The sequence below is a fragment of the Daucus carota genome, chromosome 3 (assembly GCF_001625215.2).
Source record: "Daucus carota subsp. sativus chromosome 3, DH1 v3.0, whole genome shotgun sequence".
Taxonomy (NCBI): domain Eukaryota; kingdom Viridiplantae; phylum Streptophyta; class Magnoliopsida; order Apiales; family Apiaceae; genus Daucus; species Daucus carota.
The window spans coordinates 2,902,362-3,035,296 of NC_030383.2; the positions used below are offsets into that span (position 1 = coordinate 2,902,362).

The following is a 132,935-nucleotide window of genomic DNA, read 5'->3' on the forward strand; positions in this document are numbered from 1 at the left end:
AACTTGCTCTAATTACGTTTAGTTAATTTCTATCTATGTGGATTTCTTAAAGAACTTATGATCGTTCGCAACACTCATAAGAACAAAAAGATGACTCAATTGCTCATTTGAGCTTGAACTCACAGAACCTTCACTCTGTGGCAACATAGAATAAAGCAAGATTGCAAGAAGGTCACAACTTTATTTTATCTCACTGCTGTTTGACATGACTTGTATGAGTTATAAGTAACAGTTTACAAGTCCAAACCAACTTATCACTTATAATTTACTTATTTATTTTCAATAATAAATTACTTCTTTTAAGCCAGTCAAACAACCCCTAATTCTATCTTTTTGGTCAGGATATCAGGTCGGGAATAAGAAAACAAGGATGATTGACGTAATCGGGGATCAGATTTCACCGAAGATATAATAAACCGTCTGCAACTTAATTCCCGATTATTTATAACATTACTTCTTTGTCCATACTCGGAAAAAATTTCAAAACTTTCATCTAATTTAATACAAAGATCGGATTGGAGCCGGCACATGTTAGAATTCTGTTTTCGAAAGGCCCGAAATGAACATCTTTATTGTATGATCTCGTTTTTTAATATTTTTTAATATTTGACGCTTTCCCTCTATTTTTTAGTATTTGACGCACTTTGGGCACATACTTTTAAGTGCTTTGACTGACTAGTCAAAAATATTATTTTTAATTTTTTTTTTGAATAAAAATATGTAAGCAAAATTTTAATTCAAAAATAAAAGTCAATCAAAAATAATAATTTTTACTATCCGGTCAACTCATCTAAATATGTGTGCCAAAAGTCAAAACGTCAAATAATAAAAAACAGGAGGAGTATATTGGAAATAAAAAATGAGATAAGAACATAAGATGTATGATCAATTCAATCTTACCAAATCTTAGTATGATGTGAAGGAATGTTGAATAGGTTTTATGATTGCATTTGCAACAACTTGGTTACATCTCTCACCATTCCAATTCTCATGTTTACCATCTTTTCATAGGCTGGTTGGTGAAATGCTAATCTTTCCTTTAATTTTAAGCAACACTAGGTTCCTTACCATAGATCTACCTGCATCCATAACTAATCTTCTAATTATTAATCCTTTTATTCAACAATATTCAAAATCTAAAACTTACTCCTTTTCCTTTCTTATATTAGTAAATGTTTTCTGAATATTTTTTTAGTTTCATATCTATATTCATTCCTTGCGAGAAAATCCTAAATGCAGAAATTATTATTGAACCCATACTAATATTTAGTAATTAAAATTAATTTTTTGGTAATAAATCAAAATTGAAATAGACTTTGAGTCAAGGTCAATTCTTTGTTTTCTTGTCAGATGAGTCAAGGTGAATTATTTGTGAACTGGATAAGTTTCCTGGGGCTCATTTATTTCGACTGTGTAGATTAACCCAAAATAGAGGGCACCCTTGCTCACAATAAAGGCAGTTGCACACTTTTATTGAAATGGTCAAACATTACCATCTTGTGTGGTCTCACGTTAATATTCTATTTGTCGATGCTGGGTTTTGTTTTTTCAAATTACGGACCTCTTCTGCTATTAAAATAAAAATCATTTTTTGTTTAAATTATAATCAAATATGCCCTTTTTTTATGAAAGCGGTGATCCACATGTATAATTTTAATGAGAAAAATGATGAAGAAAATATGTAACAAAGCACCCAAATTTATTTTCGTAAAAATCTAATCAGGAAAATATATCACGTTAAGTAGTGCTAGACATCTGAAATTTGTCCTAGAATGATGTGATAATTTTTATTGGATGAATTACGTGCATATGGAAATCAAATCTCATCATTATCAATATAGATAAAATCAATTAGTTATTATGAGTTTAAAAATATCTTAAAAAATATTTCAGATCTATATAATTTCCCTCTGATTTTTGTTGAGAACGAGCTCCGAGACAAATTTAACTATTTTGGAGTCCCTAAAATAAAGGTGTTTCATAGCTTTTCAAATTACACCAGAAAACGTAATACGAATAAGTCGTTGTACAAATACTTTGTTGCGTGTGTATAAATGATAAAACATTCCTTTTGAACAAGAGCAGCTTTGATAAATGTCGTAGTACATGCACCACAAGAAGCCTTGTCTCAGATTTTTAGTAAACGAAAAGAAGAACACGATGCGATAAAACCGGAGTTTTTTCCTTCAATAATGTTAAATATTTTAAATTTTGGTCCGATTTTTTTTTAAATTTCGTGATCAATAAATAATCGATTTTAAAATAAATAGGTGATTTTAATTAGGTGATTTTCGTGTATATATGAAATCATTATTATTATTATTATTGATAAATCTAGGATAAGAATTTGAAAATATTTTTAGATATTTTTTCAAAAAACGTAATTGTCGGACAAAATCCTTACAGTTCTGAGACGCGTAAAAAAAATGAAATTATTTTATTAATTTTTTTATTTTTTAGGCTCCTGTCCGTGACAGTGATAAATACCCAACAACAAATGTGCAAAGTTCTTGCTTCCGTTACTCCCTCAGTCTCTCTCTACACTTATATTACTTGCTACATATCTCTCTTTTCTTGCAAAGATCAGCGCCACAAATAAATGTACGTAATGAGCTTCAAATCTTTGTCTGGGACATAGTTTTGATCAACATACTTGGCTGAAACAATGGGAAAGAAAGGCTCTGGGTGGTTCTCTTCTGTCAAGAAAGTGTTCAAACCTTCCGCTAAAGACCTCCCTGACTTAAAGGTTTGCTCATCCTTCCCTTCATTCATGTGTGTGTGAGAGATATTGAGAAGATATAGAGAGGGAGGGAGGGAGAGATAATGAGAGAGATAGAGAGAGAGGGAGGGGGAGGGAGGGAGAGAGGGAGAGAGGGAGAGAGAGAGAGAGAGAGAGAGAGAGAGAGAGAGAGAGGGAGGGAGGGAGGGAGGGAGGGAGGGGGGGAGAGAGGAATTGTGTTAGATCAGTAAAAATTAATTTTTTGTTGTTGCTGCTTTGGTAGTGAATGCATTTTCTATGCTAATCTGCTTTCTTTAGTTCCTTTTGTCATTGTGTATATTTGCATGGTATATGTTATTTACTAAATTATGAAAATGGTAATTCCTCTCTAATTCATCATCCTTACTAATTAACAGTGTGTGTGATTATGTAAATAAGAAAGAGATAAGGATACCTTGTGCACTGTGATTGCTTTGATCTGTCCAGTACATTATGTTATCAGATTACTGTATTGTTAGAGTCTGAACAAGCTGTGATGAAAATTTTAATTATTCCACAATAGACGTCCCACCAGGTTCTTTACGTTACTTTTTGGCACGCATTTTAAGGCTCTTATAAAGTATACTTACATTTTATATATAATTTTTAAAAAATTATTGAAAAAAAGTTTGATGTCTAAACTTTTATTCAGAAAAAAAATAATTTAAAAAAATATTATTCACCTATCCTTTATAAGAGCCTCAAAATGCGTGCAAACAGTGAACGTAAACTACCTGGTGGGACGGAGGGAGTAGAAATTTAGGATTAAGATTTATTTCGATTTCCCCTTACTCGTCACTCTGTCATGGATACGAACTATTGTAATATGGTAATATTTATCCATTCTACCTGCTTCCTCGCGACAACCTTGTCTGCCTTGTGAAATCAAAAAATCAATAATTTGATATTATTTTTCAATTTTATTTTCACTGCAAAGTCAAAGATGTTCAGTTTTTGGTTTTAAGTTCATCAAGTTGGGGCTTCTTGGTGGATCTACATTTACTCAACTGATTGAGCATGTATACATGGTCCCCTTCCCCACTACAACAAAAAGCTGATAGTTCTTATGACATATTTACTTTAATGCCACCTCTGCTTTCACATCATCCACTTTGATCATCATGTGCTCCTTGTGTTAGATCCCAATCTTTCCAGTTACCCGTGCCAGTTTCTGAAGTTGACATTACTTTTTGGATTATGCAAATGCTGTATCTTTCGTGTTAGTTTACTCTAGTAGTGATTACGCTGAAGATTAGCATTGTTAATTTTATCAGAAGGACAGTGCAAACAAATGGCAACAAGATGTTCCTGAGGTTGTGTCATTTGAACATTTTCCGACAGCAAGTTCACCAGATGCGACGAATGATGAGAGTAATATGGACTCATCGTCGTCCCCGGTAACTGAAGATCAGCATGCTATTGCTGTTGCTGTTGCAACTGCAGCAGCAGCTGAGGCTGCCGTTGTAGCTGCTCAAGCAGCTGCTAAAGTTGTTCGTTTGGCTGGTTATGGACGACATTCTAAGGAAGAAAGAGCTGTGATCCTAATACAATCTTGTTATCGCGGATATCTGGTAACTATCTCTGTTTTTTCTTCATTCGTTGCATGACGTATTATTCTATGTTACTTATTTTCGATCACTAAATCTTTGCAATTTTTGAAAATACAGATCTTACACTGACATTCGGTATATAATGCTGTATGATTTTACTTGCTTATTGAATGTATAGGCCAGACGAGCTTTGCGTGCTTTGAAGGGATTAGTGAGGCTGCAAGCGTTAGTGAGGGGTCATAATGTTCGCAAGCAAGCACAGATGACTATGCGATGCATGCAGGCACTAGTGAGAGTGCAATCAAGAGTTCGTGCACGCAGACTCCAATTAGCCCATCAAAAGTTTGAGAAAAGAATCAAGGAAGAAGAAAATCTAGCAGCAGAGGAAGAATATTATAGACTAAGGACCCCAATGAGAACTTTTGGGCCGGAAGCTTGGGACAATAGAAATCTGATCAAGGAGAAAATCAAAGAAAATAGTATGAGAAAGCATGATGCAGAGATGAAAAGGGAGAGGGCTCTTGCATATGCCTTCGCTTATCAGGTTAGTTTATGCTATGCTTTTGTTTAACGAGTAATGACTAAATAGAAATTATATGTGTATTTTCATTTATAGTGCTGCTCTCATATTATTTGTTATGTTCAAGCAATAAGTTATCTTCTTCATTCTCTGTTTTCAAAGACTGAAAACTAAAATGCTTCGTTGTTGTGTAACGAGGAGCATATTTTCAAGTTGAAGTGTTCTTATAAAACATTTGTTTGTATTTTACTTCTATAATCTGCAGCAGCAACAACAAAATGAATACTTACATTCGGATCTAAAAGGGGATGAATTCGCACAAAGGTCCAGTGAGCATGAAAAGCAACAATGGGGATGGAATTGGTTAGAACGTTGGATGGCGTCTCAACCACATCACATGCGCAATGGACCTCATGACAGCTCCTACATGACTCTAAAAACTACAGACAGCATGTCTGAAAAGACAGTAGAGATGGATATGGCAATTCCCCTGGGCTCGGAATTTGTACCCATGGGTAGGCGGCTAAGTGGGGACACTCTTGAGCCAGCCCGATATTCAACAAGGCACAATCAACACTCTGGCTCAGATAGCGTCCCTAGCTACATGGCACCAACCAAATCTGCTAAAGCCAAAGTGAGGAGTCAAGGACCAGTGTCAGCTAAGCCAAGAAACTCATCCGTGAGCTCATGGAATCCATCGACAAAGAGAGGGCCTGCTGGTACTGGTGACTCCTCAAGCTCTGGTGGGGGAACTGTATCGTATCAGGTCCAGATGACACCTAGCCCGAAAAGCAATGCACTTCATCAGGGGCAGCCTAAATGGATGGCGGGCTATAGCCCTGATTCTAGCGGAGGTGATGAAAGAGGCCACTTATGGAGACACCATTACACTTGATTGCATCTCACAAGATACAACATTGATTGAGGGTGTGAACTGTAATAAGTTATTCTACCATGTTGCATTATATCATACAATTTGTTGCACCCTTCTTCCGTCTTGTGATCGGAGATCTCTGAATAATGTTAAAAACAATAAGCCAGTAAAGAGTGCAAGTACTTTCTTTGGTGCCTGTGTAGTTCTCTTTGCTTCAGATTATGATTCTACTGTCAAGTAACCAAGAAAGCAGAGTGTATTTTGGGCCAATATGAAATTCTTTGTCTCGATACTCGTCTAGTAAGCGATTTCTTTGTTCTCAGCATAGCGCATACAACAGATTACTTGGACACTTTGGTTTCAAAAGCTGCATTGGTCTAAAATTCTTGAACATTCAGATGCAAAAACTAGAATCTCCTCAAGACAGTCCCCCAACTGTACTGAAAATACGAATGATATAGGTCCTCCTTCAAGCATCTTCCCTCAAGTGAGTATATATGCATCGCATGATACTCAATTGCCAACCTACTTGCTGCAGGCTCACTTCATTGTCGAACAGATCATTTGGTCTATACAGCTCATCACCTACAAGGATGTAGTTCTGATTTCAGTCGTCTAGTTAAAAAAAGCCGCCCAACGGAAAAATAATATTTCACTCGTCTAATGGTTAAAAAACGATAAACATGTTTAAAAAATGTTATAATCCTCACTGCCGGATTAATGTATCCATCTGATGATCGAAAAATAATGTCACTTATAAGATCCCATGGCTGGATCAGGACCCAACATCCGTAGGTATAAAAGCCGGCATAATAGTACCACTATTGACAATATTCCTTTATTAAAATAATAAGTAGAGGTCTCTTTTCAGAAAAAGAAATTACACAAGTAACTGGCAAATATTAGTTGGATAATTTGTTTATTGATTTCTCTTGTAATCAGTTAACTGTAAGTTTAAGTCTACATTAAAGAAAGTAACATAAGACATACATGAAAGCTAAGAACATAACACATATATAAGTTTTTTACGACTTCTGCTATATATGGAAATACTTAATAGGCCCCTACTAGCATTTTAGGTACCGTTTGATATCAAAAATAAATTTTTTTTTCTTCTGAAAAATAGATGAAAATATGTTTATCAAATTTAAAACTAATTTTTGAAAAAACAGATCTTTTCATGCTTTTACAAAAAAAATAATGCTAAAAACTAACATAAATTTTATTATAAAATCTCATCAAAATATTATTTTTATATTATAATCCAAAATAAATAAATATAAAAAAAATTACCAAACAATAATTGATTTTTACAAATAGAGAATGCTCCATCCAAACAGAGCCTTAGTACTGCTACTACGTGCACGACTATGATGATAGTTTTGTTTTTCTTTTAACTGTGATGATATGATGATAATTAGTAACGCTGTTATTGTTTTTTTTTTTTTAAGAAAACGAGATAATTCAATAAATAATAGCCATACGGCATCTACAAGAATAATCAAGTAAAGATCGTTCTGACAAGACAATTCTTTCATTCTCAGGACCGGTAAGTGCATGCAACGCATCATATACCGAATTAGAAGGGGTTCTCCGGATTATTCACTAGCTGTTAAAAAATGGACTTGATCACAAAAGAGTAGTAATATGCACCGATTCATCTGAGGTGGTCAGTGCGTTTAATGAAGGAATTTTTATCAAATTCCCTCTCAAGCGAGTTGATTTCGAATTTCAACATCTCATAAACAAGTCCATCTTTATTGATTTTGTTCCTAGGTACTTGAATGAACAAGCTGATGACTTAGCCAAGAAGGGTCTTGGCAGACCAAATCTGATAGAATTTGAGGTGGGTCTGTCTTGAAACACCCTGTGGGGTGTGTTTGGGTCCCCCGTTTGTGCTTACACTATCAAATGCTAAGCTTGGGAACTGGAGTTTTTATCTGGTGGTTACATCTATTCTAAGCCAGTGTCTTCTGCTGAGGTTTGGTAAATCTGATGGATGGTCGAAATCTGGGTTGTTTCTCTGAAGTACTCATTGCTTCAGTATCTGCTCTTGTCTCAGTGATGGGCAATGGAGTCCTGGCTACAAATGTGCTGCAGAGCATCATTTTGGGGACCTTAGCAGATCTTCTTCCAAAGCTCGGCTTAGTAAGTGGTAATGGAGCTGCTGAAGGTCTGTTGGGAATGGAACAGGCCATCGAGATCATGAAGCATGGGAAAGCTGGCAAGAAAACTGGGGGAATCCAGCTGTTGGGCCCTTGATCTCGTTTGTAGTTTCTTTTGGTGTCTATCTGCACTGTTTCTGTGGTGCTTTTTTAGTTTATTTTCTAGTTGTTCAACTTTTGTTTAGGTCTCAGATTCTCTTCCAGGGTTGCTTGATGTGCATCATCTTTTGTTAGTAGCTTGTCCTACTATTTTAGTCTGCTTTTGTCCTATCTCCTCAGGGGATTTGTAAGAATTTTTTGAACTTTAATGAATTTCAATTTATCGCTTTTCAAAAAAAAAAAAAAGTCCGCAAGGGTTGGTTCAGCTGGTTAAAGTGGGGACAAGTATCCTCTTGGTCACAGGTTCAACTCCTGAAGGGAGCAGAATTTGTGATTATGCCTCCTAGAGCCTGTCGTGCTTAGGTGCGGTTTATCTTGGTTTACATAGTTTGCAATAGCTATTGCGTGAGCTCGTGGGTTTACCCAGTGCGCACCCGAAGGGTAGCGGCTGCGGGTTCCTACGTTAAAAAAAAAAAGCGGGTTCCTACGTTAAAAAAAAAAAAAAAAGAATGATCGAGTCGAACAAACATAAAAAAAATTAACATGCCTGTCTTCATACCCAAGATGAGACAAATAAGCGATGTTGAAATTGACGATGGTACATGTATAGATCCTTGCTTCACCATCTTTTTCAAAAACTCCGTTTGAGCTATCAACTACAAATGCAATTCCTGAAAGACTTTATCGATGAATTCAAACCACTATCACAAAAGGAGAGAAAAATCACACACTCTCACCAGGGAGAGAAATCAAACTATAATCAAAACAAACTAAAACAATTAGATCTGCACCACGATGCTTGGGAGATAATCGATCCACCCACGAATCCAAAAAGGCCTCTGGAATAAGAACGAATCGAAGTTTCGGTGATATAGATCTAATAAAACTTTCCCCCGAAAAAGGAGATTTATTAAGAAAATCAATGAAAAAGTAAGAACAATCAAAGAACTAGCAATCAAAAAAAAAAGATTTGGGGCTTTCCACCGGAAACCGATGGAAGCCCCGTCGGAGATGAAAAGAGGGAGACGGCTAGAGAGAAGTGAGAAAAAAAAACTAGGGTTTTTTAGAGATAGAACTTGATTGATGTTAAAATAACAATTAACTAAGAAAATTAAATGATCTCATAACATGAGTATTTATCCTAATATTTAAGAACATAAAATTAATAGTCTATGCATGCTAATGACGACGAGCGGCAATGGTTTCCGGAGTGTTACGTGTCCAACAGGGGATTGAACTCTGATGATGCTTCCGCCGAGTACCTGTCACTTTCTCCGTCGATCCAATTCTTCATCATTCTTTCCTCTGTTGGATCTCCCAATTTTTACTTTTTGATTTGGTAATTAATTGGTTATTTAATTGTGAATTACAAGTTTCATCGGGTAATTAGGGTTTGGTAATCGGAGCATTTAGATAACTAGGTTTTTTTGGGGTTAATGCTCTATTTCATCATTGTACTGCACCAAAATTTTCAGTTGGCCTACCGAGTCAAAAAAGTTTTCAGTCAACTAATTGTACCATTAAAAACTTTCAAATAGACTACTCCGTCAGTCTCCGTTAAGTTTTTATTGGATTAAGTCTCTATTTCATCACTGTACTCTATCAAAATTTTCAGTTGGCATATAAGTATATGACAACTTTGCAAGAAATTTAGAGGAGTTGGCTTAGAAGCTCAATTAAGGTACATGACCGAGGCAAGGGAGAGGCTTGGAAGCTCAACATTCAGAAACTCGAATAATGAGCCTGTGGGACGAAATCAATAGATTAGTCAATGAAACAGTCCCAAAAAGTTGCTATGAGACAGAAGTTGCAGGACATGCAAACACGGTGGTTAGAAGCGGAAGAAAAGGTGCATATCTAAAAAAAGCAAACCCAAAATTACAAGTTACAGCGGAAACTCTTTTCGGAGAATGCAATTTCCTTCAGAAAACAAATGGAGAGCTTAGGCAACAAAGATTAGAACTTAACAAGCTCTGGCACAGTACTGGAAGCTGAACTAAAAGAATCACAAAACAGGTCCTCTGGGTTTGTAATGAGAATTGATGCTTCAGAAGCAAGGTTTTCTTCAATGCTGTCTGAATTTTCCTCGAAAGAGGAAATATTAGTTTCATAACTTAATTGTATCAACAACTTTACCTCCATGATCGCCATGTTACTCCTGTTCTTCAACGATTTCTTGGGATTAATCGGGGCTGCTTCTGTCTACCCATTAACCGTATATTTCCCAATAGAAATGGACATTACGCGAACAAAGATACCAAAGTTCTCCTTCACCTGGGTGTGGCTCAAGATTCCGTGCTTGGTGTGATTCAAAGTTTTTAGATTCTTTATTATTTAAATGAAAACATTTTTGATTTGGTAGGCTAACTGAAAGTTTTGATCCAGTAGAATAATGAAATAGAGCATTAACCCAGCTAAAAACATGCAATTCCATTAAATTTAACGTTATCCGTTAAAGCCAAATACATACTTAACGGCGCTGAAATGTTTTTTATGCTTAATCCCGTGATTGAAAGTTTTTAGATGTTTTATTATTTAAATGAAAACTTTTTTGACTCGATAGGCCAACTGAAAGTTTTAGTCTAATAGAGTGATGAAATAGAGCATTAACCTTTTTTTTTTTGCCATAAGAGGTAACTAGGGTTCTAGGTGATTAAGTTTAGGCAACGTGCGTGAAGATTTTCTGATTAGGATTAAAAAAGTTAAGTGTAGGTGAATATTGTGAGGTGGGGACACTGGGTTTATTCTGAGTTTTTTTTGAAGGAGGGTTCATTCTGAGTTAATCAGTCATTAATGAATACTAAATTGTTATCAACAGAGAATATTTTGTGTGAAAATTGCGAGAATAAATTACTCTGTGCTTTTGAAAGAAATGTGCAATAATTAATTTTGAAATTTTTCATTTTGTAAATATTGTACTACTTAAAAATTCGAGAACAATTTTTTTAAAGTTTTCAGTTTTTGAATGTTGTATTATCTTGAATGTTGTATTATTTTCCATCTCCCTCGTTGTATGAATATTTATACGTTGTTAAATCTATATATTCTTAATGGGTGCTAGTGAAGAGTTTGGTTTTCCCATACAAAATAAGGGTACTTCAGTCATTTTCTTTTTGATTTGCCTGCTCCGACCCGTTAACCCGTTTATAATTATATATATTAATTATTAATTGTTAAAAACTAATGTGGAGATATTAAAAGTGTACTCTGCTAATGATTTATTGAATTTTTATATTTATTAATATTCTGCCATATTTACATTGATTGCATGTTTATTAGTCAGCATATTTAATTCGTTTTAATGCTTGGGATACACTTTACATATAAAAGGGTGTTACGTATGGAAATGTTAAAACAGTAGATTTTATTATGTATTACACTTGCTCAATCAATCCCATAATCGGTGTCAGCATTTGAAAATATAATAAATTCGAATATACATATGCCTTCATTGTATTATGAGTCACTAAATTCAAAATTCAAAATTTTAATTAGTAACTTCCTATCTTTTTCGAATTAAACATGGAAAGACTTCCTAAACAATCTATAAGATTTTTTTGTGCGATATTGCATTCAAAATTCAAAATTTGAAAAGTTACCTGTTAAACTACTAATCGTTTTTTCTTAAAATATTTAATATTAAAATATAGCTAAAATATTAGCACAAGATTACATAAAAAAAGACCACGTATTAATACACCATTAAATTTGTTAATTAGCTATTTTGATTTATTAGTTTTTTATTTTGATTAATTTAATTGATTTCATATATATATATATGTGTGTGTATATTTGTATATTTGCCTACCTTTAGTTGTAATTACTCACTTTCTATTTCTTCCGATTAAATATGGAAAACTTCTTAAGCACTCTGAAAAATTTATTGTATGATATTGTACTAAAAATTCAAGGTATAAAAAGTGTGCTCTGCTGATGATTTATTGAATTCTTATATTGTTCTACTTTTTTAATTCGTATTAATGCTTGGGATACTAAACACATAAGCTTTACATATAAAAGCGTGTTACGTATGGAAATGTTTAAATAATAAACTTTATTATGTATCACACTTGCTAAATCAATCCCATAATCGGTGCTAGCATTTGAAAATATAATAAATCCGAATATACACATGCCTTCATTGTATAATGAGTCACTGAATTCAAAATTCAAAACAATTATTAGCTTCCTATCTATTTCGGATTACTAATGGAAAGACTTCCTAAGCATGAAGATTTTTTTGTACGATATTCATTCAAAATTCAAAAACTGTAAAGCTACCTATTAAAATATAGTTAAAATATTTTCACAAGAATACATTAAAAAAGGTAATATTATACCCCGTTAAATTTGTTAATTAGTTATTTTGATATTTTACTTTTTTATTTTGATTAATTTAATTGATATCATATATACGTGTAAATCTGTATATTTGCCTACCTTTCATTGTAATAGTATTACTTCAACTATTTCCTTCGATTTCAAATTTCGTCAAACATGTGACCTCTCCCTGTCAGTTCGCATCTTCTCTGAGATGCTTCAGCGATGGTGATTTTTCATCGGAGGGTAAGCCACTTTTATGGATGCAGCTGATTCGCGTCACCAGGTTCATTCTCTCCGCCCTCTTCATCTCCTCATTCTATTTCCCTCTCATCCCCTGCTCCAACCCATCAATCGAAACTATAATTCACTCACCCACGATTTTTGTTGATTTCATGTTTCAGGGATTTGAGAAAGGTTGGAATAGTTTTGGGTAAATAAAATATATATGTTGTGATATAGAACTTGAGATTAGTTTTTTTTTAGCATTTTTCTCTAACTCTTCGTGTTTTTTGTTGATGTTATAGGTATCTAAATGGGGAAAAATAGTGGTTTGTGTTTGTCTTTTATTTATTCTGAATTAAATTTATTTTGATTTTGTTATAGTTTGTCATGTATGATTTCTAATTTATAATTACTATAAATCAGAGGCATAAAGTGTTTGTTATGAGCAAACAAAATTCAACCAGGATTGTGGCATATCAAGGCTGGTAATTTAATATTTTTATGTCATGGAACCACATTGCTTACACTATTATTTCATTACTGGTATATTTGATTTTGCTCAAACTTTTAATGTTTGGTATTAATTAGTTTTGCTTAGTGTCATGTTCTTTTTTAAAAATATGAATGATCATTTTGAGATTTTGTTCGTTAATGTGTCATAAGACTTCTATTTCTTATTGTGTAGTTAGTGAATTATTCTTTTAAATTTCATTTATACACTAATTTATAATGTGTGTTTTGTGTAATTTATTCAGAAGGTTTCCTATTTGGCTGGACATACTTCTGGGCATTAGCTTGAGGACATACAATGAGCCATTCAAGGTTACAAGGAGTCTCAAGGAGGCCCTATCATGCTCTCTCAGGGTCTGAGTTCAGAGCTCATTAATTCTTCATTAATTGTTATCTTCATTGTTGAAATGTCCTCATGTTTTATTCTAAAATTATATAACTTATTTCTCACTTTAAAAGCAAGATCATTAGTGACCAAGTTGTGTAAGTGCTGCAGATTAATACATGTAATGGTTTCTACTGAAGTGAATTCTTCCCAAAAGACCCTATAAACCTTCAATTTGGACAGAAGCCTGGAATGGATGTTGTGTATGTGTGTGTGTGTGATTTTATACTTCTTTAAAGGCTAAAATTTTAAACTGTCAAATTGATCCAATTTTGGTGTGCAAACTAACAGGTTCCCCGACTTTGGAAGCCCAACATATAAGAGACGAGTTCAGGATTTGGCATTTGCAAAACAAATTTAGGTGGTAATTGCACATCTGCTGATCGAGGAGGTGAGCATTGCACAAAGTTCTAAATTGCGGCATGCTTTGCATCAACAAATAGACGCTAATCTTCTTTTTGATGTTAAAGGCCATGAATTTCTACTTCTGATCATCTGCCCTTCATTGTTCACAGCGAACTTCTCTTATTGTCGTTGATCATAATGCCAGGGATCAAACTATGTCACTACTGGACACAAGATTAAATGGTAAGAAAATTGAAATGGGTGATAATTTTGTGAATTTTAAACATTAGTTATTTTCTGTAGCTAATTTGATAAAATATTTTATTACTCTATGATATTTCCTGGGAATATTGTTTGGGATATTGCTTTGTTGTTGCATGCTTGCCCAGGTTCCAAGCGAAAAGCATGTGGTCCAAATGTTAATATTAACTTCCGGAAACAAAGTATAGTCCTGCCTGGCTAATCTAACAAATGAAATGTGTTGTTGGATATATGTAAGAAAAAATAAAATTTATTTTAGACCAAAAACAACATTTTTGTTTAAATCATCTCAATAAATATGCTACTTGCTGATGTCAGGAGTAATAAAAACAAACAAAATATTAAAGAACACAGTGAAGCGTTTAACATAAAACATTATAAAAAAATCATTATTTATATAGTATTAATCTTGAGTTCTATATCTGTTGTGTTCATTTGTTCAAGGCATCTCCTCATGTAGTGCTGATTTTAATAGTGTTTATGTCCTCAATACTACAGTATAAATGCGTCAAGGGCGTGGTCCGAGTATCAGTGCATTGTTTAATATCAAGTAATGAACATGGTGAGTACTTATATAAATGGCTTGCTATTTTTTTCCAATAAGCTATTGAATTAAAGTATAGCACAACATGTCAGATTATGACCGAGTTGATATCCTCCTGATGGGAACTCCTCTGGAGGATATTATGCAGATCATTGAGGTCAAGGTGGTGGCTTCACTAAAATATTATCACTAAGATATTTCATTGAACAGAGAATTGTGTTTTTTTTTTATTTTCTGGGTGTGGTCAGTACTCCATACTGTCGGGCATCCGACTTCAGGCCTGGATCGACTACTGACATGTATGTTCTGTTTTTTGTTTTTTCTTAATTCTGTTTCAGAGAAAAATGCGATATCAATCACTACAAATAAGTTTTTATCCGGTATTTCAAATCATTTGTCATGTTTAACAAGATCTAGATTTCAAATCAATTTGGAACTGATAATAATCTTCGCTTCTCCAGATTTCTAATTCTTGAATCTTATTGTCGTCCACAGGTTGGTATTTTCCTCTCCTACATGATTGCTTGGAGTAGATATTAGTAGCTTGACCTCGGTATTCCTAGATTAGCTTTGCACGAAGACATTCGGTTACGTGTGTTAATGTTATCTGATTATATGGTGCATCTTACGAATGTTACACGAAGGTGATTGCCTAATGGAACCAACAAAGACAGAAAATCTTCTAATTACAGAAATTCATAGGATGAATGGATTCTGCTTGGTCCAGACCTACACCGTTGATATGAATGTCAGTGACTTTTTTCTAGGTAAGCTATCAAAATTTTATTATTATCTCGGAGAATCTTGAGTGGCTGCATCAGCAATAGCTTGATCTGATGACAGTAAAAGAGCCTGAATGACTAAATATAAAGTAGCTACTGGCACTTAGCAAAAGAGAAAAATACACCGAGGCATGGAGAAAAATAACTATATTGTTTCATTTAAAATAAAATTGAGTTTGTAAAACTTTTTTTGGTCAGGGAGTTTGTAATTTGTTTGATATCATCGTTTAAGAGAATATTTGTATTAATTTTATTAATTGTATATTGTAATTTTATTCGGTCCAAAAAAGTGATTTTTTAAGTGTGATAGAATGTTTGAGCTTTTCTTTGAATAGACACTTAGATAAATAAAATAATGCTTAATAGAATTTTATAAAAATTAATTTCTTTTTTCAATGTTTCACATGAAAATAATTATTATTTTTTAATAAAATAATATTTTGAATGATAGGCTGCCGATGATACTTGGCAGCCTATTATTATTATTATTTGATTATTGATTTCCCAACTTTATTTATGTTAAGAATTAAAAATATTTAAACATATAATAATATATGAATTCTTTTCTGATTTTCTGATATATATATATATATATATATATATATATATATATATATATATATATATATATATATATATATATATATATAAATGCCAAGTATCGGTCACAATCTATTTTAATTTTCACAGGTTTGTTTATTAGTTAAGGTGCTTTTGGCGATTTTAGATGTATAGGGATTTCTTGATGCACAACTTTTTATATATTTTACAGTATTATTATTGAATACAAGCACGAATCGTATGACTTAGAATCGGAATTTAATATAAATCTTATTAATTTAACAATGATAAATCTACAAAAATATAATTATATTTTCGATGATAGTAATCTTTAAATTACCTATGACTATTTATAAGGTATATATACTATTTAAAACTAGAAAAAACAACAAATTTAAAACTATAAAACTGTAGCGGAAAAACGATATAAGAATACATGACCAACAAATTTAAAATAATTCTAAAAAAAATCTTCTGAGAGCACGCGAAGCGCGGGCAAAAGTAGCTAGTATTACATAATATCCGAAAATTTTGACCAAAAATATTTTATTATACATCCAGATTATCGTAGTTATTTGAAGTGATATATCCACATACATACATATACATCATAATATTATTAATATATGACATTCTTAACATAATTATAATTATAATATTTCAATCATATTTGATAAGAGTAATGTATATTATTATGACATTTTTTAAATATAAATTTTAAGTTTTGACAATCGAAAGTCGTAATCACACATTAAAATATATGTATATACGCATACATAATACTTAGTTTTAAAAAAATATAACAAGCTAGCGCAAAACATATCTTTTCTAAATAACATTTTTTTTCCATAAAAATTCTTAAAGAAAGAATCTTTACCCTTCTGTGCTCGGAGTTTAGTCTGAATTCGAGACTTATAGTACATTGCTCCTGCAAATTAATAGTTTTATATACTATAGTTCAGTTTTATGTTATTACTTTTATTGATTAGAATAATATATGTATCATTACAAAATAAATATAATAAAAATCTTTCAATCATAATGAAATGATAATATTGATTGTTATTTATAACATTTTGCATGGAAAGATTTACATCCATGAGAATGATTAAATTTATACATTTATTTAAATAAATGAGCCCTACAAATGACTCGCTAGGGGTATTCATTGCTCATTCAGTGTTGATGGAACCTTAATGATATTAGGGGGTGTATTCAAATGAGATTTTAAAGCATTGTTTTTTCATTCATGAGATCCGAAATTATTCAATTGAGATCGTTTAAAATCTATTAAAATATGGAGGTATTCAATTGAGATTTTAACTCATGTTACAAAATCTGATGGTATTCAATCAGGATTTTAAATTATGCTTTAAAATTCGATGGTATTCAATTGAAATTGTTTAAAATCCATTAAAATCCGATGGTATTCAAATGCTGATGTTTTTTTTTTGGATTTCATAAAATGATGGATTTTGTGAGATTTCTCTGTGTATTTTAAATTTTTCGAAATCCCACCAAAATTGATGAAATCTTAAGGTATTGTGCTTAAATTCTAAAAATTCTATATCAACTCAACGATATTTTCACTTTCAAAAAAAAAACCTCAACGATATTTTATCAAAAATCCGCATAAAATCAAAATCACATGATACAATCTATAAATAAAAAAACAATCTATTAATATCCCAATCGAATACACCCTTTTTAATACACAAATATAATATTACAAGATCATTTTATATAATGTAGAGTCATGAAATTTTAAAAATATATAAATAAACTATATAAATAAACTATTATCCAGGCTATTCTATATTATTCAATGACATAATCTCCATGAGACCTTCATTTTGTTGTCGGGTAATCTGAGGACAAGATCACGCGTACTGGATGTCATTAATGCTTGCCCGACGTTTTTCCACCGGTGTTGTTGTGTCCTTGCGTTTCTCGAATTTTTGGGCGTGACTGGCTATTTGAGATGGGGTTCTTGTAGTCACGTATTGCTTTGATATGTTTTTCCACTCTCCTTTTCCGAGTTCTTGCAATCCCTTCAGAAAGCATCTGTAAATATCAAAAAAGCAAAAACATTAGCCAAAAATGTATAAGCATAAAGCATGCCAATAATGATTATGGTTTATATGTTTTAAGGCAAACAAAAATAATCTTGTAAAAAAAAAAGTTACTTGTGTTCTGCTAGAGTCCATGGAATAGCTTTTTTCTTCTGTCTGCGAGTGACTATTTTGCGCTCCTCCGACTTTGCCCCTACTTCAATAGCATTTTCAAAATCAAAATTGGATGATTCGATCATTGTTATATCGTTGAGTAAGAGTTGATGATGATACTGGACGGCTTGAATACTTTTCCAAGGCATTAGAAAAGCCACATGTTGGAAAAATTCCAGAGAATTATGATCTTCATACATTGTTAGGACATCTTCATATAATTTGTTCTCTGCATAGGTCCATTTATCTATAGTGTAGTACAAGTTTTGTTGGTTTGAAGAGGAGCCTACCAATGATAATTGATTCATCATAAACATCTCACACTTTGTTTGAAATTTTATGAAAATAGATGTGATTATACTGGATGAAGTAATTTGTGACTTAAATAGTGGTACGAGAAGTCTATTAGTAACCGTGGGATCAAATCACAAAATCTTGAAGATATGCAAAAATGTAGAGATATTAGGTAGATATTGTTTGTCAGTTGTCAATGTAACATTAAAATATGATATCCTGGGGATATGCAAAAATGTAAAAGATTTTAAGTGAATTTTTTTTGTTGGTTCAAAATAAATTTACTAAAATGTACCTCATGTTGTGTAGATTTTGTTTTTATCATTGAACATATTAGAGATATTCACATATTTAAAAGACACACACCATACAACACAGAGGCTCTTATAATTTATAAGACAAATTACTAAAATAAAATATAAATCAGTGCAATTACCTAAAATGAGGAGTGTAAGACCGGGATAAAATTCGAGATGGGTATTGGAACCTATATGAATTAAGGTGAGACCAAATTCAGGCTCTTGAAGATAAGTTTATGTCCTTTTGAATGTGGACGGGATGGTCTCGTGTGGATGACGTGATATTGAGGGTGGATGAGGTCATCGAGTTATTAGATATAAAAAATAAGTTGATATTAAATATTCATTTAGTCGGATGGGAAATTAATTCTAATCTATCATTAATATATATACATATGTGTGTGTGTGTGTGTGTGTATATCAGTCATAATTTTTTTTTAAGTTAATTATATTTTACATAGATTATTATTTAAAATGAGTGCATACAATAATATATGATAAACAAACAAAAAGTAAAGTCTTTTAAGTGGACTTGTGATTTATTTCTTACATTATAAACTAATATGATTGTTAGTATGATATATATATATATATATATATTATGTATATGTACGTATATATGTATATACATGTGTGTATAAATAATTATCATAATTACATTATATATTCTGAAATATATGATATGAATTTTATATTGAATTTTTTTAAAACTGATTGAACTGTTTTAATATGTCTTTTAGTCTCTCATTTTTATATACTTCCCTCATGTTCTTATTTATTCAATCACAACGGTACTTACAAACTGATAAAAATATACTTATAACGATAGTCAAATAATGTATATGATTATTGGTTCTCCGATGAATCTTGATATTTCTAGTTTTACATTATATATTCTCAAATAATGTCTCAAATATTAGAGTATCGATCTTCATTATGGGGCTTTTGGGTGAAAATTAAAAAAGTATTTTTATAGAAAAATAAAGTAAAAGTAAATAACAAGTTAAAACTTATGAGTGAGAAAAAAGTAGAAATTATGAAACATAATTTAAAATTTTAATTGTATAAGTATTTCAGCGCATTTTACATAAACGATACAAATAAACGTCTATAATTTAAAAAACTATAAGCCGGAGCCCGCCAAACACTCCTGCATATTTTATAACGAAACATCATTTGACTTGCGAAAATAACATTCATATTTGATACTGTATATTTCCTTGCCACATTATTTTAAAAGTCACAAGAATGTACATGGTCCAATTTTTAATATTCACATTCTGAAAAAATAATAAAAAAGAAGTTTTGAATACTCGGATTGACCAATTACGAGAAACACAGCAGGACCCACAAACTTGCAATGATGAGAAATTGATAGTGAAAGAGAGAGAAACATGGAAGGTACTCATTGTAGTAGCCCCAAATGAAAAAAAACTCACAAACAAAAAGAACAGTTTTATTTATCTGCCTAAAGTTGCAACCTTTAATTTGAGTCTGCTCCTAATTCACACTACACACTGACCCTGCTTTGTTAAGTCAAATTTATACATACATATACATATATACACACAAACCCCATTTCACCTAACAGTGTTCAACCCCACTTGGGCTTCTTGAATTGTCAATTTAAGATGATGGGCTAGCTGGGTTTTGGTCATTTTAAGCTCTTGAGGTCAGTTTAATATCTCTTTGTTTTTGCATTTTGTTTGTTTTTGTTTTGTTTTGGAATTTAGGGCTAGTGTTGAAAAGTTTGAATCTTGAATGAAATTGTGTAAAGTTTGTTTTTTAGTCAATCTTGGCTGACCCAGATAGTGAGTAGAGTTATCTTGTTGAAAGTTTAGGAATTTATGATTTTTTCAAGAATTTATGATTTGGGGCAATGAGGGTATAGTAGGCAAGGTTTAGGACAATGGATTAGTGATATATGTATGATGGTGGAATTAATGTTAGTGTTTATAGATTTGTTCAAGTATTAAAGTTTCTTCTGGTTTAAAGCTTTGGGTTTTCTTGAACATTGTCATGTTTTGGAGTACAAATGTGATTGGAGTTAGTGCTGTATGTATAAAGTATCTGCTCTACACTGACAGCCTGACAGGTGACACCAGAAAATGAGTTTTCTGGTAATTCTATGGTGTACCAGAAGACTTTGCATTCTACTAATTGTTTCCTATAGGAGTTTTGTTTTATATATGTGATTGCTCAATAGGAGTTCTCTTATTAAAAGACTGATATATTATCTTCAGAAGATCTACTGCTTGTGGAGTATTAAAGGCAAATTATGAATGGACAATGAATTAAGGATGCATCTGTTTGGATAAAGTATCAATATATACCTTAGTCCTTATATACTCAACATGAATCCCCTTATTCCTCAATTAGTGCTACAAATGTCTTGATATTCAATCCTCAAACAGATGGTTATACTTTAGGTTTATTTGATACTATCAGTCGAATCTGTAAGTGTAGCTTGATCTTCTGGGATAGTTTTTGAGATATCTTTAGAGCAATATTACGGACCCTGAAGAGGTTCCCGAATGCCAAGTGGCATGTTTTAGTTCGTGCTATCTATGTGCATGCATGGGGGCCTTTTTATTTTTAAGAACACATCCAATCGAAGCCAACTAAGCATTCAGGAACAAATTCGGGAACCATTTTTGGGTCCCCAGCATTTCTCATATGTTTAATACTGATATTATGATGAATAGAACTTGCAAAAACTTGAATAGAATCTGAACTAAAACTACAAGCTATCTCTTCTGTTTATTGGCATATTTTTGGTTAGTAATTATATTGTTGAGAATGATGGTTTCAGGATAAAGGATACCAAGTACACTGTATAAGTATCTCAGGAACGGAAACAATGACTTCATCTACTGCTCCCCCTCTTTCCCATGAACCTGATAATTATGATGAGTTTTCTATGCACCAGGACTTGCTCTTTTCAGATAGTCTTAAGGTAGGTGTTGTTCCATACTTGTATGTCACATGAGGTTAGCCTGTCTGGTCAAATTTAACAAGGCCAACATCTCTGCTATCATTTCGAGAAGTACTCATTTGCAGTCAAGTTTAGTGCAATCATGGAGCATGTGGCTATTTTATAATATGCGCAAATATAAACTGCAGCTGCTCATAAAAGATCCTTCATGTGTTTGATACTAAACGAATAATACATTGTTGATCTTCAGGACTTGAAGAATTTGAGGAAGCAGCTGTACTCAGCTGCCGAATATTTTGAATTATCTTACACCAATGATGACTCAAGGCAGATGTAAGTAACTCATTACTGAAGTAGGTCATTGCAGATTACACATGGCATTCTCGATCTTCCTAATTTTTTTCTTATGCATTGTTTTTACATGCAGAGTGGTTAGTACTTTGAAAAATTATGCCATTAAAGCTCTTGTCAATACTGTGGATCACCTAGGCTCTGCGAGCTACAAAGTTAATGACTTTCTGGATGAAAAAGTTAACGAAGTTACTGGAACAGAGATATTTGTATCTTCCATTGAACAGGTACTTTATACCTAGCAATATAAGGGATGCTTTACATTAACTTTTTACTGTGAAGTCGAGAGTAGGAATCTAGAAGATAGTTTTCATGATTAGTAATTGTTTCTGATCTTCTGTCAAGTTTCAATAGTTTTAAAATCTTGACATTTGGCCCAACCTGGAAGCAGGTGGGATTGATTATTATATTGTTACCTTTTATAAATGGAATGTTGTTTCTGCTCTGATATTGAATTTCCCATCAATATGCTTCTTTTTAGTTGTCTTCTTTCTACAATAAACTAGTGCAGTAAATTTTGCATTAGAAGTACTTGTTGCTAGGGGTGGCAATCGTTTCGTTTCGTGTATTTTCGTGTTTCGTGTACTCGAAGGTGAAACCAGTATCCGCCCGTTATTAATTTCGTGAACCTAATTTGAAACCCGTATCCGTTTCGAATCGTTTCGTGTATATTTCGTGTACTTTTCGTGTATATTATATATAAAAATATTAATATATTTTTTAATCAAAAAATAGATTTAATATATATTTTTCTTTATAAATTTATTAAATGTGAATGATATATATCATACTTGTATACAATTCTTTATAAATTTGTTAATGTATCTACAATATATATCCACACATACATATAAATATATACTTTATACTCAATTATATATTTAATATATCATTACATATATATAATAAATATAATCTACAAATATTTCGTGTACTTTCGTGTATTTCGTGTACCCCAAATGAAAACCCATATCCGACACGAAATCTATCGTGTAATTTAGTGTTCGTGTACTTTCGTGTTTCGTGTATCGAAAATCAAAATCCGTATCCATTTTTTTCGTGTCGTTTCGTTTCGTGTTAGCGTGTTACGTGTCAAATTGCCAGGCCTACTTGTTGCTAATAATTCAATTTTTCACTGGGCAAAATATATAATTATAATTATTAATTCTATTCTTTAATGTTAAGTTAAGGTGACGTAGTGATATCTTACTATGCTACGCGTGCTCATTATATTCGATTGAGATCATCTATGCTATGCTGTACGTGGATGATAATATTTCCGGCAGTCACATAGGCCACATCTTAGAATCCAGCTTCAATTTTCCTAATTTAGCAGTTAACAGGTACTTTTAATATATTACATAATGTCGAACACCAAATATGACAATTAAAGCAGCATATAAAGAGAGCTGATTTTCGTGGCAAAAAAAGAGGAGAGCTGATTTCATCTAATAATCACTGGCAAAGGTCCAATCATGTTTGTTGATAACATGAGTGTCACTTATTACCTTAATCTGAATAAAATGTAAAATTGATCTTCTAGGCTTCTGCCCCACAGGGATTCCTGGAGGATCTGGAACACAGCCCAAATTGGATCCTATGCTATAGAATGTAGAATCCTGTTAATAAATACTTCTTATAATGATTATTTAAGAGAAAAGTATTTCTGTAATAGCATGAGACATACATTGATAAGAGACTAAAGCAGGCAAGAACCTGCTGTGGAGGGCTTACTAGTGGAACATGAGCTTCACTGAGCTTTAAGTGTTCCATGTAAAACTTGCCTAGAGAATAATTCCTATCTTTAACTTCATGACTATAACATCTAGTGTGTTGTCAATTCATGTAGCTCTTGATCATACTTTTTAAGGGTGCAAGGTCTCAAATTTTATTATATAAATAGCTGACCGATTATATCCTTTTGTCGTGTTTTATATAGAGAGTAAGGACTTGCCAGACGCATATTGATCAAGAGGGGCTCTCTCAGCAGTCACTGGTGATAAATACCCCGAAATATCACAAGCATTATATATTACCAGGCAATTATCCTGATATAGTTTACTTCTCATTTGTTTTCTGTCTTCTTCGTATCTTGTTTATCTGAGTGCAGTTGAAAGATCATTCCCTACTTTGTTTTAGAAAGAGAAAATTCAATATCCTTGGTTACTCGGACTTTATTTGTTTATTTACTTATTTCTTGTATGTTGCTTCCCTATTTTGTGCTACATTGGGATTCTGAATTATTTAGTAAATTATACCTTGTTCAGCTGGAGAGATCATGCACGGTACAAACCAGTCTAAAACCAAAGATGAAGAGAGTGTTATGGATAGTGAAGATCACTGGCATGATATTAAGAATGGTAAAATGTGTACTATTGTGTCTTTAATTTTAGTTATCTCTAGTATTTATTCCTTCTATTGAATTCTTTAAACTGTGGTTAAATGTAATCAAATTGGTAATTTATGCTCACTAATTTTGTCATTTTCTGCAGTTGTTCGAGCAACAATAGTAGAAAACCAACCATCTTTAGTCAGGTAACTAACAGTACAATTTTTTGATTTACTGCAAGCTCTCGTATAACATATCTTAGTTCATTAGTGCACCAATTTAATAGATTTTCACCATTTTCCTGGCACAGAAAAGGGCGATCTCAATCACCTTCTCAGCGACCATCTCGGCAATCTGGGAACATTTTATCCAATGGACGAGGAACAACAGTAGAACACCAACCTTCTTTGGTCAGGTAAATAACAGTACAAGATTTCTTATTTACTGGAAACTCCTGTATTACATATTCCAGTTCATAATCAGGCATACTTACTAGGATTTCACCATTCTTTTGACACAGAAAAGGGCGATCTCAGTCACCTTCTCAGCGACCACAACAACCTGGGAACTTTTCATCTAATGAAAACATGTCTAAAAAGGATCATGGTTTGTGTGCATCAAATTCACAGCATAGACTTGATAATTTTGTCTACTCACATATGTTTCCTGATGTTTTTCTTTAATGACAAATTCAGTGGTGCAAGAGAAGCGAACAGTTTCACCACACCGATTTCCACTTTTACGTACTGGATCCCTCTCTAGCAGGCCAACCGCTCCAAATTCAAGAGCCACAACTCCAACTCCATTATCAAGATCAACTACACAAGATTTGAGTAGATCCGCCACACCAAATTTGAGTAGATCTACAACACCAAATTCTAGACAAGGGGTATGCACTACATATTCTATATGTTTATTCATCAGTAAGCAACATTATCTTATCTGTCTATGTTTCCTTTACTTTAATCAGTTGATTTTGTTTTCCTATGCATCAGTATCCTTCTGAGCCTCGAAAATCAGCTTCAATGCGCCTCCCTTCAGATAGAGGAAGCCCAAAAGAGAACAATCCAATCCCTACCAAGGGTAAACGTCTGCTTAAGGCGTTGCTTAGTAGACGCAAGTCAAAGAAAGATGAAACATTATACACTTACTTAGACGAATACTAGATGTATTATAACAAAGGCAAGATGACTAGAAGGTTCATTAGCAAATACCAACTTCAATTTGTGCCGATCACTTTGTATCTTCATGTTGTTTATACAAAGTTGGTGGTAACTAGTGAGCATTATATGTTTATTAAAAGTAAATTATTGAAATTCATTAATCTTCGATTGTTCTCCCAACATTTTTTTTTTATCCAAACCATATCTTGCATGAATGTTGATAGTTTCTTTTAGAAATATATTTTCCTAGGTAGTAATTACATTTTTTCTGGTTTGAAACTTATATATTTTATGACAGATGAAATAAGGATTTATTTTTGAAGAAAAGTACATAAAATTTTACTTTTTTCTGAAATAAGTCTTTATTTTTTTGTTAAATAACGAATAAAAAACAACTTTTTAACATTTATATCCAAAAAGATTATAAAAAGATGCAATTCTTTTTAAAAAATAAGGACTTGTTTTTAAAATAAGTTGTTCCCAAGTTGGCACGTAATAATCCTCCAGTCATTTTGCTGCGAGTACAAGAACCAGCATGTATATAAAACATTGTGAACATCCAAAGAGAACAGCATATAAACATCCAACTGTAAATTTCATGAAGCCACTGTAATAGTCTACCAGTTGCAAATACAGCTATCACCTAGAAAACCAACAACCATATTCAGAAACAATTATAGCTAGATACACGACAAGAACCCTTAATCAAGCTCCCAACTAAACAGAGCTAGTTTCACAACTCCAATCCCTGACCAAACTCTTCAATAGTTTTAGTGGCAAGGGTAAGCACGTCAACAAATGCACTATACGATGCTCGAAGGAATCTTGCTTCTATAGCTTCAAAATGTCTGCCAAAAATGGAGAACAGATTATTGAAACTGATACATGGTAAATTAATATAGGCGCGGGATACTCAATCATATTCATACATCTAATATATAGAAATTATCTATGCAGCAATATAGTCTTCAGCATTGAAAAAATCAGAAATTCTTTGGTCATTTGCCAAACTTCAAGATCGAGAATCAACTTCAGCAACAAGTAAACAAGTTCGATACCTTTTGTTAGGGTGGCAATTTTATGGTCTAGCAATAATTTTTAGAGAAGTGGTCATAAGGATGAATCAAGAATTTCATAATACTACAATAAACGGAGAAAGTTTGGGAAAATAGATTCCTCTTTTCATATACACAATTGCATATCAAATAAATCTTTCGGAGAAAAGGGGGGCTCACACTGCAAGCTTCCCATTGGTGATGGACATTTGTCTTTTGACTTTGTCTGGTTGCAACTGCAGTTGATATAGATTACAGTAAGAGTCTCATCAATATATATCTCCTAACGAACAACTGAAATAACCACAAAATTTACCTCTGTATCAACACCCAATGAGGTATAAATTATTCTAGCTTTTTCCTCGGATCCATAATCTACCTCTAAGTCGCTGTTGATCAAATTCATTTGGAAATAAAACCCATTAAGCTTTCAATTGTAGGACTGGGAAGGTCTAAATAAGTTAATACCATGATATGTCTAAGACCATGCTAACATTCAATATATATTACAAATACACAACATCGTAAAGGGTATCACTACTAGCACTACACAAACTTTCAATCGGATAAGGTTATCAACACTAACGAAACAAGACTACCACTTCACTGTCATAGCCAACAATCACCAATAAGTACTAATTCGTACTAATTCAAATTATGCAACAGTAACTAACTTCCACAATCTCAACCAAATTCTGTAATTTTCAAAAGTGATACGAACCTCGATACCCAACTAGATGGACTCAATACAGAATCTTGAACTAATTACTCTCTTTTAATCAAATTCAAACAACTCAAATTGCTACATCCTTTACAATTTACCAATTGTTGTCCACAGAACACAGTATTATAATTTCCAAAACTACCAAACCCAAAGTTTGCACCTTTCTCTATAAAAACATATCATATGCAGCAGATTGAATAATGCACAAACAATTAAACTACAAACACGAATTAAAAGAGGACAAAAAAGGGTCAATAAATATAATTGAAAAATAATATACAGACAGATATATACCAGGAAAATTCCCATGGGGAAGACGGGTTGTGTGAGATATCCATAAATGAGTCAACAGCAGCCTTTCAGACAAAAAATACTCAAGAACAAGAAGACCCTGTTTGGGGGTTATGTTGTTTTAGGGTTTTAGCCGTTTGCTGCCATCTAAAATTACTGCTGTTATCTTAAGTTTCCGGGTGGACTCTGTTTTCATCTTTTTTATAAAAAAAAATTTATTTGAGAAAACCAGCATGGTAAAATGCGAAAATCAAATTAATCGATGGTGGCACAATCCAGCCATTTATCAGGTAATTGAAAATTATTGAGAATGATTAATCAGGACATTAATTGAATATATTAAAATAAGATAATAATATTCAATATACTTAATTTATTATAATAGTTTTTAGAAAATGTTATAGTTAATCGAAATTAAAAATTAAAATCTGGAGAGAATTTTGCAGTGATTAATTGATCAAATCAGTGATTTTTAGAATTATGAAAAAAATGAAAAACAGACAAAATTTTTGTAATGATTAAATTAAGAGATATAAAATTATTTATTTTAGATTTGGTAATCAATTTTATTTACTCAGGATTACTCTTTTGTAAATGATAGAAATGAAAAAATGTTATATATCTCAAAAAGTATTATCAAAATTTTCTTTTTAAATTTAGTTGGCAAGTATGATTGGATTTCCAATATATTGAGTCTTTCGTACATGTAATGGGATCCCCTCTGGACTCTACAGACATAAAAGACTCAACTAAAATAGTAAAATTAGTCATATGTCAGATTTAAAAAAATTAAAAACAGAATTCGAAAACCCCATAACATTACAATGCAGTTTCTCCTTAATGTTGCGGCAATAATGTACCAAGTAACAAAATCAAAAAGACAACTACAACAACCGTGTATTTTATCCCCTTCTTTGATGGATTCAACACTTACACCATGATCTCCAAGCCTCGATGGAGTGCACAATTCCTCAGTCGAACTTTCAGCACCTAATTTCTTGTATTAATTTCGAAATGATTATCCTTCCATGTTCATAAAAAAAATCGATCTAACCAACAGACATAATTGTATCAAGTATTTAATAAAATGTTCAAAAGATAAAATGTTAATCTCTCAAGTATCAGAGGTTTTGTAGGCACTTTGGCGACCCGTACAGAAATACTCAGGAACAACATAATAAGTTGCATTTAATAGTGCCTGCAGGCTGCAATGACTTACCTCTTAATAACTGGGTTTATAGTAGCTCATTTGCTGCTGCAATTTTTATCTCATCTGATTAGTAAGGTATTCGAGGCTTGGAGCTGGTGTTTCTACTTTCTAGAACGGAAAGATGGAAACTCAGGCCATCTCTGACTGCAGAAATCCGAATAATGCTCTAAATTCAAGCCGATACATCTTTCTGTTCCAAGTTGGTCCAAATTTATGTATAAATATTTTATTTTTCCAACAATTTGTACATTAATATTTCAATCTTTTTGACAATATATACAAAAGTTAAAAGTGTAAACGTTAAAAAGATCTAGACTGGTGAAGCACAAACTTTTTTCATGGTTGTCTAAAACTAAACGATTTGTTTTCTTCCTATAAACGAAATTTTTACATCATTCAGAAGATGGGTATAGCCATGTACGAAATTTATAAACAGATAGAGATTAGTTTTGTACTCTGGTTTTAACATACCACGCCATAATTCTAACTCGACGATATAAACATAACTAGTTCACAGAGCAGGAAAGAACCTGCCTAAAGTCCAACCAAGTAGCAAACCAGCACCAGCAAGACTCAAGCCTAAAGCAAAACTGACAATAGATCTTCTTAGCTTGTAATTTGGTATCCCACCCCTCTTTGTAGCCTTTCTTCGAGCCTTCTTCCCTTTCCTGTCATCCCCTGAGACTGCTAATAAACCTGGTAATTTAGCACTCATTGACTCATCATAGTTATTTTTAGGCTGGAGGCCCTCGACGTTGTTGCTTGTATGCAGGAGGCTTTCATCAATGTTGGTTTGATGCTGGAGGCAAAGGGTCTCTATCTGCAGCATCTGGAGCCACTGCCTGTAAGCAAAGAGGTGTGAAGCCTGCATGAAAAAGTGCTTGACTATGTGCTCCTTCTCATCATAAGCTTGCCGTGCTGCTTTTTCAGCCTCCCTTGCTCGTGTTTGAGAGTGACAAAGTGCCTCTAGTAACTGAGTTTTAGTAAGATCACTGTCAAGCCTCTGTAGTGCTTCAGACTCCTCTTCTTCAGTTGCAGAACTATCATTTCTGCTGATAAAACAAAAACGGGGGCTGCGCATATAAGTGCAAGGAAGAAATTATACTGGAATATAGATACACTTGTCTGAGAAGTTATTGAAACTTTTCAATGATGAATATTTTATATTTTTGGTATATGAACTATGACTAAGATCGGATATTGAGATTCTCCATCAACTCTTTCATCATATTTTTCTCTCAACTCTCTTTGTAAAGCTCGCTTAATATCTCCAGCTATCACCCATATATGCAAGGTAACTTTTCTCCTTAATACAAATTAATCTTATCTTAAAACGAAAAGGGATACAGAGTCATAAGGGGAAGATGGTAATACCTTATTAGCTTGTCTGAACTACTAGGAAAGCACTGCACATCACCCATCATGTGTTGTGTATCCAACATGCTTACTGAATTGGGTATTTCTGATGTTTTCTCGTCCAGATCAGTTTCTTTCTCAACCTTTTTACCTAATGAAGCAAAAATTATGGTTTGATCAAAACTCTGTGTGCATTCAGATGGCCCAGTCCAATGCTTGCTCTGAGGTTGTGGAAGATCACAGTTCTCAAATTGGTCCAGTTTTTTGCAAGAAACTAAAGAAGTCAAATCATTTTTATCAGCAGTACGCCACCAGGGTTCATTCTTCTCAACTTCAATCCAATGAGACTCAAGTTCAGAGGAAATCTTCTCAGATTTTTCATGAACCGAGGACTTGTAAGAATCCAAGTCTTTCCAATTTTCATCTACACACCAGGACTCCTCCAATTCCTTGTTAGGCACTCTACACAGGTCGTCTTCAGTCACAACATTAGGTTTCTCCATTTTATCGTTCTGGTTATTTTTCATAAAATCCAGAAAAGCCTTATCCGGACTATCAGCTAGCTTACCATCTTTGCCTTCCAAATACTTTTGAATATTGCCTTCCTCGTCAAGTCGCTTTTCCTCACTGATTGTCACATTCTTATTTGGTAATACAGCACCATAAACTCCACATTCTGCCCCTAAGGCATTTGAGTCTTCTATGTTACCATTGTGTGAATGTCTAACAGTTGGTTCTAGGGTTAACCACCATCTTTTATCAGACTGAGGTTCTGCTTTTGAGCATGTCTGGTCACCAGGCACGAAGCCTGGGACATGATGATCTAAACCCTTTGCTGCACCTAATTTTGATGATGTAGATGGGATATGAGATAATTCGGGAGATCTGCGAGCATCATCTTGGTTGGACCAATTATTTGCAGCACGCTGTGAAATTTTCCTTGCTTTTTCTGCATCCATATCCTTCTACACTCTGGAATGTAACAAACTGTTTAGGAAACACTACCTGACTACCAGTAGTATGTTAACGAAAATAGCTAAAGGTATCCCATACTAATTTTCTGTCACGTGTTCAAGAATTAAAGAAGCGGCCCATGAAAATTTACCCCGACATTCAGTATAAATTATATCTGATACATAACAAATCATTGTTCATGTAATTGTCTAATTGCTCTGAGCTGTACACACTCAAAACAAGTCAACGTGTTCAGATGAATAAGCCAGCTATATTAGTTGATAAAACTAACTCATGCATGAGCCTCAAGTTATCCGACACATTAAAGATAGGAAAACCAGAAGAACCTGTCACTCTTTTATATTAAAATGCCTAAATCACTTCCCTGCCATACCATTTCAGTGAAAATAAACGACTAAAAGAATTCATCAATTATCACAGAAACTCATCAAATTCATGTCACAAGTAGTAACTTACATGAAAGCTAAACAATCAGTAAACATTAATGGACCAACAAGAACACCCAATTACTAGCAATCAAAAATATACACCTACTAAACATACAAATCAATTAGCACCTAAACATAACATACATCAAGGCTCACAGTATCTCGCGATGTCTGCAAAGATTACATCAACTACCAACAAACTGATAATCTCGAATGACAAACCAGTTTACCCAATAACTGAAATCTCACAAGTTCATATTAAAAACTACTATAATAAATATGCAAAAACAAGATCCACTGGTCAAAATATTCATTTTGCAGTACAGTATATGCATAATGATAAACAGTAACTACTAACTACACAAGATTCCAAACCAAAAAGTTAAGCATCAGCTACCAATAACAAAAGCAATAATTTTCCCACAAACAAATTAAAAAACCCACCAACAAAATAATCATACTAAAAAATTACACCCAAGCAAATGCAAAAACACACATACACAATCAAGAACAAGATAAACGACTTAAAGTTTACAGTAAATTTCATACCTTTCCGATAGAAAATCGAAATGGGTACTGAAATCAATCAAAAACAAGCAAATCCATGCGTTCTTGAAGATCAAAATGGAGTCTTTACATACAGAAATGCCAAGTCTTTGTTTAGAATATTAGTGTGTGCACTATGTGTAATTGCTTAATGGAGAATAAAAAAGTCTATATTTTGATAGCTTATAGATAAAGATATGAATATGTACACGATACAATCTATATAAGCAAGAGAGAAAGAGAGAGATTTTTGGTGAGGTGGTCAATTCAATTGTAAGTGAAGATGATGTAAAAAGGCTTCAGCTTTTGTGTTATTTTCATCAGCTATCTCGTTTTGAAGCTAGCCCAACTTAAAATTATCATGGTGATTTATATTATAATGAAATTATAATTTATTTAAATATAATGGAAAAATTACTATTTTTTCTTTTTATGATTTTTTTTTATTTTTGAATCCCCACGAAAAAGGTCAGCAAGTTAAATTTGAATGATAAATTTATTTTTAATTTTACAAATATACTAAAAATATATATAAATTGTTCGGAAAAATATATTCTACCAACTTCTAAGTTTAAGTTAGTTCTAATATATTATTATTTTTAAATTAACTTCTAATTTATTAAATAAATATATTTTTCTAATTGAATCGAAACTAACTCACGGCCAAAAATGATTCAGAACCGCTACAAGTCCTGCTTAAGAAAATAAAACATTATCATTTATGTTTCTATATCAACTTATATTGGGCTTTGATGTTTATCCTGTTTTTGGATTGTTTGTTTGCGTGTGTTCTTTGATTGTTTTAGTTCTCAGTGGAGAGCTAAAAAAATAGTAGTGCACTATGTGATATGCTTATTTATTCGATAGTTTTATATTAGAAGAGATATAAAAGAAGGGAGTTTTTTTGAAGTAGAAAAATGAGCTGAGAAATAAATGTAAACAAATATCTTAAAATCATGATTCTAATAATTGTTTCATATCTGACACAAAATTAAGCACGCATATGAAAAATTATTTATAAATATATAATATATGAAATAATTATGTGATGGTCAAGATTTTCAAATTTAGAATTCAAACTTTTTAAAAAATATTAAAGTTCATAAAAAATAAAAACTGGAATTTTAATAATTTTTTCATATCAATTTTTTGAGAAAATGCTAAAGAAAGTTGTTGAACTAACAAAGGAGGAGTAGCCATCAAGTTTGAGTACACTCTGATGCGCAGCAAGGTGGTCCTTTAACAACCATACCGACTGATGTGATGGTACATGTACAATAATACTGCAATACGATTAAGGTATTGCCATGATTTTTTTAGTACTCCCTCCGTCCCTATTTATCTGTCCACTTTGGAAGTAAAAATTTGTCTCTATTTATCTGTCCATTTATACTTTCAAAACTAATTTAATGATAGTTTTTCAAATATATTAAAAAAAGACGGAGGGTGTAGTTAATTTTCCAATACTAAAGTACACCGCCTTGAGCAAATTCGGTCTTAGCGCTAAATCATCTTCGCAACAAGAAAACGACGTGTTATCTTTTAGTGACAAATGCCTTCTTGTCATCTGGAAGGCCGTATTTCAATTACAGCTCGACGATTTACATCTCCGGCAACTATTTACACACATGGCTAATGGCTTGTTTCTCATTCATTTTCGTGTAACTTTATCGGTTTTTCCGATGTGTGTACAAATGCATACAATAAGTACGAATTCTCGTAAAATTGTTTGTTTTGATTCATGCAATTAGTGTGAATATAAGGAGTCATTAACATTTATTACTGATCCACCAATCAAAACCTAGTACTATTAGTTAACGAGTATTGTGTGTCATGGGCACACCATTGAAAATTCGTAACTAATTTTATTTCGAAATGTTATTTTCATTTTTGTGCATTTCAAAAATAATAATTTATAATAATATAAAATAATATCACACTTACTAATTTCTTTCACAATCTCTATACTAAAATAATATAAAACATAATAAATTCATTATTTTCATCCACGGTCTTAATCTATTATTGAATATAAATCAGTCTTTATCACTTTACTAACTTTTCAGCTAACTTTATTTAAAAAAATTGTATTTTCCTTGATTTTAGTGTTCACACTCAATATATAATTCAACGGGAATAGAAGGAATCTTAATTAATTTGAACAATTGATTAACATAATTTTAGAAATTGGGAATCAGAACCAACGAACCAATTAACTTGTTGATTCATGATTTATGAAAGGTCTATCGCAGATTTTTTTCGATAAATTGAAGTTTTTTAGTCGAATAAAATTGTAATACGTAAATTAGTAAAATAATTTTAAAAATTAATTATAAATTTTTCAATAAATCAAAAAAATTTAGATGTAAATATTAATCACCGGATTTTCTTTGTCCAAATATATTAAATGTAATTTTTTTTTCATTTTAAATATAGTTAGCCGAGAGGGTCACTTTGGTCGCTAGAATATCCAACCAAGTTCAAACTAAAACATCAATCAATATACTTATATAAAGGAGAAGCGAGGGGCGTGTAGGTGGCGCCTCTCACATCGCTCCGTTCTATTTTTCTAATTTTCTGGATTTTTTGCGAGGGGCGTGTAGGTGGCGCCTCTCACATCGCTCCGTTCTATTTTTCTAATTTTCTGGATTTTTTGGATGAAAAATATCAAAAATTAGAATTACCTTTTATAGTTTCGGATATATTAGAAGTAAGTTTCAGAATCTGATTTTGTTTTAGATTATTTATGGAATATAGTAACTTGTAGGTTTTAATCTGGTTTTAATCTAGATTTTGTTTCGGATATATTAGAAGCAAGTTTCAGAATCTGATTTTATTTAAGATTATTTATGAAATATAGTAGTAGCTTTGAAAGTTTTAATCTGCTTTTGTTTCTACATAAAGGAGAAGCGAGGGGCGTGTAGATGGCGCCTCTCACATCGTTCCGTTTTATTTTTCTAATTTTTTAATTTTCTAGAATTTTCGGATGAAAAATATCAAAAATTAGAACTACCGTTTTTAGTTTTGGATATATTAGAAGCAAGTTTCAGAATTTGATTTTGTTTCAGATTATTTATGGAATATAGCAGCTTGAAATTTTTAATTTGATTTTGTTTCGAAAAATATCAAAAATTAGAAATACCTCTTTTAGTTTCGGATATATTAGAAGCAAGTTTCAGAATCTGCTTTTGTTTCTGATTTTTTATGGAATATAACAGCTTGAAAATTTTAATCTGATTTTGTTTCATATTATTTAATCATGGGAAATAGTAGCACACAAGTCTCTCTGCACCTATAAATACCCCTATAGGTTGTAGGGTTTTGGATCATCTAAACACAACTTACTCCCTCTCAATACCACAACCATACCTCTTTCGGTGGTGCCGTTCTTCTGCAACGATAATTGAAGGCTGTTTATATGATTTTAAAAAAAAATAAAGGTTGTTGCAAGCAAAGGTAGTTATAGATGATAAGTGGTATTTATACACACTTATAGGCCTTCATTTCCGCTTAAATTGGTTGGTTGTACTTAAGTGTTTAGTGTCTTTTGATGTGTTTTTATTGTTTTTCTGTGCAGGTCACGAGTTGAGGTGATGAAGTGATTTTCTATCATTTTAGGTTGGTTTTTGGTGCATTATTTGCAAGAATAGAGAATTGTGGATTCATCACGACTTGGGATTTTGTGGGTACATCTTCTACAAACCCTCACGAGAGCACACTCGTCCACTAGAGCTATCTAGGGGTTTAAAGGGCTTGTTGCATATGCTAAATGCAACCGTGATCACCTACGGAAGTGGTACTAGAAGCGAGGAAGGACATACACGCGAGAACGAGCGAGAAACGAAGAAACAGGGCCAACAGTGCAGACAGTAGCGCGCCCGCGCTACTTGTTAGCGCGCCCGCGCTACAGACTGCAACCACTAGCGCGTCTGCGCTAAGTTAGCGCGGCCGCGCCCAGCAGAACTTCCCCGGGCCGATTTTTACAGCTTTTTAGTGGATTTTCGCAGCGGTCGAGGCCCGTGTGACTTGGTCAATGTATTTTTTATTTCTCGTGTGTAAAACCCTAGCCGTATAGAAGTAGTTTTAGTATCGTAGAAAATCGTATTATCAGTTTTCTCTTGTAATCGAAGTACATTATCAGTTTTGTATTGGATCGTTCTTCGCGAGGAAGTGACAGTTTCGAGCGAGATCGTGAACATCAAATCTGTAACGTTGTGTTCTTTATTATTAATTCAAGCATTTTTATTCCATTTAATTCTTGTCTTTATTCTATCATGTTTTCATTAGAACCCATGATGTCGATTAGTTCGATTATGAACTAACCGCCTTCATGGGATTCTAATGGATTTATCGATGTAATCTAGTATCGAATATTAATTACTTGATCTTGCGACGTACGTTGATTTCTTTGCATGAGCCGTGCTTATTCTTCTTAGGAGAGTAGCTAACTTCTAAGTTGTTTGTTAATTCTTTCTGAAGCGAGAGTGGATGATTGAATTTAGAACTATGCCATGTAACATAGGATTATGTGAATGAAACATAATTTGTGGTAGACTTGAACTATTTTTATCACCCTGTGTAATCACGATAGATGACTTGTTATTTAAACCTCTCTGCTTACACTACCGCTATAGAGATATAGGGTCTGAGCTTTGTTGGTGTCCATGAGATTTCTGTCTTAATTGCGGATTTTGATTGGTATGATATGTGTGCAACGAGAGTTGGCATGTATTACTTTCGTGTTGTCTGATTAGGATCAACAGTCGCATGTTAATCAGTAATTTCAATTCTAGATGAATTCGATAATGAAGTTAGAATCCCATGTGTTTTCCTATTCTGAATTTGATTAGTAATTTTAGTTATTAGTATAAAAGAAACCAATCCTTGTTAATTGTCTTAGCAGTGATAATTGATCATACATTGTTGCATAGGTGCGTATTCTTAATTCACCAGTCTCTGTGGGAACGAACAAATATATTACTTATGATCACGTGCGCTTGCGTGTAGATTTCACCGAACAAGTTTTTGGCGCCGCTGCCGGGGACTCGGTGTTAATTAATTAGTTTATGTACTTGTCATCAGTGTGCATTAAAATTCACTGACTAGGATTCTATTCTCTTCTCACTTTTCTTCTTTTCTTTATTTCAGGTACTTGGATCGCGTTTATGCAAACACGTTCTCAGACCCGTAAGAAAGCAATTGATTCATCTTCTACTTCTTCTTCTGATTCTGAAACAATGACAGAACCTGAAGCACAACCAGACAGTAAGGCATTGAAGGATTTCTCTATGCCAAAGATCGATGATATCCAATCAAGCATTGTCAGGCCTGCAATCGCAGCCAAAGCCTTTGAAATCAAACCAGGAACTATTCAAATGGTCCAAAACTCGGTACAGTATGGGGGTTCTCCTACTGAAGACCCTAATATGCATATACGGAATTTTATAGAGATCTGTGACACTTTCAAATTTAATGACGTCTCTGATGAGGCTGTGAAGCTAAGACTTTTCCCATTTTCACTGAAGGATAAGGCCAAGGGATGGTTACATTCTTTACCATCTGGTTCGATTACTACATGGGAAGATCTAGCTCAGAAATTTCTCACTAAATTCTTCCCCATGGCAAAGACTGCTGCGCTACGAAATGCTCTATCTCAGTTCTCTCAACAATCAGGAGAAACATTCTGTGAAGCCTGGGAGAGGTATAAAGAGATGCTAAGAAAGTGTCCCCACCATGGTATGCCGGATTGGATGCAAATAAACAGTTTCTACAATGGTCTTGGACCTCAATCCAGACCTATGCTTGATGCTGCTTCTAGAGGTGCGCTATGGGCTAAGAGTTATGAAGAAGCTTATGATCTTATTGAAATGATGGCGGCTAATGAATATCAGAACCCTACTCAAAGACTTACTCAAGGGAAAGTAGCCGGAATTCTTGATCTTGACACGTCTATAGCTATAGCAGCTCAACTTAAAGCTCTCACGATGAAAGTCGATTCTCTGGCTCACCAAGGAATTCAACAGCCAATCATTATTTGCGAATTATGTGCTGGTACTCATGCTACTGATCAGTGTGCCATTTCTAGTGAATCAGCACAATTTGTGAGCAACTTTCAGAGAGGTCAACAGCCTGCTCCTGCTACTTATCATCCTAACAACCGAAATCATCCTAATTTCAGCTGGAGTAATAACCAGGGGTATAACCAACCTCAACAAGGATTTCAACAAGGACCTAAACAGTACAGTCAGGCTGGGATTTCACAACAGTATGCACCTAAACAACCATATCACCCGCCGGGATTTCAGAATCATGGGCAATCAGCTAACGAAAGGTCTGACATGGAAGAACTAAGGCTCATGTACAAGAGTCAGGCAGTAACTTTAAAAGCTTTGGAGACACAAGTCGGTCAGTTAGCTAATGCTTTACTGAACAGACCACAGGGGAATCTCCCTAGTGATACAGAGGTACCAGGTAAGAGGGACCCTAAAGAGCAAGTCCAATCCATTACGCTGAGATCTGGAAAAACTACAACAGGGCCTGCCTCAACATTAGTACAAGATCAGGGTGATGAACCGCAAGAAATTCCAGCAGAACTTCCTTCAAACACAATTGGAATCAACTCTACTGTTGAAAAAGATAAGGCTATCCCTACAGCTGCTCCGGTGTCAAAACCATTATACCCACCACCTCCATTTCCTAGGAGGTTAAAAAAACAGCAGCTGGATAAGCAATTTGGTAAATTCCTTGAAGTGTTCAAAAAGCTTCACATCAACATCCCGTTTGCTGAAGCACTCGAGCAAATGCCTAGCTATGCCAAGTTTATGAAGGGTATTCTTTCAAAAAAGCTAAGGCTCGAGGAGTTAGAGACAGTGGCTTTAACGGAGGAATGTAGTGCTGTGCTTCAACAGAAATTACCACCTAAGCTTAAAGATCCGGGAAGTTTCACTATCCCTTGCACTATTGGGAAGTTCTCTTTTGATAAGTGTCTGTGCGACTTGGGAGCTAGCATCAATCTGATGCCCTTATCTATCTTCACACAACTTGGCCTACCCGAGCTCAAGCCGACAAACATGTCTTTACAGCTGGCTGATCGTTCGATCACATATCCGAGGGGTATAATTGAAGATGTGCTAGTCAAGGTTGATCAATTAATATTTCCAGCTGACTTCGTGATTCTTGACTTTGAAGAAGACAAAAGGATTCCTATCATCTTGGGTAGACCCTTCTTAGCCACCGGGCAAACATTGATCGATGTCCAAAAAGGGGAACTTACAATGAGAATACAAGATCAGACGGTCACGTTCAACGTATTCAATGCAATGAAATTACCAACCGATGAGGAATCTTGTTTCAGTATGGATGTACTTGATACTACGGCAGAAGCTAATAGCCAAAGGGTTTTACAGGATGATGTATTGGAAGCAATCCTTACCAATGATGAGAAATGGGACAGTGAAGAAGAATTGGAAGAAATCCATCATCTTAACTCATCACCTTGGAGAAGGAATTTTGAACCACCTGTCGAATCTCTTGGCTTAGAAGAATTAAAGGAAGATCACAAACCACTACAACCATCAGTGATCGAAGCACCTAAATTTGAACTTAAACCGTTACCGGATCACTTGAGGTATGCTTTTCTTGGTGAACGTTCTACTCTTCCTGTTATTATTGCAGCTGACTTGTCAGGTGAGGAAGAGGAAAAACTTTTGAGGGTGCTAAGGGAATTCAAAACAGCAATTGGGTGGACTATAGCTGATATCAAGGGAATCAGTCCATCATTTTGTCAGCACAAAATTCTTATTGAAGAAGGAAGCAAACCTTCAGTGGAACAACAAAGAAGGTTAAATCCTATCATGAAGGAGGTTGTAAAGAAAGAGATTCTTAAATGGCTCGATGCAGGTATCATATATCCAATTTCTGACAGCTCATGGGTGAGCCCAGTACAATGCGTGCCTAAGAAAGGAGGAATGACAGTAGTAGCCAACGAAAAAGGGGAACTCATCTCAACTAGAACTGTCACGGGTTGGAGGATTTGCATGGACTACAGAAAGCTGAATAAAGCTACAAGAAAAGATCACTTCCCTCTGCCTTTTATTGATCAGATGCTTGACAGGTTGGCTGGCCATGATTTCTATTGTCTGTTAGATGGGTATTCTGGCTATAATCAGATTGCTATTTCTCCGGAAGATCAAGAAAAGACAACCTTTACATGCCCTTATGGTACTTTCGCATTCCGAAGAGTACCTTTTGGTTTATGTGGTGCACCAGCCACTTTTCAAAGGTGCATGATGGCAATATTCTCAGAGATGATCGGCATCAATGTGGAGGTATTCATGGACGACTTTTCTGTATTTGGAACATCTTATGACGAATGCCTCACAAATCTTAGAATGGTTCTTAAGCGCTGTGTGGAAACTAATCTGATTCTCAATTGGGAAAAATGTCATTTCATGGTGCAAGAAGGAATCATATTGGGGCATAAGGTATCTGCCAAGGGACTAGAAGTCGATAAAGCGAAGGTGGAAACAATTAAAAATCTTCCTCCACCACTTTCAGTCAAAGGCATCCGAAGCTTCCTTGGTCATGCAGGTTTCTATCGGAGGTTCATCAAGGATTTCTCGAAAATTTCTAAACCTCTTTGCAATCTGTTAGAGAAAGACATTCCATTCAAATTTGATGAGGAGTGCTTGGAAGCATTTGAAATCTTGAAAAAGAAGTTGACATCAGCACCTATCATCACTGCACCTGATTGGAGTAAACCATTCGAATTAATGTGTGATGCCAGTGATTATGCTGTAGGAGCTGTACTGGGCCAGCGAACAAGCAATGTGTTTCATGTTATCTACTATGCCAGCAAAACATTAAATGATGCACAATTGAACTACACTACTACTGAAAAAGAACTTCTAGCTATTGTCTTTAGCTTTGAGAAGTTCAGGTCTTACCTTCTTGGAACAAAGGTAGTGGTATATACTGATCATGCAGCCATTCGATATCTCATCTCAAAGAAGGATTCTAAACCAAGACTAATTCGCTGGGTTTTATTGCTCCAAGAATTTGATGTGGAAATTAAAGATCGAAAGGGCACAGAAAATCAGGTAGCGGATCATTTATCCAGACTAGAAGATCACAGCAAACAAACTACCGACAACACTCTAATCAATGAATTCTTCCCAGACGAACAGTTGTTTGGAGTTGAGGCAGAAGAGCCATGGTTTGCTGACATTGTAAATTATCTGGTGAGTAAGGTCATTCCTCCAGAATTCTCTTATGCTCAACGCAAGAAATTCCTTCACGATGTGAAATGGTATATTTGGGATGAACCCTTTCTGTTTAAACAAGGAGTCGATCAGATTCTCAGACGGTGTATTCCTAATAATGAAGTTGAGGGAGTTTTGCGCGAGTGCCATTCCACTGGTTATGGGGGCCATTATAGCGGAGAGAAGACAGCAAAGAGGGTACTTCAAGCAGGTTTTTACTGGCCAACTCTGTTTAAAGATGCTCATCAATTTGTGTTGGGTTGCGATCGATGTCAACGTACAGGTAATATTTCTAGGAGGAATGAAATGCCTCTTAAAATGCTTTTGGAAGTCGAAATATTTGATGTTTGGGGTATTGACTTTATGAGACCGTTCGTTTCGTCTTGCAACAACCAGTATATTCTATTAGCAGTTGATTACGTGTCTAAATGGGTGGAGGTAAAAGCCTTACCTACAAATGATGCTAAGGTGGTCTTGCAATTTCTACAAAAACAAATCTTTACCCGTTTCGGAGTCCCTAGAGTCATTATCAGTGATGAAGGCTCTCATTTCTGCAATCGGAAATTCACAACCTTGATGACGAGGTATAATATCAATCATCGGGTTGCTACTGCTTATCATCCTCAAACGAATGGTCAAGCTGAAGTGTCTAACAGAGAGATTAAACGCATATTAGAGAAGGTGGTTAACCCTTCTAGGAAAGACTGGTCCTTGCGATTAGACGAGGCTGCTTGGGCTTATCGAACAGCTTACAAAACACCATTGGGTACTTCTCCATTTCAGTTAGTGTTTGGGAAAGCTTGTCACTTACCAGTAGAATTGGAACATAAAGCTTATTGGGCACTAAAGAAGTTGAATTTCGACTTACAATTAGCTGGAGAGAAACGCATGATTCAACTCAATGAGTTGGAGGAGTTCCGCCTCCGTGCTTATGAAAATAACAAACTCTACAAAGAAAAGGTGAAAAGATTGCATGATCAGCGGTTGATACAAAAATCTTTTGTAGTAGGTCAATTGGTTCTATTGTATAACTCTCGGTTGAAGCTGTTTCCAGGGAAACTCAAGTCACGCTGGTCAGGGCCATTTACGGTCAAGACTGTATTTCCCCACGGTGCAGTAGAAATCTATGCCAAATCACCGGATGAATCATTTAAGGTTAATGGTCAACGGTTGAAACCTTACTTTGGCGGAAATGTGAATCGTGAGGTACAAACCACGATTCTTCAGTCGGAATCGGATTAATTCTGGACTTCACGTCGAGCTAACGACGTTAAACAAGCGCTTCGTGGGAGGCAACCCACGCATTGGAACCACATTGTACCTTTGTAAACCTCAAAAACACAAAAAACGAGAAAAAACAGCCTTGGATGTCAGACACTAGCGCGCCCGCGCTAGTGTACAGCGCGCCCGCGCTAAAGTGTACAGCGCGCCCGCGCTACACTTAGCGCGGCCGCGCTACTGACTGTCCTGGAGCTCGAAAATTCTCACAAAAATATTTTTTTTTCGTTTTTAAAAGCCCACAATCCTAATTTTGCATGCCTAGCCCGAAATACATCTTATTAAACCCTAACTCAGCTCTCCAATCCTTATATAAACACAAAACCCATCTCCAAATCCCATTATAATTCTTTAAACACTAATATATATACACATCCATACACACAACCTTCATCCAATCTCTCAAACCCACTACACACAAACCTCTTGCAACTCTAAATCTCTACCAATGGCACCCAAAAGAGCCCGAAGATCACAAGGAACAAGCACCCAAGCCCCTACATCTAGCGATTCTTCCTCGATGGGTGAGGTTGAGTTTACTTCCGATGGAGCACGAACCGAGTTTCAACGGCTTATGAATAAGTCGTTAGTCAAGGAGAGGGGATTCTTACCCACGGCGGAAGATGGTGAGCTTTTGAACATGGTTCAAGAGCGGGGTTGGGAGTCTTTTTGCGAGGCTCCGGAGGCGGTTCCCTTGGCTATTATTCGAGAGTTTTATGCTAATGCCAAGGAGAATCGCGATGGATTCACGGTGGTGCGGGGAATCCGAGTTGATTATAGTGCGGAGGCGATCCGTAGAGTGATTGGGGGGCGTGCCAAGCGCCGTAATGAAGAAGATTGGGTTGTTGAGAGGATTGGGCGTGCCAAACGCCGGTTTGATGATGATCCGATTGATCTTGAGCGGTTGGTGTATGACATGTGTGTACCGGACACGCATTGGAAGATGACTGCACCTCCTTTGCCGGCACATGTTTCTTTTCCTGCAGCCGCTTTGAACCGGTATGCGAAGGCATGGAATGCCTTCATCTGTGCTAATATCATGCCATCTTCTCATGGGCATGAGGTGACAGTGGATAGAGCGATTCTGCTCTTTGGGATTGTCTCAGGCAAGTATATTGATCTGGGACATGTTATTCATCAGGGGATGCTGAGGTTCTTACGGGGAGGAACCACTGGTGCCATTCCATATGGCACAATTGTTACGAAGCTCTGTCGATCAAGCGGTGTTCGTTGGCCAGCCAACGAGCAACTACAGTTGCCGGGAACACCTATTGATCATTCGGCGATCAGTCGGATGACGGAGTGGGATGGAGGAGTTCCCCACCCTCGAGGCCTCGGGTACATATATGATGAGGTGCCAGGGGGACGTCCAGCATTTGTGAGGAGGGAGCAGCCTAGAGCTTCTGGAGCTGGTACTTCACAGACGGAGAGGAGCTCCGAACCGATGGGAGATGCTCATTATCGCCGCCTAGCGAGACGGATGGATACCATGCATGACATCCACCAGAGGTTCGCTTTTGACTTGACACAGGCTCTAGGTAGTGCTTTCCAGGCACAGGGGGTCACAGTTCAGTGGCCAGTATTCGGAGCAGGGATGCAGTATCCTCCACCTGATTCACCTCCAGCAGAGGAGGGGGAGGACTCGGACTCCGAGTAGGTATGTGGGTGCTCTAGCCTTTTTATCACTTTCAATGGGGACATTGAAAATTTTAAGTTTGGGGGTGGTAATCTAAGGAAGAGCATATTATTATGTAGTTTATTATTGCATGTGTTAGTTAGTTCATGTAGTTCACACATTTTTTTTTTCATGTAGTTCACACGTTTTTTTATTTTGCTTTGATTATTTCTCACATTTTTTTTTTTCTCATTTTTTTTATTTTACATGTTTAGTAGTAATTGTCGTAGTTAGTATCACGAGCATTTGCATGAATTATGAAGTTAAGCCAAGTTAATTGCCTATGATGAGTTATGTGCGTAGTTCTTGATTAGTAATTTCAATTGCAATGCTAGGTTAGTACTTGGAAATTGCTTGTGTTGGAAATTGTACTTCACATATGTTCTTGAGATAGGATTTAGACGAAATTCCATGAATTCTAGGATTGAGTTGGACACCCTTCAGCTTAGGTCTGTAAATCTTAAGTTTGGGGGAACTGAGGAGTAGAGATACCTTTCTAAAAGAAAAAAAAAAAAAATAGAAAAAAGAAAAAAAAAAGAGTAGTAATAAATTCACTAGAAAAATAAGTGGTATAATTAACTAGGTTGAGCTCATTAGTACTCGAGTAATTAAGTCTGAGGGGACTTTGTGCCTAACAACCTAAAGCCCTTCGTGGTTTGGGATTGTTGACCCAACACTCGCTACATGGGTACTAGTGCATAAATCTTTAGGGATCTCAACCATTGCACGGTTAAATAAACCACTAAAATAGAGTGAATAATTGGTGTGTGAAGTCTTGTGGTGTTCGTAACGCATTTACACTGCGAAGCGCTCTGACCTTAGACCAAGCAATTAATCACCAATAGAAAAAAAAATAGTGAATAAAATAGAAGGGTGTGGACATTCTTTGGGACCTTGGCTTTTAGTTGGACGTGAGTGACGGGGTGTTAGTTTTAAACTTTTACGATTCTTGATTGGGATTCTGTGGGAGTAGTAGTTTTTGTCTTGTCTCAATAAAAGAGCATGCTTGCACACATTGGCACTCCACACTTGTAAATAGAAGAGTAATTGACTTGGTAGCGAGAGAAGTGAAATTTGAGAACATTAGCACAATCTGAGGTATTATAATTGACAAGGCAATTACTTCATAGTTCACTCATTCATCACGTAGTTGCATTCATGCATTGCATTGTATTATTGTTAGTGTCTTTGACGCTTGAGGACAAGCATCAGTTTAAGTTTGGGGGTGTGATAAGTGGTATTTATACACACTTATAGGCCTTCATTTCCGCTTAAATTGGTTGGTTGTACTTAAGTGTTTAGTGTCTTTTGATGTGTTTTTATTGTTTTTCTGTGCAGGTCACGAGTTGAGGTGATGAAGTGATTTTCTATCATTTTAGGTTGGTTTTTGGTGCATTATTTGCAAGAATAGAGAATTGTGGATTCATCACGACTTGGGATTTTGTGGGTACATCTTCTACAAACCCTCACGAGAGCACACTCGTCCACTAGAGCTATCTAGGGGTTTAAAGGGCTTGTTGCATATGCTAAATGCAACCGTGATCACCTACGGAAGTGGTACTAGAAGCGAGGAAGGACATACACGCGAGAACGAGCGAGAAACGAAGAAACAGGGCCAACAGTGCAGACAGTAGCGCGCCCGCGCTACAGACTGCAACCACTAGCGCGCCTGCGCTAAGTTAGCGCGGCCGCGCCCAGCAGAACTTCCCCGGGCCGATTTTTACAGCTTTTTAGTGGATTTTCGCAGCGGTCGAGGCCCGTGTGACTTGGTCAATGTATTTTTTATTTCTCGTGTGTAAAACCCTAGCCGTATAGAAGTAGTTTTAGTATCGTAGAAAATCGTATTATCAGTTTTCTCTTGTAATCGAAGTACATTATCAGTTTTGTATTGGATCGTTCTTCGCGAGGAAGTGACAGTTTCGAGCGAGATCGTGAACATCAAATATGTAACGTTGTGTTCTTTATTATTAATTCAAGCATTTTTATTCCATTTAATTCTTGTCTTTATTCTATCATGTTTTCATTAGAACCCATGATGTCGATTAGTTCGATTATGAACTAACCGCCTTCATGGGATTCTAATGGATTTATCGATGTAATCTAGTATCGAATATTAATTACTTGATCTTGCGACGTACGTTGATTTCTTTGCATGAGCCGTGCTTATTCTTCTTAGGAGAGTAGCTAACTTCTAAGTTGTTTGTTAATTCTTTCTGAAGCGAGAGTGGATGATTGAATTTAGAACTATGCCATGTAACATAGGATTATGTGAATGAAACATAATTTGTGGTAGACTTGAACTATTTTTATCACCCTGTGTAATCACGATAGATGACTTGTTATTTAAACCTCTCTGCTTACACTACCGCTATAGAGATATAGGGTCTGAGCTTTGTTGGTGTCCATGAGATTTCTGTCTTAATTGCGGATTTTGATTGGTATGATATGTGTGCAACGAGAGTTGGCATGTATTACTTTCGTGTTGTCTGATTAGGATCAACAGTCGCATGTTAATCAGTAATTTCAATTCTAGATGAATTCGATAATGAAGTTAGAATCCCATGTGTTTTCCTATTCTGAATTTGATTAGTAATTTTAGTTATTAGTATAAAAGAAACCAATCCTTGTTAATTGTCTTAGCAGTGATAATTGATCATACATTGTTGCATAGGTGCGTATTCTTAATTCACCAGTCTCTGTGGGAACGAACAAATATATTACTTATGATCACGTGCGCTTGCGTGTAGATTTCACCGAACAATAGACCGCTATGTGGAAGTCGACAAATCCAAACACGGGAGAAGAATGTCTTGACATGATATTAATAGATGATATCAATAAATTAACTATTAGTGATGTATATTTGTTGGTTATTCTTTTATAATATTTGTTTTGTTCATCGGACATGTTGTTGTTAATTTAAAGGTTTATGCATTATCTGTTTGCTCCGTTCAAGCAATTTTTAGGTGAAGACTGTTCATACAATATTAAAAAATAAAGGTCCCTACAAGCAAGGGTAGTTATAGACCGTTATCTCACGGATTTAAGTTAGATGTTCTTGTGCACAATCAATTCAAAAAAATTGGAGGAAGGTGACAATGTAAGAACATGATTACTTTTCAAAATAAAACACAAATAAAATTAAGATTCGTCGTGCTTTAAATTGTTAATTACGTGTATAAATTTATTTTTATTTTTTCAACATAAATTATAGTCCAATTTTGCAATTTTATATATTAGTATTGGTATTACATCAAGATTTTTATAATATAAAATTTATTTTATCCTACAAATATTAATTTTTAATCATTAATATACTTTTTATAGACAGCCACAAAATTATTACATTCTACAAATATTAATATTGAATCATTGATATAATTTTTATAACCCGCCGCAACGCGCGGCTTCTCAACTAGTATACTTATATAAAGGAGAAGCGAGGGGCGTGTAGGTGGAGCCTCTCACATCTCTCCGTTCTATTTTTCTAATTTTCTGAGATTTTGGATGAAAAATATCAAAAATTAGAACTACCTTTTTTTAATTTCAGTTATATTAGAAACAAGATTCAGAATCTGATTTTGATTCAAATTATTTATGCAATATAGTAATTTGAAAGTTTTAATTTGATTTTGTTTCAGATTATTTAATTATAGGAAAGAGTATCACCTATAAATACTCATGTAGATTGTAGGGTTTTGGGTCATCTAAACACAACCTCCTTACTCTCAAATACCAAAACCCTACCTATCTCTGATGATAATTCTTTTGCTTGATTTCTAACTCGGTGGTGCCGTTCTTCTCCAACGATAAGTGAAGGATGTTTATATAGTATTAAAAAAATAAAGGTTGTTGCAAGTAAAGGTAGTTATAGATCGCTAGGTGGGAGTCGACAAATTCAAAAACCGGAAAAGAATATAGTCTTGACATGATATTGATGGATGATATCAATAAATTAACTATTATTGATGTATGTTTGTTGGTTATTTTTTTATAATATTTGTTTTGTTCATCAGACATGTTTGTTGTTATTAATTATTATATGATTTACTTTGTATACAAGAAAATACGGTGGAGAAGCGAGAGGCGTGTAGGTGGCGCCTCTCACATCGCTCCGTTCTATTTTTCAAATTTTCTGGAATTTTTGGATGAAAAATATCAAAAATTAGAACTACCTTTTTTAGTTTCAGGTATATTAGAAGCAAGTTTCAGAATCTGATTTTGTTTCAGATTATTTATGGAATATAGTAGTTTGAAATTTTTAATTTGATTTTGTTTCAGATTATTTAATAATGAGAAAGAGTAGTAGACAAGTCTCTCTGCACCTATAAATACCCCTATAGATAATAAGGTTTTGCATCATCAAAACACAACATCCACTCTCCCAATACTACAACCTCACAGATTTAAGTTAGATGTTTTTTGTGCACAATCAATCCAAAAAAATTGGCGGGAGGTGACAATGTAAGAACATGATTACTTTAAAAAGAAAACACAAATAAAATTAAGATTCGTCATGCTTTAAATTGTTAATTACGTATATAAATTTATTTTCATTTTTTCACCATGAATTATAGTCTAATTTTACAATTTTATATGTTAGTATTGGTATTATATCAAGATTTTTATAATATAAATTTATTTTATCCTACAAATATTAATTTTGAAACGTTAATATAGTTTTTATAGACAGTCACAAAATTATTTTATTCTGCAAATATTAATATTAAATTATTAATATAATTTTTATAAGCCGCCGCAACGCGCGATTTCTCAACTAGTTGAATATAAATTAGTGCATAAAAGAAAAAAGACATTAAAGTGTACATTATTACATAGATTATGTAAAACATGTGATGAGATTACTATAAAATATCCACCATGATTACGCTTGACGGGCGGACATTAGTTGAACGTTACGTATCCCATAGGAATCTCCAAACAAGATTCCTTAAATTGTTAAGTTCCAATCAGCTTATCTCAGGTGTTTGAATTATTTTGCCCATTAGTTTTTCCCTACAAGTAAACTCTACTCCAGTATCCACTGCCTTTTCATGTAGTAATAAATTGTCAAATTATTTGTTGCTAAGAACGTTATCACTAATCTCGTACCGATTAGGTCTTGTAATTATCACTTATAAAAATCGTTTTTCATTAAAAATATTATAAATTTCCTCTTAAATTCTGTATGTTCAAATTTATTTGTCTTAACTGACTGTCTGATAATTTGATTTATGTTTTTAAAAATTCTATTATTACCGGACAGTCTTGTTTGGGCTGGGCTTATTAGCCCAGTACTTTGGGCCTCATTTCTTAGAAGTTAGAATCCGACGTCTACATGTTAGAGAGATCTTATTTCATACTCCCTCCCATTTTTAATACGTGTCTTTTACTTTTTAGTATATATCTTAAGATGATATGACTATATATATTTTCAAATATTTTTTTGTAAATAAATATATTAAAAAAATATTTTAGTTAAAAAAAGAAAATTAAAATAATATTTTTAATTATATAGTCAAAACACTTTAACATACGTGTCAAAAAAATCAAAATACAGATATTTAAGATGCCGATAATATTCATATTGTATAAGAATAATACATGTATTAATTAAAAAATGTTTGTTGAAGAAAATTATTTTCAATTTTTTTCTAACATTATTTTTGTTACGTATCCTTTTTTTTTAGCACTCCGGAACTGACCAGAATATTATGATTTGTGGGTCATGGTTGTTTGCACTATGTTATGATGAGTAGGTTGAAATTGTTGCCGCACACAATGAATTATTAAGATAAAGGAATTTGATTACTTATTGTTCTATGAAATGTGGATTAATATTTGAGGGTTAGTCTCTGAACATTAGATTGGACGATGTTTTTGGCAATGTGCCAAGAAGTTCAATCTTGAGCTTAGCTGATAAATTGGTTATATTGTTATTTAGATATTGGTGAGTTGCGTTAAATCTGTTAGAATATAAGATCCTGGAAAGGGTCATTCTCTAACACCTTGAGGTTTTAGAGTAACTGGTTCCTTGACATGGTATCAGAGCGAGGTTAGGCAGAGGACTCGGGTTCGATCCCTGCCACCCCCAATATTCTCACAATTTATAGTGGCACGAATGGCAAATTAAGAGCATCTCCAAGGGTAGAGACCTGTTAGCTATATCATCTAGTTGGCATGTTTAGAGGATATGTAAAATGTGAAACACTCCAACCATTACCTTTTAGCAAAAAAATATGAATAACTAAAATTTGGGTAGCTAGATTTGAAGGATCTCTAAATGAATTATGCATAATTTTAGATAATATGATTATACATAACACCATTGGAGTTAACATAGAACCTATTAGCTATAATTTTAAATTATTATCTATATATTGTATTATAGCTAAGAACTATACATAACACCCTGGCAAATTAAGAGCATCTCCAAGGGTAGAGACCTGTTAGCTATATCATCTAGTTGGCATGTTTAGAGGATATGTAAAATGTGAAACACTCCAACCATTACCTTTTAGCAAAAAAATATGAATAACTAAAATTTGGGTAGCTAGATTTGAAGGATCTCTAAATGAATTATGCATAATTTTAGATAATATGATTATACATAACACCATTGGAGTTAACATAGAACCTATTAGCTATAATTTTAAATTATTATCTATATATTGTATTATAGCTAAGAACTATACATAACACCCTTGGAGATGCTCTAATGCTCCAAAGATGAGTGCCCGTGATCCACTCTTCGACCCATAAATGGGCTCTCGAGTGAGGGGGAATGTAAGAATATAAGATCCTGGAAAGGGTCATTCTCTAACACCTTGAGGTTTTAGAGTAACTGGAATGTGAAACACTCCAACCATTACCTTTTAGCAAAAAAATATGAATAACTAAAATTTGGGTAGCTAGATTTGAAGGATCTCTAAATGAATTATGCATAATTTTAGATAATATGATTATACATAACACCATTGGAGTTAACATAGAACCTATTAGCTATAATTTTAAATTATTATCTATATATTGTATTATAGCTAAGAACTATACATAACACCCTTGGAGATGCTCTAATGCTCCAAAGATGAGTGCCCGTGATCCACTCTTCGACCCATAAATGGGCTCTCGAGTGAGGGGGAATGTAAGAATATAAGATCCTGGAAAGGGTCATTCTCTAACACCTTGAGGTTTTAGAGTAACTGGTTCCTTGACATGGTATCAGAGCGAGGTTAGGCAGAGGACTCGGGTTCGATCCCTGCCTGCCACCCCCAATATTCTCACAATTTATAGTGGCACGAATGGCAAATTAATGCTCCAAAGATGAGCGCCCGTGATCCACTCTTCGACCCATAAATGGGCTCTCGAGTGAGGGGGAATGTTAGAATATAAGATCCTGGAAAGGGCCATTCTCTAACACCTTGAGGTTTTAGAGTAACTGGTTCCTTGACAAAATCATCTTAATGAGTCCTAATCTATGACTATTTGACTGTAAGAAGACAGGGACACAGAAGAATATTGTTGGTTGAACTTACAATGCAGTAAAGAAATTACACTGCAGTTATCCAATAACCTTGCACATTGATTCAAACTCATGGATGTACAAGTACATTTTAGGCACATTGATTCATTTTGATGGATTTCTGGCACATTTTAAGTCCACACATAGTTCTGGAACTTGGTGATGAGCATGTCTCGATCTGGCCAGCTTTCCTTGAACACTGGAATTTCATAAAAAATCTCCATCCATTTGGTTAACAGAGGGTATCTCTCTCTGTTTATCAATGTTGTGCCATCGACTTCCTCCAAGACATTTATAAGATAGGCCATCCACCCGAATACTAGATCGAGGTACCCAATTTTCTCACCGCCAAAAAATTTCTTTCCCTCAAGTTGTTCTTCAGCATGTTTCAGATATTCTGGTGTCAGAGCTCTGGCTTCCTCTTTCTCTCTACCATGTCCAAGAGAAGCCTTCTTAATGGATGGCAAAAGCTACAGATTTCAAGAAAAAAGTTCATAAGATATGATAGTTACCATAAAGTGATTCATATGTTGCCATGAAGCACTAGGACCAAAGATGTAAACAATGCTAATAAAGTTCAGCAGTAGCAACTAGCAACTAGCAAACATAGAATACTAACTGATTTACCTTTTCTTCATTGAATTTTGTCCAGAAGCGCACCTCGGCCTTTTTAAATGGATCTTTAGGGAGAAGGGGATAAGCTTCATTCCATGTTTCATCAATGTACTCCAGAATCACCAGTGATTCACAGACAGGTTTGCCATTGTGCACAAGCACTGGAATTTTCTTATGAACTGGATTATACTGGAGGAGCAAAGGGCTTTTGTCGGCAAGATCTTCAAAAATGGTATCGAACTCTATGCCTTTAAGCTTCAATGCCCATACTATTCTCAAACCATATGCACTTGACCATGTTCTGAAAAGCTTCAGATCATCTGCCATATCTTTTGTTTTCTAAACTGAAGCCCTGTGGATTTCCTGTAAATACACAAGATTTTCCTGCGGCTTTTAGATGTTAACGAATTCTAATCCTTTTTGTCCTTCCATGGCTCTTTATGATGTTCACAAGAAAAAACATTTGACATTACATGCTATGTAGATGTTCACAAGAAAAATTACAATGCAGTTATTCAAGAAACATGAACATTTAATCTTTTATTCAAACTCATGGATACACAAGCACAATTTAGGCATACAGAGGCTTTAGAATATAGTTTATTTGGAAGCATTTCTGGCACAATATTTACTATCAACCATAGTTTTTGAACTTGGTGATGAGCCTGTCATGGTCTGGCCAACTTTCCTTGAATTCTGGAAATTCATAAAAATTCTCCATCCATTTAGATAAGAGAGGAAATTCCTCTTTCTTTATCAATGTCGCGCCAGATACTTCCTCCAAGACATTGATCAGATAGGCCATCCACCCGAATGCCAGATCAACGTACCCAATCTTCTCACCGCCAAAGAATTTCTTTCCCTTGAGTAGTTCTTCGACATGTTTCAGATTTTCTGCAGTCAGAACCCTGGCTTCCTCTTTCTCTTCACCATTTCCAAGAGTAGCCTTCCTTATCAATGGCATTAGCTACATGTTTTAAAGAAAAATGTAGTCAAGGTTTAATGCAAACCTTTGCACAAAGAACCTGTTTTATGTTTACTTAACACAGATATGTTATCTTGATCATAGTGTATGTAAATTCTTTGCCCTTCAATGTTTTAGAAATTAGCCTAGATTAAATCTAGGCTAATTGATTAAACTTCGCTTAAATGGAATTGAATGACCATGAAAATGCATACTTACCGCCTAGCATTTGCAGGACTATGATGCAGCACCGTGCTTTATTAAGTTTTAATATGAGTGTTGTTAAATTTCAGGTCAGCAGTATAGACGTAAACTAGAACTGAGTGTACCTTGTCATCACTGAATTTTGCCCAGAAGCGCGCCTCAGCTTTTGCAAATGGATCTTTAGGGAGAAGGGGATGAGCACCATTCCATGTTTCATCCACATACTCCAGGATCACCAATGATTCGCAGACAGGTTTGCCATTGTGGACAAGCACTGGAACTTTCTTATGAACCGGATTATACTGGAGGAGTAAAGAGCTTTTATTAGAAAGATCCTCAAAAATGGCCTCGAATTCTACACCTTTGAGCTTCAGTGCCCATACTATTCTTAAAGCATATCGACTTGACCATGATCTAAAAAGCTTCACTTCAGTTGCCATGTTGTTCTGATTCCTAAAATGTTTTAGAAGATAAAGAATTCAAATTCTCATTCTCCCATCTCTTGCACTATGATCAATTATAATAGATTATTAGCAGCAATATGTCACTGATTACGCATGTAAAAACGTATTGCATTTGGTTTTGATGTATTGTGAAAAAGTGAGTGTGAATGATGTGGATCGTTGAACACTGCAGGCCTCTGTATTGACAAATTTATATCTGTTTTACAGTTCTGGCAGGTCCTTTAGTCAAAAAAATCGAAAAGAAAACTTTAATAAACTTGAATCGGAGCACACAGAGACACCAATAAGCAGAGACGGAATGCGTTTTGGTATGTTTTGGAAGCTGTTAGAAAAAGGCCAAACAAGATCTTATATTATTCAACACCAAGTATTAACTATTAAGGAATTGCAGTCCTCTGACTCTGAATGGACTGGACTACATGCATTGCTGCACTGGTATCACTCTCAGTATATCATATTTGACGAAAAATCATCTCATTAGTATTTTTCAATTAGGATGTAAAGTTCCAGATCCTATATGTTCCAATGCAGATAATATATTTTTGCTTCAAGTTACAGTGCAGTTATTCAAAAACCTTGAACATAAAATCATTTATTCAAACTCATGAATAGGCATACAGAGGCTTCAGAATATAGTTCATTCAGATTCATTTCTGGCACAATATATACTATCAACCATAGTTTTTGAACTTGGTGATGAGTCTGTCGCGGTCTGGCCAGCTTTCCTTGAATTCTGGCAATTCATAAAAATTTTCCATCCATTTAGATAAGAGAGGAAATTCCTCTTTCTTTATCAATGTTGCGCCAGATACTTCCTCCAAGACATTGATCAGATAGGCCATCCACCCGAATGCCAGATCAAGGTACCCAATTGTCTCACCGCCAAAGAATTTCTTACCCTTGAGCAGTTCTTCGACGTATTTCAGATTTTCTGCAGTCTGAACTCTAGCCTCCTCTTTGTCTTCACCTTGTCCAATAGTAGCCTTCTTTATCAATGGCATAAGCTACATGTTGCCAAGAAAAAAGTAGTCAAGGTTTAATGCAAAACTCAAAAACAGCCTTTTAAAATTGTTTTTTTTTTTCCTGATTTTTTTACTTGATTAATCTGACATGCTGAAGATGAATTCACCTTTTAAAATTAATTTTTTCCTGATTTTTTTACTTGATTAAACTGACATGCAGAAGAATTCAACTGTTGAAAATAATTTTTTCCTTGTTCTGTTTTTTACCTTGTCATCGCTGAATTTTGCCCAGAAGCGCGCCTCAGCTCTTCCAAATGGATCTTTCGGGAGAAGGGGATGAGCTGCATTCCATGTTTCATCAATGTACTCCAGGATCACCAATGATTCGCAGACAGGCTTGCCGTTGTGGACAAGCACTGGAATTTTCTTATGAACTGGATTGTACTGGAGGAGCAGAGAGCTTTTGTTAGCAAGATCTTCAAAAATGGTCTCGAATTCGACACCTTTGAGCTTGAGTGCCCAGACTATTCTTAATGCAAATGGACTTGACCATGATCTCAAAAGCTTCACTTCATTTGCCATGCTGTTTTTATTCCTAAACTCAGTCCCTCTGGTTCTCCTTTATATAGGCTGAAATTTCCTGTAGTTTGTGATGTGGCTGAAATTTCCTGTAGTTTGTGATGTTGTAGAATGTTTTAGAAGTTGACGAATTCAAATTCTCATTCTCGGTGGTTCTGCTTTCATGATGTTCACTAATAAAGTATTCAAAGTTACGTGCCACTATTTTTTTCTTCCTATCCTTGCTCAGCCCCACTCAGTTTTTTACGACTACTTAGACACATAGTTAAGAATTTTATAATTTATTTTTAGAATTTTTTATTTCTGAATATAAATTTTTTATTCTGAAGAAGAAGAATAATATATAAAAACATATTTTTATAAAAAATTTAAAATGTATGCCAGAGTCTTCCAGGAGGAATGAACTATATTACGCATGCAAATACGTATTGCATTTGGTTATGGTGTAGAACATTTGACAAAAAAATCATGTCATCAGATTCTAAAGTTCTGGTGAGTGCTAGTCAAAAAAGACTAAGAAAATTTTTCATGAAACACTTGTATCCCGGACACAACACTCTTGAAAAAATCTAGATATAACTAAGAATTCGTGTTTAAAACTACTTTTTTAACACCATCATAATTCGTGCTGTAATAGATTATTAAGACATCACAGGATTTATTTTATAATCTATTTTTCTACTCTGAACTAATACATGAATTGCTTACAGACAAAGTAATGATTTTTTTCCCGAACAATAAAACCGAAGTTCTCCACCAACTCAAACTCGTGTTTCTCTCTAAGATTAAGCGGTTGCCTTGGCACAAAACTAGATATTATCAACCAACAAATACATTGCAAGGCTGACAAGGTCATGCAATATTGATCAGTCTATTTTCTGCGGATTTTAACATCAAGTGTCCACTGGACCTTCCCTGCAGGCAAAGGAATGGACTTTGGTAATAAGAGTGGCACTGCAAACTCCCCCAAAGATGACAAAGGTGTTGGTAAATGTAGGTTTTCAGGGGCAATGCGGACACATAACTGTCTTGCTACCTGGCAAAATACAAAAAAATATGTTGGTATATATCATTACTTATAAGGCTATAGACAGACTATCCATGTACATGGACTAGCCACCTAAAAAATCTTCAAGTAAATTCACCACAACTCCATACACAAAATGTAAACTATTTGTCAATCTTAAACAGCACAATGTTCCCCAAGAAAGGGGGGAAAAACAGAAGCAGCCTGCTTCATTGGCATGTACAAAAAGCAATGGATGAACTAAGAAGGTTGCTTTCCTGTCCTTTCCCCTCCAGCAGATCATACTTGGTCATATACTGGCTTTTTGCCGACCAAATTTCATCCCGTACATGACAGATTAATTATATGGGGCATATAGAAACACTGACGGGGCCAGTGAAAAATAAAGAGTTTTATTATATTCAATATATAGTTTGTTTATTTTGGTTTGTGGGTATCTAGATAGATAGGTATATATTTTAGAGAAATTCTAGAGGTCCCAAAAAGATATCCCAAAAATTACCCAAAAAGTTATGTGCCAAGTTGTTATTGGTTACTCCCTTATAAATATAATGGGTCCCCCTGTATGCACATTCATTTCACTAATTAAAACATGCCATGTGTTTTTTGGAAGTTATTTTGGTACCCCTAGTATTGCTCTATATTTTATGTTTATAATGTATTTTAGCTTGTCCGTTAGTGTAATATATAGTATATAGTATATACTTCTTGTGAACTGATTGTTATTTATGCTAAATTACAGAAGATGCAGATTTCTCAATATGGGTATGAAACTTGGTGCAGCTATTGTTTGTGGATCGATCTCCAAGGTATTTCGCATTTTTCAGGTATTGTCGGATCGTCCTATATCAAATACTGATATTGTCTTCACCAAATTGATATAAATGGGAATTCATCTTAAAGTTCTGTAAGTTTATTTCAATAGGTACCAGCAGAGAAGCATCATATGCCACCAAGATCATCTTAGGACATGTTATGTAGAATAGGCACATGACTATTGGAAGGGAAGACAATTTAAAAATTGCAAGCTAATATGTTCAACTTTCAGAGTCTTTTTATTCAATCAATCTAGTAAGCCTTTTTTGAAACATTATAACTGAAGCATGCTTTATGTACATTACTCCTACTTTGTGCATCATTTCTAATCATGAGATGAACATTCAACTACCACTAATGTTCCATTTTCCTACAACCGGAAAAAGTAATGACCAAAGTGCCTACACCAAGAAATACATTGCCTAGATTTTACAACTTCTGTAATGAGACACTATAGTATGACAGCAAGAGAAAGATTTTGAGCTATCAATCGAAATAGATGACGGCCAGGACCAGGAGATTGACAAAACAATTGATAATGAACTTCAAACCTACTTGGCTACTTATACAGGAGACCTTTTTCCCAATTTAACCAGAAACAATAATAAATTACAGCTCTGCCTAATATACATATAAATTTCTGTTCCCTATCTGTAAGAAAACTCTTAAAATGATACATTTGAGAAGGGAGAAAAATTCTTTTAAACTATAACCCGATATAAATAGCTTAGAAAACAAAGGTTTGAAATCAAGTAAATAAGAACAAACATAGCCTGAGCAACAACTTTCTCACAGGCGTAAGACCAAACAGCAGAAGAACAAAAGACATACCTCAGCAACGATTTCTTCTTTCAACACAGGTTCTCGCAATTCATTGTCAACCTTGATAAACCTTCTCAAAACCTTAACAAAAGTGACAACAGGTGTCACAAATTAAAAAAATGTGAAGGAACTTGTACAAAATTGTCAAAAGCAGGCAGGATTGTTAAACACAGCAACTAAATATTACTAAGCCAGTCATTATGTCCTAAATTGTAAGTTTTACTTTTTCAAGTGTTACAATTTCAAATAAGAAGTGTGAAGAAAGCTCTGATTGATTCAGTTTATATGAAGTGTCTAGACCCCTTCCCAAACACCAGCAAATCAAAAGCAAAACGAGTTCAATTGCACATGAACTAAATAACTCATATTTAAATAAAAACAATAATATGCAACTTAAGCGGTATTTAACAAAATCCAACACTACCAGCTTAGCATCATCCAGGCGTTTTGCTGCTGTCAGGTATTCTTTAGTTATATCTTCTTCGGTCTTCTGAACAACTTTAACCTCTTCAACCTCCTCAGTTTGGTAAATCTTTAAAAACAAAATGCCAATATAAAGTTAATATAGTATCCGAATATATGTAGTAAATGTTTGTAGAAGAATTAGAAAGTTCAAAACAAGTACAAAAATATGGTAGGTAAAGATTTCATAAGCTGTCAGAACCTCATGAAAATGAAATAGTGCAGCATTAACTTCCAACAATCACTAATATACTCATGATATTAAGACCCCAGCCACACAATATTGATATATTGTACAAGTATAGATGAAATGAAACAACAAGAATTTTACATTCAGAAGGCAGGATGCTTCCTTCATTATGCTTGGAACCCAATTTCATGTGATTTTTAGGTGCATGAAAAGGAGTATGAAGTGAGATAGTCGGTAATATGGGGTCAGCCATTAGCAATATCTTCTTACAGCTGCACTATTCTTCTAACAACCATTTTAATCAAGTAACTTTCCCGGGTTTAAAACCTAAACTTTCATTTGATGATAATTTACGAAAGTGTGAAATAACTCACAGGATAGCAATTGAATAGTTATATGCTACTCAAAAACAATACATACATGTAATATACAAAGTACTATAAGCCCTGGTTCGACAAGACTTCATGTGCTTATTTAATTGAAATTTATGTCGTTTAAACTATACAGGCATCAGGCAGCAGAGGATGTTCCGAGTCACAATTTCAAAGCCCAAAACAAACACAAATAACACATGATAAAGAATGATAGCCGATAATAGATGCAAATTGCCAATAAATAAGCATCAGCACAAAACCGACATTTTCAAAGCCCAAAACAAACACAAATAACACATAAGAAAGAATGATAGCCGATAATAGATGCAAATTGCCAATAAATAAGCATCAGCACAAAACCGACATTCACAACACACCACACACAAACCCAAACTCCAACAAACACCATACCTTCCGCTGCTCACTAACAAGATACGCAAACTTATCAATATTCGGGACCGCCAGCAACTTCGGCATCAAATGGTTCCTAAAATGCCCCGGCGCCACTTTCACAACCTCCCCTGCTCTCCCCAGCTTATCCACACTCTAAAATCCAATCACAAACACATCCAATCACACCCTTTACTCAAACAATTAACCAAAAAACAAGAAATACCACCAAAAACTAATCGAAAAAAACCCGAAAAACTCACAGTAGTGAGAATGACTTCCAGCTTTCGATACCGAACGCCCTGAGCGGAAAACAAAATGGGGTGGTGGAACACGCTTTGGGAGGCGCGACGGAGAGCATTTCTACATGATTGCGTAAAGGCCATGCTCTATTGCAATATGAACACTAAGAACAATTAAACAAATATTTGATTATTATTTTTGATATTATTGTTGTTAAATATGATAATAATGATGAAATTGAGAGTTAGAGTGTTACCTGATTGAAGAATCGCCGGAGAGAGCGGAGGTGAAGATGAGAATTAGGGTTCAGTTGGGGGAAACACTTTGCAGCTGTAACACTCATCAAGCTAAACTAGAGCCTCAACGTGCTTTACTAATATTTTATATTTTATATTAAGGTTCTTTTTTTTTTGAAATATGTGTAGTTTTTCCTTTTGTTAAAAATTAAGCTTAAAAAAAATTAGACACCACTTTTATATTATGTACTTCCAAATTTTATATTTTGTATTACCGTATTATCCTCCGACACGATATAAAAACAAATATATTATTAAAAAATTATGTGTACATATATATTATTTTAATATATATTTGAGTATCATTTGATATTTATATTTATGCTATATTAAAATAAAATATTAATGATATATTTATATGATATATATATTATATAATTGATTACGTAATTATAAATTTATTTGTATAATATTTTTTTCATGTTGTCTATCTGAGAATAAATTTGAATACAACACTAAATCAAGATAAAAATACAAGTACTAAATTTATCATTTTATATTTTTTTGTAAATTATACGAAATCTGCTCTTCACCGGTAAAGACTAATGATTTATCAAATCAAATCATTAACTTAATCCAATTGTCTGATAGTTTTTTCGTAGTCGCAGACTCTCGGCTAATATATTTAGCCTCAAACTCGTATTTCTGCTGGGGGTTGTCGTAGAAGGTTCAGGAATAATATTTTGAGTCACGTAATACAGGAGGGATAACTTATGATTAACAGATTAAGCAAGTTTTAGTGCTATTATTTTGACTGGCATGAAAATACTGGATCGATGATTTCTTGGTCCCTGATGGCCTGATCAAATGATATGCACAGTACTCGTATAAGGAAAGTTTTTTTTTTCCTTTTCGGTAGTTTTAATTAAAATATTTACGATCTCTTTTCTTGTTAAAACTCAAAAGGTGTTTTTCTGGAGCTTGGCCTGCATCACTGCATCAGCATCACTCTGTAAAACAACAGATTGCACCCTGTATGTTTCGATATTCCTACCATGTATAGTAGATACCTCTTTTTTCGGTAACAAAAATAGCTCCAGAAAGATATATCAAGACCCTTGTTTTCCGGTAACAAAAGTAGCTTGATAAAAGAACTATGACATATAAGTTAAGTATTGCAGAGTATATTAGATCAGGAACTCATTAAGCACTAATATGGTACTCTAAAACAGTACAAGAATAAAATGTTTCCTCATTAACCAGCAAAAACTCTGTAGTAGCAGCAGCATTTTCAGCTAGTACTCAACGGTTCTTTCCGCCACCACCACCTCTCCTGCCCCTCGGATCATGTTTAGTGTTTGCTCCGGCTTCATCATAGTCTGACACATCATGACTCAGTAGCTTCCTCGAGCTCAAGTTCACCCTCAAACTACCGTCCTTGACAAAAAAAAAAAATAATAATTAGCAAAGTCAGTACTCGACAAGTTTAAAAAATGTACAAATTAAGTGCAATGCATTGCATGCAACTGCACCTACCTGGCGAAGGGAGTTGATTAATTTTGCACCATTACTGAAACCATCGACAGTGCCTGAAGAAAAACGAAGCACAAAAAATTAAAATTAGTCGTAAACTTGTGGTTAGTTCTCAGTTGTTAAAAAACATATGATTCTCAGAGCTTGCTAATTACCTGAAGACAAGTAAAAAGAGAGTACTACAAGAAGAACAAGAAGAGAGGTTTTGATCCGAGAAACCATGGCGTGTTAGGATGGCCAAGGATTGAGGTTCTGGATTTGTGATGGCAAGAAAATGGAGGGATGCAGATGCTTTTATCTTAGGCAGGAGGCAAAGAGAAAGTGGCTTAATTTATTGAGAGCTGCATGTAGTGATGGTGCATTACACCCAATAGGTATACAACAATGATGATGATATGCAATACCTTTAAGCCACAACCTCTAAGTCAACTGCACCCATATTTTATGTTCCATCAAAAATAGAATCAATGGCTACTAGCAAGCATCATCAACAACCTTGCATGGCTCAAACTGATTTTCGAGTTTCAGCTTCATATCTGCAATCTCTTAGTTTCATCTGCCTTCTCATGAAATACCTGAATACTGCATTTTTTCACCTCCACAGTGCTTAGCCGTGATGGCCAGTACTAACGGAGAATAAATTATGGTAATTATGACTCTACATTTTTATCTGATATATCATGTTCGACTTCTACTAGCTTCTACAGTTCTCAGTGGCTGTGTTTCTAAATTGTATCCTCATTCCTCACTGTATGAGAAGTCCCAATCTACTCAGTTGTGCCCTTTTTTCATAAAGAAGTTGGAAATCTAGGGTCCGATTTTATTCTATTTTTGTCAGTTTTGTTACAAATGTGAGAGCAGACAAAAATGGACAGTGGCCTAACAATGACATCAGTGTTGTTGAAACTGGAGTGTTGAATTTTGGCAAGAGCCATTAATAAGTAGGAGCACTATCAAAAGGGGAGACAATTCAGAGAAACTTAAGTATTTACACTTAACCCTTTACAGATAATCATTCATAAACACAAAAGATTAACATAATCAGCTGCTGTTGGTAGACAAAACTGTCGCTAATGATGATGCCCCTAGGTGTTCAACTAAGAAACATAATTAATAAACCTACTAAACCTCTTATAACCATCAAAGAGAAAATTAAAACAGCGGCAGAAGACCAAAAGTGAGAATAAAATCAGAATTAAGGAACACTAGGAAACTGCAGCAGGAACCTCTAATTTTATATCAGCAGAAAGCATAAATCTATATCTGATTCAAACATGCGTGAATTGCACATTTTCCGGGTTGCTCATCATTTCACTTTGAAATACAATTGAAAAACAGACATGAGTTGAGAATATAGATGACGAAATTCCATCCAGGAAAGATAACAAGTGCTGCTAATAGCAGTTTGATGGTACTAGGCAACTGCTGAATTGCTATTCAACCCAAATACCACCTACCTACTGTATTCTAACATCTATTGAAATATTTAGCAAAAAAAAAAAAAAAAAACATCTATTGAAATGCCGACTAATTTATTAGAGTGTGTCTTATTACAAACTATTTAAGGCTACGGCCTCTGACCACCGTTATCAATGGCACGCTACAAATCCCCGTTACAGTGCTACAAATCACAAATCACAGCGCAATCTAGCAAATCGCTATAGCCATGGAATTATACACTATGAATGACTCTTCTGAATTTGTAATTTGTATCTGAAAAGCAAAATCTTTGCCTCAAATGGATGAACAACCCTGTCTCAAATCTATCTTAATTCTTAGCATAACTCTGTTAGCATCTAATGGATCAATTGCTTCATAGAAGAATTTTCTGTTCTCATAAATAGGAAGTTAATTCTCCTCTTATATCTGCTGACTCTTCACAACATGTGACAAAGTACTGGTAAAGGTACTTTGTTAAGTAACTCTCTTGTTCTATGTTCTCTAGTCTCTCTGTTTCAACCATTTCCTTACGGTGCCAACATTTTTTTACGGTCTCCTTTTTGAGTGTCTCATCTAATTTTTTACATTTCAAAATTTACCACAAATAGTCAGGTTCCACCATGTCTCACCACCTCACCCACTCCGTGCCGAAATCACATGTAAACCAATGGCCGGATACAATTTTGCTTTTTATTAATATCTTTAACACCAAAATATTTGTGGGATTCACGCATACATGAATCTGATCCACGTTCCCCAGAACTTCTCAGTTCTCAACAGCAATCTCAAAGGTGGATCCACACTGTTACTGCATAGAGAATAATCCTTTCTGGTGGTAATTGGCTGCAGAACTGAGGAAGTCTCGTACTTTCTTACATGACGTAGTGGCTAATATAGCAACATGACTGTTTTAAAAATATGAAATTTTTTCTTTAAAAAAAAACGAAATTTTAATTACATATTAGTAAATTTTAAAAAGTTAAAACTAACAATTATTTACCATCTTATATATTAAATATATGGTTTAAATTAAATTTTATTATTAGTAGTATATTGAATCAGAATAAAAGTTATTTAGTATATTGAATTTATGGAAAAGTAAACTTTAATGATGATTTTCTTATTTATATTCATAAAGAGTAAGAAATTTAATTTAAAATTTTTTTGCCCATAAAATGAAAAAAAAATTGAATTGTATTCTAGCTTCATATGTACTAAAATTTGTGTTTAATTTTATATTATTCAAAAGTCAAACCTTTTTATTATATAATAAAGAATTGTTATGGCGAAGTATTTATTTGAATTTGAGTTGCATACTATCGTGTGAATACTCACGAGTTAACATTTATTTTGTTAATCTTTTTTTAAAATATTAAAAATTAGATATATTATGATATTTATTGCTGATTAAGGTAAAAAAGATTTAATATCTAAGCAATATATATTATAATATATATCATATTATAATATAATATAATATAATACTCTATAATATAATATGTGACAAAATACATATATATATATATATATATTATAATATTAAATGAAAGATATATATATATATATATATACACATATATATATAATTATATATTCATATTTTATAATATATAATATAATTATTCAATTAAATTTACCTGACCAAAGTTTTAAAAAATGTGTGAATTGCGTTTTCTAATCCTAATTTATTAAAATGTGTATCTGAGCAAAAAATTTATTAAAACATATTTTACATCACATACATAATATATTCACTGTCTATACTTAACTCAATTCTTATCTGTCAATTCAAAAATCATGGTACAACAAGTCATCGCATGAATTTGACTCATTGCTTATCTATCAATTTGTAATGGGTCATAACATGTCACACTTTATAAATATTCTACTATGTTTCGATTTTATTGGCTCTCATAATCTAATTGAGTTCTGATTGGTCCAGTTGAGCAATCGTGACAGACCGTTTATATTATATCTAGAAACTTCGTGTAATATCTACTCCTGCTTGTATAAATACCTGTCGATCTTTCTCAAACTCAGTTCTAACAACATTAGAAATATACACAGTAATCAGAAAAAATCGGAGAAAGTTTGTAATAGGAAAAATCAGAGAAAGTTAGTAAGAAAATCAGAATGTTTGTTGACAGGAGCAGTGTCTCTGTCTCTTTTATTGTTGCTTTTGTTTTGGGTAAGTTGTTTTTGCAATTTTGTAAATTTGAAATCAACTTCAGTTAAGAACTAGAAAATTAGGAATTGATGACTTCTGTGGCATTAACATATGACTATTGATTCTATTATAAATCACCAATTTGATAGCACAAATCACAAGTTCCTGTGATTCTTATTTTAAATGTTTTTTTATAATAAAATTACAAATTAATGTGAAATATACATATAATGAAATCTTGATATGTTGTATGATATGTCCTTCTGTTTAAGATTTTAACTCTTTTCTTGTCAGGAGGTTTTAACTTTTTGATTAAGATTAAATAAACTGACAAATGCTTGTCTACATTCTAGCAGGAACCTTGTTAGCGATATCTATCGCAGATGAAGATGCCAAACTGGGAACAGTAATTGGCATAGATCTGGGAACCACATATTCATGTGTTGGCGTTTACAAAGGTGACAAAGTTGAGATAATAGCAAATGATCAAGGCAACCGCATCACACCATCATGGGTTGCATTCACGGATGGCGAAAGACTAATTGGTGAAGCTGCCAAGAATCAAGCAGCTGTCAACGCTGAGAGGACCATCTTTGATGTCAAAAGACTAATTGGTAGAAAGTAAGATGATGTTTTAATGCATGCATTTTTTTGAAGAGTTTTATCATACCTTTGAAATCTGTAACTGATATGTTTGGTTTGTTTCTGAAAGGTATGAAGACAAAGAAGTTCAGAGAGACAAGAAGCTTGTCCCGTACAACATTGTCAACAAGGATGGGAAGCCGTATATACAGGTCAAGATAAAAGGTGGAGAAACTAAGGTGTTCAGTCCTGAGGAGATAAGTGCTATGGTTTTGACAAAGATGAAGGAGACTGCAGAAGCTTTTCTTGGAAAGAAAATTAAGAATGCTGTTGTAACCGTCCCTGGTAAAGAACTTGCATCTCATTTGTCTCGGCTTGATGTTAATGTATAATTTATAATCAACTTGGTAACTAATTTTGTGAGTGAATTTGCAGCTTACTTTACTGATGCACAGAGACAAGCTACAAAAGATGCTGGTGTAATTGCTGGATTAAATGTAGCAAGAATTATCAATGAACCAACTGCAGCTGCTATCGCCTATGGACTTGACAAGAAAGAGGGGGAGAAGAACATCCTTGTTTTTGACCTTGGTGGTGGTACTTTTGATGTCAGTATCTTAACTATTGATAATGGCGTTTTTGAGGTTCTTGCAACAAATGGAGACACTCATCTCGGAGGTAAACACCCTACTTGACATTATATTTTAGCTATTAGATTGCTGTATTGTTTCTTATAACTTTGATTAATGGTAATTGAAATGAAACTGGGTATAAATGTTTATTTGTCTTCAGCCTAATGATATGTATTCACGGATTATATGCAGGTGAGGATTTTGATCAGAGGATTATGGAATATTTTATCAAGTTAATCAAGAAGAAGCATGGAAAGGATATCAGCAAAGACAATAGAGCTCTTGGGAAGCTGAGAAGAGAAGCTGAGCGTGCTAAGAGAGCTTTAAGTAGCCAACATCAGGTCCGTGTGGAGATTGAATCACTCTTTGATGGCAAGGATTTTTCTGAACCACTTACCCGAGCTCGTTTTGAGGAGTTGAACAATGATCTATTTAGAAAGACCATGGGACCGGTCAAGAAGGCCATGGAGGATGCTGGATTAGAGAAACGCCAAATTGATGAGATTGTACTTGTTGGAGGAAGTACTAGGATTCCTAAGGTCCAAGAGCTTCTTAGAGATTACTTTGATGGTAAGGAGCCTAACAAGGGAGTAAATCCAGATGAGGCTGTTGCTTATGGTGCTGCTGTACAGGGAGGTATCTTAAGTGGAGAGGGAGGTGATGAAACTAAAGGTATAAAGCTCCTTTCTTGCAGTATGCAACTCGATAAGATTTTGCCAAGCTTCACACTTTTCTGACCTTGTTTGTTTTTAATCAGATATTTTGCTTTTGGATGTGACCCCCCTCACTCTTGGTATCGAGACTGTTGGAGGGGTGATGACGAGGTTGATTCCTAGGAACACTGTCATTCCAACCAAGAAGTCTCAGACTTTTACTACTAACCAGAATCAACAGACAGTTGTTTCTATTCAGGTACTCTTATGATTTTATATCATCACACTTACTAACTGTTTCAATTTACAAAATGTCCGTCTGGATTTTTGATTGCAAGTGTTCTGATTTTTTTTCAATTTTCCCATAGGTTTTTGAAGGTGAAAGGGGGCTGACTAAAGATTGCAGATCACTTGGGAAGTTTGAGTTAACTGGCATAGCTCCGGCTCCAAGGTAGCCACTATCCATGTTTTAGTAATACATTTTTGATCTAGATTATTTGATGTGTACATGTGTAACACTATTTTAATTTGAGCAGAGGCGTCCCTCAGATTGAAGTCACATTTGAGGTCGACGCCAATGGTATCCTCAATGTGAAAGCTGAAGACAAAGCGTCAGGTAAGTCTGAAAAGATTACCATCACAAATGACAAGGGTCGTCTGAGTCAGGAAGAGATAGAGCGGATGGTTCATGAGGCTGAAGAGTTCCAAGAGGAAGACAATAAGCTAAAAGAGAAGATTGATTCGCGAAACAAGCTGGAGACTTATGTCTACAACATGAAAAATCAGATCAATGATAAGGACAAGCTGGCAGACAAATTGGAGTCAGCAGAAAAGGAAAAGATTGAGGAAGCACTTAAAGAGGCTCTTGAGTGGTTAGATGACAACCAAAGCGGTGAGAAGGAAGATTATGATGAGAAGCTGAGAGAAGTCGAGGCTGTCTGCAACCCGATAATCACAACAGTGTACCAGAGGTCTGGTGGTACCTCTGGTGCAGGCGAGGCAGACGACGACAGTGATGATCATGATGAGCTGTGAAGACTCGGCCACTCAGGTGCCAACTTCGAGTGTGAAGCCTACTGGATAAAGAAAGATTAGGATAGTCTTTTGTACTTCTCATGGAAATGTAAGAGGAAAAGATGATAGAGGAGAAAACATGTACAAGTAGCTAGCATCAATTAGCTCTTTGTGATTTGTTTCTTTTCATCTCTTTCATTTTTTGAGCATGTACATGGAAATTTATGAACTTGTTAGAAGGAACAGCATTTCAACTTTATTTTCTGTTATGGTATGTTAACTTGCACCTGCACACTACATCAACTATTCAACTGAATCCATTTCAAGGAGCTATTTGTAATTTGCATAATTACTTAATAGGAGTATATTTAAATAAAATATTCTATTTTTAAATATTTCAAGTATTATATAAACTTATGAAAAAAAATACTATTTTATAATTTCCTAATCTCGTCTTGCATGGATAAATACTTTTAACTTATTAATTATGTTTTCATAATTTAAAATAAAATTAAGTGTTAAGATTATATTAAAAGAATAAAAAAAATGAAAAGACGAATTATAGTTAAGCAAATGGAGTATTATTATTTTAGATTTATTGTATTATAAGAATTTCTGTAAAATTCTAAATTGATATTAAAAATAAATAAATAATGAAAAGGTAAATTATACCTAAATATAACATATTTTCATGACACATAATATAATTAAATATTATCTCATAATAGCATATAATTTACAAGGATGAAGTTTTTTAAATTTCAATAGATTATTTAAATATTTAGTATAAGCTATAAATTTTTGTAAAATGATACTCTCTCTACTTTTTGAATTTCAAGAAGTCAAATGTCCATCATTGACTATATATAAAAATATTTATTTATTTATTGGAAAATAGAAAGTTACATTTTAAAATATTTTAAATATACTTTCCAATACTATAATTTTTTTATTTTTTTCAATTATATATTATTTATTAATTTGAGTCAGATATTGTCAGGACTGACGGAGGGAGTATCAAAAGTGCGCGCAATAATAGTCTCCGATAGAATGACAGTACCTTTTTAGATTCCGTTTGAAAGTACTCTTCTGATCCATTATATATATGACGTTTGACTTCAATAATAGTCTCCGATTGATCCATCTCAGAAGAATGACAGTACCTTTTTAGATTCCGTCTGAAAGTACTCTTCTGATCCATTATATATATGACGTTTGACTTTTTACACGTACTAGCCTTTAACCCCGTGCAAAGCACGGGCGGGTATATGATTCGTAATTTATTAATTATAATTTAATTCTTAACACCATTTTATTATTATTTTAGTATTAATGAATTGGATTTTACTTAAATTATATTAACCAACTCGTTATATCTTCTAACCGAAATTTAGCTTTCACAATTTATTATCTATCTATAAATATTTTTCTATATTAATATGTGACAGTTTATTATTCAATTTAAATCAAATTTTTCATATTTCATATATCTTCATATGTTACGTAATGGCTCGTGTTTGTAATGAAATAGAATAAGTAAGTGTTAAATTTCGAGTAGAATACGTTATTAAAAAGTAGCGTCTTTAATTATTTATATGTATTTTAGACAAAAGATATTCAAAATTGTATATTTATAATTAGTTATACGTTTATCTATAAGTAATTTTTAATATCAATATATGTTATTAACAGTAGTTTCACCTTTTTTTTTAACTAATTATAAATTATATTTACAAAGATATTATTATACATAAGGAGTGTTTTTACTTTTTAGTATATGAAACTGTTTAATATAGATATCTACTTGTAGATTTTTAGTTTTAGAGGAGAGTACCAAACCAAAATTTTGTACGACTACAAATTACTACTACTACTAAATGCACACTTAGCACAACTGCAATGACTAATCTTCCTTTTTAACAGGAACCTCTTATGTGTTTTCTCTTGAATGGCCGGCTCCCAGATGGAAGCCAGTTATCGGAATAGATCTAGGAACAACTTACACTTATGTTGGTGTTTACAAACATAAAAGATTCGAGATCATAGCCAATGACCAAGGTAACCTGAGTACCCCGTCATGGGTTGCCTTTACTGATGTTGGAAGATTGATCGGTGAGCCTGCCAAGAATCAGGCAGCTATTAACCCCGAGAGGACAATCTTTGATGTTAAAAGACTTATTGGTAGAAAGTAAGATGATGTTTTTTGCATGCATACATTATTGTACATTTGAAAATTGCTGTCACATGAATCTGTTTAAAGTGTTGGCTAATTAATACGTTTCGCGGGTTTTTAATAGGTTTGAGGACGAAGAGGTCCAGAGACTTAAGAAGCTTGTCCCGTACAATATTGTTAGCAAGGAGGGGAAGCCGTGTATAGAGGTTAAGATAAAAGGGGAAGAAACAATGGTGTTTAGTCCTGAGGAGATCAGTGCGATGATTCTGACAAAGATGAAGGAGACAGCAGAAGCATATCTCAGAGAGAAGGTTAAGGATGTTGTTTTAACTGTCCCTGGTAATGAAACTCTCCAATTTGTCATATTGTTCGGCTTCCTGTTAATTATGTGTACTGAATTTGATTACCAATTGTGGATGAATTTGCAGCTTACTTTAATGATGCACAGCGACAAGCTATGAAAGATGCTGGCATTATAGCAGGACTTAATGTTGCAAGAATCATTGATGAACCAACTGCAGCTGCTATTGCCTATGGTCTGGACTGGCACAGCGATGAAAAGAACATACTTGTTTTCCATCTTGGTGGTGGGACATTAGATGTCAGTATCTTAAGTGTTAAAAATGGAAATTTTGAGGTTCTCGCGACCAATGGAGACGCTCATCTGGGAGGTAAACACCCTACGTGACACACCTCGGGACATTAGATGTTGGTTTTTTGATTGCTTTCTTGTTGCTAATTACTCATCTAATTTGGATATAATAACAATTGAAATGTAGGTGCTTACTAGTATTTATTTGTCCTCAGCCTAATATTTTAATAATTCACGGATAATATGCAGGTAAGGATTTTGATCAGAGGATCATGACATATTTGATCAGGTTAATCAAGAAGAAGCACGGAAAGGATATCAGCAAGGACAACAGAGCTCTTGGGAAGCTTAAAATAGAAGCAGAGCGAGCCAAGAGAGCTTTGAGTACTGAACTTTATGTCCGCGTGGAAATTGAATCACTCTTCGATGGTACTAATATTTCTGAACCATTTACCCGAGCTCGTTTTGAGGAGTTAAACAACGACCTGTTTAACAAGACCATGGAACCGGTCAAGAAGGCCATGAAAGATGCTGGATTGGAGAAACACCAAATTGATGAGATTGTACTTGTTGGAGGAAGTACGTGGATTCCTAGGGTCCAAATGCTTCTTAAAGATTACTTTGATGGTAAGGAGCCTAAATGGGGAGTAAGCCCAGACGAGGCTGTTGCTTATGGTGCTTCTGTACAAGGAAACCTCTTAAATGATCCTACAGGTACAATGCTGAGTCGGGAAGAGCTTATTGGCATGATTCGCGAGGCTGAAAAGTGTCATGAAGAAGATGATAGAGTGAGGATGAAAATTCAGGCTCGAAGGAGGTTGGAGACTTACCTATACAACATGAAGAATCAGACTAATGACAAGGACAAGCTTGCCGATGATTTGGAATCTGAAGAAAAGGAAAAAATTGATACAGCAGTTAAAGAGGCTCTTGAGTGGCTAAATGACAACCAGAGCGCTGAGAAGGAAGATTATGATAACAAGCTCGAAGACTTAGACGCTTTCTGCAATCCGATCATCATAGCTGTATACCAGAGGTCTGTTTGTCCCTCTGGGGCTGGCACAAATGATAAAGATAGTGTTTCACGCGACGAGCTGTGAAGACTTAAAGTGCTAATGTCAAGTTTTAAGTCAATAGATTAAAGAAGGATTAGTGTTTGAAGATTAAATTATATTAATTACAATATAAAATTAACTTGAGTTCTTTGTTAAAATGTAAATTCTGCAATTATATATGTTGATTGTGTGTGTAGCTTGACATAGTTTGAAGTGTTATCTTATACGCCAAGGCATAGGACTTTACTCAGTTATTCTAACTAATAAGTTCTGCTTAAAGTTAACTTTTTGACAAAGTTAGAACTGTGTCTAAATCATTCTATCTTCATGTCTTTCATATCTTTCATAGTTGAGGATAAGTTCTTGATGTTGCTTTTGCTTATGATCAACCTAATATTAGACTTGTACTCAATGACTTGTAAGAGCTGCATCTGTCTATATATACACAGATGAGCATGTCAATGTTCAGGATTATTGTTGTACTAGTTGAAAATCTTCTGGAAAATGACCCGATTACATTTCGTGTTCTTTCTTGGGTTCGTACTTCTTATTGAACCGGGTGTTCGAGCCTGGAGCAAAGAAGGTCATGTCATGACTTGTCAGATTGCTCAGGTAATTACTCAAGACTTGTGTATTTGACATGCCTCTCTCTTGCTTCCACTTTATTTTTTCTTAATGTTATGTGTTCGTCTAAGAAAACATAAGAACTCGGGTGCATGTTTCTGTATCGGCCTCTTGTACAGGATCTGTTGGAGCCGGAAGCAGCACATGCAGTAAAAATGCTGTTACCAGACTATGCAAATGGCAACTTATCGTCGTTGTGTGTGTGGCCTGATCAAATTCGACACTGGTACAAGTACCGGTGGACTAGCTCTCTCCATTTCATCGACACACCTGATCAAGCTTGTTCATTTGATTATCAGAGTAAGTACTCCGTCTTTGAAATTATCATCTTCAGCTAAGTCGAAAATAAAAATTTATACTGGAGACTCAAATATCAGTCACATATTGTACTAACAAAAATATGAAAATGGATGAATCAATTTAAAGGAGACTGTCATGATCCCCATGGAGCGAAGGACATGTGTGTTGCTGGAGCAATTCAAAACTTCACATCTCAGCTTGGACATTACCGCCATGGAACTTCTGATCGTCGATGTATGAACATTCATAACTTTCTAATTTTTACGTAGTAATTAAGTATGTGCTTAAGGTCCTAACTATGTTTAATGATCAATTTAGATAATATGACAGAGGCTTTGTTATTTTTATCCCACTTCATGGGAGATATTCATCAGGTATGTAATCACAATCGAACACAAGCACTTTTCAATTTGTTTCTGGTCCTCGTTTATTTAATCCGGACAAATCATTTATGCGTATGATTTTCAGCCGATGCACGTTGGATTTACAAGCGATATGGGAGGAAACAGTATAAATTTGCGCTGGTTTCATCACAAGTCGAACCTGCATCATGTGAGTACTAATATTAAGACAACACTCTGTTAAATCTTTTGCTCTTGCGGATTGAAATATAACAGAAATATGATGTATAGGTATGGGATAGAGAGATAATTCTTACAGCTGCAGCAGATTACCATGGAAAGGACATGCACTCTCTCCTAGAAGACATACAGAGGAATTTTACTGAGGTAGGTTAGGCCGGTTGATTGATTTATTCCGTCTTAAAATTAATTTTGACTTATAAGTTGGACAGAAAGAAAGATCAGCCAGAGTATGATCTAGTCTGAGTATACTTTTACCTTTCACAACTGATAATTCGTAATTTGGGAAGTCTTAACAATGCGTTTCTGTTATTAAAACAGGGAAGTTGGTTACAAGATGTCGAGTCCTGGAAGGATTGTGATGATCTATTTACTTGCGTGAATAGGTAAGGCCCTGCCTTGTCATTTGCGCACACGTCTACCTGGATCTTCAGTTGGTGAATGTCTTTGTAATTAACATTGCAAATCAACAGGTATGCTAAAGAGAGTATAAAGCTAGCATGCAACTGGGGATACAAAGGTGTTGAATCTGGCGAAACTCTGTCAGGTAACAGAGCTTGAGCATTTGGTTTCCATATTCAGATTTTGGTTTTATCTTGTGAAATAAGGGGACGTTTCGTACATGGTTAATGAGCCCCGGGAATATAAAATTCAAAACCATATGCTGGTGTTTGGATTAGCCATTTTATGGTATGAAATGGGAACCCCATGCTCATACGGTTAAATCATTCCTTTTACACTTTTTTGGATACTCATGTTCATATCTTTCATTCCCGTTCTGGAGTCTCGTTCTCATCTACCATCCAAACGCCCTCTAACTATTGACTGAATATAGTGTTTATGCAATGATTTGAATCAACAGATGAATACTTCAACTCAAGAATGCCGATTGTCATGAAGCGGATAGCACAGGGTGGAATCCGTTTATCCATGATTTTGAACCGAGTTCTGGGAAGCTCAGGAAAACATTCTTTGGCATGAACCTGAAAGTGTGCAATTGTGTAACACCCTTAGCTTGTACAAACTGCAGATTAGATTGTAATTTCACTAATTACAGATTTAGACTGTATGCTAATTTGAACAACCTGTTAACATTACTAAGAAGGAACAGCATTGTATTATGCACATTAGCATTTATAGGGCTAAAATAATAGATTGTTAGATATTTTGTACAAATTATTGATAGTAAGTTGTTTAAAATAAATAACAATTTTCTAATAAAAAAAGTATTTTAACCATATTTTTTTGTAAAATTAACAAATTGAGTCTAATTATTTATTGCAATTTATTGATTATGAAACACTAAAATTTATTTAATCAAAATTATGATTTCATCCTATTCTATTATTCTCACGATTTTTTGATGAACCTCTTTAAATTTAGTCATTTTATTACTACTATATTATTCTAAAAAATAATAATTAATTTATATTTTATTAATTACTATGTCACGATAGCTCATCATATTAGTAAAATCTCCTACTAGTTTTTTTTTAAAGGAAAATCTCCTACTTAGTTAATCATTAATATTTTTTAATAATTTTACCGATTAAATCGAATTTCCGTTGCTCGTGATCTGCCAAAACAGATCTTGTTTGTTGACTTTTTTTCCCGGCATATCCATCCAAAACAAGTCAGTCGACATTCCTCCTCATCGTACATGACGGCCACGTGGATCCACCTAAAAGGATTTTATTTCCTAAAATTACCTAAGATAAATTATACTTAAAAGTAACTTTTCTCATATACATACATGGGGGCCGTTTGGCTGAACTTAAAATAAATGACTTATTACTTAAAGTAAAGAAGTTGATTAGAAGTGAGAAGTTGATTTAGACTTATAAGTTATTACAAGTGTTTGGACACCGCGACTTATAAATTTTTAAGTGTTTGGATAACTTAACTTATAAGTTGGTATAGTTTCGTAATTTTGTAATATAATTATTTGATATTTACGAAATAAATTGAGAAAAGTTGATAAAAATATTAGATTAAAGTAATATTTATATTATATAAAAAATGGTTTTTGGTTTGCTTTGTCTCACATTTAAATGATCTATAAGTGTGTTTAAAAATTTATATAAATATTAATATATAATATTGATATATTTAAATATTTCATAAAATTGAAGACAAAAACTTAAATTAAAAAAAATCTTTATATTCAATCACCTATGAATGGAGATAACATAAATCAGAAGAATAAAAAATAAATAAAAACAATAGGAGGTGAAAAGGAGGAAGCAATGGCTGAAAGAAGTTATAAGCTCAGTCCAAAAAACAGCTCTGATTCGTAGCTTATTTTATCAGCTTTTTTTCCCTTTTTTAAGCCCTTCACATCCCTTGCCAAACAATTGAGAAAAGAGAGGAAGTGGGCTTCTGGGCTTTTAAGCCCAGAAGTTCCACTCCCAAACGCCCAGGCAAATCTTAACTCTATTTTACTCAAATCGGAAATACAAGTCACTCAACTTTAATATGGTACAACCTCATCTAAATTTATGTATTAAGATGGACTAATAGAATTATTTTCATATAACAGTAATTATTTATTTTCAATCTTATTAAATAATTAAAATCACAGAAATCATATTTAGGAACTTTTACAGTATGTGTATAATACGGATTACACAAAGCTTAACCTTCATAGTTAATTAAGACAAAACAAACATCTCTCTATCTTTCTCGAGCTAGGGTTTGATAATTGCATTAAAATCAATCTAATTCACACACGTCAATGGAGAATTCAAGCATAATCCCCTACGAGAAGCTCAACGACATCGCCAATTGGCTCGGCACCAGCGTCGCCTCCGCTTTTTTCGCGTCACTGGAGCGTTGTTCTTGCGTCAATCTCAACACTGCTGATGACGACGAAGAGGACGAGGAGGCCAAAGATCGGCCCTTGATGCTGACCACTCTGCAGTCTCCGAGAATCTCGTCGGCTACTGCTGTGGATAATCTGCCCGTGTAAGATCTTGATGTGGGCTGCTTTGTTTTCTTGATTTTGTGTTGAATAAGTGTTTGGATTTTGTTTTGTGATGTGGGGTTTGATGGGTTTGTTGAAAAATGGATGGTGGTGGTGGGGGTGTAATTGGGGTTTGTTTGTGTAATGTGATGATTGATGTGTTTGAAAATTGTTATCAAGAATAGATTTTTGTTTTATGTTTACGTCGATACTGCAATCGGGTTTTTGTTTCTTGGTTTATGATGATGTTAATAAGTCTATGCTGTGAGTTTAGTTCTTATTCTGGCCAGTTTGTGTCTTGTTATGTTTGATATACCTTTAATTCAATAAGGAAAATGTGAGGAATGGGGAAAACTGTAGGAAGTTTTACGCGACCTATGAAGGATATATGTGTGGCCTTTATCTAATTTGTAAATTTTTGTAGGATTATGAGTGTAAATCTTAGTTTATACTATGGAGTGGCTGTATTGAAATTGATACGAGGTTCAGTATATTGTGTCATAGAAATCGTTGATCAAGAACTTATCTGACAAGCTATATATGGAGGGATGATGATAGTTTTATAGTTGCGGTATGGGTTTAGGAACATGATTTGGCACTTGGAATAGCTTTTGACAATTAGAAAGGGTTATAAACTTAAAGTTTCAATATATAATTATAGCAATCTATATATTGGAAGCGTTTTATTAACCCAATACTGGAAGCAGTTTTTAAAGATTCGGATAACAAATAGAATTCGCAAGAATGAAGTGTTTATTGTATTGACCAGTTAACCCAGGGCCAGAAAGTAGTAATATGTAGATCTGTATATTTGGTTTTAAACTGTGCATAGTATTTATGGAATCACTAATAATATGGTGGACCTTTAACCTTTACCTCGAGCTTGATTAGGGTGAGTGAATTAGGGAGGAAATGGAATGATTTTTTGTATAAAACTAAGGTCAAAGCGTATGATTTTCATTCCTTACTTAGTTCCATTTCTAAAAACCATACCTACTCCTTAAACTCACTAGTTTTAGAAGGAATTCTCCATTCTCTTTCTTTTTCATTTGCCTTGCAAACTTTATCACAAAGAAATTTCACTTCCTCGTTTTTTTTCACTCTTTCTTTTGCATCCTCTTCTTGGATTTTGCTCATAATTTTTCATTCAATTCCTTCCCTATTTCATTCACCCCGACCATACATAGCATTGGTGAAATTGAAGTTAACTGAAAGTTCTACAGTCTAGTGATCATCAATACATTAAAGATGGTATCTAGTCTTTAAAGGGGGAAGCGACCTGAGCTGAGAACTTTGAGTGATGGGATCCTTTAGTATTATATTCAAGTCAATATTATGCCACTGCGTATAAAAAGGAAATGGGATCCCCTGCATGATTGATTGCTTCTAGGACTGTAATTGAGTTGAGTTTGGTTTGTGCAAAGTAGTTGAACTTAACTTCTTTGTTAAAGCATTCATAGAATGTGGTGCAGCATGATATAGGGCCGAAAGTTATCTAATGAAGACCTGTTAGGGACTTCCGGAACCAATGGTAGAACAGTACCATTTGGTTTCTGTAACAGTTACTGAATAACAGAAGTAAATCCCTTATCAATATGAGGCCAAAGCTAAATGTTAGAGCTACTAAAGCCATCAGGGCCTGCACTCTTCTAGGTATAGCCTATTGTTTGACCTTCAAGAGCAGGTGTTGTAAGAGCAAGGGGGGAAGGATTCTGGAATATATTCGGTCAATTTAGTGTCCAGCATACCAAGTGCCTTGACAACCTTAAAAGGATATTAAACCTCTGAATGTTGTTATTAATGTACCATGTCCTTACATGAATTAAAGAAATTATCAGATTTATTGTTATTTGTTTCATTAGTAGAGTCAAGTTGCCTGACATTTTTGTGTGTACAGATCTTGTTCCGTAGCCCCTTAATGAGGCCTTCCCTAGAGATAATAAGGCTGATTGAAACTTAGATTGCATTTGTGATTAGTCTCCTTTGGTTGGAATATTCCAAAACGTCAACTCGTGTTGAGCTTATTTCTTCCTGACAGGATTTGTCAGTTACAAGTTGAGCCCAAATCTGCGGCATTTTCTTTTCAGCATTAGGACAATAAGCATAAACTCGAAATAATGAAAAGGCTTCTTTTTTGTAACCTTGAGTGCTACTAGAGAGCATGGACATGAATATATATGATCTGAGAATCCTCATGGAGGGACTTAACTGAAGCCAAAGAAGAACCTATGTCCTTATTGCGAGTTGTCAAGAAACAGACAGTGTCTAGGAGTTTGGACTAGCAGCTCTAAGATGTTACATAGGCCTGTATGAAGAATACAAAATCTAGTTTCTTCCATCCCTGAGCTCCTATGGAGCTAAAAATCTGAGACTTGGAAAGAGATGTACTCATGTCTCATAGTCTATGCAAAGTGTAGCTTAATTGTTTCTGAGAGTTTGGTTCTAAGCACTGAGGCTTGCACCCATTAGCATCAGTTCTTCCTAAGGTTCGGGTTTCACATTACATATTCAATTATAAATCCTGCAGATTTTTGAAAAGAAAAAAAAACATTTTTTTGTCAGGAAAAAAAACACTAAGGGGATGTTTGGTTTAGTTTAAAGAAGTGCTTATTGTCATAATTGAGAAGTTATTTTTAAGTGAAAATGTAATTTTTATTTTATGTGTTGATAATTTTTTTAGTATTTACAGTTTATCAGGTAGTATAAAAATTATTATTATGACAATAAATTATTATAAAATTGTCTTTTAAAGTGATCGTTATAGTTTTGTAAAATCAAATTTCAAAAATTAAAATATCACTAGAAGAATTAGAAATTTTCAAATTCTCATATTTTAGATTATAAATCTTAAATTGATTTATAAATTGTTTACACAAACGTTTTTTATTTATAACCAAAGCTAAACTTCCTCTTACTTCGTGCTCCAAGTTCGTAAAAGTTGGGAAAATCCTGGCTGTTTTTTTTTTTGTTTTAGTTGTGTGCTCGATTTAGTAGTCAGGTGAATCATCATGAGCTTCAGAATCTAAAATTTGTAAAGATCTACTAACCTGCCACTATCAAGAACAAGCCTGGCTCATGTCCTTTCATCAGCCTTCTCAGAGTTTTAACTTTTAACGTCAACTATGGGCAGAAAGGAGTGGTGGTGTTTAATCATCATTCACTGCACGCATCTTTCATATTAGGACATCGGTAAATATCAAATGGATAAATTTGCAGTAATATTAGCTGAAAATTTCAGATGGATAAATTTGCAGTAATATTAGCTGAAAACTTGAATTCAACTACCTTATAATAATTATTTAAAAGCTGCTTTGTAAAAATTATTTAAACATACAAAAAAAATTATCAGACCATAACAGTACATTGCGCAGAACAGTATATTCCGAGAAATTATATGACTTTCTTAAAAAAATTTGAATAGTGCATTATTGATCGAGAGTGTACATATATGCCTTACAAATGAATGAATATTTGTTCCAACACATCTCGGCAGGATAATCGAGAGTCGTACTCGGGTGTTTCGAACAAGAATAAATCCACCACTATGAAATTAAACTAAATTAGGTAATAAGTGTATTTAAATATGAAATCAAAACTAAATTGGACGTGTTCTCTGATGAGTTAAATCCAAATAAATAAGGTTTTATTTGATTACAAATTTCATGTTTACATACTAATTTTGTAGATTTACGAGACTGTTAATATTTTCTATTTACACAAATAAAATAATTTTTTCCTTAAAAAAAGAGTATACATCTATGTATTTTTCCAAAATAATTGATTCATTCCTGAAAATAAGATGAGTTAAATGGTGGTAATTTTATTTTATTTTTTGCCAGAATGGTGGTAATATTTAAAATATATAAAACATATATAAGTGTAAGTCAATATGCGGTCCAACGTCAGCAATGGCATCTCAACTCTCAAGTAATGGCGTAATGCAGAAAGAAAAATTCTGAAACACAGTATAAAGGCTATAAAGTTCAGCTAAGAGTTAACTACTTCGATTTGTAACTTTAAGAGGAAAAATTCTATACTAGCTCTATACAAAATTCAGTAACCTCCAGACCCTCTAATTACCGAGAGTCTATTCAGTTTGACAGCAGAGGAACCAGGATTGCGAATGAAATCTGTTCCGCGGACCTTGTTAGTGAAACAATAGAAGTTAGTCATGGCAGCAGTCCATATAACGTAAAACCAGGTAATGTAGCTGCAGTCCAGATCGATGTATATGTATTGGGAATTCATTACCAGGGCCGCGTTAGTATCTGCTATCAGCAATTACAGTCTGATGCGTCTACATGGATTTACTAGTAGAGCATTCAACTCAGATGAGAAGCTATGTTTTGACATACAATGGGCGTTGTCGCTCTGCTGATAGTTCACCACAAACCGACCCCCACCTTGGATGAAATGGCGAACAAGGACCTCAATCATTTTGACAGGCCAAAAACCAGGCAAGGAGAAACTTACCCTACTACTTTCTCCAAGATGAATATCAACCACTGGCTCTGTACTCTGTCTGAAGATAACGACCAAAGTTTTCAAAAGACCCCACCAGCACCTCCACAATAAAGATATGCATCTTGAAAAGTCACCCATAATCACATCGAATCTGTTTCTTTCTTTGGCTGCCAAGAGCTAAATTTATCAAGAGAACATAATGAGGAATAGAAGGATTAGGGTGAGTAGTAGTGTCCCCAATGCGGATAAGGTAGCTTCAGCTGTATTTAAATTATTGGCTGATTTCTTCTCAAATCTGCACAAGGGCCAACTAATACTTTCTAAATTTTCAGGTAGCGCAAACACTGCACATGCGTTGAATTAACCAACGCTTTTGCTAACAACCCCTTATTATGCTGGCCCATTTGAACAAAATGACAAATTGATCAAATCCGGAAGAAGGTAGGCACCCTACCAGACGAATCTTCAGAGAGCAACTGGTAACCCATAATTGTGGAACGATCTTATTCTACCGTCCCAGCCGGCAGTAACAATCACCAGACCCCAGGCATGAGATATTGATGAGCACTGGCAGGATTTTTTTAGAAAATTATATTGGGTTTTATATAGTGCAGACGGTATAGCACGAGGACTTGGGGGAAGTTTCTCCTCCGGCCAAGTTGCAGATCCCTTGGGAATAGGCTCGACGGAAAATCCCTGGCCCATGGAGAAACAAGCAGATGGTGAGAAAGAGATCCTGTTCGAGACACACTCATCTACAACTTGTAAAGTGCACTCATTATTTAAGATCCCTGGTCTCAAACCAGACCAAGAAATTGCCACTGAGGCATCATTGGAGAAGTACTCAAAGGACTTGCTGGTTTTTGGTTTGGTTAAGGACGCAGGTGGTTTTTCCTTATTGTTGGAGTCCCATAAATATACATTTGAATCATCACAAGCAGAGACGATATGCCTCCCGTCTGGAGTAAAAGAGGCAGATATTTGGTTTGCCCCACTTTTTAGGCCTGTAGATGATACACAATTCACATTACAAACTGAAAAGTTAAAGAACTTAAAAGCTTGATCTATAAAAAAGGCCTATTAATTTAATGTGAACCTAATGGAAAAGAACTATAGATGTAACGAGGCCTATTGCCTATCAATTTAAGGATTCTTCACACAAAGTTAGCCAGTTAAAAGGTATGCGAAACAGCAAATGCACTTGCTACTGTGCTATATAATATTTTTCTTAAAATATCACCTCATTAGAGCAAGTCCAATAGGTGTGCTAAATCAAGTCTTAAATCCAAAAATAGGGAATATGGGATAAAATTGCACTCCAACACTATGCTAGTGATGTGCTAAATCACTAGCACAAGCCTCCTCTTCCCTATTTTTAGAATATGCTAGCCACTTCTAAACTATTTGTTTCATTAAAATATTCATTTCTCTCTCTCCTCCACATCATTTCTCTCTCTCTTTTTTTCCTCTTCCCCTCTTTTTTAATATTATTATAATAATAGGGAATGGATATAGGGAGTACTATTGGAGCTCATGTGCTAAATCTTGTGCTAAATCTTGTGCTAAATCACTAAGACATATTATTTTATAATATTTTTAGGGAACCTCTTAGCATAGTGTTGGACTTGCTCTAAGAATTAGAACTACAAAAAAAGAACCACCAATAGCTAGCTATCTACTTACCACTGAACTTGCCAATTATGTTCATCCCCTGAAGAATTTTAACTTGAGAATCCGCACTAGTAACCATTACTTTGCTTGGATCTTGGTCAAAGAACTGTAGTGAGAAATTATAATCAAGACAATTATACACGATATAAAAGAAATATTAGCACAGAAAGCACCTTTGGGAGATGAAGACTACCTGAAAGCCAGTTATCTTTTTGCTGTTAGGTTTCTTTTTACTATTTAAGCACATCTGAGCTTCCAGTAGGAGATGATTGTCTGATTCAAAAGTAAGCAAATAAACTAATTAATCCTTATTCTTTCATCCCTAAAATTTTAAGATGTTCAATGGTGATTGATGCAACAGAACTGACTTGTACTACTATATATACTTTTAACCAAACCAATACATATATCAAGCCAAGTGATTTGTAATAGCCAAAAATTGACAAGATGTGGAACCAAAACTGAAGTTAATTTCATCATCTCCACACACACAGTAAGGACAATTTTTTCCTCAGGATATAGACAAGAACTTAGATAGGCTGCTATGGCTACATCTTGCCAATTACCTTATGTACCGCATGTCATAAGTTACATGACCATTTTGGTTATAGGAAACTAATATGCCTCGCAATCTAAAATTTTGCATATATGGTAAAGATATGCCAACTAATTCTCATCCTCCTAACAACAAATTGAAATCAAAATGTGAGCTTACGTTATTTATCTGCGAGGTGACAATGTTATAAAATGAATTCGACCATGTGTAACCAAAATTACCAGCAACAATATTTATGTCTAGCGGACGCAAAAGCTTCTACAATAATTTTATTTCTGAAGTAAATCTAGTACCTGTTACAGTGAACAATCTGCAGCTGCCAGTTACATTGCCAATGATCCCACCCTATATGATATCAAGCAAAGACTCGTTAGTTAAACCCATCATTTGTCAACTTAAGCCTTCTTTTCAGATGGATGAAAAGAATTAAAGAGTCGCCAAACCTGCCCATCAGGGCGATAAGAAACAGCAGTCACTAGATCTCTCACATCAGTCCAATCAACAACTTGACATTCATCGATTGCCCAGATGCGAACTTTTCCATCAATTGAACCACTAATAAATTGATTATCATCCACAGGGTTAAACTGAGCACAAGTCACTGCATTTCATTAACAAAATGTAGATGCTCTTAGTACTACTATTACCATGCAAGTTAACAATTCTACTGAAACTGAAAGACAAACAATCAGCACTGATATGCCGCAAATATATATATGCATTGAAGACCCACAAGAGGATGAGGGCTCACCGTAATTACTGTGTGGAAAAGCTTTAAGAAATTGGTCACATCCTACTTTCCACAAATGAACAGTTTTATCAACAGATGAAGAAATCAGATGCTACACCAAAAACAATGACAATTAGATATCTTTTATTTACAATAAAAATTCAAAACAGACGTAAACCTATAAATCAATTAACTTACATTATTCTTTGACCATGAGAGGTCCAAGATCTCTCCTGTGTGCCCCCGAAACTCGTGCAGCGGTTCCTCCAATATCCGAAATACCACTGGTGGGAAAATGATACAAGCCGAATCTGCAGTTTTCCTCATTCTCTTCAACTTACTGATTTTTTCCTGCTCAGCCGCTAAAGGAGCCAATTCAGATAGATGATTTACAGTAAAGTATATGCAAGACGGGTCAATATCTGGGATATCAACTTCATTCGATCTCTCATCTTCCACAACTTGCCACACACGAACAATCCCATCTTCGCCGGCACTAGCAAGGTATTGACCATCTGGACTGAATTTCATTGCCAATATTGAACCAGCATGTGCCTGTATATCTTGCCCAACAAAAAGAGCTGATAGCTCTTTCAAATGTTTTTTGCTTTGGTGAACCTTTACTCTCCGAACCCTTCCTCTCACAACTGAGTGGGATCCCATTGGAGGTGAACTTTGAGCTGCTTCTGTATTGTTTGCAATGCACGAAAAGGAACGAATTCGATTAACCCACCTACTTTTGACCCTGTTCCCCGTCTTTGTTGTATTTCCAGCAACCTCAGCTTTTTGCTGCATGTTTTGCTGAATTAATGACTCCCTGATTTGTTGCTTTAAGCGTTGGTGAACTAAGGAAACCGAGGGAGAAGGAACCTCATTCCCCATTTTGGTTAACGGCTCAGGACCCGATTTATCAGTAACATTTGCATCTTGAGATGTGAAATTTTCTTTTAAGCTCAATTTACTCGACAAATCAAAATCATCATTGGATAAGGTAGACACAATGGACCGGCTAGAACAGAAGTCATCTTCAGAAGTTCCATTCCTCAACAAAGAAGCGCTATTCTCTCTTCTAAAGCTGTCACCACTACCAACCGAATCTACTGTATCAGCACAAGATTCTGCACCATCTAAGCTTAATCCCATGAGCCTTGAGAATGCACAACGACGTCTTCGCACACTTAACGGTCCTTTAACCCAGACATCATACTGATAGCTACTGGAAACTCCATTTTCATTGCTATGGCTAGATTCACAAATATCAGACCCCGAATCAGATAAAGAAGAAACAATGTCATCCTTAGCATCGAAGTATGGACTTTCTTCGCCTTTATCACAGTAGCTACCCATGATTTCTTGAGTTTAACCCATAAAACCCCACCTCAAGAAACCACCTTTTGTAATCCCTATGCAATGTACTAATTCCATATGAATTTAAAACCTAAAACAACATTAAAAATACAAATTAACAACAAGAAAACACACAAACACAACCACCAAGATCAACAAAACAGAAAACAATTTAAAAACACATATAAAAAATACCCAACACAGAAACATCAACAAAAACTAAAAACAATGGATCCAGCATGGATCCCAATCCAAACCCAATTAACAATGTCATTAATAAACAAACACTAGCTCAACATACATTACACAAATATTCAACAAAATCCCATAACATAATTAAACAAATAATGCATAGAAATATGAACCAGAGGCCATGTAAAGAAGAACCAAAATCCCCAAAAAAACACATAAAAAATAAAACCCATTATAAAAACAATCACATGGTGTTTTATTGTTGAAGATTTAACATCAAACTAATCACATTTTAAGCCAGCAATCAACACAAACATGAATATTTTATAAAAATACTCACATGGGGTTTTGTTCTTGAACGAGATGGAGTGAATTCTGGGTTGTATGGATCTGTTCATCACAATTCAGGCCACTATTTCTTCAATCTCTCTCACACACATATATATAAAAATGAGCGACCATTAATTTAAAATAAAAAAACAATAATAATATTTAAAATAGGGTTAATAAAATAGAGAATAACAGAGAGATGGGAGAGAGAGAGAGAGAGAGAGAGAAATCCTTGATATTCGTGAAGAGAGAATGGACCGAGAAACGAGATTTGTTGGAGAGATAGAGATAGAGGAGTGGTTGTAACAAGTATATATACAAGTGATATGTACTGTGGTAGAGTGTGAGTAAGTTTAGTATTAATGTACGGAGTAATAGAGTTGTGTTATGTAATGATAAAAAGTACGAAGCCGTCTAGTTCAACGTTAGTTTCTGTTTCTCTCTCTAATGCTGTCTTCTCCGAACAAACCAACCACGAACTATCTACTGCTTCTCTCTCCCCCGATCTCTCTTTAACTGTGTGCGCAGTATTTTCAGTAATTACTCTGATATTTTTTTTTGTTTTCCATGTCCAAATATTTCCGAGTGGTAGTGATTTAAATTATATTTTTCCGAATTGCGTGAGAGATAATAATAATAATGTTTGTGATATCGTAGTATCATTAATTTTTAATAGTATCAATGGTTTTAAATATATTTTTTATTATATTTTATTGAAATTTCCAATAGTGTGCCCATGTGCATATAATAGTGGCTCATTTTCATGAAAATGATCAGTTTTGATTGGTGGATGAGTAATAAATGTTGATGGCCCCAAGCATGCACACAAATTCCACCAATGAAAACAAGTCATTTTTACGAGAGTTGTGTTTATTATGTGCCCTTAAACACACATTAGAAAGACCGTATTTTATTTATTAGATCAATTTATATTTTTTTTCCCGATGGTATAACGAGTGAGATATACTTATTTCTGAAAATAAATATATCTCACTCGTTGGCACTCTGTTTTACATGATTCAAAGGTCTTTGAATATATTTTTCATAAATTTTATTTATTAGATTAACTCATATTGTATTAAATTATTTATGATAAGTATAGTTTTATTTTTTGTCATAAATAATCTTAAACGGTGCTTAAGATATAATATAAAAGAAGACTAATAAAAAAATATGTATTATTCTTTTATTAAGTTAATTTTTAACTCAGATATACACTAGAACGTATATATCAATGAAATTTCTTAATTTTTGAAAATCATCGTTGAAAGGAAAAATAATACTCCCTCCGTCCCCTTCAATTGTTTACATTGGAGGGGGACACGGAGACCAAGACAATGTATGAAAAATGAGTAAAGTTAGATGAAAAGTGGGTAAAGTGGTGGGACCCATCAATATTTAATACTCCCTCTGTCCCATTTTATATGACCTTTATTCCTTTTTGGGACGTCCCAAAAAGAATGACTTACGATTTTTGAACACTACTTTACACTATTACACCCACTACTTTCTTCCACTATCTCCATTATATAATAACGAATTTTCTATGGTGTGCCCAAGGGCACACAATAGTCACTAACTCCATGAGAATTCTAACTTTTGATTGGTGGATGTATAATAAATGTAAATGGCCCCCCTGCATTCACATCAATTCCACCAATCAAAACAAGCCATTTTCATGAAAGTTGGTGCTTATTGTGTGCCCTTGGGCACACATTCGAAAGACCGATATAATAATATAAACACTATTATATCCACTACTTTCCTCCACTATCTCAAATCTATTATTAAATATTAATAAGTCCCATCACCTTACACACTTTTGAACTAAACTTACTACCTTTTTCTTAATCTCTGTGAAAGTCAAACCAGCTCATACATTTTGGGACGGAGGGAGTAATAGATTTGAGATAGTGGAGGAAAGTAGTGGGTGTAATAGTAGTTTTTATTGTTAAATACTCTCTCTGTCCCATTTAATTGTATACGTTTCTTTTCAACTGTTCGACACGCATTTCAATGCTCTTATAAAATATAGTTCCGTAACTTATTTTTGAGATTTTCTTTTTCTGAATAAAAATATAACATCCAAACTTTAATTCAGAAAAAGAAAATTTTAAAAATAAATTACACAACTACACTTTACAGGAGCATTAAAGTCCGTGCCGCGTCCCCGTCCCCCAATGTATACAATTCAGGGGGACGGAGGGAGTATGAGATAGTGGGAGAAGATAGTGGGTGTAATGATTGAAAAAACTTACTATTTATGGTAATGTAAAAAAATGAGAGGGACATATCAAAATAGTAACTGTAAAAAAATGAGAGGGACAGAGGGAGTAATCATTCTTAAATCAAAATAGAGTTAAATTTTGATTTGGATTAAGGGGTGAAGACGGGATTAACACCCTTCCATGCTGAATTGATCTTAGTCGGTATGTATTCCGATCTAACAAATTAAGGGCTTGCTTGTTTAATAGAAGCAAACACTATTTTTGTCTTCTGCTTTTCATGACCCGTTTAAGTAGATAAATAAAAACACCTTCAAGAAATTAAAAATGCAAAATTCTCTCTAGCTTCTGTTTTTTTCAAACACTTTGGGGCCACTTGGGTGAATTTAAATAAGCGTTTATTGCTTAAAGTAAAGAAGTGAAGTAGAAGTTAGACTTAAGTTAAGACTTATAAGTGATTAACGTGTTTGGTAAAGAAGTAGAAATCATGAAACAAAAGCTATTAAACTCAACTTCTTTTAAGTGCTTTCTAACTTATTACACAAACGATACGAATGAGTACTTTTAGCTTATAAATCGAGAAGCCCTACTTAAAAGCGATAGCGGAACACATATCTTGTGTTTGTTTGTTTACCAGAAGCAGAGCTGATTCCGGTTTAAACTTTTGTTGAGTAAATAAGTCGAACCACTTTTAAGAAGTTAATAATCTAACTTCAAACATCAAATGAATCATTATATAATTTAATTCGATTGATAAATATCATCATCACCTGATTAAATTTGTTTGACAATAAAACTGATCATGAAAAGTAAATAAAAATACATGTACATGTATATTATATTGCCCACCTGGAAAAAACGAGGTCACATCACCTATGTTTCCTCCTTGCCCAGCCAACTAACCACGTCAGCTTTCTGAAAGACAAAAATACCCCTGATATTCTCGAATAATACAGATAATATGCCCATTATCAATTTATCACGCATGTCCCCAGTTGAATCGTTCTGAGGTTGGGAATGACTGTGGAAATACCGTTAGGCTTTAGTGGACAAATCGTAATCGTTCATTCACTATTCGCTGGAATAAAGACACCGTGTAAATTCAGCTTCGGATTTAAAAATCAAATTGGATTTGTGCATTTCAAAATGTGATAAATCAGCAATATTGAATATCAAATAGAGAATTGTAGAAGATGGGAAAAAAATAAAATCGAGAATCACGATTGGCAGATCAAATCTACCCTACTCTTGAAATGGTATAGAGTAGAATTTATATTAATATTCAAAAAAATTTCTTTTTGTAATTTAAAAATTACACAATAATAATAATAATAATGATAATAAATATTGTTACTATTTTATTAAATTTATCGCAAACCTTGGTGGTGGTTTCTTTTCGCTTCGACGACAACTTTAACGGGATGCAAAATAATGATAAAAAATTATTTGCTACGACTAAACGAGTAGAAGAATTGGGATATGTGGACTGCAGTGTGTCCTCTATATCCTCTTTTAGGGGTAAAAATGGGGCGGGTTCGGGGCGGGGATTTCATTTCCCAGCCCCGCCCCATATATATTTTTCATGCCCCGTCCCCGCCTCATTCTCCGTGGGGATTTATTTTTAATTTCCATCCCCGCCCCACTAGGAATTTAATATAATTTCGCTCCACCCCGCCCCGCTGCTATAATATTACATTTTAAATAATTATTTAAAAATTTAGTAATTTTTTCTTCAGAATTTCATAAAAATATAAAAGGCACGTATATTAAAAGCAAAAAACTAAATAATGCATGCATGTCAAATTAGAATAACAATATAATCACGCAATCTTTTTTTATGGGTGTTGCTAAATGCAAATCAGTTTTGCTTAATGCAATTCGCACAAATTACTCTCATAACCTCTTAGTACAGTTAATATGTATTAAATATAGAATGTGAGTGTGATGCATTAAAGGCGCTTAGATGATTACGAGGAGCATTGGCATTTAGTGTTTTCCTATGTTTAGGTTATTATTCAGAAGAAATACTTTAATTTATTAATAATTTTATCATATTCTACTTATTATATAAATTCACTAAAATTGTCTTTGGTTAAAATTTTAAATTCAATTCTTGAATATATATCAAATTTTAAATTGACATCACACAATTAGTAATTATTGAAAAAATATTTTATTTTCGTCAATGTTTTCAGTATAATTAATATATCATCGTGTTTAGTGAAAATGTATTTTTTTTAAAATAAGTGAAATCAATTTATCTTGAACTCCTTTTATCGTAGTATATATATTGTTCTTATTTTATAAAAAAATAATATTTTAATTGTCTCTCGTATAGATTGTTTATATGTATTTTAAGTCGAATAAAAAAGACAGCGCCATAAATAATTTTTTCAATTTTATTCCCTTAAATAATAATTTGAAGTAAAAGTTAGTGGAGCAATTAGTCTTTATTTTAAAATACATGTTGAAAAAAGAAAACGATAACTATAAACACATGAGTTAAACAAAAAAATAGAAAATATTATATACAAATCATGCTTTTGATATCTAGTTACTCGATACTGAATAATTATTATTTTATATAAATATATAAATTTAAGCAAATATTACAAAGTGCTGATGCATGCTTAAATTTTAAATATGATAGTCAAAAATTATACTCTCCGGATATATTAGTGTCTTGACTTTTTAACATTCACTTTTAAAAGTTTTGACCGTATATTTAAAATTATATATTTTTTTAATTTTTTTATGAATAAAAATATTAAAAATTGAAAATGATAATTTCATGTGTGCAGTCAAAACTCTTAAAAGTGTCAAGCCCCTATTAAATTTAACCCTAAGGAGTATATACTAATTTTCAGCGTAGCAAGTAAATATAATCACAATATGTCCTCTCAAATATAAATAAACATACAAATAAAATACTTAATAAAACTTATTTCTTATAATTTTTATTTGTCATTTTGAGTTTGAGCATGTAATTTCAGATATTCTAAATGCAGGACACAATTAGTTAGTTTGTATTAACTTTTTGTGATTAAAATTTAGATTATATATTTTTATTTATAAAAGAAAAATTATAATTATAATTTTGACTATCCTTTCGAAATACTTAAAAATGTGGGTTTAAAATCAAAATTCTTTTAGAAAATGTTAAAAAAATTAATCACAAAGTAATATATTCATGTTATTTAATCATGATATGTTGGTTTACATATAAAATTAAGAAACGGTTACACATTGCACGAGTAAATGAGTAAATTCTAACCAGTGTTGATGAGCTGTAAGACTCCAACAAACTAGACATTCAATGTGCACCTAAAACAACAAGAAGGACAGTAGAGTAATTTCGGTGAATTGCATCAAGCAAAATTGATTTGCATTTAGCAACCATGTTTATTAACCGTTTTGCATATAAAAATATCAACAAAAAAACATTTTACTAACATAAGAACTTTCTAATACTTTCAAGTCTCAAGATCTGAACTACTTAAAATAATTCACAAACTAAAGACATTAATGACATAATATAGATTTTAAAATTATAGTTTTGTGTATTATAAAATAATAATATTAAATCTAATAAATATATTATACTAAATATAATAAATATATTATATTAAATATAATTATTTATTTATTTTAAATATATGCGGGGCGGGACGGGGAATATCCACGGGGATTCAACAAATACCATACTTGCCCCATATTTTGGCGGGGCATAAAATCAATCCCCGTCACTATCCCATTCCTTATATTAGCGGGGCGAATCGGCCCCATTTGGGATGGGTTGGTGCGGGTTCCCCATTTTCCCCACCCCATTTTTAACCCTATACTCTTTGCAGGACCCATGCCAAGACTCACCTTTCATATTGACTCATAGAAACATCTTCCACCGAATTTGTCGTGTAAATTGTTAATTTTAGATCATCAATAATTTTAAATTTTATTAATTATTAACATATTTTAAAAAATTAATATTTAAAATTTACAATATTTTCAAATAAATTATAAGTAAAATTAAAATATAATATTTTATCCGATCACATTCTCTTAAAATGTGCCTGACAATTACTCTCGTATTTATAAGATGTTAATAAAAATGTCATGTCAAATATTTCGATGTTGTATTTTAATGTTAAATATTTCATTAGCATTGTATTGAAATCATGAAATGTTAGCATGATGCGACAAAAAATGTCAATTTAACTTGTTGTGAGAGGAATTGATACAACACCCCCAGAACCGTGTAGCACAATTATAGGGATATCTGTTACAACTACGAAAATCACGGCTAGCTCTTAGGGGCTACCGTGGACATAAACTAACAAAACAAATGAGAAACAAGTGTGTTTAAGGGCTGAGCTTGCAAAGAACCAAACAACGAGGCCGGAATTATGGAGTTCCGTCCTGCGATTGCCCGGAAATATCTGTCACAAAGGTTACACGTGCCTCTCTTTAGAGTGTAGAACTCGTGAATATGATTCTCGTCCTTTTGCAAGGTGCCTACATGCCCTATATTTATAGGGATCAAGCCCATGTAGTTCTCGATTTAGGACTCTGAAGAGATAAGCTCTTATCCCCTCTAGTTTAGGATAAAACAGCCTTCTTTCAGTAGTTATCCAGCGGTATCCCACTCCAAGTAGGTCACTTGAAGCCTTCATCTTGCATGATTATCCGAATTTATATGAATTATCTCCCCCGATTGTAATTATCTCCATAATGCACGTATTTATCTCTTAATTCGTAGATAAATAATAGCTGATACACTCCTAATATGTCCCCAATTCGTCCTCCTAGAAACAAGGAAGAAGAGTCCTGCTTGGAGTCTGCCTGCCATTCTGCCCAAGCGGCGGAAGCCCTGCCAGCGGCATCCCCTAGCTGCAGCCCTATAACTGCAAGCCAAGATGCACTTAGCGGTAACCCCTAGCAGCGGTAACCCCTAAAGCGCCTTCAGGTGCAACCCCATTCTGATGGCAGCCTTCGTTATGCTTCCAGTGTAAGTCCATGTACCTTCTTGTGCGCATTCAATGATTCACCCAGCTATGGCGAAGCCCATTATCCTTAACCAAATGATTCCAATAAGCCCAAGTGAAGCCCAAATAATATGATGGGCTATAAAATAAGCCCAGGGAGGTTTTATTGCACAACATAACTTATATCGTTTCATGAAATAAATAAAATATTCTTTTAAAAGTGTGATTATTTAAAGAGAAAATAATTTTTCTTTGTCACTAAATCATTTATCTTCTTAGAAACTTGTCATTGAATTAAATATATTTTTATTGATGGCACCAACGTTATATCTTCATTCCATTTAGTCGTTTAAGCTACGTAATGCAAATTTATTTTATCAAAATAAATAAATAAATTTTGAAACTAAATTATCTTTTTGATATATAAATGAATCCCTAATATCTCAATTTTCGGATTAAAAAGGTGAAGATCCTTTAGGTTTGAGACCCAATCAAGTGGGGTGCATCGTGTATGGCACCCCTCCATCCTTCATCCTTTCATCCTGGAGGTCTGGGACTTCTATGAGGTCTCCCCCATGCAGCTCACCCCCAACTCTTACCGCATGGCGGTCTGCCTCTACATCCTCTATGACATCCACCATGGGGTGAGGATGTCTGCCTTGGAGTTGGGCTGGTTCTTCCAGCTGAAACTTACCGGCAGGACCCCAGGGTTCTTCTACCTTACTGCCTGGAACACCCATCACAAGAAGGGTATCAAGGGCAACCGCCAGTCGATGTCGGACTGGCAGAAGCTCTTCCTTTACTGCTATGACTGCCCAGTATACAGGAAGGACTTCAATCTCTCCCCCAGTAAGCCAGCTTTCCCTTAATCCAATGTCTAGTTCACTCCTTTAGGGTTCCCGTTCAGTCTTCTTATGCTTGTATTTGTTGTAGACATGCCAGTGCAGACTCCTCTGGCGGGAGAGTCCCTTGAGAGGGCCAAGCACGTGTTGGGGCTATCTACCGGGCTAGGTGATGGCTCCAGCCTGCTTACCCCAGAAAATCTGGAGAGGCTCGGTTTTTCCACTACGGTGGTAAATGCATCCCCCGATGACGAGGGGGGCGCAGATGTGGAGGCGACGGGAAGCCCAGGTTTCCTCCTAGCTTGCACCTTTGAACTTACTTTCCTGATATTTGCTTTATAAATTTCCTTCCTGCATGATTTATGATTTTCATGCCATCTGCTGGGCTTGCATTTCCCCATATTTCCGTATATGTTTGCACATTATCTAATTGTTTCTCCTTGTCTCTTTCCACAGATATGGCTGCCAACATTCCCAAATTCATCAAGCGCTCCACTAAATACGAGGATCTGTTCGGGGAGGCCTCCGATTCTCCGGCTCCCCTCTCTGCCAAGCCTCTCTCCCAGCTTCCTTCTCCCTCTTTAGAGCAGAAGAAGGCCTCCTCCGGGGGTCGCAAGCGGGACCCCTCCAAAGCTGTCGAGGCGGGGTCTTCAGCTGAAGGCCGTACAAGTAAGAAGCCCAGGTTAACCCTGGCCCGCAGTTCTCCCGCTTCCTCCTCTTCTCAAAAGACTCAGCTCTTTCAGCGGATGCTCTCCGACCAGGTCCCCGAAGCTACCGTTCGGGAGTGGGACAGGCTTTCAATAGCCGAGGCCACCCGTGACAAGGTGGTGGCCAACGCTAAGAGCCTGTTCCTCGATCTGAAGATGGGGGAGCACGTCGCTGACACAGCCCGGGTCAATGAGAAGATGAGGGCGGATTTGAAGCAGGCTAAGGCGGACCTGGCTTCCGCTGTCAAAGACAGAGATCTTGTGCGGAAGGCCAACCAGGAGCTGAAGGAGGCTGAAGCCAAAGTCCGTGAGGAGAGGAGGAAGGAGGACGCCGTGAGGCGTTCCTTGGAGGAGGAGACAGATGGCCTTGGGAAGATGGTGAAAAGGCTGGAGGGCCAGGTGAAGGAGCTGCAGGAGGCTGCCGCCGCTGCAAAGGCGACGAGGAAGGAGCGGGAGGCCGCCGTTTTCGAGGCCGGAGTTGCCGCAGGGGTCAAGGACTGCGTGAAATCGGCCTACCGCTTCTTCCCTGACAACGATTGGGCCAAGTTGGGGCCTGATGCTGCGGTAGCCCTGGAGGAGGCGAAGGCCGAAGACGCTTCTGGCCAGGAGAAGGTTCCAACAACTTCCCAAGGTTTCTCCGGGGATGGTATTGAAAAGAGGGGTGTGGCTGAAGACGAGCCGAAGCCCGTGGAGCTGATCTCTGCGGGAACTGAGGTGACGCCCCCGGAAGGGGTTCCAGCTACAACCCTAGCGACCACTCAGGCTCCGCAAGACATCCTCCCTGCCGACGAGAAGGGCTCCTCCTCTCCTGCCTCCTGATCTTCCCTCCTCTGTGTTAATCAAACTTTTATTTTTTTTTGTTAATCCTGAATTTGTGCGTGGCGCTTGTCGTCACGAATTTGGTATTTTTGGATGAGGGTGCGGGCACCTCGGAATGCCCCGCAAGATATTTTGTTGTTTCAAGGGACCTCCCCCTGTTGGTGCGGGGAGGAATTTTCCTTTGAATTTTATTATTCTCTTTATAATAGCTGCTTTTGCTCCTTCATTTGCTTTGTACAAATTTTTTGTATTCCCTTGGATATTATTGTGTTGGTCGCCTAACTCTTCCATGCAGGTAGAAAGAATGAATATAGGGGATAGCCCTTGCGTTGAAAGCGTACACATTGTTTACTTTCTGGGGGGTTGTGATCCTTGGAACTTCGTTTTCCAAGGTCGCTTCCTTCTTTGCGGATGTATGTCGATGTATACGTTTGTGTTAACTCCCCAGTAGCGTATATAAAAGCACTTAGCCTTTCCTCGTAATAGCCCATTTAGGCGCAATTGAATCTGATCTCACATGTGTGAGAATCTAGGGACACCATTGGACGTAAGCCTTAAAATGACCCCTAGGTGTAAGCCTTTAGAGTAGTCTCCAAGTATAAGTTCTGAGATAATTCCACGAAGTGAGCTTTCTAGTAATCCCACCAAGTTAGCCTTGTGAGCCTGGATAGGCTTTAAACTCGAAAGCCTCGATAAGCCTTCGGCCTTGAAAGCCTCGACGGGCTTTAAACTTTGAAGGGCTACCGTAAGCCCAAAACCATGAAAGCTTGAAAAGCTTCAGCCTTGAAAGCCTTGATAGGCTTGAAACCTTGAAAGCTTGAAAAGCTTTAGCCTTGAAAGCCTTGATAGGCTTGAAACCTTGAAAGCTTGAAAAGCTTTAGCCTTGAAAGCCTTGATAGGCTTGAAACCTTGAAAGCTTGAAAAGCTTTAGCCTTGAAAGCCTTGATAGGCTTGAAACCTTGAAAGCTTGAAAAGCTTTAGCCTTGAAAGCCTTGATAGGCTTGAAACCTTGAAAGCTTGAAAAGCTTTAGCCTTGAAAGCCTTGATAGGCTTGAAACCTTGAAAGCTTGAAAAGCTTTAGCCTTGAAAGCCTTGATAGGCTTGAAACCTTGAAAGCTTGAAAAGCTTTAGCCTTGAAAGCCTTGATAGGCTTGAAACCTTGAAAGCTTGAAAAGCTTTAGCCTTGAAAGCCTTGATAGGCTTAAAACCTTGAAAGCTTGAAAAGCTTTAGCCATGAAAGCCTTGATAGGCTTGAAACCTTGAAAGCTTGAAAAGCTTTAGCCATGAAAGCCTTGATAGGCTTGAAAAGCTTGAAAGCTTGAAAAGCTTTCCTTCCCACCGGTGCAGCCAAGTTATCAAGTTGTGTTTACGAGTTTTAGTGTTTTCGATTCCCAAATTTATTTGAATTTTAAGCCAAATGAGTAATGTCAATGATACGCCTACTACCCCCCGAGTTCTTTAGCATAATTTTAATTATGGTGGAGAACTAGATGCAATTGAAGCCCTAAATAATTTTTAAAGGATACATGAAGCATTCAATTAACAATCATGGTAAGCAAGCATACACAACATTTTCATAACGGAAAGCTGCGAAATTTTATTGAATCACATGGTAAAAATTGACATAGCATAATATTGGGGGGTGCAACGACACTACCCCCCGAGCATCCTAGCAAGTAAAGCAAATAGTAGCCTGATAATTTTCCTAAAAGCATAGCGATTACAACTAATAAATCGCCTTTATTTCCTGACCCTTAAGCCGAAGCCTACAAAAATACTACCCGAGTGAAGCTACTGGTAATACCTTTTTAAGTGTTGGGCGTTCCATGCCCGTGGTATGAGTCTTCCATCCATGTCCGTGAGGTGATAGGTACCTTCCCAAAGCACTGTTTTGATGATATATGGGCCTTCCCACTTTGCACCGAAGGCCCCATGAGCGGGAACCCTCATGTTAGGCATCATTTTTCTGAGAACTAGGTCTCCCGTTTTGAGGGGTCGAGCCCTAACTTTCTTATCGAAGTATTTACGGGTCCTCTGTTGATACGCAGCAAGTTTCAACTGAGCCGTATCTCGTACTTCTTCAATCAGATCTAAGTAGAGCCTGTGGTTGACTTCATTATTCTCAGGGTCGTAGTTATCCCTCCGAAAAGATCCTGCTCCAACTTCTACGGGAACCATGGCTTCACACCCGTATGTTAGGGTGAACGGGGTTTCGCCGGTGGTAGACCTTGGAGTGGTATTGTAAGACCACAACACCATGGGAAGTTCCTCCGGCCAGCATCCCTTTTTCTCTTCCAGTTTGGCTTTCAGGGTGTGCTTAATAATTTTGTTTACGGCCTCCGTTTGACCGTTGCTCTGAGGGTGGCACACCGCGGAGAAGCCTTTCTTTATGCCAAGGTTGTCACAGAAATTCATCATTTCATTGCTGTCAAATTGTTTCCCATTGTCTGATATGAGCTTGTAGGGGACCCCGTACCGACAGACGATCGCACGACAAACGAAGTCTACCAACTTCCTTGCAGTGATGGAAGCTAGGGGTTCAGCTTCAGCCCATTTAGTAAAGTAATCTACAGCCACGACTGCATATTTCACCCCTCCTTTCCCTTTTGGTAATTCACCAATCAGATCTATACCCCAAACAGCAAACGGCCAGGGGCTTGTCAGGGTCTTCAGGGGTACTGCGGGGCTCTTGTTTGTATTGGAGAACCTTTGGCAACTGTCACAGGCCCTGGCGAAGGCATGAGCATCCTTGTGGAGGGTAGGCCAGTAGTAGCCTTGACGGAGGATTTTGTGAGCGAGGGAGGCACCCCCCGAGTGATTCCCACAGATTCCTTCATGCACTTCGCGCATAATGTATTCACACCTTATCCCAGCAACGCACCTGAGGAGGGGCCGATTGAATCCTCTTTTGTAAAGGATTCCATCATAAATTACATACTGGGCTGCCTTGTACCTCAATTTCCTGGCCTCATCTTTGTCCGTAGGCAGGGTTCCGTTGGCTATGTATTCATGGATTGGGGTTGTCCAGAGGTTAGTCTCATCAGCTTCAACATCCATGACTTCAATTTTGGGGATGCTAGGCTGATGCTGGATTTCGAGGGGGATCACCCCGAGCATGTGTGCATCCCTCTGAGAGCCTAATTTGGCTAAGGCATCAGCATCTGCATTCTCAGACCTTGGTATTTGCTCTAGCTTGATTTCCCTGAATTTCCCAATTAGTTCCTGGGCATACCGCATATAGAGATCGGTGCGGGGACCCCTAGCTTGGAAGCCTCCTCGGATGTGCCAGACTACCAGCATAGAATCACTGTAAACGTTCATGTTTTCCACTCTCATTTCCAAGGCCAGCTTCAGGCCAGCTATTAGGGCTTCATACTCCGCGTCGTTGTTAGTGGCGTTGAAGTCGAAATGAATGGAGCTTTGCAGCTTATGGCCTTCCGGACTGACTAAGACAATGCCAGCCCCGGCCCCATTTCCATTTACAGCCCCATCGACGTACAGGTTCCACCAAGGGGAACAATTCTCGGGTATGGCTACTGGAGGCTGGGGTTGAGGTATGCATTCCATCCCTTCGACTTCAAAAGTGGGTGGAAACTCTAAGATGAAGTCAGCTAGCGCTTGCCCCTTTATTGCGGTTCTAGGCTTGTACTCTATGTCAAACTGGCCCAGCTCGACTGCCCATTTCATGATTCTTCCCGAGGCTTCCGGCTTGTGCAAGACCTGTCTGAGAGGGAAGGATGTTCGTACTTCAATCTTGTGAGCCTGAAAGTAAGGCCTTAATTTGTGGGAAGCCAAAATTAGTGCGTAGGCTAACTTCTCCATGTTTGAGTAGCGGGCTTCAGCATCAAGTAATCTCTTGCTTACATAGTATACTGGCTGTTGGGCTTGCTCTTCCTCCTTGATCAGGACAGCGCTAATTGAGAACTCGGAAACCCCTAGGTAAAGGATCAAGGCTTCACCCTCCGTTGGCTTGGCCAACAGGGGCGGGCTTCCAAGTTGCTCTTTCAGCTTCAGGAAAGCAGCCTCACATTCTGTCGTCCATTCAAATTTTTGCCCCTTTTTTATGGCTGCAAAAAATTCTCTACATTTGTCTGAGGATTTTGAGATGAACCGGTTTAGGGCGGCGACCCGGCCTGTAAGGCATTGCACCTCCTTTACGTTCCTAGGCGACCTCATTTCAATTAAGGCCTTGATCTTCGCAGGGTTAGCTTCGATTCCCCTGTGATTGACAATGAAGCCCAAGAACTTGCCGGATTCAACCCCGAATACGCATTTTTGGGGATTCAACTTCATCCTGTAATCCCTCAGTATGTCGAACATCTCTGATAAGTGTGTAACATGATCGTAAGCTTTCTTTGATTTTACTAACATGTCATCTACATACACTTCCATAGTTCTTCCAATCTGATCTTTAAACCCAAACGGCATGCCTATATAGCAATAAAGCCCCCTGTCAGTGATGAAGGAGGTGTGTTCCTGATCTGGCTCGAACATGGGGATCTGATTGTAGCCCGAGTAGGCGTCCATGAAGCTTAACAGTGCATGCCCCGCAGTGGAATCCACCAATTGGTCAATTCGAGGGAGCGGGAAGCTGTCCTTAGGGCAAGCCTTGTTCAGATCAGTGAAGTCTATGCAAGTTCTCCACTTTCCGTTTGGTTTCTTTACCAACACTGGGTTTGCTAGCCATGTGGGGTAAAAAGCTTCTTTCACTAGGCCTGCCTTCAATAGTCGGTCTACCTCTTCTTGAAGAGCGGCAGCCCTTTCCCCGCTAATTGGTCTTCTCTTCTGTCTGACTCCCTTCCTATCTGGGTCAATATTGAGGTGGTGGCACATGACTTCCGGGTGAATCCCGATCATATCCGAATGGTTCCAAGCGAAGACGTCCAGATTATTCTTTAAGAATGCGGTCAGGGTTTCCCTTAGGTCCGGCCCCAATTGTTCCCCAATTTTTAGTTCTTTAGTGGGGTCGGACTCATCCACCAAGATGGACAGGGTATCCCCAGCTGCTCCAGTCTTCACCTGGGTTTCCGGCATCCTTGGGTCGAGGTCGATCTCAACGGTAACCTCTTTGTTGCCACCCTCTTGGGGTTGCGTACCCAGGATTTCATGAACGGGAAGCCGTGTTCGGTTTCCGAGTTGATAGGTTACCATAGCACTATTGAAGTCACAAGGTGCCTCGCACTCATTTTCTTGCTTTTTATTTTGGGGCTGCTTTTGCAATTCCCCTTCAAAGTCGCTGTCAGTAACATCTTCCACAATCCCTTCGACCAGGGTTTCAGCTGTATCAATATTCTTCATTGGGAGTGCATCCGTGGGTGCAAGCCCTTCATGCACGGCATGCGAGGCTTCTAGATAAGGATCTTCCCCCGGGTGTTGCACGATAATCACCATGTTGCAGGTTGCTTTCACAAACTTTATTAAAACCCTTCCCTGAGCCTTGGTTTCGGGTTCCTCTTCTATATCCACTTGCTTGTAACAGCTCTCCGGGATGTCTTCATCCATTTGCTGGGCTTCTTTACAGGCTTTTACTGCGGATCTCAAAGCCTTGCTATAGCATTCCCGGGAGTCAGCCTGACATCCTCGCACACATCCTACCCCATTGGGGGTCGGGAACTTCATGGATAGGTGGTATATTGAGGTTACAATCCGCATGTCCCTTAGAATAGGTCTGCCCAGGATCCCGTTATAGGAGATGTCTTCGTTCACTACCATGAACTCTGCAACCTGAGTGACAGCTCGGGGTTCCACTCCAAGGGTGATCGGGAGTCTTACCCTTCCAACAATCTGGACAGCATTCCCCGTGAAACCATACAACTCATTATAGCAAGCCATCATATCTTTATCCGCCATTTTCATTCTTTGGTACGCATTGTAGGCCAAGATATTGACAGAGCTTCCGTTATCGACAAGAAGCCTGTGCACATTGACATTTCCGATCACGGCTGTTACCACCAGGGCGTCGCTATGAGGATGGTGTACCGCGCGCGCATCCCCCTCAGTGAAGGTAATGTCCATAGTCTCCCCTTTGAACATTTTGGGAGGCCTTTCAGACAGATGGCACACATTGGTTAAGGGCGGCCCTCGGGCTTCCCGTACATATCTCTTCATGGCACTGCGTCCCTGGCCTCCCACGAAGGGCCCTCCGATGATCATTCGTACACTACCAGCACGGGTGTTACGGTTGGCTTCCTGGTTATTTGTCCTTTCAGCTTTCTTTTCCTTATATTTCTTAGCCTCCTGGGCTACAAACTCCGTCAGGTATCCTGTTCTGATAAGGTCCTCTATGTGGTCCTTAAGATGAACACATTCCGCGGTGTCATGTCCGTTTAAATCGTGGAAAGCACAATATTTTCCCTGATCTTTCTTTCCAGGGGGTCCACTTCGAAAGGGCTTCCGGAAGAGTCTCGCTTTGTCTCCGACCTCAAAAATGTGATCTATAGAAGCCGTCAGTGGCGTGTATTCGTGGTACCTTGCTTCTCTTGTCTTCCTCATTGTCAACCTTGACTTGTCGAAGCCCTGCGTGCTGGTTGTGTTTACGGTAATGGGCGAAGTCTTGCCATCCCGGCTCGAGGATTTTTCACCAGCAGGCCTTACGTAGGGGTTCCTCTTGTAGGTGTTCCTCCTATCTGGGCTGTAAGACCTATCCCTCTTGTTTTTCCAGTTGCTACGGCTTTCAGACTTTGACTCCTTCTTCAACTTAGCTAAGGATTCCTCGATCACTTTATGGGGTTCAGCTCTAGCAAAGAAGTCAGCTAGGGTTTCAGGCTCTCGCCCTTGCAACTCCTTCCAAAAGTCTGTTCCAGGCCTTACCCCCGCTATCAAGAAGTTCTTCAGGGTTTCCTTTGAAGTTGGCCTAACCCGGGGTACCTCTGCGTTGAAGCGCTTGAAATACTCTCTCAATGTCTCATGTTCCTTTTGCTTAATATTAGCCAGGGTGTTGGCAGGTGGGGCGTAAGTGACGGAAGCCCTGAATTGTCCCACAAACAGTTCGCACATTTTCCTCCAAGAGCTGATGGAATCAGCGGGAAGCCTCTTGAACCAGTGATGAGCGTCATCCCTGAGGGTTGCAGCCAACAGGCGACATTTTGTGAGGTCTGGAATCTGGTAGACCTCCATCTCAGTATCGAACCGGCTAAGATACTCCACGGGATCCGTGGTTCCGTTAAATCGCAGGTCGCCCACCCCCTGTAGATACGAGGTAGGGGTGACTCCCTAACCTTCTTAGTAAAGGGTGACTTTACGGTAAGCCCGGCTTTCGACTTCTTATCGGCCTTCACCTTCTTTAGGGCTTCCAGCAGTTCTTCCATCTTGCATTTATCATCCCCATCATCAAGTGCAACCTCATAGTCATCATCCAGGGGCTGATCTTTCTTTTTGCTTACTTCATTATCGTTGTGCGACCCTGAGCTTTCCTCATCGTCATGAATGGAGATAACCTTTGACGGCCTTTGGTTTTTATCCTTTGACCGAGCTTCAGACACGGGCTTCTCCTGTCGCTGACTGGGAGGAGCCCTATGTTGCGAGCCTTCAGGTACATCCCCGTTAGGGGCCTTGTTGCCAAGCCTGTGCCGCAAGTCTTGCTCGGTCAGTTTCCTCCCAAGGCGGTCGAACACACTAGCAGCCTGTGAGTGCTCTCTATCATCCATTTCGGGGTTAGCTTCTTTCTCAGGGTTGCCACCTTCTTTCCTGCCGCCTTCTGCACCGAAATCTAGCTTGGTGGGAGTCACCTTGCTAGCCCTTTTCGACCTTGCTGACTTTCTTTTCAAGGAGGCAATCCTCCTACTCATCCTCTTCATTTTTGCCTTCATCTCCTCGCGGGTTAGTTCTCCGCTTGGAACATCACTTTCATCCTGCGTAGCGCCCTCCGGCGTCTTGGGGTTTTCAGTGTTTTCGGGAATTTCTGACATCTCTCCTCTCTAAGATCAGTAATCCCCTCCTTCTAGCGCCAAAAAGTGTTGTGAGAGGAATTGATACAACACCCCCAGAACCGTGTAGCACAATTATAGGGATATCTGTTACAACTACGAAAATCACGGCTAGCTCTTAGGGGCTACCGTGGACATAAACTAACAAAACAAATGAGAAACAAGTGTGTTTAAGGGCTGAGCTTGCAAAGAACCAAACAACGAGGCCGGAATTATGGAGTTCCGTCCTGCGATTGCCCGGAAATATCTGTCACAAAGGTTACACGTGCCTCTCTTTAGAGTGTAGAACTCGTGAATATGATTCTCGTCCTTTTGCAAGGTGCCTACATGCCCTATATTTATAGGGATCAAGCCCATGTAGTTCTCGATTTAGGACTCTGAAGAGATAAGCTCTTATCCCCTCTAGTTTAGGATAAAACAGCCTTCTTTCAGTAGTTATCCAGCGGTATCCCACTCCAAGTAGGTCACTTGAAGCCTTCATCTTGCATGATTATCCGAATTTATATGAATTATCTCCCCCGATTGTAATTATCTCCATAATGCACGTATTTATCTCTTAATTCGTAGATAAATAATAGCTGATACACTCCTAATATGTCCCCAATTCGTCCTCCTAGAAACAAGGAAGAAGAGTCCTGCTTGGAGTCTGCCTGCCATTCTGCCCAAGCGGCGGAAGCCCTGCCAGCGGCATCCCCTAGCTGCAGCCCTATAACTGCAAGCCAAGATGCACTTAGCGGTAACCCCTAGCAGCGGTAACCCCTAAAGCGCCTTCAGGTGCAACCCCATTCTGATGGCAGCCTTCGTTATGCTTCCAGTGTAAGTCCATGTACCTTCTTGTGCGCATTCAATGATTCACCCAGCTATGGCGAAGCCCATTATCCTTAACCAAATGATTCCAATAAGCCCAAGTGAAGCCCAAATAATATGATGGGCTATAAAATAAGCCCAGGGAGGTTTTATTGCACAACATAACTTATATCGTTTCATGAAATAAATAAAATATTCTTTTAAAAGTGTGATTATTTAAAGAGAAAATAATTTTTCTTTGTCACTAAATCATTTATCTTCTTAGAAACTTGTCATTGAATTAAATATATTTTTATTGATGGCACCAACGTTATATCTTCATTCCATTTAGTCGTTTAAGCTACGTAATGCAAATTTATTTTATCAAAATAAATAAATAAATTTTGAAACTAAATTATCTTTTTGATATATAAATGAATCCCTAATATCTCAATTTTCGGATTAAAAAGGTGAAGATCCTTTAGGTTTGAGACCCAATCAAGTGGGGTGCATCGTGTATGGCACCTTATCATTCAAATCAACATCATGCTTCACCCTTTTCTGATTGCGGTTTATCCCGTAAAATAAATGTCACAAGACAACCAAAAAACAACGCACTTGCATATAGATGCAGAATAAAGATAATTGATATAGAAACAATTTCCTTGGACCTGGAAATTCCAATTACAGAGGATGAAGTCATGACCCATGAGAGAGAATGTATTTACGTACACATGCATAGTTTAACTGTTTACTCCCTCCGTCCCATTGAGATATATACATTTGTATCGGGCACGGAGACTAAGAAAAGTGTATAAAGTAATGTAAAGTAATAAGAAAGAGAAAGAAAAGTAGATAAAGTGGTGAGACCCATTAATATTTAAGAGCAAGTCCAACAGCTGCCTCAAATGATGTCCTAAGTCATAATTTGAGGCATTTGATTGAAAACATTGCTCCAACAGTGTCCTAGTGATGCCTTAAATCACTAGGACAACTTACTTCAGCCCTATTTTTAGGGCTCACCTACTTGAGCCTCATTTCACTTTTAATAATAAAATATTATCATTCTCTCTCTCCCCACTACTTTTCCCTCTACTTTTTCATTCAAAATATTAATATTTTAATAATAGGGCTTGTGGATAAGGCTTTTTGTTGGAGTGAATTTATAAAAGTGATGCCCTAAATTAGATGAAGTTAGTGGGTGAGTGGGATTTTTATATTATAAAAGTTTACAATTTTAGGAAAGTTTTGAAATGTATAGAATTGAATGGGACATCCCGAAAAGGAAAGTGTATAGAAATCAGAGGGACAGAGGGAGTAAGACTTTAAGATTATTCTCGGCTAACACACGAACGACAATTTCACACGTAGATTCTCTGTATTTTGTTTGACTAAATCGACTTGCATACTTGATCATCTACTATCATCTTGTCTGCAAGACAACTTGTTATTCGTCTGCACGCACGCAAAATAAAAGTAATTAGATAAATTCATTTTAAATGAAGATCAGATATTTATGGCATGAAAGTCGTGACGTTTGGGCGACTTATAGATGATTTATAAATTAAAACTAATATCTTATTTCAAAAAAAAACTAATATATAATCTCAGAAATATTCTAAACGGGAGTATTCTATTTTAACTTTTTCTAATGGTGGTTTTTTATTTATGACTTGTGAATTGTATTCTGATATTTTAAATGTCACGTATAGCATGCAATATCGTTAACTAAATGTATGAAATTAAAATAAATGATTTATGATTTGATTAGTCATTCAAAATTATTTTTCTTTTTGTACTTTCAACATCCATAACAATATATTTTGTTAAAAATATACGATTTTGACTAATATTTGGGAAATGAAAGGATATATTATACGTGTGATTCTTAACATATAAAATCACTGGTAAGTTAAGTTAAACAGAAAGGTGCTATTAAAAATTTCCTGGTGAGTGGTAACTTTTTTTTTTTTTGGTAAGTCAGGATCATATATTAATCTCGAAAAATCTTACAAAAAGTTGAGTGGTAACTTGAACAGTGTACCAACTCGGCTTCCATTTCTATTTTCCTTTTTTGCTAAACAGTCCTCATGTATTGTCTAACGAGCATAATTCATGTCAACGTCTTTTATTAAATCATAAAACCAATCATAAATTCCTTCCCCACAAAAATACAAATCTATCTTCTTTTTTCTTCTCTTCTGCTAAATTAAATCTAAATCTTTCATTTTCATGTCCTCCTTGATGTATACGTTTATGTATACATGCAAATAATATCATAAATTAGTGATGGCCATGTAGATTGCACATGAAATCGTTCCTTTATTTTCTCATGATTGGTCACTGCCTAGTGCCTACCCAGCTTGTATTTGACGATCATCCATAATCCATTACAATACTCCCTCCGTCTCTAAATACTTTTTATGTTTGTACTTTTCACGTTTGCCAATACACATTTTTGATCGTTAATATATTTCATTTCGTAGTAGCATTAAAAATAAAAACTTCACCGTATTAAAGTGCTCGTGAATACGAATCTAACAAGATCACTCATGACTATATTTAATTTTATAGATTAGATGTAAATTTGTAATTTATCTCATGTTATGAACAATACCGACATCACAAATAGGAAAAGAAAAAAAAAACGGAGGGAGTAATTAAATAGACTCATAATCAATCTTTCAAGAACATCGCACATACTGTATTGAAATACTAGTGAAATAAACCTCGATTTCAAGTCGATTAATCGATTGATGTGATTTGTGACCGACATCACTCAAATCACACTTTTCATTTCACACAAAAATGCGAAGAAATTTTCGACAATTACTTTATGGAACCCTATTTTATTCGGAAATGGGAAAAGACACAGGAATTGGTTGATTTAGTTTAAAATACGTTCTTATTGTTTACAAGTAAAAATTTATTTATAATTGAAAAATAAATTTTATTTTAATATTTTGAATTTTTTTTGATATCGGGCATAAAATTATCAATATAATAATAAATTATTTTTTTAAAGTGGTCCTTATAATCAAATTTCAAAAGCTAAAATAAGTTATCAAAAAAAAAAAAGATTTTCAACATCTTATATTTTTGACTTATAAATCATAAATTGACTTGTAAGTTCTTCATACGAACATTAGGACCAGCCAAACACTATTATATTAATTGATTTTTTATTAATAAATTTCAAAATATAAATATTTTAGTTAATTTATAGTATAAAGAATGCGGGAGAGATCATTTTCAAAATCTTTAACCAAGCATAATAAAGTCTTGACAAGACTATACACTAAACCTATGATTACAATGACAAAAAATGAATAGAGATGCATACTTTAGGTAGGCACCAAGGCAGCCTTGTGTGATTCTAGCAAAGGACACGAACACCGTAAGACCACCTTTCATTAATTTCCTAAAATACATGGGTATAGAGAAAATTCGGGTACTTTGTGGAGTTATTTATTAAGTATCTTTCCATCCCGAATCAGATGAGCTAGTTGATTTTGGAAACGCAACTTAAGACACATTGATCATTTAGTTTTGAATTTTATTTTAAATTTTTTCTTTTATAAACAGAAATTTCATATTTTAATTTTTATTTTCAAAAATAAATAATTTAGCTATGTGGTCAATAGATCTTAAATTACGTGTCCAAAATTAACGATCAATAAATGGAGTGAGAATAATATTAGGGTATGACAAACAATATATTACCTTTGGCATATCTTTCTTTACGATTGATACAAACTTTGATACTAAGGGAAAATATCTCAATTTACTGTATGCAATGATCTTAACGAAAGTGTTATCATGTCAAGATGCATCTCTCGTGCATAAATAAGTTGGGCTTATTTCCTTTCTTTCCTTTTATTGTCAGGAAGTTGGGGCTTATTTGGCTTCAACCTTGATTTATGTACTTGATTAGTTGAAGCTTCTTTTTAACTCTCACATCGATTTTAAAAGAAAGAACATGCATCAACATCAGATGTAACGGATTCCGCTATAACGGTTTTTGAGATGTAAGCCGGATTCTAACATCTTGTTCCGAGATTTTTATTAACAACAAATGAAAAATGTGAGTGTAAGTAAGTGAAATGCAACGTTATTAGTTTTATTTACTTTTTTTTTTTTGAATAAATTAGTTTTATTTACTTGTTATCGAGTTTTTTAAAAAAAAAATTGTTAGAGAGTGGATTAGCTTTGTTAACGTGCTCCAGAGTTGAAAGTAAAATATTTAAGTATTTACGTGCTCCAAAACATTTAATTGATTGTTAGTTGTAATTTTATTACTCCCTCTAGTCTTTATTATAAGGTACCAAGACTTTTTGCACACAATTTTAGGTGTTTTGACCGCCTACTTAAAATTATTTTTTAATTTTTTTTCCGAATTACAATATTTTAAAGACAAAGTAAGTGCTTGTTGTGAATAATCTATATTATTCTTATTGTGAGAAAGGAAAACGGCTCCTTCACATTACTAGGCACCTTGAACAAAAGTTTTACAAATATAACCACCTTTTTTTTCACTTCACATTTCTAACCACCCTAATTCATACACCCCTCGGGCGAACACAGCTGAAATTTTTTTTTAAGCCCAGATCTTGCTACGGGCGAACAGAAGAACTCCAGGCAAGTGTGTTCGCCCCTGCCACGGGCGAACATACCTGTGAAGCATTGACGTGTCCGGCCCAGTCAGGGGCGGCCACGTGTCCCTTTTACCCCTCAAAACCCCAACCCCTTTGTTTCTTCTTCATCTTCGCCGCAGCAAACAGCTTCTTCTCAGATTTTCACACATTGCAAGCTTCAATTTCTAGAAGAAAGGGTGATCCGGACAGAGAAAAGGGGGGAAAAAGGAGCTTGCTTTGCTACTTTCACCGGATCAAATTAATCAATTTCACCCATTTTCAAGGTTTTTCCACCATTCTCAATCTCATCAAATTGCATGCATGTATTTTTATAAATTTTATAATGATTGTTCTTAGTTGCTAGTAGCTACAAATTATATGACAAGCTTGATTAGTAATTTTGTATGATGATTTATAATGAATGTTGTTAGTTGGTATTTGTTAGTAGATTATGTTAATTTTAGAAATTAGGTTAGTAGATTAAATTTAGAAATTAGGTTAGTAGATTAAATTTGGGTGTTTTACGTTAAAAAATAGAATAAAAATAAGCAATCTCACATTTTCGAATTTAATTGGAATTATTTCGAATTTTGGAATTAAAAATTGGAATTATTTCGAATTTTGGAATTATTTCGAATTTTGGAATTAAAAATTGGAATTATTTCGAATTTTGGAATTAAAAAAATATTAATAGAAATAGGAATTATTATGAATTTTTGATTTGATTAAAATAATTTTCGAATTATAAAATTGGGAAAATTAGTGTAGATCTTATATTTTGAATGAATTAAAAATTAGACTTGATTAGTAATTTGTTTGATAATTTATAATGGGTTTTGTTAGTTGGTATTTGGTAGTAGCTTATGTTAGTGATAATTTTAGTTTAGATTAGTAGTTGGTGATGATTGTTGTTGATTAATAGTGGTAGTGATAATTTTAGTTTAGATTAGTAGTTGGTGATGATTATTGTATTATTTACGTTAAGAATAGATTAAATATAATCAATTTAATTTTAGCTTTTATTGAATTTAATGAAATTAAATTAAATCGGATTTAAAAGTAAACTTGACACCATTAAATTAAATAGATTAGTAGTTGGTGATGATTGTTGTATTATTTACGTTAAGAGTAGATTAAATATAATCAATTTAATTTTAGCTTTTATTGAATTTAATGAAATTAAATTAAATCGAATTTAAAAGTAAACTTGACACCATTAAATTAAATAGATTAGTAGTTGGTGATGATTGTTGTTGATTAGTAGTGGTAGTGCTAATTTTAGTTTAGATTAGTAGTTTAAATTAAGTAGTGGTAGTGCAAATTTTAATTTAAATTATACAATGTTATATTATTCCAATAAATAAAAAAAATTAGATTTGTAAAAATAGTTAGAGATAATTATTTCGAATTTAAAATTAAGTAATATAAAATATAATATAAAATATAATATAAAATATAATATAAAATAAAAAAATCATATTTGTAAAATTAGTTAGACATAATTACAATTAAAATTAAAATCACAATGTTATATTATTACAATTAAAATGAAAATTATTTCGAATATTGGATTTAATGAAACAATTTCAAATTTAATAACAAATATTTTGAATTTAATTTCGCAGATGGATGTCGGTCGTTCTGGTCCCGGACCTTTAGACGGGAGTTTGTTGACATTACAGTCTGTGCACAGGTCTCAGGTTGTGTGGGACAACATAGAGGTAAACTCCTTCTTTAGTGCAATTTTTTTTACATTTGTATGAGTCTGTAGCCTATAGGGACTAATATTTTGTGCACTACAATTATTTCAGCCACCCCCTGATTTCAGATTGAGGACAAACTTTGGGGAGTATTGGAAGGCAGTTCGAGCCCACAGACCGCATCAGATGATCATGGATGCAATCAGGGATTTAGGATTTGATTGCATATTTAGGCTGGGACAGTTCAAGCACGACAGGGGTTTGATTACAGCCTTTATCGAGAGATGGCGTGGAGAGACGCACACCTTCCACCTGCCGTTCGGAGAGGCCACTATCACTCTTGAGGATGTTCATCACATTCTCGGGTTACCCACTGAGGGTGATCCACTGATCCTCCGTGGAGCGAGTACCAGCGTGGAGGAAAGGCGCGTGCTAGTAGGCGAATTTCTTGGGCTATTACCAGAAGCCAAGGACGATGTTAACCGAGGTGGTTTAAAGATCAAATGGCTTGTGGATAACTTCGGGTCTTGTGAGCGGTTGGAGCAGTTGGATCCAGAGGATATAGGTTATGGTGTACAGCTTACCTACCATATTCGGGCGCACCTACTATGCGTTATTGGATCATTGTTCCCCCACAGCAGCGGGAACCGCGTGCAGCTTGACCTTCTATGGTTAATGAGGGACATGGACCAGCTGCGTCGGTATAGCTGGGGTAGTGCTGTTCTTGGCTTCCTATACCAGAAGCTATGTTCTTCTAGCAGGGCTAACTGTACTGATTTCTGTGGCTACGCCACATTGGTACAGGTAATACTAAACCAACCACAACTTTCTTTCTCGTCTTTATTGTTGCATTATTTATTCATCATGTGCACTTGTACTAACCTTGCCGCTAATTTTTTCGAATTATAAAATTGGGAAATTTAGTGTAGATCTCATATTTTGAATGAATTAAAAATTAGACTTGATTAGTAATTTGTTTGATAATTTATAATGGGTTTTGTTAGTTGGTATTTGGTAGTAGCTTATGTTAGTGATAATTTTAGTTTAGATTAGTAGTTGGTGATGATTGTTGTTGATTAGTAGTGGTAGTGATAATTTTAGTTTAGATTAGTAGTTGGTGATGATTATTGTATTATTTACGTTAAGAGTAGATTAAATATAATCAATTTAATTTTAGCTTTTATTGAATTTAATGAAATTAAATTAAATCGAATTTAAAAGTAAACTTGACACCATTAAATTAAATAGATTAGTAGTTGGTGATGATTGTTGTTGATTAGTAGTGGTAGTGCTAATTTTAGTTTAGATTACTAGTTTAAATTAAAAAAATCAGATTTGTAAAAATAGTTAGAGATAATTATTTCGAATTTAAAATTAAGTAATATTTATTTCTCGTCTTTATTGTTGTATTATTTATTCATCATGTGCACTTGTACTAACCTTGCCGCTAGGTGTGGATTTACGAGCGCTTTCCGTCACTAGCGCCTAGGCACAGGGGTCAACCCTTGTTCGAGTACCCGCTGGCGCTGAGGTATGTTGTCACTCCTTTTGTTGATTAACTTCAATTCATATTTGTTGCATGTATAACCTCTGAGCACTTATGCCAACTTCCACTGTAGGTGGAAGGCGCCACTTAGGCGTTGTCAGGTGCCGCATGCGCAGAGCCGCATGACACAATATGAGTTGGATGCGTTGACACCCCGACAGTTTCGATGGAGGCCATATGCTGATTTACCTGCAGAGCATCACCCGGAGGCCACTGTGTACTTGCGTTGGACGGCTCCCGCCCCCATGATGTACATGTCCTACGTCGAGTGGTGCTACACGGACAGGGTGACGAGGCAGTTTGGTTTTATGCAGGGTGTACCATATTCCTCTCCCTACCCTAATCATCAGGACCTGCACGACCACTACAACGAGCAGGTTGATTGGATGTACGCGAGGGAGCCATTTGTTGATCTTTGGGATACGCGCATGGAGCGTGCCCTCGCATCTCCTCCACTTATGCATGGCGAGGGTTGCACTGCCTCATACCTGCCATGGTTCCACAGGGTCACACGTCGAATCATCATTAACCCCTTACACTGGCCACAGCAGGAGGGTGCCTTCCAGGGAACACAGCTCTCGCCACAGGAACTGGTAAATATACATGCTTAAATATACATGCTTAAATATACATGTTCTCCGCTTGTTTTGTACACTGTTCTGACTTAAATATACATGTTTGTAAACAGGAGGAGCAGTTATCCGCTATGCAGCGTGCCATTGACCCTTATGCTCCTGATTTGGGTCTGGCAAACCATATTTTACAGGATATGGTTACTCGTGTACAGCGTCGACCTACGGAACAGGCCCCTGCCAGACCTAGGGCACGGGCTCCTGCAGGGCGTAGGGGACGACCACCAGTCACACCGGTAGTGCCCGAAGAGGGCACTTACTACACCCATGTGGGTAGCTCACACCTTGCAGGCACCTCACATTCTGCAGGTCATGATGGAGCAGGTACTTTTGAGGCTGGTGGTTGGTCTCCATTCATTCAGCCTTCTACATCTGAGGGGGTTCCATAGCCCCAAAGGAGCAGATTAGGGGATGATGAGGCACAGGACGATGAGGGTCCGTCACAGGATCACTTGTCAGAGTCATATGTATATCGTCCTGACATGTCATTCTTAGAGGATCACACACCTCCCCCATTCACCCAGGACCCGTCCTTTGGGAGCAGTACATACAGATTCGGGAGTCCACCTGTCACGTTCACTCCGATGATGTCCACCAGCGGCCAGGGTTTTACCACACCTTTACCCGCTTTTGCTGCATTTGCGGGGGATAGTAGCCCCTGGGCGTACGCACCTGTGCGTCCACCGAGAGCAGCAGCACAGCCGTCGGAGGTTGAGGATGAGTCTGACGATGAGGAGCCATCCGAGCATGAGCAGAGACAGCAGCCACATAGAGCTGCGAAGGGGAAGGGTCGTAGATGTCACACTGGAAGTCACTTCTTCGGGCATACGAAGAAGTAGGCTTTTTGGCTTCCCCTCGTATGTACTTTGTTTATGTGTATGCACTTTTATTATGCATTTGATAATGCATTATGTTTATCTTTATGTACTTTTATTCGGGTAGAACGGTTTATGTACTTTTATTATGTTTATGTTTTTTGTTCACTCATATTGTTCTATAATGTTAGCACTTTCCGTTTACATGATAACATAACAAATGACATAACATAATAAATGAGGCTCCTTCAAATTTCTAACCACCCTAAACAACTTCTTTACAAAACTAACCACCTTTTTTTAAAATAGTAGCTTATAGGCCGTGCAAGGCACGAGAGCTTTTTAATTATTTAGAAATTTTTTAAATATATTTTAAATGGTGTGGAAAAATTTAATTTATAAATAATAAATTAAAATTTTCAATTAAATAAAATTTGAAAAAAAAATTCAATTTTTTTTAAAATACTAGCAAAATAATCACGATAGAAAAAACAGATAATCGAGCGTATAGAACAGGTAGTTGCGTGTTAAACATCCAAAACGGTGAGTCACAAGATCCAAATGGGCAAGTCAAGTAGTATGATAATTGAGTTTGTGGTAATTAAAAAAGCGAGTAGTGTAAACGCAAGTGATACGAGGCAAGCCCTTGTATGTTCGCCCGACTGGGGGGCGAACATGAATTTTATTGTTTGTCATTGCTAACAAAGCCACACAAACATAGTACGCATCAACATACCACTTAAAATGCCACTAAAACATACGAGTGGGCACTTACAAACGTAACACGAGCAAACAACAATTGGAACAGTTATAAAGATAGATAGACAGATGTGCATAAGTTAAACAGCATTGGAAGACAAACACATAACATGAATAACATCACACATCCTCAGCATCCCATCGAGATCCATCACCTTTCATGGTCTTCCTCATTCTTCTTACACTTTCGGCATGCTTCGTCTCCATTTCTGCCACTTCCGCTGCCTGCGACCATTTGAGGTCACTTATTTCCTCAGCAAGTTTGTTGATGACCACAGTTGAACGGTTGTCTAGTCGATCATCTAGCCATAGTAAGTAACCACAACCAGTTGCGCCGTCAGGACATTGCAACATCCGTCTACCAACGTCGGGACCGTTGTCCCGACAAACCCTCTTAACAAGGACTTTGTCACAGTAGCACTTATCGACAGCAGCGGAATCCATAAATGATATAATGTGTTTGAGCTGGTGATGAAAGTGAGATGATGAGGGAGAACTTATTTATAGGCGAAAATTACATAGAGGTCACTTTAAAATATTAAAATGTAAATAACTTAATATATAAGAATGAGTTCGCAAAGTAGGAAAGGACATGGACAATGTATTATTGATTAACATAATAAGAAAAACAACAGTACATGCACGTTGCCAGGACATCAACTTTTATCCCTTTTTTGAACAACCCTCCCCCATTTTTTTCCCCTTCACAGATTTAAGTTCTTCATCATGCCTCTCTCTAATCCTCTCCTTCGCAAAGTAATGATCCCATATCATGTCACTCATCTCCTTAGTCATCTCAGTAAGCACTGCACTAGCACGCGGCTCAAGTGGGTCATCGATCCAGAACATGTATCCGCACCCGTTTGGCCATAGTGGACACCGGGACATCATTCTTCCAGCATTAGGCCCTTTCCCTCGATAATGACTATGAACGGCAAGCCTTTCACAGTAGCACGTATCCCCTTGAACAACCTCACCTATTGGCTCCATGTAATTAAGATTTGTTTAAAAAGTGTGAACAAGTTTTCCACTATTTATAACCCCAATTTCCTAAGTAGGCTCCCTTCATACACATGTTCACTCAGCATTATTGCTGAAGAAAATAATGGAATCTCTGCCAATGTAGTGCCTCACATGGCTACAGCACCCCCCACTATGCCATTTACTTTACTTTTATCATGGTTACAGTAAGGGAATCTATGCAGTTTCACATGGCCAGAAGCATTTCACACACCTCCACCACTTTACTCACATGGGTGGACTGAACCATTAACATGGCTACAGTGCAAAGGGCAGAACACAACAATTTCACATGGCTACAGTGCAAAAGGCCACAATATCATTGCAAAAGGCCACAATAATTTCACATGGCTACAGAGGACGAATCTCTCTGCACCATTTTATCATTGCAAAGTCCAAAACATATTCAAATGGCTACAGTCATTTACTCTCTGTGCACCAAACATATTCACATGGCTACAGTCAAAGGCTACAGAGGACGAATCTCTCTGTGCACTGAAAATATTCACATGGCTACAATGCTTTTGAACTCTATATTTGCTTTCACATTCTGAACTTATACACATAGAGACAGCTTCAAACTTTCAATCTATAATTACACCCACAATGTACTCATCAAGTAGAAAGTGGTTGCTAGTAGAAAGAAATGATGATTACGAGAGTTTAAAATACAGCGATCCGAGAGAGTATTTCGCTGGTGTTCGACGCGAGTGGGCTCATCGTCTTGAAGAATCCGACCAGTTGAGAAATGATCTTATAGCTCTAGGTGCAAAACTCCCGGCCCGTGACTCGTTAGCTATGTATCCGGAATATAGGTTCCAGGGTAGTTGGGGTGAATATCGAATGAAAGTGATTGCAGGAGTGGAGCAGATCAGGGAAGAGAACAACAGAATGTTGTTGCGCCGATGTCGTATGTACATGTATCAGTTGGCCAGAGACTCGGCAACTGCTAGCGGAAGAGAAATGTCTTTCGAAGAAGAATGTGCACTGCTTCAAAATCCAAATTACAACTCGGATTTCTACATGTCTGACGAAGACTCAACCGGTGCCAATGATTCTGATTGACAAATATCATTTGTATTTTATTCCAATAAATATAAGTACGAATAAATGCATCTTTATTATTTCTTTTGAAAACAAAATTACAACTGCTTTGCATAAGCATCAAAATTTGATTTCTCAATGACTTTTACTTTTGCAGCGTATTCTGCCGAGCTTTCTCTCAGCAAACCTATCCTTTCCTCATCCGTGATCTTTCCTTTCAAGAAGGCATCATTTATATCCCGGTCTTTTCTGTAGTGATATTCACGTAGCGGGCGACCGACTCCATGCAGAACTTCAATATGGGTCTCATCCTTAGTCGGCACCCAGTGTTTGCCCTGTCTCGCTTCTCGATACTCCAACAACCGCATCTCCGTAGCAAACTTCATCTTCTCCGCATCCCTTTCCATGGCAATTGAAACAAGTCTTCTCGTTTTTGTACAACTCCATTCTTCCATCCCGTCGTCAAGCTTTCTAGATTGTTTCTGCTTGTCCATGAGATGTTTTTAGTATGAGCAGATGAGAAGTTCGAGTATGTGTATGGCCTTAGTTCTAACTATATATAAACAAATTTACTCAATTATCACTTCAACTAATGACTAATCAATAAAATAATATCAATTCAATATTTACAAAACAACCCATTATATGTTCGCCCTCTCTTCGGGCGAACATAACTAATTAGCTTCTTTCAAATTATGCGATCAAATTATGTTCCAAAACATGGTTTTTAGGCCCCGAAAACCGGGTCCGGAAAGTCATTCTTAGTAAAACTGGCATATTTTGGTCATTTTCACGCATTACAAAAGTACACTTGTTTACGTTGATTTTTGTTAACCAACAAAATTGGGGGTGAAAGCACTCCAAATTATGATTTTTCGACCCCAGAAAATGGTCATAAAAGTCATTTTTCGACTCAAATTAGCTTATTTTTTGGCGTTTTGACGCATTTACAAAACTCCCTTCCCTATATTTTTTGATGAAATTTTTTGCTTCCCATCCAAGTAGGATGTGAAGACTATGGTAGGAAAAAATTTCATGAAGAAATGGTATCCGAAAATATGTTTTTTTGACTCGTGAAAGTGGTCTGAAAAATCAATATATTCGTGGAAAATGGTAGTTCTTTGCATTTTCAAGAATTTCAAAAAATGCCCTTATTCTATTAAAAAACGATCAAATTATGTTCCAAAACATGATTACAAAACTACACTTGATTTTTCGACCCAAGAAAATGGTCATAAAAGTCATTTTTCGACTCAAATTAGCTTATTTTTTGGCGTTTCGACGCATTTACAAAACTCCCTTCCCTATATTTTTTGATGAAATTTTTTGCTTCCCATCCAAATAGGGTGTGAAGACTATGGTAGGAAAAAATTTCATGAAGAAATGGTATCCGAAAATATGTTTTTTTGACTCGTGAAAGTGGTCTGAAAAATCAATATATTCGTGGAAAATGGTGGTTCTTTGCATTTTCAAGAATTTCAAAAAATGCCCTTATTCTATTAAAAAACGATCAAATTATGTTCCAAAACATGATTACAAAACTACACTTGTTTACGTTGATTTTTGTTAACCAACAAAATTGGGGGTGAAAGCACTCCAAATTATGATTTTTCGAACCCATAAACTGGTAATAAAAGTCATATTTGGTTGGAAAATTGGGAACTATAATATAATGCGATTTAAATGTTTAAAGCCGGGAAAATTCATTAAATCAACTACAAATGTTACAAGACTTTTTCTTGCCTTACTAAGTCACTGAGGCAAAATAATACATAGTAACATCTAATATGTGTACAATGTATTATGCATTGTACATGGGGCACTTCTTGTTCCGCTTCGTATGACCTTCTTGCTTGCACCGACTACATTTGTGTCCCGTTCGGGAACCGTCCATCTCGGTCCGTATTCTCACCGACTGCCCCCTTTGGCCTCGCTTTGCTCTTCTCTTTCGCATGGCCTCGTTCGGCACCACGGTTCCATACCTTTGCCATGCTAATGGGAGTTGCACATCCCAATAGCCGGTTGCTGGTAACGGATATATCATAGGCTCCCACATATTTTGCAAAACGGGAGTGTAGTGGTAAGGGCCGATCCACTGTTTCCAGTTTATGGAATTACGATTACACCCAGCAATCAGATGAGAACATGGAAGGCGATGACAGGCCCATTTCCCGCACGTGCAAGTACCCCTTCTGATGTCCACGACTTGTGTGTTTCCGCCCTTTTCCACACCTTTCAACCTGTACCTACGCGTCTTTACGGAGAATAAACCACTTTGCCGGTTAAATGTTTCAACGTGGTGGGCGTTAGCCCTCTCAGTATTGGTTTCCAACATTCTCCTAGCTCGCAGGCAGAGTTCATGACCTTCTTGCATGCTTTCTAGAGCAGCGTTTCTCTCCTTGTTCACCGTCCTTACAGTTTTGTAAAAGAGGAATTCCATCATTGCGGTGACCGGTAGGAAGCGAGCTTGTCGAATGTTGCCATTGAAACTCTCCGTCACGTTGGTAGTGGCCTGGCCGTAACGAGCGTGGCCTGTGTCATGACAGATGGTCCACAAGGCAGGATTTATCTCCCGCAAATATGTCACCGCTTGGGGAGAAATGCGGGCAATATGTTTCATGTAAGCCTCGTGCTTTCTTATTTGTGGTGTTCGGCCTGCTAGCCACATGAACATCTTCAAGTCATTTCCCGGGTGATGTTTGGAGAAGTTGCTCCTCACATGGTGGAGGCAGTATCTGTGAACACCAAAAGGTTCAGTGAAGCCGTTGCGCTCATCATTCACTGCAGCGAGGATCCCGGGGGCACGGTCCGATATAATACAAACGCCAAGTCTCTCTCGGCATACATGTATTCGTAGAAGACGTAGGAACCAGGACCAGTTCTCCGTAGTCTCCTCATCCACGAGGGCAAAACAGATTGGATATTGGTGGTTGTTAGCGTCCACTCCCACCGCAACCAGCAACTTTCCATTGTACTTTCCCTTGAGGAATGTACCATCAATTGAAATGACTGGGCGAGCGTGCTGCCAGCCATCAATGATCGCCTTCAGACACCAGAATGCGCGAACAAATACAGATTTGCCAATCTCAGTTTGATGTGGAACCGCATCAATCTCCATTACGCTCCCTGGATTTGTACTTGCCATGACAGAGAGGAACCGTGGTAACTCATTATAGGTAGTCTGCCAATTGCCATAAAGGGTCTCCATTGCAGCCATCTTCCCCCTCCACGCTTTGCTGTAACTAACAATGTGCTGGAACTCATCGTTCACCATTGTTATAATGTTTGTTACCCTAAGATTAGGGGTTTGTGAAATCTGTTGAAACGAACAAGTATTAACAATCAAAAGGACAAAAAATCAGTGTCAATAAGAGACAATAGGTTGTGCGACTTACGTGTGGAGCAACCAATGACCCTATCATTTTTGCTGAAATCTTCTTATGATCCTGTGTCGGCCTATCCAACAAGCACGTGTGTGTCTCAGGACATTCTGTGATTTCAAACATACCGTGCTGCTTTTTCTTCGCCGCCCTTAACTTCCACTTACAATCATAGACTGTACACTTGACTTTGTATTTTTGCGTAGTGCTTTTTTGCACAACAAAGTTCCGATTCATTTTAATATGTGCCTCCTTAACCGCCGAGATTAGAACCTCTTTGTTACGAAACATGGCTCCGACGCCTAACTCATCAACGGATGGATTGAACCCGTGGGACATGATAGTGTCCACATTGGACACTATCTCAGTCTCGTACTGCTGAGATCCAAACCATGCAGCCCTTGGTACATAAACAGGCATATCGCGCGTCTGCAACGAGGTATTCCCCTCTCGGACTTCATCCGAGTCGGCTTCTGAAAAGTCTTCAGATTCTTCCTCAACCTCTTCGTCTGACAGATTCCAATCCGAATCGTCACTTGTAGTTAATGCTCTTTCCGTGGCATTTTCTTCATCTTCTTCGTCCCCGTGAAGTGCAAGATTCACAGCTGCACTTCTGTCTCGCGTTTGACGAGGCTGCGACAATTGTATGTCCTCCTCAGCAACTTCTGTATGCCCTATGGTCCCGTAGTTGTAGCCACTTTGGAATACGCTATTTGACCATCCGGCCATAGACCCCAACTCGCTTCCTCCATAGTCGCCACCGTAACCCCCACCACAGTTTCCTGCATAGTTCCCATCATATTGTTGGCTATCAAGAAATGTATGCGACTGCCCAGATTGTTGGGTCCATGGGGCTTGATAGGGTTGGCTTTGCTGAGCAACACTCTCAGCTTCAACAAACATCCATACGTCTCCCATCCCATACAAAAATCGTCCGGGGATGCTTAGCATCCTCCTCACATCGTCGTCCGACCTAATGGACTTTACAAAATATCCTGTTACGAGGTTACCGACACCAAGTCTAGGATATTTGAAACTGAGTTTCAAATTCCAGTGATGCCTACTTATGTTCATAACCTCATACACAATATCGTGTAACTCTTCCAATGTAGTGCCGAATTCGATAAACCTCATCTCTTTTGGATCAGCCGTATAGATAACATCGTTATCTTGCTTCACGATTTCACCGCCCCAGAAGATGTTCACGTTTACGTAGCTTGCCATTTTTGTGGTTGTGTGTTTTTGGGTGTTTGTGTGCTTCTCTAATTTTTGAAGAGTTTCAAACTGGGTTTGCTGTGTTTAGATGTGATTCAATATGCATGGAGAGCTGCAACATATAAAGAGAAACATACTGTGCATGAATAGTAGGCTAGCTAGTTGAATAATTGGTGCTTCACAAGTGTAATAATGCATAGGAGGTGACTATACGTATACTGTGCATGAGCAGGAGGAGTTATAATTGCTCCTTTGATAAAAGGGGTTTCAAGCACTCGTACGAAACAGAAGCATTTACATAAACTTATTGCTTATGGTGTTAAAGCAATAAATAAACGGGATAAATAAACGGAATAAAAACTTCTCCTATTTATTTTTATTTAAATCAAATAAAACAATCAAAAAATTAAAAATAAATAGTTGATAAAATTTTAAAAATCTTAAAATATTAGCAAATATTTTTCTAATGAGAACAGTTGTATCTGATAATGCAGAGGTTCACATGATCAACAGTAGGGCATAAATTAAAGGTTCTGCAAAAAGAAAAGCTGCAGTTCACTAGTAATGCATTATTTTCAAGGGGAATCAATGAATCCTTCAATAACATATCAAACTGCAAGGACTTGTCATATCAAACTTTAAATATGAGTAGTCTACTCGCCCCTTTAAATTGCAGTTACTGTTCTTCTGTGCATGCATTACAAGTTTGACTGAAAAAGATACAAGAGGTTCTGCAAAAAGACATGGTTCACATGTGTACAGCAATAAGCATGACATGATAGCTTGACAACACACTCCAACTCTACAGTAATATGCATGCTTTGTATAAAATACCTGCAAAAGAAAGCTGAAGAAAATTTCAAGATACCCTAGACAAAAATGCAGCAGAGACTTGTCATTTCGAAATTTTAAACATGCAAGAAGAGCAGTGCAGGGAGTTGCCATAATACAAATTTTGAATTATGTCATAACTGCAACTACTTTTGAATATACATAATATTACAACAATAATTCAATGTGGAGCTGTCCTATAAATATGTTCTCCCCCATACATTCAACACATACACTTCACTCAATTTGAGTCAATTTGGAAATGAGTCACTCAATTGATACATTTGGACGAAACGAGTCACCAACGTGATATTTATCCCATAAATAAACTTAAAGGAAACAGAAGCATTACATAAACTTAAACGAAACAAAAGCATTACATAAACTGAATTTACATAAACTTAAAGAAAATTACATATTGTTTTCAAATGAGAACATGACATAAGTTCTCAATCCTTGGTGATGTCCACAATATAGTCGGAACCATATTCTTCGGTTTCATCATCATCGTCCTCAGCGTCAACATCTCCCCAAATTGCCCAATAATCAGCTTCATCACGTGCATCAAGTTTAGCCTGCAATGCATCGCATTCTTGCTCAATTCCAGCCATGTATCGATTGTAGCGATCATCAGAAAATGCAACACCCAACGGACGAAGTCTGTCTTCTAAAAGTTTATCAACTTCAGGATAACGTCTGCCCTCATCCTCAACCTCCTGCTCTGTCGGCACCCAATCTTTGCCGTTTCGAGCTCTCTTAGTAGAAAACTTACGTTGCAAATAGTACGCATGATCCCGCTTAATCTCCAACGTCTGTGGTGGTTTGCTTTTAGGAGCTAATGCAGGTCGTTGGTTGTTTAGGTTGCTGCGCATCCCTCCCAACAATAGCTCCGGTTGTTGTCTTCTCTGTTGTTGCCGTTGCAGGCGTTTTTCGTATCCGGGGGACATTGGCCTTTTACCCTTTTCCATCTTGGTGCAGTTGAAGTAATGAAAGAAATATTGTTTTCGATGTATTTTCGTAGTTGAAATGTTGAAATTGAGTTCAATTTATAAGGCAACTGGCCAAGGAATTAATGTTAGGCAAAAAATCTTAGTAATTGGTGCATGGAGAGCTGCAACATATAAAGAGAAACATACTGTGCATGAATAGTAGGCTAGCTAGTTGAATAATTGGTGCTTCACAAGTGTAATAATGCATAGGAGGTGACTATACGTATACTGTGCATGAGCAGGAGGAGTTATAATTGCTCCATTGATAAAAGGGGTTTCAAGCACTCGTACGAAACAGAAGCATTTACATAAACTTATTGCTTATGGTGTTAAAGCAATAAATAAACGGGATAAATAAACGGAATAAAAACTTCTCCTATTTATTTTTATTTAAATCAAATAAAACAATCAAAAAATTAAAAATAAATAGTTGATAAAATTTTAAAAATCTAAAAATATTACCAAAAATAGTAGGGCTCGGAATCTTTCATTTTGGATGTAATACCATTCATAAAAAATGTGTGAAACTCAATATATAATATTTTCAAAATTTCCACTAACGATAGAGTAATATTTTTGATACAAATTTTTCTAATGAGAACAGTCGTATCTTATAATGCAGAGGTTCACATGATCAACAGTAGGGCATAAATTAAAGGTTCTGCAAAAAGAAAAGCTGGAGGTCACTAGTAATGCATTATTTTCAAGGGGAATCAATGAATTACAAGTTTGACTGAAAAAGATACAAGAGGTTCTGCAAAAAGACATGGTTCACATGTGTACAGCAATAAGCATGACATGATAGCTTGACAACACACTCCAACTCTACAGTAATATGCATGCTTTGTATAAAGTACCTGCAAAAGAAAGCTGAAGAAAATTTTAAGATACCCTAGACAAAAATGCAGCAGAGACTTGTCATTTCGAAATTTTAAACATGCAAGAAGAGCAGTGCAGGGAGTTGCCATAATACAAATTTTGAATTATGTCATAACTGCAACTACTTTTGAATATACATAATATTACAACAATAATTCAATGTGGAGCTGTCCTATAAATATGTTCTCCCCCATACATTCAACACATACACTTCACTCATTTTATTGTTTGTCATTGCAACACTTCTTCTTTTAATCACTTCAATCACCCCAAAATGGATAAGGGCAAGGCACCAATGACCCCCGGGTATGAAAAACGCCTAAAAAAACAAGAGAGAAGACAACCGGAGCTATTGTTGGGAGGAATGCGCAGCAACCAGAACAACCAACAACCGGTCGTGCAACAAAAGCGTCGCCCACCAATGGGACGGATGGCGACGAATCAGCATCCAGGGGGGGCTCCAATGAGCCTTAAAGAGGAGATCTTACAGGAGAAACGTCGCCAGGCCGAAGAGCACGCTCGAGAGCTGGCCCAGATGAAATTCAACAACTCTTGCCGCAAGTTTACTACTAGGAGAATAAGAAAGGGCAAAGATTGGGTGCCGACATATCAGGAGGTATTAGACGAGTCCGAACGTTATCCTGAAGTTCAACAACTTTATTTTGACAGACTTCGTCGGTTGGGTATCCCATTTTCTGATGCTCGCTACAATCGATACATGGCTGGAATTACGAAAGAATGTGATGCACTGCAGAAGAAACTTGATGCACGTGAAGAAGCTGAATTTTGGGAAGTATGGGGAGATGTGCCAAATTTTCTTTATGATTGCAATGAAAAGCATACCTCGGTGGCCGCTGATGCTGAAGATGATGATGAAGATTATGATTCCGACTATTATGTCGACATAACTCAGGATTGAGAATATTAAAGACCTCGAACTTATCAAATGTACTTTTATTTGCAGTTTTTATTTTTCCAAATCATAATGATATGAGCAATATCTATTTATATTAACCTAAACAAAATTATTCATATTACCGAAAAAACGACATATTTTAGTGCTTATTTTTTATTATTGTTAATCCAAGCATTACATAAACTGAGGGATGTGTAATTTAAAGGAAACACAAGCATTACATAAAATTAAAAGAACACAAGCATTACATAAAATTAAAGGAAACACAAGCATTACATAAAGTGAAAATAAAATTACATTTGATTAAAATAATTAAAATATTTGAAATGACAAGTCTCTGCAGTTCTTGTATCTTCTTGAGTCAAACTTGTAATGCAGTAGAACAGTAGCTGCAATTTAAAGGGGTGAGTAGACAACTCATAATTAAAGTTTGATATGACAAGTCCTTGCAGTTTGATATGTTATTGAAGGATGCAGTTATTCCCCTTCAAAATAATGCATTTACAAGTGGCTAAAAATCTTTCCGGATCTGATAATAATTTTGGATTTTACAAGTCCTTTGGCTTTAAGTCTAATGCAGCCTTACTTTCTGCAGAACCTTTACTTTATGACATACTGTTCATCATGTGAACCTCTGCATTATGAGATACTACTGTTGATCATGTGAATATCAGCATTATGGGATACAACTGTTGATCATGTGAATATCAGCATTATTTCGTTGCAATGTTATGCTATGCCTATAAATAGGTTCACATACAATATGCACAATGCACACACAACCATAGACCTCACACAAGATATAGTTCATCATAAATCATGAGTTACACACCAGGTGATCTGTTTGTTGCCATGGGTAGAAAATGGTGGTGTGATGATGACTTTACCTACTCTTTAAACCCTAATTTACGATACTCCCCTCAGTCGATTACCACCATGTTGAATGAGTGGGAGTGGCGTGTGCGTAGGCATGAAGTGTGCATGGAACGTTGTGCACTAGCTGGGATTCCGATTCCTAAACAAAGGGCTCGTACTATGCCTCGAGAAACGCCGCAGCAGCTGGAGGCCGCCCTCTTCAGAGCGAGAGAAGAGGAGAATCGCATGAATCTGCGACTGCATCGTCAGAGTCTATACGATGATGCTAGGATGTTTCGGGAAGAAGGGGACCGGTTTAAGGAACAACAATACCTTGCATTGGTCACCACTCCGGATTATTATTCTGATAGTGTAATGTCGTCCGAGGACGATTAAGTGGTCTGTAGTTTCGTCGTAATTGTTTTCTGCTTTTCAATTTAAGTCGTGTTATCGTTGTTTTAATATCTTCTATGAATAAAAGTGCTGTGTTTGATCAAATGCATTCGGGACAAGATATTACATGACGTTTTCGGATTAACAAAAATAAAACAATAACAATATTATTTATCTTTTATGAGCTTAAATATGAACTTAAATATTAAAATATTATATTTTAATATAAAATAATTTTGTAATATTATATCATTATATAATATAATATTATAAAATATAATAATATAAATTATCACAATTTTCCCTTTTTTTGAATTTTTTATAAATTAAATAAACGAACTGAAAAGTGAAGAATTTTTGAGCAAACGAACAAAAAATTTCCCTACTATGTTCGCCCGTGGGGGGGGCGAACATATAAGGAAAATTCTTTGTTGTTCGCCCCTGGGAGGGGCCTCCTGCAAAAATATTTTGTGTGGTGTTCGCTCCTGGATGATTATGAATTAGGGTGGTTAGTTTTGTGAAGTGAAAAAAAAGGTGGTTAGTTTTGTAAAGATTTTGTTCCGGGTGGTTAGTAATTTGAAGGAGCCAAGGAAAACCATGCTATTGACTAGTGAGGGTTTAAATCGAGGACAGTGACGAGCTCTGATGAAAACAGTGTATAGAATGCTACAATAATCACAAGTAAGTGTGAGAGACGATATTTGAAAAGAAGGGTGTAACAAGATATTATTTCGCAATAGTTACGGGTAGATATTTTGAGAAGATGTGCAGTACCACGGAACGGACAGATCGGACAGATACATATATAACATGGAGATATAAATCAAACTCAAGAGAAAAGTTGATATGTATAGCTATATATAATCAGTCGCATATCTAAGAAGAGGCACGGTTACACATGTCCTCTTAAATATTATTTTTTTTATTATTTTAAATTTTGTAAAATTATAAAATTGTCTTCACAAAATTTAAAGTTATATAAATGTTTTTCGAAAATTTATTTGGGGCTATTCAAAGTTTAAATCCTAAATCCGTCCCGCATATAACACAGACAATGGGCGATAAACAAGCAATGGTCTCTACCTCCTGGTCCTGGGGTGAGCCCCTCCCTTTAGCTTTCTCGTTTCTTTTTTGATTGGCTTGCTCACTTGCTCTTGTCTTCGCATTTTGAGGACCACCTAGTTTTGTACCTTCTGCTTCTCACCATTTTTTTTCACAAAAAAAAAAAAAAAAGTTTTGAAACTAACTGATTTATTAGCTTTCGGTAAGTGGAACTAATTTTCCAGAAAGGCTTTAACATGTTCCGGCTTTGTCTTCAATCCATGTTCATCTCCCCAATGAGAGTATGTATTCCCATAGTTCAGTGTGTGTTTACTATGAAGGACATATTTCATTTATCAAAAACAAGCGGAAAAATAAGTAAATATGTATTTTTTTAATGATAATGTACACTTATTTATATAAATAAGAAATGTTAAACATCATATAAATAATTCTATAATATAATTTATAAATGTAAAATTTGTATAAAAATAAACTCTTAACTTTTGAAAATAATAAGCAAACATCTTTATTATTTTTATCAAATATAAGTATAGAGTTTTAGAATAAGATACGCATTTCAATATTAAATCTAATATATATATTGTAAAAGTAAAATATAAATCTATATATGTTTTAAGAAATATATTATTTTTTAGAAATTAAGATAAATAGAACGAAGAAGCCTAATATTTGGCACATATTGAGGTCCAACTCCAACATATCATTTCAATCACTACAGCACTGGAGTGAGTAAACGCACACCCAATTGTCCCCGACCGACGGCGGTGGCATGATTTTACGTTATCTAGTATTCTTCACCAATATTTTTGATATTTTAATCACCAAAACATGAGCTAAAGTTTTATTTCCAAACAAAAAAATAGTAAGAGTTTTAGCACAAGAATTATCGTCTAACCTGAGATCAAAACTCAAAATTCTGATTTTAGACGCTCATATTAGTAAGATTTTCTATTCCTACGTTAAATTGTTAGCACTCTCCCGTTTCTCTAATCTCAAATTAATAAAAGTAACTCTAAATAATTAGAGCGATATTAAAGGGAATATTCTTTTGTTCTTTTTATTTATTTTTTAAAATTGTTTTATAAGTATTTTAAGATATATATGAAATGTAGTGTTATAACCTATTTCTAAAGTTTTTTTTACATAATATTTTTATGTTTCATAAAAGTATTAAATACGTGTTAAATTATATTTCCTATTTTTTTAAAAAATTCATATTTCTTATGAAAACAAGAGGCCTAGGTCCTAGGATGACGGAGGGAATACGAACTACTCCGTAACAAAAGCTTTTGCGAATTTATTGAACACACTAATGAACACAAGGGCCACCATATTTTAAAGATTGCTGAAGCTGGGTTTCGATCAAATCTACCCTTTCAATATTTGGGTGTAAGGATAATTTTTACGAGATGCTGTGTTATTTGCCTTCAATCTCGAATCATTAACTTTTTAGAGCCTCAAATTTAATAATCGATTATTGATAAATCAATATTTTCTGATCAAGAAGTCATTGATGATGCACAATTTTTTGGTAGCACGGGAAATGAGTTATATGCAACGATTTGTTTTTCCGTTGAAAATGGTAGAATGAGGCGTTTGAATAGGGTCACGCAAGACCAACATCCGTTAGTTACTGTAGGTGCTCTTTGTCTCCTTAAAGCCGTCTGATTTCATGTCAGCATCAGCATACAAAGCTGCCAAAGCAACCAGATCTGTAAAATCAATAATTACTCCCCCAATAACTGCACTTGCATCCTAAAAATTCAATGAATGGGAAATTTTTATTTAACACAAAACATTCACACCACCATCTGTGTATTTGAGTATGCTACGAAAATTTTAAAAAAAAACAATATTTAAATAACAAATTGAATTTTCAATGGTGCGTTCATGGGCACACAATAGTCACTAACACCTATGAGAATACTAACTTTTGATTGGTGGATGAATATTAAATGGTGATGGTACCCCTTGCATTCACACCAATCTACCAATCAAATTAAGTCATTTTCGTGAGAGTTGGTGCTTAGCATGTGCACATGGGCACACAATAGAAAAACCGATAACAAATTCAATCAACAACCGGATATCTGATCGCATATTCGTGACCGCACTTTGATAGCTAACACTTATCAACAACCACACACGGTCATCGAAAATGATCGTAGAAATTTAGATATTAACGCACAAATTTAAAATGTAATTCGACGATCGACAATTCTGACAATGATCTCCCTCATTCCGCTTACTAGAGATTAATGATTCGAGTTTTTAACAAGATGGGTTCCTCAAGGTGCGAGGGAAATAAAGAATGCACCTACGCGAGGGAAATAAAGAATGCACCTACTACAAGAAACCGGAACAAGATCACTACATATGTGGGTTTGAATGCAAGGCAGATCCAGACCATTGTTAGCTAATAACTGGACCACCCTACACCATTGTTGCAGAAACTTAGAGTGGTCCATTAATAATGATAACAATAATTATAGTCATCATCAAAAGTCTTAGGTAATGGTTTGGGCCCCCTCAAATCCTCAGTATCTTCCGTTTTTTCTTTTGCACCAGAAACACCATCATCCTTAATCTTTAGTCTTGTTTGTTCATACAAAATCTTTTGCATTGGGAAATGGGCCTGGTGTAACGATTTCCTCTGTTTAAAGCTTCTGATTCCAATGTGTACTGCCTACACAGGGACCTGGCTATATATGTTGTCAAACCATAATAATATTCGATTCTAAATAGTGCTACTAGTATTCGTACAATTCTCGATTTTTAGTGTAAGGAGAGTTCAAATTTCGGACAAAATCAAGAATACCTCTTGTTCCTAGTATATTTAAAAGATTCTATTCGATTACAATTCAAATAAATCCATCACGGATGTCTCGGTTAATTGAGACTGTGATTTTAGAAGCTTATCACTCCAAGATCATAGGTTCAATTTTATTAGGAGGCATGGAAGTAAGTAGAGGGCCACCTCGCTCGGTAGATATGAATTTGTGAACAATTTTTTTGATTTAGTCGAGATCCGTGAAAACGGACACCAGATTATAAAATAAAGCTTACATTATTTTATTGTATTTTTTTGAACATTTTACATTGCTCTCATAGAAAGTGGCTCGTAGAGTGCCATGTGGCTAAACTTATTTTTGGAAAAAAGTACACGAAACTCTACTTTTTTTCTAAAATAAGTCTTTATTCTTTTTTCACGTAATGAATATTAAACACCTTTCTAACATTTATATTCCAAAAAATTATAAATATGTGAATATACATTTTTCAAAAATTAAGCTCTCAACAAGCCCTTAAACTTTTTAGCCAAACAGCCCAGAAGCTCATAAAGATTAATGCAAAGTCCCATGTGACACATTCTGTTGCTGCTCTTCTTATCCGCAGCCCATTTATACTAGTGTATAATAATTGATTGACAATTCTGATAGGGTCAGGAGAAGCCCATGAAAAATGACCGCTTGCTTGAGTAAAGCCCATGAAAAGTGACAGTGCTCCGAGGGTCTCAAGAAGCCCATGAACCTTTTTAATTAAAATCTAAAAACTTGTAATACAATTGAATAATTTGACAAAAGAAAGTCCACTTGAGCCAGCTATTAATATAACACAATTTAAAAGTAGATGAATCAATAGTGTTTGCACTGAGGTTTTTAATATTATCCTATATTTCTCACTGGCTGGGTTGTCAAAAGCACTGAGATCTTAAGAATCTGATAACACCATGTATTTGAAAATGACAGAGTTAGTGGTTGGATAAGCTTTAGCAAGTTAATTAATAATTTTCAATCAACTTGGGTTGGGTTTAGGTTAGGGTTAAATCATTCTCTTAAGGTTTATAGTATAAAATATGAACGCAATCAGTGTAAATTAATAAGAAATTTCAACCTGATTGGTTATTAGTCCGTAATTCAATTACTAACAATTTAACCAGTATGAGTTTATTTCTTCTAATTATAACAAAATTACATAAAAAGCTTATTACAGTTTTTACCTCAAAATTTTTGTCAAAAACGTACTCATACTTATTTTCATGACAGTTTACCTTGTTAATTTTAAATTCGCTCTATTTTGCATCCTGGGATGCATTTTTATTAAAGTCGAACGTATTCCATTAAAAATAAATTGTTAGTGTAATAATTTATAATATAAAATAAATCTTGACATAACGATAATACAACAAACTTGATGGGTTTAATTTAACTAATGGTATAATTTAACAAAAGAATTGCAGTGAAAATCCTTTCAATAAAATTACAAATATATAAACCAATACTAATAAAGACTCATTTTTTCCCTATTATCATATGCGTAGCAAGTAAAATTTAAATTATCAAAATAATATACTTAATTGTAGATTATTTTATTAAAGTTTAAATTTGTAAATACATCCTCTATATAATATAACATAAGAAAATAGTATCAATATTTCACTTATTTTTCTCGCTTTTTTATCAAAAAAATATGGAATTATCATTTTGTTAAACGTTTAGAAGAAAATCATCCCAGAATAAAGTGAATATAGAATTAAAAAGGTGAAATGACGAGAAAATGTATTATTATTATTTAAACGTTTTAGTGGAACAAATGAGATACAAATTTACAGTAAACTCTCATTAATAAATCATAAAATTTATTACATCTTCGCTTTTTATAAATTAAATAATTCAAAATAAAAAATTTCTCTCTCATTTCAAGTTCGATTTTCATTTTATTCGAATTTGCATAAAGCGGTCGAAACTTGAGCAATGACCAGCTTCGAGTGGGTCGGTTGGGACCTTGAATCTTGATGTCGGCCAAAATGGTCCCCAAAAATCCGTTTAGCTAAGAAGTTTGGTAGATGTTTGTGTTGCCATGTTCGATCAGTCCAATTAAAGTGATTTGGTGTACGGTTTACTTTTCAACACCCTCTTCTTCTTCCTAATTTACATCCAAAACCATCAACTTTCTCAATTCCTTCACGCTAGCTGACATCAACATTCGACGTATTGTTATTTATTTATTTTGATTTGTCATATATTTTCCGACAAAAAATATATCATGTTCTCCTATCGAAAACGGACAAATTATTGTACACAAATAATTGATGTTATTCATAAATAAAATATAACAGATAGAGAGATGTATCAAATGCAAGAAAATTTAAGTTTACTATTAAAATGATTCAACGTTATCATAACATCGCTCAAGTCTCAACTCTAGGGTTATAAAATGATATAGGAGATCCAGGCACCTCCTCTGTTGTGAGATTGTTTTATTTAATATATTTGAGATGAGTATCAATTAATTATGATCATATTATATGAATACAAATTCATACTTAATATTAATCAATCCGATATTTTCTATTTACTAACTTGATGGTTTATCATATGTTCAATATGAGCCAGATATCTCCGATGTACTATATTAAAATTTATTTTTTCTCATTGTACAAATAATTATCATTCAGTGTAAAATAAATATAATATTATAAAAATAAATTAATTACTAACTAAATTATATATATATATGTATAATTTATTAAATATATATAATAACAATTAATACATCATCACGGTCACTAACTCATATTATGTGAAAATTAAACTTACAGGAACTATTTAAAATTTATAGTATGATTACCCGTATACTAACAAATATGATAAATATGATGTTACAAATATAGATAACTAAACAGTGTTTATGGATAATATTCAAATACACAGTTATGATCAATTTATAAAGATTAATATAAAATCGAAACGGGCATATGAGTGCTTATATTTGAAATTATATTTTATCTAAATTTAATTTTTTCATCGTATCTATATTATTGATAAAATGATTTGGAACATGTGTTATATTTTCGAGCCTAATAGAGATAAAGGATCAATTTACAACCCTGATCGGTCCGACTTTTGTCCAATGCAGAAATTTTCGATAATTTCATCCGATGTAATAATCCCGCTCTTGCCGAAAAACTAAAAAAGTTGTAAAGAAGGGGCAAGGGCACTTGACATCTAGTTGTAAACAAGCCGACCAAACTGTAATGGAGTATTGGAGTAGCATGTAAAGAAAGATGCAGAGGCAAATGCAAAAGATAAAGGTGATAGGAGTAGAAAAGAAGAAGAGGGAGAATGATTCTACTACTGCCATTTGCTGTCAGGAAAGGAATCCATGTATATACACAACCCACATGATGTATCATCACAATCCCACATTCCCAC

At 35.6% G+C, this 132,935-nt stretch overlaps 16 protein-coding genes, 1 long non-coding RNA gene and 1 other non-coding gene across 24 annotated transcripts; 8 read left to right on the forward strand and 10 right to left on the reverse strand.

Moving 5' to 3' along the window:
- Positions 1-2,512: 2,512 nt before the first annotated feature.
- Positions 2,513-5,992, forward strand: LOC108210993 (protein IQ-DOMAIN 21). The gene is made up of 4 exons (XM_017382468.2): positions 2,513-2,746; positions 4,033-4,329; positions 4,487-4,852; positions 5,094-5,992. Exons 1-4 carry the CDS (start codon positions 2,666-2,668, stop codon positions 5,721-5,723), a joined length of 1,374 nt encoding a protein of 457 aa, XP_017237957.1. The 5' UTR covers positions 2,513-2,665; the 3' UTR covers positions 5,724-5,992.
- Positions 5,993-11,772: 5,780 nt separating this feature from the next.
- Positions 11,773-15,532, forward strand: LOC135151679 (uncharacterized). Of its 3 annotated transcripts, none has more exons than XR_010290530.1 (6): positions 11,773-13,375; positions 13,518-13,797; positions 13,922-13,994; positions 14,511-14,574; positions 14,649-14,855; positions 15,052-15,532. It is a non-coding gene; the product is annotated as an uncharacterized LOC135151679 (long non-coding RNA). The 3 variants fall into 3 exon arrangements; XR_010290531.1 differs by having other exon boundaries at positions 13,518-13,609; positions 13,698-13,797; positions 14,649-15,532; XR_010290529.1 differs by having other exon boundaries at positions 14,649-15,532.
- A 2,247-nt stretch (positions 15,533-17,779) lies between these two features.
- LOC108212065 (transcription factor DIVARICATA-like) lies at positions 17,780-18,324 on the reverse strand. Its single transcript, XM_017383797.2, has 2 exons — positions 18,086-18,324; positions 17,780-17,963 (listed from the first exon to the last, which is right to left on the reverse strand). Exons 1-2 carry the CDS (start codon positions 18,322-18,324, stop codon positions 17,780-17,782), a joined length of 423 nt encoding a protein of 140 aa, XP_017239286.2.
- Positions 18,325-20,127: 1,803 nt separating this feature from the next.
- On the forward strand, positions 20,128-25,675 carry LOC108210984 (protein ABIL2). Of its 2 annotated transcripts, XM_017382452.2 has the most exons (11): positions 20,128-20,389; positions 21,530-21,673; positions 21,903-21,985; positions 22,080-22,230; positions 23,943-24,042; positions 24,271-24,363; positions 24,496-24,538; positions 24,643-24,747; positions 24,853-24,938; positions 25,028-25,221; positions 25,328-25,675. In XM_017382452.2, the coding sequence occupies exons 2-11, from the start codon at positions 21,578-21,580 to the stop codon at positions 25,496-25,498; spliced, it is 1,122 nt and encodes a 373-aa protein (XP_017237941.1). In that variant the 5' UTR covers positions 20,128-20,389; positions 21,530-21,577; the 3' UTR covers positions 25,499-25,675. The 2 variants fall into 2 exon arrangements, with proteins under 2 accessions (XP_017237941.1, XP_063946697.1); XM_064090627.1 differs by lacking the exon at positions 24,643-24,747 and having other exon boundaries at positions 20,250-20,389.
- Positions 25,676-26,069: 394 nt separating this feature from the next.
- LOC108213214 (uncharacterized) lies at positions 26,070-27,738 on the reverse strand. The gene is made up of 4 exons (XM_017384987.2): positions 27,569-27,738; positions 26,867-26,939; positions 26,731-26,786; positions 26,070-26,343 (listed from the first exon to the last, which is right to left on the reverse strand). The coding sequence occupies exons 1-4, from the start codon at positions 27,610-27,612 to the stop codon at positions 26,229-26,231; spliced, it is 288 nt and encodes a 95-aa protein (XP_017240476.1). The 5' UTR covers positions 27,613-27,738; the 3' UTR covers positions 26,070-26,228.
- Positions 27,739-29,088: 1,350 nt separating this feature from the next.
- On the reverse strand, positions 29,089-32,446 carry LOC108210558 (uncharacterized). 3 transcript variants are annotated; one of them, XM_017381894.2, is made up of 3 exons: positions 32,084-32,446; positions 30,150-31,103; positions 29,089-29,827 (listed from the first exon to the last, which is right to left on the reverse strand). In XM_017381894.2, the coding sequence occupies exons 2-3, from the start codon at positions 31,088-31,090 to the stop codon at positions 29,287-29,289; spliced, it is 1,482 nt and encodes a 493-aa protein (XP_017237383.1). In that variant the 5' UTR covers positions 31,091-31,103; positions 32,084-32,446; the 3' UTR covers positions 29,089-29,286. The 3 variants fall into 3 exon arrangements, with proteins under 3 accessions (XP_017237383.1, XP_017237384.1, XP_063946692.1); XM_017381895.2 differs by having other exon boundaries at positions 29,089-29,824; positions 32,084-32,411; XM_064090622.1 differs by lacking the exon at positions 32,084-32,446 and adding an exon at positions 31,679-32,040.
- A 5,267-nt stretch (positions 32,447-37,713) lies between these two features.
- On the reverse strand, positions 37,714-37,820 carry LOC135151812 (small nucleolar RNA R71). Its single transcript, XR_010290727.1, has one exon. It is a non-coding gene; the product is annotated as a small nucleolar RNA R71 (small nucleolar RNA).
- Positions 37,821-51,811: 13,991 nt separating this feature from the next.
- LOC108213374 (glutathione transferase GST 23) lies at positions 51,812-52,878 on the reverse strand. The gene is made up of 2 exons (XM_017385162.2): positions 52,443-52,878; positions 51,812-52,285 (listed from the first exon to the last, which is right to left on the reverse strand). Exons 1-2 carry the CDS (start codon positions 52,755-52,757, stop codon positions 51,947-51,949), a joined length of 654 nt encoding a protein of 217 aa, XP_017240651.1. The 5' UTR covers positions 52,758-52,878; the 3' UTR covers positions 51,812-51,946.
- Positions 52,879-52,941: 63 nt separating this feature from the next.
- LOC108213375 (glutathione transferase GST 23) lies at positions 52,942-54,148 on the reverse strand. The gene is made up of 2 exons (XM_017385164.2): positions 53,724-54,148; positions 52,942-53,397 (listed from the first exon to the last, which is right to left on the reverse strand). Exons 1-2 carry the CDS (start codon positions 54,036-54,038, stop codon positions 53,065-53,067), a joined length of 648 nt encoding a protein of 215 aa, XP_017240653.1. The 5' UTR covers positions 54,039-54,148; the 3' UTR covers positions 52,942-53,064.
- A 490-nt stretch (positions 54,149-54,638) lies between these two features.
- On the reverse strand, positions 54,639-55,722 carry LOC108210412 (glutathione transferase GST 23). The gene is made up of 2 exons (XM_017381679.2): positions 55,292-55,722; positions 54,639-55,066 (listed from the first exon to the last, which is right to left on the reverse strand). Exons 1-2 carry the CDS (start codon positions 55,604-55,606, stop codon positions 54,734-54,736), a joined length of 648 nt encoding a protein of 215 aa, XP_017237168.1. The 5' UTR covers positions 55,607-55,722; the 3' UTR covers positions 54,639-54,733.
- Positions 55,723-56,111: 389 nt separating this feature from the next.
- Positions 56,112-60,306, reverse strand: LOC108210413 (uncharacterized). Of its 2 annotated transcripts, none has more exons than XM_017381681.2 (6): positions 60,184-60,306; positions 59,948-60,090; positions 59,706-59,840; positions 58,693-58,800; positions 58,278-58,349; positions 56,112-56,639 (listed from the first exon to the last, which is right to left on the reverse strand). In XM_017381681.2, the coding sequence occupies exons 2-6, from the start codon at positions 60,068-60,070 to the stop codon at positions 56,475-56,477; spliced, it is 603 nt and encodes a 200-aa protein (XP_017237170.1). In that variant the 5' UTR covers positions 60,071-60,090; positions 60,184-60,306; the 3' UTR covers positions 56,112-56,474. The 2 variants fall into 2 exon arrangements, with proteins under 2 accessions (XP_017237170.1, XP_017237169.1); XM_017381680.2 differs by having other exon boundaries at positions 59,948-60,073; positions 60,184-60,303.
- A 1,021-nt stretch (positions 60,307-61,327) lies between these two features.
- On the reverse strand, positions 61,328-62,048 carry LOC108211262 (uncharacterized). The gene is made up of 3 exons (XM_017382815.2): positions 61,852-62,048; positions 61,700-61,752; positions 61,328-61,600 (listed from the first exon to the last, which is right to left on the reverse strand). Exons 1-3 carry the CDS (start codon positions 61,916-61,918, stop codon positions 61,466-61,468), a joined length of 255 nt encoding a protein of 84 aa, XP_017238304.1. The 5' UTR covers positions 61,919-62,048; the 3' UTR covers positions 61,328-61,465.
- Positions 62,049-65,506: 3,458 nt separating this feature from the next.
- On the forward strand, positions 65,507-68,424 carry LOC108211261 (luminal-binding protein 5). Its single transcript, XM_017382813.2, has 7 exons — positions 65,507-65,924; positions 66,016-66,230; positions 66,321-66,563; positions 66,710-67,189; positions 67,275-67,429; positions 67,539-67,621; positions 67,707-68,424. The coding sequence occupies exons 1-7, from the start codon at positions 65,638-65,640 to the stop codon at positions 68,203-68,205; spliced, it is 1,962 nt and encodes a 653-aa protein (XP_017238302.2). The 5' UTR covers positions 65,507-65,637; the 3' UTR covers positions 68,206-68,424.
- A 1,679-nt stretch (positions 68,425-70,103) lies between these two features.
- On the forward strand, positions 70,104-72,254 carry LOC108212066 (luminal-binding protein 5; the record flags this gene model as incomplete). The annotated part of the gene is made up of 4 exons (XM_017383798.2): positions 70,104-70,372; positions 70,482-70,696; positions 70,786-71,028; positions 71,199-72,254. Coding segments are annotated over 4 exons (1,578 nt in total), but the record flags the coding sequence as incomplete, so codon positions are not given.
- Positions 72,255-72,435: 181 nt separating this feature from the next.
- On the forward strand, positions 72,436-74,685 carry LOC108211113 (endonuclease 1). The gene is made up of 9 exons (XM_017382624.2): positions 72,436-72,616; positions 72,748-72,928; positions 73,055-73,162; positions 73,247-73,302; positions 73,397-73,480; positions 73,561-73,656; positions 73,831-73,895; positions 73,983-74,056; positions 74,372-74,685. Exons 1-9 carry the CDS (start codon positions 72,509-72,511, stop codon positions 74,488-74,490), a joined length of 891 nt encoding a protein of 296 aa, XP_017238113.1. The 5' UTR covers positions 72,436-72,508; the 3' UTR covers positions 74,491-74,685.
- Positions 74,686-76,124: 1,439 nt separating this feature from the next.
- LOC108211114 (uncharacterized) lies at positions 76,125-76,674 on the forward strand. The gene has a single exon (XM_017382625.2). The coding sequence runs from the start codon at positions 76,244-76,246 to the stop codon at positions 76,475-76,477; it is 234 nt and encodes a 77-aa protein (XP_017238114.1). The 5' UTR covers positions 76,125-76,243; the 3' UTR covers positions 76,478-76,674.
- Positions 76,675-80,414: 3,740 nt separating this feature from the next.
- Positions 80,415-86,252, reverse strand: LOC108215129 (uncharacterized). Its single transcript, XM_017387482.2, has 8 exons — positions 85,772-86,252; positions 84,091-85,330; positions 83,914-84,004; positions 83,606-83,763; positions 83,456-83,507; positions 82,800-82,879; positions 82,619-82,712; positions 80,415-81,939 (listed from the first exon to the last, which is right to left on the reverse strand). The coding sequence occupies exons 2-8, from the start codon at positions 85,237-85,239 to the stop codon at positions 81,401-81,403; spliced, it is 2,163 nt and encodes a 720-aa protein (XP_017242971.1). The 5' UTR covers positions 85,240-85,330; positions 85,772-86,252; the 3' UTR covers positions 80,415-81,400.
- Positions 86,253-108,606: 22,354 nt separating this feature from the next.
- LOC135151082 (protein MAIN-LIKE 1-like) lies at positions 108,607-112,948 on the forward strand. Its single transcript, XM_064088634.1, has 6 exons — positions 108,607-108,965; positions 110,307-110,402; positions 110,493-111,185; positions 111,833-111,912; positions 112,001-112,520; positions 112,616-112,948. The coding sequence occupies exons 2-6, from the start codon at positions 110,307-110,309 to the stop codon at positions 112,946-112,948; spliced, it is 1,722 nt and encodes a 573-aa protein (XP_063944704.1). The 5' UTR covers positions 108,607-108,965.
- Positions 112,949-132,935: the final 19,987 nt, after the last annotated feature.

Coding starts and splice junctions, on each gene's coding strand:
- LOC108211261 (XM_017382813.2), top strand. CDS start 65,638: ATGCTTGTCTACATTCTAGCAGGAACCTTGTTAGCGATATCTATCGCA. Junction 66,564..66,709: donor TGGAGACACTCATCTCGGAG/GTAAACACCCTA, acceptor GATTATATGCAG/GTGAGGATTTTGATCAGAGG. Junction 67,622..67,706: donor GGCATAGCTCCGGCTCCAAG/GTAGCCACTATC, acceptor TAATTTGAGCAG/AGGCGTCCCTCAGATTGAAG.
- LOC108210558 (XM_017381894.2), bottom strand. CDS start 31,090: ATGGATGCAGAAAAAGCAAGGAAAATTTCACAGCGTGCTGCAAATAAT. Junction 29,828..30,149: donor AGTTCAGACAAGCTAATAAG/GTATTACCATCT, acceptor TTGTTTTATCAG/CAGAAATGATAGTTCTGCAA.
- LOC108210993 (XM_017382468.2), top strand. CDS start 2,666: ATGGGAAAGAAAGGCTCTGGGTGGTTCTCTTCTGTCAAGAAAGTGTTC. Junction 2,747..4,032: donor AAGACCTCCCTGACTTAAAG/GTTTGCTCATCC, acceptor TAATTTTATCAG/AAGGACAGTGCAAACAAATG. Junction 4,853..5,093: donor CATATGCCTTCGCTTATCAG/GTTAGTTTATGC, acceptor TATAATCTGCAG/CAGCAACAACAAAATGAATA.
- LOC108215129 (XM_017387482.2), bottom strand. CDS start 85,239: ATGGGTAGCTACTGTGATAAAGGCGAAGAAAGTCCATACTTCGATGCT. Junction 82,880..83,455: donor CAGATTGTTCACTGTAACAG/GTACTAGATTTA, acceptor CTTTTGAATCAG/ACAATCATCTCCTACTGGAA. Junction 81,940..82,618: donor CATAATTGGCAAGTTCAGTG/GTAAGTAGATAG, acceptor TATCATCTACAG/GCCTAAAAAGTGGGGCAAAC.
- LOC108213214 (XM_017384987.2), bottom strand. CDS start 27,612: ATGGATATCTCACACAACCCGTCTTCCCCATGGGAATTTTCCTG. Junction 26,940..27,568: donor TCCCCATGGGAATTTTCCTG/GTATATATCTGT, acceptor TTTGATCAACAG/CGACTTAGAGGTAGATTATG. Junction 26,787..26,866: donor CATTGGGTGTTGATACAGAG/GTAAATTTTGTG, acceptor TATCAACTGCAG/TTGCAACCAGACAAAGTCAA.
- LOC108210413 (XM_017381680.2), bottom strand. CDS start 60,270: ATGAGTGTTACAGCTGCAAAGTGTTTCCCCCAACTGAACCCTAATTCT. Junction 58,801..59,705: donor TTGTTAGTGAGCAGCGGAAG/GTATGGTGTTTG, acceptor TTGTTTTTAAAG/ATTTACCAAACTGAGGAGGT. Junction 58,350..58,692: donor GCCTGGATGATGCTAAGCTG/GTAGTGTTGGAT, acceptor ACTTTTGTTAAG/GTTTTGAGAAGGTTTATCAA.
- LOC108211262 (XM_017382815.2), bottom strand. CDS start 61,918: ATGGTTTCTCGGATCAAAACCTCTCTTCTTGTTCTTCTTGTAGTACTC. Junction 61,753..61,851: donor CTCTTTTTACTTGTCTTCAG/GTAATTAGCAAG, acceptor GTTTTTCTTCAG/GCACTGTCGATGGTTTCAGT. Junction 61,601..61,699: donor TAATCAACTCCCTTCGCCAG/GTAGGTGCAGTT, acceptor TTTTTTGTCAAG/GACGGTAGTTTGAGGGTGAA.
- LOC108210984 (XM_017382452.2), top strand. CDS start 21,578: ATGACTTCATCTACTGCTCCCCCTCTTTCCCATGAACCTGATAATTAT. Junction 24,748..24,852: donor CACCAACCTTCTTTGGTCAG/GTAAATAACAGT, acceptor CTTTTGACACAG/AAAAGGGCGATCTCAGTCAC. Junction 25,222..25,327: donor CACCAAATTCTAGACAAGGG/GTATGCACTACA, acceptor CCTATGCATCAG/TATCCTTCTGAGCCTCGAAA.
- LOC108211113 (XM_017382624.2), top strand. CDS start 72,509: ATGACCCGATTACATTTCGTGTTCTTTCTTGGGTTCGTACTTCTTATT. Junction 73,481..73,560: donor ACAAGTCGAACCTGCATCAT/GTGAGTACTAAT, acceptor TATGATGTATAG/GTATGGGATAGAGAGATAAT. Junction 73,896..73,982: donor CTATTTACTTGCGTGAATAG/GTAAGGCCCTGC, acceptor GCAAATCAACAG/GTATGCTAAAGAGAGTATAA.
- LOC108213374 (XM_017385162.2), bottom strand. CDS start 52,757: ATGGCAGATGATCTGAAGCTTTTCAGAACATGGTCAAGTGCATATGGT. Junction 52,286..52,442: donor CAAAATTCAATGAAGAAAAG/GTAAATCAGTTA, acceptor TGAAATCTGTAG/CTTTTGCCATCCATTAAGAA.
- LOC135151082 (XM_064088634.1), top strand. CDS start 110,307: ATGGATGTCGGTCGTTCTGGTCCCGGACCTTTAGACGGGAGTTTGTTG. Junction 110,403..110,492: donor TTGTGTGGGACAACATAGAG/GTAAACTCCTTC, acceptor CAATTATTTCAG/CCACCCCCTGATTTCAGATT. Junction 111,186..111,832: donor GCTACGCCACATTGGTACAG/GTAATACTAAAC, acceptor CCTTGCCGCTAG/GTGTGGATTTACGAGCGCTT.
- LOC108213375 (XM_017385164.2), bottom strand. CDS start 54,038: ATGGCAACTGAAGTGAAGCTTTTTAGATCATGGTCAAGTCGATATGCT. Junction 53,398..53,723: donor CAAAATTCAGTGATGACAAG/GTACACTCAGTT, acceptor TAAAACATGTAG/CTAATGCCATTGATAAGGAA.
- LOC108210412 (XM_017381679.2), bottom strand. CDS start 55,606: ATGGCAAATGAAGTGAAGCTTTTGAGATCATGGTCAAGTCCATTTGCA. Junction 55,067..55,291: donor CAAAATTCAGCGATGACAAG/GTAAAAAACAGA, acceptor GGCAACATGTAG/CTTATGCCATTGATAAAGAA.
- LOC108211114 (XM_017382625.2), top strand. CDS start 76,244: ATGGAGAATTCAAGCATAATCCCCTACGAGAAGCTCAACGACATCGCC.
- LOC108212065 (XM_017383797.2), bottom strand. CDS start 18,324: ATGTATGAAGATCATAATTCTCTGGAATTTTTCCAACATGTGGCTTTT. Junction 17,964..18,085: donor TGGACTCTAGCAGAACACAA/GTAACTTTTTTT, acceptor TGATATTTACAG/ATGCTTTCTGAAGGGATTGC.